A 108,595-nucleotide genomic window follows, 5' to 3' on the forward strand; every position below is an offset into this window, starting at 1 on the left:
GCTGGATGGAAGGGGACCCGAGGGTCATCTAGACCAACCCTCCTGCAATGCAGGAATCCTGTCCACAGCCATCCCTGGGTGGGCTCCAACCGCCAACCTTCTTGTTAACAGCCAGACGCACAGACCCACAGAGGAGCAAAAGGCGGGCATCATATCCTCCCCCCACCATGCACGGCTTACTCAGAAGTAAACCCCACTCAGTCCAGTGGGGCTTACTCACTATGCCGCAGCTGGACATTATGGCTGACTCTGTGTAATTTATCTGTGTTTTCATTGGAATTTTTAATTTAAACTTAGAATCGTGGAATTGCAGTGCTGGAAGGGACCCTGATGGTCATCAAGTCCAAACCCCTGCGATGCAGGAATCCCAGAACAGCTTGGGGAAAACTAATAATAATAATGATGATAATTTTTTATACCCTGCCCATGTGGCTGGGTTTCCCCAGCCACTCTGGGCGCTCCCCACAGTATATTAAAAACACGATAAAACATCAAACATTAAAAACTTCCCTTAACAGGGTTGCCTTCATATGTCTTCCAAAACTCCCTTCCTGAAACTCTGGAGAGCTGCTGCCAATCAGTGTAGACAATACTGAGCTAGTTAAGACAGGTTCCTTATCCCTGACAGATGTCCATCCAACCTCTGCTTAAAAACTTTCAAGGGAGCGCCTCCCACCTCTCCTGGGAGTCTCCTCCACAGTCAGAAGATTCTTCCTGACGTCTAGTGAAAATCTCCTTTCTTGTTTTTTCAACTGCCTCCTTTTTTGACTTTTGAGTTCCCATCTTCTGTTGTCCGATTTTTATGCATTTCATCTTCTCACCCGGGGGCTGCTTGTGTGTTTCCCATAGGCACCTGACTGTCCAAGGTGAGGACAGGATGCTGAATGGGGACCACTAACTATCATGGTTCTAAGTTCTGTCCTGGCTGTCGGAGCCAATACGCCTCTTGAGACCAGATGCTGAGCATCAGCAGGAGGAGAAAGTAGTGCTGTTGTGCTCGGATCCTGCTCAAGGGCCCCCCATGGGCATTTCTTGGCCACCATGAGAGCACGATGGAGAGACTAGATGGGCCTCCAAGGCTCAGTTCTCACCATGAATTTAAAACACTATGATACCAACTTAAATAGTCATAGTTTCCCCCAAATAATTATGGGAGCTGTACTTTATTAAGGGTGCTCATCGCTCTTAGGTGACCCCCATTGCCCTCCCTAAATTACATTTTGCAGATTAACAACTAGCACATCACTCTTCATAGGAAATTCTGGGAATGCGCCCTGCTTGATCAAGGACAAAGCTCTGGGCAAGGATACCTTTGCTCTCAGCTGATGTGAAATTTTCTCCATGCCCATGGAATTGGTTTATTAACTTCCTACAGGGGTTTCACTGGGGAAGTCCTAGGGGCCTATTTTCTGCAGGGATGGGAACATTTATTTTTATTTATTTGTAGAAGTATTTGGCTGCATGCACACCACAGCCCCAAAAAGAACCCTGGGAACTGTAGATTGCCCCTGACAGAGCTAGAATTCCTAGCACCCTTAACAAATTACAGTTCCCACGATTCTTTGGGGAAAGGGTGGGTGGGTCTATGGTGTGTATGGACTGCCAACTTGCCTAAGAATATCAAGGAAGTGGCCTCATAAAATCCCGTAAAACAGAGGAAGAAGGAGAGGCTCATGCCAAAAGAAAACTTCAGTTCTCTGGATTATTTGGAGGAAGCCAAGACAGTGCTTTAAATGTATGGTATGGATGTAACCTAGTTGCTCTCTGAGTCTCTTTGCTTACTCTGTGCAAAGTTACATGACAGGCAAGTTGACATCGTGATTGCAGGGGTCTCTGGCCTTATCGGGATGCTGTTAATTTGTAACGTACAAGGAAGGCAGCAGACCTCTTGGTTTCTCAAAAGGCAAAGTCCTGTTTATTTGAGATGTTACCTATCGATAGCTTTTGGCAGTTTCAGCAGAGCAAACATCTATCCAAACATTCACTCAGCATAGAATCGATGACTTTAAAAGGAACAATATTATAAAGATTATGGAAGCATAAGGCTGCATACACATCATAACTTTAAAGCACATTACTTCCAAATAATTTGTTGTTTAGTCGTTTAGTCGTGTCTGACTCTTTGTGACCCCCTGGACCAGAGCACGCCAGGCACTCCTGTCTTCCACTGCCTCCCGCAGTTTGGTCAAACTCATGCTGGTAGCTTCGAGAACACTGTCCAACCATCTCGTCCTCTGTCATCCCCTTCTCCATGTGCCCTCCATCTTTCCCAACATCAGGGTCTTTTCCAGGGAGTCTTCTCATGAGGTGGCCAAAGTATTGGAGCCTCAGCTTCAGGATCTGTCCTTCCAGTGAGCACTCAGGGCTGGTTTCCTTCAGAATGGATCTTCTTGCATTCCAAATAATAGTGTCCAGATAGTACTAGCCCCAGTCTGTTCTGCCTTGGTCAAACCACACGTGGAGTCCTGTGTCCAGTTCTGGGCGCCACAATTTAAGACAGATAATGACAAGCTGAAACATGTGCAGAGGGCAGATATCAAGATGGTCCAGGGTTTGGAAATCAAGCCTTATGAGGAACGGTTGAGGGAGATGGATATGTTTAGCCTGGGAAAAGGCAGACGGAGAGCAGATCTGATAGCCACCTTCAAATATCTAAAGGGCTGTCACATGGGAAATGGAGCAAGCTGGTTTTCTCCTTTTTCAGAGGGTAGTACCCGAACAAATGGCATAGAGTTATGAGAAAGGAGACCCCCTGTACTGCAAGATGATTTAATATAGACATGGCTGAGCTAATATTACTGCGGGGGAGAAGAAAAACTATTTTCTCTCCAGCACCAAACTAGATATTGGAATTCCATACATTTAAAGCACATTCCTATGTTTTCTTAAGGATGCTGCCAATTACAGTTATAGCTGTGAGAGGGTGAACAATAGTTCCCATGATTGTCAGGGTGTGTGTGCTTTAAACATATGGTATGTCAACAGCCTTCCTGAAAAGGATTAGCAGCAGCTTCAGAGCAGACAAAAAGTAGATAGTGCCATTCAGGAGATGATAATTCTTTCCTATGCAAATCACCCTGTGCAGTTTGCGTAGGAAAAACTTCCCAATTCAAATTTTGCAGGAAAGCCTGCAGCACTTGCACTTCTAAAACTATAGGAGCATCTATGCTGCTGTTGAAATTAAGGAAATTGATAAGGAGAAGTTAAATTATATATATATATCACACGCACACACACATAATTTAACCTCATTATTAGTTTCCTTAATTTCAGCAGTTACAGATATATAATTTAACTTCCCGTTATCAGTTTCCTTAATTTCAGCATATTATATATATATAAAATATATATATATAGATATTTAACTTCTCATTATCATTTTCCTTAATTTTGGCATATATTATATAAAAACACATATATACAGATACATAATTTAACTTCTCATCAGTTAAAATTCCTTAATTTCAGCAGATATATATATATATAAAACAGACACACACACATATATAGAACTTCTCATTATCAGCGTTTCCTTAATTTCAGCAGATATTGTGTGTGTGTGTGTGTGTGTGTGTGTGTGTGTGTGTATCACTTGCTATTGGTTTCTATTGACGTATTGGTTTGTTTGTTGCACGTCATAGCTGTCAACCTTTCCCTTTTCTTGCGAGGAATCCTATTCGGAATAAGGGAATTTCCCTTAAGAAAAGGGAAAAGTTGACAGCTATGTAATGCTCGTATAGGACATTCTGTTTCTTAATGTTTGATGTTTGGTCGTATTTTTATATATGCTGTAAGCCACTCAGAGTGGCTGGGGAAACCCAACCAGATGAGTGGGATGTATTATTTTTATTTTAAATCCTATTACTATTATCTACATATTTGCAATTTAACTTCTCATTATGACAGTTTCCTTAATTTCAGCAGCACCATTTAAGGAAGGCTGCCTCATATATATTTTTTTGTCCTTCCCATTTGTGGTGTGCTCAGAACTCCCCCCCCCCCAACCCAGCAGACCCAGATCTCCCTCCTGGCACCGCATCCCCCCAATCACTTGTGTCTCTGTGAATGTATCTGGAGTGGGGGGGGGGTCCGGAGCAGGGGGTTACATAACCAGCGAGGCGGGGTGGACTAGAAGGGCGGCGTGGCGCCGCGTCACCGAGGACTCCTTCCTGTCCCGCCCACCTGGGAAATGCAAGGGGGGCCCATGTGAACCTCTTTGTGCTTCCCAGAGATTTGCGTCTGCAGCGATGCCGGAGCGGGCTGTTCCTCTCGCCGGGGGAGCCCCGTCTTAAAGGTGCACCCTTGGGGAAGGGGGGAGGGGCTGGGGAAGGAAGTGCAACCCCCCAAACCCCCACCCTCTCCCAGGGGGGCCCAGCAAGGGTGCCCCCACCCCCCAAAATAATTGCAAGCAAAGCTCCCCTGAGCCGCCTCCCCGCCCCTCCCTTTCCATAGCAGCAAAAGAAAACTTTTATGCTAATAGCTTGCAAATTCTTTTCGAACAACACTCTGTTTCCCTCTCCTCCCTTCCTGGTGTTTGCAATCTTTTTAATATATATATATATATATATATATATGAAACTTCAGAGATCCGTTTGGAGGGGAGGTTGTTGATGGTTGGGATTCTGGCTGGAGGTTTATGGGGGAAGAGGGGGGGTCTCCTCCAGCTTTCCAGATTTTAATCCTTTAATCCCCCGTGGGTCGCTGTTGTCAAATAAATTCTTTGTATTCTTCCCCTGGCTGGTTCTGTTTGCTTTTCCTGGCATTAGAGGGGGGGAACCCCAATCTTGCCACTTTCCCCCCTTTATTAAAAATAAATAAAATTCTGTTGGGGTGTACCCTTTAACAGCTTTTTCCATGAGGAAGTTCTTCAGGTGGGGCAAAATGGAGAAGAAGGCTGTGTACACACCAGGCAGTTAAAGCACATCACATCACACCCCCCCCCAAAAAAAGAAATTGTACTTTATTATGAGTGCCAACAATTGAAGGTTTGGGAGGGGTGAGCTACCGTTCGCAGGATTCTTTGTCGGGGAGAAGTGATGATGTGCTTTAAACATATGTTTTGTATGCAGCCTAAGTCATGTGGAAAAAACTTATTTCCCCTTCCTCTCTCCCTTCCATTTTCTTCTTGCTCTATTTTTTTGTACATTCGTGAGGGTATCAGGGCGGTTTTACGCAATCCCGATTTCAGTACGGTTTGTGCCTGAAAACGTTTCAGGGCTTTGTTTACAATCGGTATGATTCTTGTAACATCCTGCTGAAATCCTGTAACTTTGCATACCACAGATGTTGGTGTGTGGGGTGTGTGTGTGTGTGTGTGTGTGTGTTGTTGGTCCTGTTTTTGTTGGGCTATATGCAGGAGCATCCCTCAAGACAACAGTGATGCAATGCCATTAGGGAATTGTCACAGAACCACTAATAAAATGGACTGATGTGCAGGCGGTCCAGTATGAAGCTGCTTGTCTGTTTTTCCCCATAAAATTTATACACCTCTTGATTGCAAGAAAATATCAAAGCGGTTTGCAAATTGGCCATTGATGTGCTGTTATTGCATCAGTGACCGCTGTGCTGGTTTGCCAGTTCGATTCCGGGTCCGATTCAAGGCCATAAGTGTCATCTAGTCCAACTCCCTGCAATGCAGGAATCTTTTGCCCAATGTGCTGCTCGAACCCACGACCTTGAGATTAAGAGTCTCATGTTCTACGTACAAAGCTATCCCAGCTTCCAGGTGTTTGCGTTAGTGTTTAAAACCCTGCGTGGCTAAGGCCCTGAACTCCCTGAAAGATTTCTGTAAAATAAATTCTCCTCCCAATGCAAATCTCTTTTCATGTGATGCGTGAGCACCCGATGAATGCAGAACTTTTTGAAAGCTGCCTTAATAGAAATGAAGGAGAATTTGAATCCTCAGATACGATCTTCCAAGGGCCCCTTTAGTAATTTCATTTGGATATCTTAGAGGCCTAACATATGAGAAAGACCTGGAAATGGTCGCTCAATTTACAATGGCAGCTAGAATGCTAATCTGTCAGAACTGGAGAAATCCCAAACAACAATCTGAAGATATTAATAATTTTAATCAAAGAAGGGAAGTAACATATCCATAATCTTTAATCGCTGTGTTATGTTTGCTTATGAAACTTAATAAATACAACGAGAAAAAGAAAAATATGGGAAAGATGAATAATGACATATTTGTGCAATATACCGTATTTTTTGCTCTATAAGACTCACTGTTCCCCTCCTAAAAAGTAAGGGGAAATGTGTGTGCGTCTTATGGAGCGAATACCGGCTGCGCAGCTATCCCAGAAGCCAGAACAGCAAGAGGGATTGCTGCTTTCACTGCGTAGCGATCCCTCTTGCTGTTCTGGCTTCTGAGATTCAGAATATTTTTTTTCTTGTTTTCCTCCTCCAAAAACTAGGTGCGTCTTGTGGTCTGGTGCGTCTTATAGAGTGAAAAATACGGTATTTAGTCATATTTAGACACTTTTTAAACATCAACATAAAAACCACAATATATATAATCAGAATAAAAACAACAACCCAATAACACCCCCCTCAAAAAGAGCCACATTTTAAAAGGGCACAGGATGTATCTATAAACCTTAATAAAATGTATTTTAAAAAAACTATAAACCTTAATAAAAGTTATTTTTAAAAATGAAATGTTTAGGAGGAATCTCAGAACCCAGATGGCGTGTTGGCTGAATTGAGATTTCCAATGACAGGAAGGTGATAGATATTTCACAGCTTTCACGTTTTCTTCACTCCCATCTCCCATGACTAAGGAAGCCCAAATTGTGCAAAGATGACAAAATATCAGAATAAAATGTGCAAAGTGAGAGAGATGATGATGCCATTTGGCACAGTTTATAGAGAGCTTACAGACCTCAGGACTTTCGTAGGTACAGCATTTGGATTGGCTTGATGCAGACTTGTATTTGAGGAAGGAGCGTAGCTCAGTGCTAGAGCACCTGCTTGGCGTTCAGAAGGTCTCAAGTTCAGTCCCCAGTATCTCCGGTTGTCCTGGGAATACCCCCTGCCTGCAACCAGGGAGAGCCTCTGCCAGTCAGTGTAGACAATACTGAGCTATATGGACCAAAGGTATAAGTTCCTATTTAAACAGAACATTGTTTAAACCAGGAGGACTAGAATTTTACTTTTTATTTAAGAGAAGGCGTCGCAGCTCAGTGGTAGAGCCTCTGCGTTGCACGCAGAAGGTCTGTGCAAGAAGGAGACGCTTAATTGCAAAGATGTGTGTGGATCTGGGCTTTAACCTCTGTTTATTTTGGATTGTTGCTAGTAAGCACAAGCATTTTCATTACATTTGTGTAATTGCCTTGTAGGTCACAGCGGTCCATCTCGTAACACTCAGTGCAGGCAGCAGTGAGCCACATGGACCAGTGGGCTGGCGCTGCGTAAGCAGGGCTGGATTGCACAATAGGCAGGATCAGCACATGTCGAGGGCCCTGCAGGGAAAGAAAGAGATTTTTTTGTAAAGAAGAAATCGACTTGAAAGAAAACACATCAAAGTTGTCTTAACGGAAAAACACCAGAACCTGTTAGATATCCTTACACTTCATTCCCCACCCCCACCCCGGTGTTCGAAATTCCCCAGGCGTGTTTTGCTCCTGGCGTGGGCCCAACTGGAGATTTCTGGGCCCCAAGTTGGTGAACACAGTTTAAAAGCTTCCGTAGTTAATTCCATTTCCATTTCCCCGTGTGTGTTTCTTGCATACTGGGACAAGTGAACTGTTGTAAGAGCGAGTTGTAGCTGAGAGAATTGTGGCGTTGGAAGGGATCCTGAGGGACGTTCCACTGGGGCAAATATAACCTAGATTTAAAGTGTGGTTTGGTGCCTAGCTTATATTTCTTTAGCTCCCAACACTACTTCCCTCGTTTTTCTCTTTTCAGTGCATAGCCCCACCTAAACCAGGAGACCTCCTACTAATGTAAACTGAAATAATGCGAGGAGATCAGATTCTGCCATGTGCTGCTATAAATCTACTTTGTTTTAAAATCATATTTTATGATTTAGTGTTGGTTTTATTTTGTATTGTATACGGGGCCCACCATAATCTTTCCCTTCCTCTCAGGGTTTTTAATGAAGCCCTTTGTACAAGGCAGGTTCTTGTGTTATATAAGTTTGTGGGGTCCTCTGAACTTATCTGAACCATAGCTGTCAACTTTTCCCTTTTTTAAAGGGAAATTCCCTTATTCCGAATAGGATTCCTCGCAAGAAAAGGGAAAAGTTGACAGCTATGATCTGAACATCAGTTTCAAACTCTGCATGTGAAACTGCTCGGCTTACCACACCTGCTTTCCATTTCTGAGGGAGAAGGAGATGGTTTTCAGTCCCTGCCCGCAGCGTGGAAGGAAACGGTTTTCTTCTTCTTTTTCTTCCAGGGGCTGGTGGAAGAAAAGGCAGCCGTGCACCTCACCAAGGAGAAGTGGGGCCTGCTGGATCTGAACCAGAGGTCATGCTGGAGATTCATGACTTGGTGACCTCTCTGGGTGAGGATCCCTTTCCCCCGTAGCCAGGATACTAAGGTCCTGCTGTGTCCGGCCTCACAGCCTTGCTAGTCCAACATCCTGTTCACAGAATCATAGAATTGTAGAGTTGGAAGGGACCCATAGCTGTCAACTTTTCTCTTTTCTTGTGAGGAATCCTATTCGAAATAAGGGAATTTCCCTTTAAAAAAGGGAAACATTGACAGCTATGAAGGGACCCCAAGGGTCATCTAGTCCAACCCCCTGCAATGCAGGAATCTCAGCTAACGCATCCATGACAGACGGCCACCCAACCTCTGCTTTAAAACCTGCAAGGAAGGAGAGTCCACAACCTCTGAAGGGAAGCCGTTCCACTGTTGAACAGCTCTCACTGTCAATAAGTTCTTCCTGAAGTTTAGTCGGAATCTCTTTCCTTGCAACTTGAAGCAGCTTGTTTGAATCTTACCCTTCGGAGCAGGAAAAAACAAGCTTGCTCCATCTTCCATGTGGCAACCCTTGAGATATTTAAAGATAGCTATCACATCTCCTCTCAGTCCCTTATCTTCCAGGCTAAACATACCCAGCTACCTTAACCTTCTCGGGCCTTCTCGGTAGTGGCGCCCACCCTGTGGAACGCCCTCCCATCAGATGTCAAGGAAATAACAACTACAGTGGTGCCTCGGGTTACAGATGCTTTAGGTTGTGCATTTTCGGGTTGCGCACCGCGCCGAACCTGGAAGTACTGGAATGGGTTACTTCCGGGTTTCGGTTGCACTGCGGGTTGCGAACGTGCCTCCTGCACGGATCACGTTCGCAATCCAAGATTCCACTGTATCTGACTTTTAGAAGACATCTGAAGGCAGGCCTGTTAAGGGAAGTTTTTAATGTTTGATGTTTTATCCTGTTTTTAATATGCTGTTGGGAGCCGCCCAGAGTGGCTGGGGAAACCTTGTACAGTCATAAAAAGGTAAAGGAACCCCTGACCATTAGGTCCAGTCACGGATGACTCTGGGTTGCGGCGCTCATTTCGCTTTATTGGCTGAGGGAGCGGGCGTATACAGCTTCCGGGTCATGTGGCCAGCATGACTAAGCCACTTCTGGCGAACCAGAGCAGCGCACGGAAACGCCGTTTACCTTCCCGCCGGAGTGGTACCTATTTATCTACTTGCACTTTGACGTGCTTTTGAACTGCTAGGTGGGCAGGAGCAGGGACTGAGCAACGGGAGCTCACCCCGTCACAGGGATTCAAACCACTGACCTTCTGATCAGCAAGCCCTAGGCTCTGTGATTTAACCGACAGCGCCACCCGCGTCCCTCTGTACAGTCATACCTCGGGTTAAATATGCTTCAGGTTGAGCGTTTTCAGGTTACGCTCCGCGGCAACCTGGAAGTAATGGAATGTGCTACTTCCGGGTTTCACCACTCAAAATGACGTCACGCGCATACGCAGACGTGGGTTGCGTTCACTTCAGGATGTGAACGGGGCTTCGGAATGGATCCCGTTCGCATCCAGAGGTACCACTGTATGTCACTCCTACACTGGGTAATCTGAGCTTGTTCCCACTGTGCTCTCTGCTCTATCACTCTCAAAGCCTGTCTAGTCTTAGGCGAAGGGGGGTCAGGAATGCTTTCCAAGGACACTGAATCTGCCAGCTGTCTCTCTCCTGGTGTTTCCTTTTCTAGCTGCTCCTCACCCAGTATTTCCCAGCTTTTCCCCTCTGGACTATGCCCTTCTGCAAACCACTGTTCTAAATCAATACTGTCCTCCTGCCCTTGGGAAGGTTCAGGAAAGGGGGGGGCTCCCACCACTCCTCCTCAGTCCAGACCCTGACATTACTGCGTCTCTATTTCAAGATGGACATGTGAGCTCCAGACCTGACCTCATCTCCTGGCTGGAAGAAGACAGAAAAGACCTCTTTGCCAAAGGCTCCATGGAAGAGATCAGATCCACAGGTGGGTGTGTCTCTGAGGCCACGCCAGCCCCTGGCACTTAAATCAGCATCGTGCCACTTTAAGCCAACAAGAAATAATAGCGATGGCAATAACATACTTGCTTCGTATCTCAACCTGAAATCTTTGGGCGCCTTAACGGATCCCAGCAAAAAGGACTCAATATAAGAAATACAGGGCAGGATTCAACTCACAAGTCCCGATAGTGGAAACTCATAACAGGGACTTTTGCTCGCAGAATGGGACGGTCCCCTCCCATGCCCCCCCCCCCCCGCGCCAATTGGCTCAATTGACACAATTAAATAATTATATGTAAAATGACTATTATTGCTAATTAATAGTCACAATTCCACGTTCTGTGTATGATAATTAAAGATTTCTAGTAATGATACTCATAATTCCACATTTTACCTAACGTAAATAAACACCGCTAAACTGTTTATATTTAGGTGAAAGAATCACAAAAACCAACTGGATGCAAAACACGAAAATATATCAAAATTCCTAAAATGCAACATCGTTACAATACAGCATTTTTTATTTTATTTTTTGCAAATACTAAATCTAAAAATAAGGTATTTAAAATATATTTGCTTACATATTGTGTGTGTGTTATTTATATTAATATTTTACATTAATGTAAAAGTTCACCTTTTCCCTGTAAGAGCTTTGATGGAAGCAGAAGACTCCTGTCAGTTTGCAGGGATTTGTGGATATTTGATGCTGCTTTTGTCAATCCAGCAAGTAGTTACCTTTTTTTTAACCTGTTTGTTAGTGTTTCTGCCTTTCTGGAAATAGAACTGAGTTTTCAGGTATTTCTCTCTCTCCTCTTTCTCTCCTTCCCTCCATATCTGGATCCCAAAGGTGCCAGATCTCTGAAGAAGATCAAGGTAGAGAGCTTCCCGGACGAAGCTCCCGTGATCAAGGAAGAGTATGAGGCTCTGCCAGAAAGATGCCAAGAGAATATTTCTTTCCCCAGTGAGGCCGGTGAGGAAGGTGAGTCCCAGTTGCCACCACAACACTGGGGTGGACCAGATAGTAATTATTATTATTATTATTATTTCTTATTATTTCTTATTTATACCCTGCCCATCTGGCTGAGTTTTCCCAGCCACTCTGGGCGGCTCCCAATCAAGTGTTAAAAACAATACAGCATTAAATAGTAAAAACTTCCCTAAACAGGATAGCAAGTACATTCAGCATAAGGATGGAATTATGGGGGCACACAGGAATTATGTCGAGCTCCTTCAGGATAAGGGTGGGAAAACGAGCGAGGTCCCAGCCAAAGAAAAGTGGCAACATAAGTTGATGGAATACGCACAGTTTGCAGACTTAACATATAGAATAGGAGAACAAGAAGAACATAGAGAAGATTTGGAAACGTTTATTAAATATAAACACTGAAAACACTGGCAACATTAAGATAAATTCAACAGTGTAAATAAGTTTTGATGGATGTAATAATGGAAAACCGATTGATACAGCTTTTGTAAAATATGCAGGGATATAATATAGGTAAAATGAACCATGGAAAGAGAAGAAGGGAAGTCACTAATATCTTAAAGATGCAAAAATGAGTACTTTAAATTTTAAAACAGAAAAATTAATTAAAAATTCACACACACACACACACACACACAGATACACATAAAGGAATTATGGCTAGCTTCTTCAGGATAAGGGTGGGATAGACAGACAGACAGACAGATAGGAACATTTTGCCATGGTTAAATAAAGAAAAAAAGTGGAAAAGTACTTAAAATTGTTATACAATACAAGATGGAGTAATGTTATTATTCCAATGAGTATTCAATTAATATCAAGTCACTAAAATTTTTCTGTTGTACGTCCACAAACTCTGGTGTTAACGATCGCACTGCAGATTTGCGTAACACAATTTCCCTTCCTTGGTTTTTTTTTGGGGGTGTGTGTGAATAATTTTTTTTAGATTTCAGTTACAATAATTGAGTAAAAGCCTCATTATAACAATGCCAAATTATAATACCATTAATAGTGCCAATCGTTCAAAAGCCAAATTATACAATTTAGGTGGGCCCCCGCGTGCTAGAATGATTTACTTTATTTCCGCGTTCCAAAATCTTACAATTTTTTTAAACACTCGTCAGAATAACACACCCTTGTACCTCAACTGCAATTTTAACGACTTCCACTCACATTAGCACATCAAATGATTTACAGTCCTACAGGTGAAGCATTCAAACTCTCTCTGTGTTCTTCTTGCGTGTGGTAATTATTCTGTCCGTGATGTTTCTTCCTGTTCTTTAATATATTATGTCTATGAGGTGAATTTTATTATTTCGGTCACAGACCAGTTCCAGCCCACATACAATATCGAGGAAGTCATAAAACACGATAGAGATACATTTGAATTTGCAAGTACCGTATTTTTCGCTCCATAAGATGCACTTTTTTCCTCTTAAAAAGTAAGGGGGAATGTCTGTGCGTCCTATGGAGCGAATGTGTGGTCCCTGGAGACAAATTGCTGGAGTACGGCACGCTCTTGGGCCGCTCTTTGGTGGTGGTGGGGGAGCCGCGCTCCTCTGCCGGCAGCCTCGGCTTCCCCCTGCAGCCCCAGGAAGCTTTGGAGCAGCGGGAAGGCTGTGCACCCAAGCCCCACACTCCTGGGCTGCTGAATGGGGGTGGGGGGTGCTGCTCTGCCAGCAGCCTGCCCTTTCCCCTCAAGGTTTGGAGCAGTGGGCAGGCTGTTCGCTGAGAGAGGGGAGGAAGAGGACGGAGAAGAGGGGGACCAAGAAGCTGGGTGAAGGGAGAGGAGGTACCATAGGTTGCCGTGAGTGGAGAGTCATGGTAGAGGGCAAAGGAGGGAGCAGCGAAGGGGAGAAATTGCAGACGTCACCTGAGGAGTTTGGGCGAAAGGGATGGAGAGGAGGAGGCTGGGAAAGGGGACTCTGCTGCTTGGGGAGGCGGAGAAAAAAGTGGGGAGAAGGAAAGGAAAGTATTTTACATGAAGATAGCGAAGAAAGTGATGTCAGTGATTGTGAGCAACTGAGCTTCATAAATTATGACTCTAGCAGGGATGAGTTCTTGGGGTTCACAGAAGACCTTAAAGTTTCTCTTCATTTGTTAATGACAGTGATGGTGGTTCTTAATGCCATTGTTGACTGCTGTTCACTTTACATGGCTGTAATATGATTCTGAGATACTGGTTGTTTATTAAATACAGTAGTTTATACAACATTTGATTCAGAATATTTTTTTTCTTGTTTTCCTCCTCTTAAAAACTAGGTGCGTCCTATGCTCGGGTGCGTCCTATAGAGCGAAAAATACGGTAATTGTAATATATTCTGTCTTTCTTCTCCCTTCCTTCCTTGTAACCCAAGCACACCTGCTGAGCCGCGCCTCCGACCCCGGTTTCCCCGAAGGCATGTCCCTCTCGAGCAGCGGCCGGAAAGGGCGAGGCGTCTCCTGGAGGCACCAGGAAATCTTGGACCTCTTGGACATTTGGGGGGAGCCGAAGATCCAGGAGCAGCTGCGTGCCAGTCACCGCAACATCGAGGCCTTTGAGATCATCGCCCGCAAGATGGCCTGCCGCGGCCACCGGCGCAACGCCGTGGAGTGCCGCTCCAAGACCAAGTGCATGAGGCTGGAGTACCAGCGGGTCGTGAACCACAACTCCCGGACGGGGAAGCACACGGCCACCTGCCCCTACTACGCAAAGCTGCACAGCATCCTCCACAACGGGGACGCGGCCGTCCGGCCCAAGCGCATCCCCAGGAACATTAAAAAAAAGACAAGAGCTTCGGCGCCGCTTGCCAAGGAGGCTGCTGCTCCCGAGCGCGCCGTGGAACTTTGTGCCCAGGATGCGCAAGCAGGAAGTGCAGAGGAGTACATGGTGAAGCAAGTTCTTGTACCTGGTGGGCAGAATTCGTCTTATTAGGGACAAAGGAATGTGGGGAGCTGCCTTAGACAGGGGTACCTTGGGTTAAGGACTTACCGTATTTTTCGCTCCATAAGACGCACCTTTTCCCTCCTAAAAAGTAAGGGGAAATGTGTGTGCGTCTTATGGAGTGAATGCAGGCGGGAGGCAGGCGAGAAAAGCCCCCAAAAGTCGCACACACACTCCAAGTGGCTCTTGGGGGCTTTTCCCTGAGGAGGGAGAAGGGACTGACTGGCTTTTAGAGGGGGAATGCAAGAAAAAAAATTTTTTTAAGGGAGCGCTGAGCAGAGTGTGGAATGCATACAATCTCTGCTCAGTGCTCCCTTTAAAAAAATTTTTTTTCTTGCATTCCCCCTCTAAAAACTAGGTGCGTCTTATGGAGCAAAAAATACGGTGATTCGTTCTGGAGGTCCGTTCTTAACCTGAAACGGTTCTTAACTTGAGGTACCACTTTAGCTAATGGAGCATCCCGCTGCCGCCGCACGATTTCTGTTCTCATCCTGAAGCAAAGTTCTTAACCTGAGGTACTATTTCTGGGTTAGCGGAGTCTGTAACCTGAAGCGTCTGTAACCCGAGGTACCACTGTACAGATCCAGCTGTCTGCAACTGCCTCACGGGAGCCAGACTTGCCAGAGATGACTTGCTGTCCTCATTAGGCCTGACACTCCTGTGCTGATCCTGTTTTTTTACTAATAAAGAGTTAACTGCACTTGCTAGGTGTGGTTTACTGCTGGCCCGCTCCTGTCAGTATGCTCTTCAGAATTAAACTTCTCGCATGGTCTGAGTGAATCATGCCTCACATTTAGAGAAGAGCGTTTATTTATTCAGATCCCAACAGCCCCAGCCAAGGGATAGCTCAGCTGGCAGAGCATCAGACTCTTCATCTCAGGGTCTTGGGTTTGAGCCCCACGTTGGGCAAAAAGATTCCTGCATTGCGGGGGTTGGACTAGATGACCCTCAGGGCCCCTTTCAGCTCTGTGATTCTGTGCAAAGCATGGCCAGCGGTTGCAGATAATGGGAGCTACAATATCTCGAGAGCTACAGCTCCCCAACCCTGTTTCTATATGCTTTAACTTAATTTTGCCCGATTTTCTTTTCTAAAAAATTATTATTTCTCCCTAGGAGATGGTCATAGCGAAGAAAAGGCCATAGAAGAAAGCATTGAGACGTGCATCGTTGGAGATCGCTCTGGTGAGTGCTGTTGGCATCAATAAATGTCAAGCGAGTAGCTGCTTGGGCTGCATCCACTCAGCTGTGGGTGAGAGAGTGTCCGTCAGTTAATTCATTCCCCACCCGTCCGCCCCCAAACAGACTGCCTTTCCCGTTTAATAGATGCAGCCTCCAGCGGAATAGGGGTGGAAATGGAACCCGACCAGGCAGACACAGAGGTGGAGAAGGAACAAGGTATGGGTTTCAAGATCATTGGTATTTTCTACACTCGATTATTGTGGGACTATACTTGATGCCTGTTGTCTTTGTCCATGGAGTTTTCTTGGCAGGGATACTGGAGTGGCTTGCTGGTTCCTGCTCCAGGTAGATCCCGCTTGGTCAAAACTCTCCAGTATGACCTGTCCATCTTGGGTGGCCCTGCAGGGCATAGCTCATAGCTTCTCTGAGTTATTCAAGCCCCTTCGCCACGGCAAGGCAGTGATCCATGAAGGGGATCTTCTTGGGAGAAAAGCAATGACAAACCTAGACAGCATCTTAAAAAGCAGAGACATCACCTTGCCAACAAAGGTCCGTATAGTTAAAGCTCTGGTTTTCCCAGTAGTGATGTACGGAAGTGAGAGCTGGACCACAAAGAAGGCTGATCGCCGAAGAATGGATGCTTTTGAATTATGGTGCTGGAGGAGACTCTTGGAGGCAGTGGAAGACCGGAGTGCCTGGCGTGCTCTGGTCCATGGGGTCACGAAGAGTCGGACACGACTAAACGACTAAACAACAATAATCCTTGGTGCAGAATGCTGCAGCTGGACTGTAGGTGGGAACAAGCTACAGTCAAACCTCGGTTGTTGAACATAATCCGTTCTGGAAGACCGGTCAATTTCCGAAACGTTCGACAACCGAAAACTGAAAACGGAAGCCTCAATACAATAGGGAAACTCAAAATGGAAGCTGTGCAGCACGTTCGGCTTCCGAAAATCGTTCGACAACTGGAGCATTTACTTTCAGGTTTTCGGCATTTGGGGGCCAAACAGTATGATAACGGAGGCGTTGGGGAACCGAGGTTTTGCAGTACAACCGGCACCTAACTTGGATGTTTCCAAAGCTTGTACTGGCTGCTTTGTTCTATCGGGCTCAAGGATCTTGTATTAGTTTGCAAGGCTCTTAACAACTTCGATCCAGGATACAACCAGGGCAGCCAAGATCGGTTCAGCTGACCGAGCCTTTGGTGTGGAAGGCATTTGCCTATGGAACTCCTTGCTAATGGAAGTTCAGCAGGAACCACACCTGCTTTCTTTTAGATGTCTTTTAGACAGCAATTTTGTTTGGAACTTTTTCGCACCCCAAACCAACCAATTTCTGTTGATGTTGTATTATTATTATTTTTTATGTTGTGAACCAATTTGTTTTAAATAGAGGCATGTGCATGGTTTTGAAAGTGCAGTTTATAAACAGTTTACGTGTGCCTTAGGGAGTGCCTGAGGTCTTATTTCTCTGCCTGATCACCGAGGTTTTTGGGGCTGTCTCTCTCACACACAGCTCATATCCCACTCGGAGCTGGGCCTTCCGTATTGTGAGTCTAAGGCCCCATCTGTGCATTTAAAGCAGTATTATGCCACTTCAAACAACCATGGCTACCCCCAAAGCAATCTGGGAACTGCTGCTAAGGGTGCTGAGAGTTCTTCGGAGAGGCCACTATCCCCTTCACAGAGCAACCATTCCCAGTGTTTCCTATGGAGAGGGACAGTTTTTGTGTTTTTTAAATTATTTATACTTTTCAGATATGTACATTTCACTGATTTTACAATCATTTTAACATTTTAAAACTTGACTTCTTCCCCCCTCTTTCTGTGGTTCCTTAAATTTATTTTTATTATCTTTTGCATATCCAAATTCACTTAACTTACCCATTTATTTGTATTCTTTAAATATATAATCTTATGTAACTGCAAGTTACATAATCCTGCCAGTTTTTTTATCTGTTTACAATTTATCTGTAAATATTCAATAAACCATCTTGATTTCTTATTTTTCCAGTAAGTTTCTCTATTTCTGCATATTCCATAAGTGTTTGTATCCATTCTTCCTTTGCTGGGACTTCTGCTTCTTTCCATTTTTTGACGAGTAGCATTCTTGCTGCTCTAGTCGCATACATGAATAAGTTTCTATACAATTTAGGTAGTTCTGTCCCTATAATTCCCAAAAGAAAAGCTTCTGGTTTTTTTTTTTTTACAAAGGTTATTTTGAACATCCTTTTTATTTTATTGTATATCACCCAGTAAGCCTTAACCTTGCTGCAAGACCACCACATATGATAAAAAGAACCTTCTTTATCTTTACATTTCCAACACTTACCGTATTCTTCCGTGTATAAGACGATGCTTTTCGCTATATAAAAAAGGCAAAAATTGGGTGTCATCTTATACACGGATCGTGAATGCAGAGGGGGGATGTGCGATTAATGGCAGCAGCAAGCAGATTGGCAGTGATGATTGGGCGGGTGATTGGTGGCTGCGGCAAGGCCTGCTGGCGATTAGCGGTGGCGGTGACAATTAGGCAGGCAATTGGCGGCTACGGCAAGGTGTGCGATCGGCAGTGGCTGTAGCAAGTGATCGGGCAGGCAGGTGAGCGATTGGCGGAAGTGACCTCCCCCACCCTACCCCAAAAAAGCTAAACAACTTAGTTTCTTAATTTGGGGTTTAAGAAAATAGGGGTTTTCTTATACACAGAAAAATACGGTATTTGATTTGGATTTATACATTAAAAGGTTGAGAGGGATTGATAGTTAAGCCACTTTGCGAACTGTAGGTCTGCAAGGGAAATAAGGGGTCCCTGAGCATCTCTCAGCAGCCTAGCAAACTACAAGGTTTCAGATCCGTTGGAATTAATGGACATGACTAACTTATGCCCAAGTTGCCTCTTGCAAGTACTTATGTCTGTCCTGAACCTTCAATGGATGCGCCTAAATTCTGGTATGGCGAGAGAAGCTTTCTTTCTCCATGCCTCGTATAATTTTTACACACCTGCACCGTGTCTCCTGGCCTTTAAAAGCCCCCGACTGTTACCACCTTTCATCATATAGGCGGGTCTCTGCGTCCCCTTAAGGCTCTCCTCTTTGTTCCCCTTCCAGACGCTGCCGCCCCGAACCGCCCGGCTCCTGCCCTGTCCCCTGACACTTGCATGGCGATCCTGAGGACCAAGAAGAAGCGAAAAGGCGAGAGCGACATGATCGAGCGGCTGATGAAGCACTCCTCCATGGAGAACGCCCGGCTCCTGTCTGCCATGGAGAAAGACAGCAAGGTTTTCTCGGAGTACGTCCAGCTCATGAAAGAGGAGGACGCGCAGATCAAGGAGGAGAGGAAAGCCTTCCTGAACTCCATTGACAATCTCGGCACCATCTTGCAGAGCCTTGTCTCTGGCCTGAATAAAATCGGAGAGGCCCTGCTCAGGCCTGACCAAAGCCCGGCCCCCGGGTTCGCAGACAGCTTCTCCTCTCTAAACTCGCCCTCGGGCTGCGTGTCGCCGGTGCTTTGCAACGGAGAAAGCGCCCCTTCTCAGAGCACCCATTTCCCCGGCTCGCTGGAGAGGGCGTCTCCGGAAACATCGAGCCCCGCCAAGGAATCGGTGTACATTCCAGACTGCCAAGGGTAGCTGTGGCTAAAAGGCCAGGTGTGGACGACCCTTTTCGAGCCTCCCTTGTGGCTTAACCTTCCCCAGCCCCCGGGGCCTGCATGCCAGAGGTGGGGGGAGCTGGTGCAAAAGGGGCAGAGCCGACGCAGAAAAATAATAACAGGCTGGTGTCACCTCTCACGCATCTGCCCCCCATTGATACAGAAACACAGGGAAATTAGATCTGTCCCCCTAAGCTGGACTGCTTGTGGGTGGCGATCTCTTGAGCCGCAGTTTTCAGGATGCAATCTTTACTCTACTGCAGAGCAATGAGGCTTGAACTCATGGCAGAAACGAAGAGTCTCCCCCCGTTCCTCCAGCCTGAGCGTTTTTGTCAGGGTGTGGGTTGCAGAGTAGGGGTGGGATGTTAAAAAAAACCCTTCCAAATCTCCCAGTTGCAACCGACCTGCAGCAATGGATTCGCCGTGCATGGAGCCACTGGGAGGCGGGTTAATGGGACCGAGGATCAGACTGCTGGCCCCTCACCTCTGGCTCAAACCAGCAAGCTGCACTGCTCCCCGCTTGCGGTTTACCCAAGGTATCCAGTCGCGTTAGACGTTTTGGGGAAGAGAGCTTTGGCAAAATGCCCTTGGCGTCTCACACGGAAGTTGGCTGAGCCGTTTGGCAGCCTGAGATTGCTTTTCGGCACCGAAACCAAAATGAATTCTACCGAAGTGCGGGGAGATATAACCTTCCTCCTCAGCCCGATTGGCACTGGTCGCCTGAGGGGCTTGTGTGGTGCGCGGTTGAGAGGCAGGTGGCGTTGGTCTGTGGCCCCCGGATGCCTAGCCAAGGCTGAATGCGACCCTGCGGACAGTAACTGTTTGCCGCCCCTGTTCCAAGTGCATGTTCTTTACTGGGGTTTTTAATAGCCTAATGAGCGCAGCTGCATTCAGATGAAATAAGCCAGAGTGAAGGATTTCTTTTTGAAAAAAAATAGATCTCTGCCTCTATATATATTATGCATTTTTCTAACAACTCTAATTTTAGCGCACACCTGAACCCATTTATATTCTGTGTTTTGTGCAACAAAAGCATAGGTTCCCTGATTTATAAATAATAAGCACCTTTCTGTCACCGCCCCCGGTTGTTTTAAAGAAGATTTTTTAATAAAAGAAATGGTTCAATAAAAGAAATTACTCTTTTCGTCCGAACCGTCCTGCTTCTTATATTCACAGTTGGTATATTTTTTTACCTCAGCATTTTCCCTTCATGGTACGATAGTTGCGCCTCCAAGTTCCTTAAATTATGATTGACGGAAGGGATACGGGTGTTAAGATTTCTTATCTGCCCTTTACCGTAAGGTCCCAGAATGGGTTGCAGTAACATATACAGTTACAAAAACGAATAAAAATGGCGTCAACAGTGAGACTGTTCCAGAATTATCCTCTGTACTAGAGTGAGGAACTTTTCTCAGCCACATAATCTCCTGGACATCTTTTTGGGAAGTGGGGAATATGCAAGTGGTGGGCAGGGAAAGAAGCAACAGCGTGAGGCACAATAAGTGTAAATTTCACCTTTGTACAGAAGTCTAGCTTCTCCACACACAAACAGTAACTTCCCACAAACAGCTCAGTGACCATGCAGTTTACGGATGCTCCCGCCGCCCCTGATGTTTTACTTTAATTATTACTTTAGTAATTTTTGATGGCTTTTGACAGTTTTTTGATTAATAATTCTATTTTTGTTTTGTAAACCCGTTTGAGGTTTTCACGATAATCGAGCATTCTGTACGTTTCATTAAATAAAATAATAAATAAATCCAAAACAAAACGCAAGGCCCACAATCCCTGCACAAATAATCCCTAGCTTGCATACATAAATAGTCTGCACGGATGTTATCAGCCCAGAGATGGAAAGAAGACGAAGTCCCTACCAGAGAAGAATGGCAAGTCAAGTTGACGGATTATGCCGAAATGGCCAGAATGACCGGAAGAATCAGAAATCGGGAAGACCAAAATTGTTAATAAGGAACGGGGAAAATTTATGACTTACCTTAAAAACCATTGTAAACAGTTAAAATCGTTAGTAGGGTTGGAATATCACTTGTAGCTTAATGATGAATATTGGACACAATAGAGATGTAAAAGATTTGTATTACTATAAAAGATGCAGGAGGAAAGATTAACAATAGGACCCACAAAGGGGAGGTGGGAAGTCCCAAGAGATTCCTTGGAATCTTGTTTTTATGTTGTATGTTCAATATGTGACTGTAAAATTTTAACTTGAAAAAACCAAATAAATAATTTAATAATAATAATAAATTTCATTTATATCCCGCCCTCCCCGGCCAGCGCTGGGCTCAGGGCAGCTAACACCAATAAACTCAGAGTAAAAAACATAATGGGGGGGGGGAGCAATTTAAAATACAGGTTAAAATGCAATTTAAAATGCAGCCTCATTTTAATAGTAGGCCATAGATCAAAACCATAAGGGGAGAGAAACATAAGAGTCAGACTGAGTCCAAGCCAAAGGCCTGGTGGAACAGCTCTGTCTTGCAGGCCGTGCAGAAAGATGTCAAGTCCCGCAGGGCCCTAGTCTCTTCTGACAGAGCGTTCCACCACGTCGGGGCTAGTACTGAAAAGGCCCTGGCCCTAGTTGAGACCAGGGACCTCCAAAATTTTGTCATTTGTGGGCCTTAAGGTCCTCTGCGGGGCATACCAGGAGAGGCGGTCCCGTAGGTGAGTCCTAGGCCGCATTGGGCTTTAAAAGGATTAGGATTAGTCCTTCTGAATACCAATCGCTGGAAATCGCAGAAGGGGGTGGGCTCCTGTGGACAAATCCCACTTGTGGGTTTTGTTGGCCACTGTGGGAACAGGAAACTGGACCAGATGGGCCATTGGACTGATCCTGCGGGCTCATCCTACGATCTCAATATGGGAAAAAGCAGGTAAGAAATCAAGTCAACAACATTTAGGAGCATTTTATAGACTCTCCTGTTCTCCCAGGCACTTGATGGCTGAAAGAAACTGTTCCCTGAAATTATTAGCCGTGAGGATATCTGGCTCCTTATAAATGTTTTTAGCTCTACTTAGTGCTTATTATGGGACGCAGGTGGTGTTGTGGGTTAAACCACAGAGCCTAGAACTTGCCGATCAGACAGTGAGCTCCCATTGTTCGGTCCCTGCTCCTGCCAACCTAGCAATTCGAAAGCACATCAAAATGCAAGTAGATAAATAGGTACCACTCTGGCAGGATAGTAAACGGCATTTCCATGCGCTGCTCTGGTTCGCCAGAAGCGGCTTAGTCATGCTGGCCACATGACCCGGAAGCTGTACGCCGGCTCCCTCGGCCAGTAAAGCGAGATGAGCGCTGCAACCCCAGAGTTGGCCACGACTGGACCTAATGGTCAGGGGTCCCTTTACCTTTACCTTTAGTGCTTATTATATATTTTTATTTGTGGTGTTCTGCTGGCCTGGCCTTCCGGTGGTGGTGGTGGGGTTTTTACAGGGTGGGAGGGAGAGGCATAGAACTGCAAATAATATTTTAACAAGTTTACACACTGCGTCGCTTAAGATATCAACTTGTCTGAACTGCTTTCTTGGTGACTTTATTATGCCAACAGTCCTAAATCCATTAAAGCGAAACCAAATTGAGAAAAAAAGTTAAAAGCCTAACTAAAAATTAAAAACAGCTTTTTAAAAAAGCGGCAGAGAACTATCAGGAACCTTAAAAAAAAAAAAAACAATAATGAAGGAAAAACATGGGGGGGGGGTTGTCCCCGAAGCTGTATAGATTTCTTAATGGTCAGATGATGCGGTGGTACCACCGCAAACAAGGCCCTGCTCCTCACATCCAGGCCAGCTGAAGTTCATTTGAGGTTCTTGTTGGAAGAGACATGATGATACATATATAAAAGCAGGCGTTTCACAGGGCCAAAGCTCAGTGGTAGAGCTATATAGGGTGCGCAGAAGTAGGTCCAATCCTCAGCATCAAGACCCCTGCCTGAAACCCCAGAGAACAGCTGACAGACAGTGTAGGCAATACTGAGCTAGATAGGCCAAAGGTGTGGCTCAAAATAAAGCAGCTTCTTGTGTTCTTGTGTGGTTGAGCATCTATCAAGCTCAACCCTCAATGATCTCTTCAGGGATGGCCGAGATGGACCCTTCCTGAAGCCTGGAAAACCTCTGTCAGACAGCACTGATGAGCTAAACGGGCCAAAGATCTAATTCAGTATTATACAGCTTCTTATATTCCTCTTGCGTTTGTATGATTCTGCTCATGTCCTCTGGAGGCTTCTATCAGTAAGGAGAGGTGAGCTCCATCAATACTTTCCCCACAGCTCAGACATTCCTCAAGATTCCCCCAACTAGCAATCTATGGAGTTGTGTGGAGAAGCGAGCTCCAAAAGCAAACATTTTCCGCCCGCGTGAGCACATCTATTGCTCCTGCCTCGCGTGGATAATCTGATGTCTACGAAGGTGGTCGCTCCGGCCAAACTTCTTCCCACACTCCAGACATTTATACAATTTCTCCCTTGCGTGAACCATTTGATGGAAAGCAAGGTCTGAGCTCGCGCCGCAACTTCCCCCGCACTCGTACTGTTTCTCGCCAGCATTAATTATGTGACGGTTAACAAGATACGATTTGCAAGATAGACTCTCATCACACTCTGAGCAACTGTACAGTTCCTCTCCCGGGTGTAAGCCTTGATGCAAAATCTGGGAGTCGTTCTGACTCAAGCTCTTTCCGCACGTGAAGCACTTGCGCAGCTTTTCCAGCGAATGGATTCTTTGATAGGAAGAAAGATTTGCGTTCTGGCAGAAGCTTTCGTCGAAGTCTGCACACGGATATAGTTTCTCTCCAGCATGAATGCGTTGATGTGCAGTAAAAAGCCGGCTCCACCTAAATCTCTTTCCGCACTCCAAGCATTTGTACGGTTTCTCCCCCGTGTGAATTCTCTGATGTGCAATAAGGGACTTATCCCAGCTGAAGCTCTTTCCGCACTCCAGGCATTTGTACGGCTTCTCCCCGGTGTGGTTTCTCTGGTGACAAGTGAGGCTTGCGCTCTGACGGAAGCTCCTTCCGCAGACGGCGCATTTATACAGTTTCTCCTCCGCATGGATTCTCTGATGGGAAGTAAGGGAGTCGCACCGGCTGAAGCTCTTGCCACACTCCAAGCATTTATACGGTTTCTCCCCTGTGTGGATTCTCTGATGAGAAGTAAGGCTTGCACTGTGGCTGAACCTTTTCCCACAAACTGAGCAGGCGTACGGTTTCTCTCCGGTGTGAATTCTCTGATGCGAAGCAAGGTTGTCGTGCCTGTTGAAGCTCTTTCCGCATTGTGGGCACATGTAAGGCTTTTCTCCCGTGTGAGTTCTCTGGTGCAGATTAAATGCTGACTGGCAACTGAAGGCCTTTCCACACTCAGCACACTTGATCCTTTTCTTTCCTCGGCACGTCGTGTGTTGTTTTGGGGCATCACCATACCGACAAGCGGCAGATTTCTCCCCCTGCGTCTGAGTTTGTTTCTCCTCCTGCTTCTTTGCTCCATCTCGACCCTCCAGGTTCTCCCCACCATACTGACCCGTGGCTGTTTGCAACGACACGTCCAACTCTGCTCCCTCGTTCTCACTCTCCCAGACGTAACCTGCTGGAATATAAGGAGAAAACTGGATAAACCCTCTGATCAAGGGAAAAGCAGAACTGATTGTTGTAGGAGGACAAGTCTATCAGATTCCCAGGATGAAGGTTAGGCTCTGCCTCCGTGGACCGCGAAGGCAACCCTCTGCCTCCGCTGTTGGAAGGTGTGATGGCCTGGGACTCGGGCTCGGACTCGGAACCAGAGGAGTCTCAGTCCGCACTGGATCCTTTGCCTCAGGCGGCATCTGAACCCAGTCTGGGGCCTGATTCTGAAGAGCCCCAGTCTGCACAGGTTCCCCTGCAACAAGCACCAGCTGGGCTGAGTCAGGGACCTGAGCCTGCCCTGGCTCCAGATGCGGGGATTACCTCGTTGCCTTCAGCTGGGCAATCACCTACAGCTACTCCACTACCAGTTGGGTCAGGAGAGGCTGAGGCAGCCTCTGGGTCTGGTAACCCACCGACATCTCCCGAGCTGCAGAGACTAAGGTCTGAGAGAAGGAGAGACCTGAGTACTCGCAGGAGGAGTGCTCGCTTCAGGCTGTCACCATCCACCACAGAAGCCCTGTTGCACAAGCAGAAGTCCATGCACAGGGCTTCATCTTATGGGTCTTGTGAGATGAATCCTGCCCAACATTACAAAGCATACAGAAGAACAAGCCTTGCTCATGCAGAACTGGCATGGCTTCTGTAAGGGCGAGACATGTCACCCAGAGATGGATGTTTTTTGTTGGGCAAATAGCACTGCTGAGGGGAGTTCATACCTTCAGCATCTCTAAATAAAGGCCAAAGGGATACTTACCTAAGGTGGTCACCATCCCAAGAATCTCCAGCATCACCTCCCTGTACAGAGTCCTCTGGCTGGGCTGCATCAGGGCCCATTCCTCCTCAGTGAAATAGAGGGCCACCTCCTCAAAAGTCACTGGTCCCTGGAAAATAAAAAGAAATGTCCTTTCCGCATCAATATTCACAGGCAGGGTGTGAAAAGTGCTTCTCCCTCACTAATGATTTGAAGGGATTTTTGGACACTGGCTTGGAAACTTCAGCTGAAGGGCAGTTTAAATATAAAATATGATCAATAATATTTTTAAGACTGCAAACCTGAGGGGGAAAGCCTTATTGTTTTCATGGATCTATAAGCTACTCAGAGATCCTTCTATCACTGTGCCATTGAGAGCGTGCTCACTTATGGCTTATGTGTGTGGTACGGAAGCTGTACTACCCAGGACAGGATGGGGCTGTGCAGAGTTGTTAAGGCAGCAGAGAGCATTGTTGGCTGCCCACTCTCCACCTTAGAGCAGATTTATGCCACAAGGTGCCATAGGAAGGCACTGGACATAGTAAAAGATCCATCGCATCCTGGTCACTGTCTCTTTGAGCTCCTGCCGTCGGGACGGAGATACAGGACGATGAAGACAAGAACGAGCCGTCTTAAGAAGAGCTTCTTCTCCAGAGCGATCTCAGCCCTGAATGGGAAGCCTGGACTTTGAAAGTCATCGAACCTTCCTTGCTGTATTATACTGTATTCTTTTAATTAGTGTTTTTATAGTTGTTTTGATTTTGTGTGGAGTGCCCTACCTGGGTGGATGGAGCAGCCAAGTAATTTCGTTGTCCCCGAGAGGGGGCAATGACAATAAAGATATTATTATTATTATTATCCTTTTTCGGCTGAAGAGCAGGATAAATATATACAGTCGTACCTTGGAAGTCGAAGGGAATCCATTCCGGAAGTCCGTTTGACTTCCAAAATGTTCAGAAACCAAAGCACAGCTTCCTATTGGCTGGAGGAAGCTCCTGCAACCAATCGGAAGCCATGGAAGCCCCACTGGACATTTGGGTCCCAAAGAACGTTAAAAAACCAGAATACTCACTTCCAGGTTTTGATTGTTTGGGAGCCGATTTATTCAGGAGCCAAGCTGTTTGAGATCCAAGGTAAAACTGTACAGTGGTACCTCTGTTGTCAAACGTAAACCAAACCAGAAGACTGTTCAACTTCCGAAACGTTCGACAACCGAGGCACAATGGGCTGTCGGCAAAGTCAAAGGAGAAATTTGAGGGGGAGAAATGCAGCGGAAGCCGTTCGACTTCTGAGGCGCGTTTGAAAACGGAAGCATTCACTTCCAGGTTTTTGGCATTCGAAAACCGAAATGTTTGGCTTCTGAGATGCTTGAAAACCGAGGTACCACTGTATATATATCAATAAATATATATATGTATCAATAAAGAGTATCCCTCCTACCTGAGATGACTCCACAGCCTCCATCCCAATGCAAAGAGGAGAGGGTCTGGAAAACATTTCAGATGCCATTCCACTACCTATGAGGGAAGATGTAAAGGGTCAAACTATTTGCAACTTTCACCTCAATGGGGGTATAAGGAGAGTTGGGGGAAATGGTTCAGAAATGAGCGACGGAAATGATTGAGGGTGGAGAAACTCCCTTATGAGGAAAGGCTACAACATTTGTGACTTTTTACGTACGAAAAAAAAGGATAAGTACGTGTGGAAGGGAGGCAGAGACACACACACAACAGAGATATGTAAAATTATGCAGGGTGTCATATTTAAAGTAGGATTTTATTTTATTTTTATTTATTTACTTACTAAATTTGTATACTGCCCGTACGCCCACAGGTCTCAGGGATAAAATTACAATATAAAACCACAAAATACGCAATCAAAATAAAAACAACCCAATAGCCGCCGCCCAACACTTTTTAAAAGGGCATCGGATGACAGTCAACCAAAGGCCCGGTTAAAGAGGAACGTTTTTGCCTGAATTCAAGCTCATCCAGTTGAAGTGGAAGGTTGGAAGATTCAGGGCAAGACAAAAGGAAGGCCTTGTTCACACAGCACATTATTAAACGATGGAACTCTCTTCCACAAGAGGCAGTGATGGCCACAAACTTGGATGGCGTTAAAATAGAACTGGGCAGATTCATAGAGGAGATGGCTATCAATGGCTGCTTGCCACAATAGCTAGGGTACATCCCACCTCCACTGCTGGGAACTCCTCCTCTCAATTCTGCCTTCCATTGGCCGGCTTTCCTGAGCATGTAAAATTGATTAGGATTGCCAACATTGTTGTTTTTCCCCCTGGCCTTGCTCCTGTGCAGTTTAACATTCACCACCAGGTACCTGGCAATGTGGCATGAGAGCCTCCTGTTGCAGGAATTTATGTATAGATTTTGGGGGTGGGTTGCCCCTCCAGCAGATATCATGCACATGCAGCCCACTACCAAAATCAGCACAACCACTTTTGTGACTTTTGTGACTTGTCCCCACAAAACACTTCATCACAGTTTCTTCCTGTCTATTCAAAGGGCCTCTGCTGCACGATACCAAATGTAAGAATTCACTGATAAATGTATCTATGTACTGGCTCACTGGGAAAACTTCAGAAATTCATATAGACACGCGAGCTCAGCTACTCAGCAGCCCCTCTGCCTGAGTGATAATCCCTGGCATCCTGATACCTGAGTGCCAGACAGGTAAAAAGTAAAGGGGACCCCAGACCATTAGGTCCAGTCGTGGCCGACTCTGGGGTTGCGGCATTCATCTCGCTTTATTGGCCAAGCAGCCAGCGTACAGCTTCCGGGTCATGTGGCCAGTATGACTAAGCCGCTTCTGGCAAACCAGAGCAGCACACGGAAATGCCGTTTACCTTCCCGCTGGAGCGGTACCTATTTATCTACTTGCACTTTGATGTGCTTTCGAACTGCTAGGTTGGCAGGAGCAGGGACCAAGCAACGGGAGCTCACCCCGTTGTGGGGATTCGAACCACCGACCTTCTGATTGGCAAGTCCTAGACTCTGTGGCTTAACCCACAGCACCACCCATGTCCCTTGCCAGACAGGTAGCCATTCCAGAAAAAACAAAGCCAGATAATGATAAAAGGGTGTGATTAACTTGGCTGGGAAACAGGGAAATGTAAATGTCTTTTTTGTTACACTTGATGGGTGTTTGGTGGAGGGCAAGGAGAACCATGGGGCAGGGTCCAGGATGCTCAGATTACTGCCACCAGACCTCCCCTTTCATGATGTAACCATGATGTATGAGTGATGTAGTTTTGGGAGGGTGTAACATGGGGGTTAAAGGGTTAAAGGGACGTGGGTGGCACTGTGGGTTAAAGCCTCAGCGCCTAGGACTTGCCAATCAAAAGGTCGGCGGTTCGAATCCCCGCGGCGGGGTGCACTCCCGTCCCTCGGTTCCAGCGCCTGCCAACCTAGCAGTTCGAAAGCACCCCAGGGTGCAAGTAGATAAATAGGGACCGCTTTATAGCGGGAAGGTAAACGGCGTTCCGTGTGCTGCGCTGGCTCGCCAGATGCAGCTTGTCACGCTGGCCACGTGACCCGGAAGTGTCTGCGGACAGCGCTGGCTCCCGGCCTATAGAGTGAGATGAGCGCACAACCCTAGAGTCTGGCAAGACTGGCCCGTACGGGCAGGGGTACCTTTACCTTTTTAACATGGGGGTTAGCAGCTAATAAAAGTTTGGGTTCTCTTTTGTTCGGGGCTTCCATCTTGTTCCACCTTGTGGCAGGTGGGAATCCTGTCGCGACAGTCTTCAGTAAAGACCAAGCCTACTGGCTGCTGTTTTGCTCTGGTATTCCTGGCTGGTGTCCTTGTTTTTTTGTACAAGGGAGCCCTCAGATTTCTCCGGTAACACTCCCCACCCCGGCCCCCTTTCCATTTGTGGAAAAGCTTCGTTTATGCCTTTCAGGAGTCTTTTGAAGGCACAAGAGCAAAGAGAGAGATGTGGAAAGTGGCAACCTTAATTTACGCAGCACAAGGAAATGATTGCAGGCTACTAGTGAATAAGGTCCCCAACACAGGAAACGAGAAGCAGTTGTAGGTTGGGGGGAGATAATGGAGGGATGCTTACCTGCGGAGTGATTAACCTACCTGGATCTCTCAGTGCACGGAGCGCATCTCTTCAATGAGCCTAATAATTCGGTTAGGGGAAGAGAATGAGGGAGTCCTGCTTTCCCCAGCACGCGAAACCATTTGCCTTAATCTTGCATTTCCCTCCCTGCGGCCGCCTTCAGCATCTCTGCCAAAGCAAGAAGAAACTCACGTGGAACACTTTGCATTTTTTTCCCTTTCAGATCTGCGGAAGAGGAAAGGGGCACATTCCCCCTCTCTCTCCCCCCCTCCCCAAATCTCCTCCTCTTTGCAATCTTCTGCTCTAGGAATGTGGGCTCAGATGCTGTTGCTGCTGTTAACCATTGAAGACCAAACAGGGAGGGAGCTGCCTCTTTTTGGCATCCTTCAGAGAGAGAGAGAGAGGAGAGCAGGAAAGGCGGGTGATCTCAGGCGGGTGATCAACATAAACTTACAGTGGTACCTTGGGTTATAGATGCTTCAGGTTACAGACGCTTCGGGTTACAGACTCTGCTAACCAGAAATAGTACCTCGGGTTAAGAACTTTGCTTCAGGGTGAGAACAGAAACCGCGCGGTGGCAGCAGTGGGAGGCCCCATTCGCTAAAGTGGTACCTCAGGTTAAGAACAGTTTCAGGTTAAGAACGGACTTCTGGAACGAATTAAGTTCTTAACCCAAGGTACCACTCTATAAATATTTCAATGGGAAGTATGGGTCTGCTAATTTATGTTGGTCAGGAGAGAATCAGCTAAATAATCATGGGCGGGCGTTTTTCTCTCCCCCACCCCACCCCCCAAAAACTGCAAAACGTGGGAGCAGTGGGAATGGCAGTGAAAGGGCAAGCCTGGAAAGTGAGAGGAAGATAAGAGAGAGGGGCTTAGGAAGGGAGAAAGCAGAGTGGGGGGTTTGTGTGTCAAATTCAGGAGGTAGCTGCACTTTTCGAAATGCTTCTCTGCTTTGGAACTTGCAGGGGCTGGAAATAGACAGTTCCACCCCACCCCATCTTCTTCCACCACCCAAGAGATTAAAATGGTAGCGCTGGGTGGCACCCGCCCACTCTCGCTAACCTGCAGCCCTTCAGGGATCTCTCCCTGGAGAGAGCCAACCCCTTCCAGAAGAAGTTAAAACTTGCAAAGGCTACCAAGGCATGGAGCTGAATTCTCCTCACACACACCCCCGCCATAAAAAAAGGACAGTGGGAATTTGCAAAAAGGGCTGCCTCACATGAGTAGACTGGCGCCAGTGCGCAGAGAAAGAGACGCTGAGCTTTTCTTGACAGCATCCCAAACTCCTCCAACAGTGGCAGGTTGCAAAGGCGAGACGTGCATGCTGGGTGGGGTATGCGGGGCTTGCGAGATGGGAAGGAGAGTGGTGGGGAAGCGGGAGACCTGGAGGGGCGGCGACTGAGCCGCGATGGGCCCCAGCAGCGGTGCTGCCTTCCGCCTGAAGCGCCTGCGCACAACGCCTCCTGGCCGCCATTTCCTGCTCCGCCCTCTCCACGTCTGGCCTGGGACCCCCACAGCACCAGAAGCCAGACAGCCAGCAGCAGCAGCAGCAGCGAGAACTGAATTTAGGACCTTGGCGGGCCTGATCCGGCCTGTGGGCCGTAGTTTGAGGACCCCTGTCTTAACCTGACCCTCTCTCTTCTCAAATCCATCCCTATCTTCTCAAATCAAGCCCCATCTCTTCACCTGACCCGTAGCCCTATCTCTCTCTCCCTCCCTCCCTCTTTTTATCCTCCCTCTCAAAGTTCTGCTCCTCCCCTTTCTGTGACTTTGTAGCCAATCGGTGACAGGCTCCTTCACTCTGACAGAATTTCAGGGAGACTGCACCAGCAGACTCTGGTCTGGCTGTGCTGTCCGTCACACCTGTCCTTAAGTCGAGGGGTGTCTGGGTTCCTTGACAGTGTGTGGCCAGTTCCTTGTTGGAGCTCGGGGAGCTATCTAACCACCTAGGGTCTTTGTACTAATTTTAGCCAATGCATTCGAATGGAGAAGGCAGGGGAGCTTTGAGTTGAACAAATCCTTTAATTCCAGTATTTCTATTGTTCTTCCTAGAGAGTTTCCCAAAAAGGGACGTGGGTGGCGCTATGGTCTAAACCACAGAGCCTAGGACTTGCCGATTAGAAGGTCGGCGGTTCGAATCCCCGCAATGGGGTGAGCTCCCGTTGCTCGGTCCCTGCTCCTGCCAACCTAGCAGTTCAAAAGCACATCCAAGTGCAAGTAGATAAATAGGTACCACTCCAGCGGGAAGGTAAATGGCGTTTCCGTGCGCTGCTCTGTTTCGCCAGAAGCGGCTTAGTCATGCTGGCCACATGACCCGGAAGCTGTACGCCGGCTCCCTTGGCCAGTAAAGTGAGATGAGCACCGCAACACCAGAGTTGGTCACGACTGGACCTAATGGTCAGGGGTCCCTTTACCTTAGAGAGTTTCCTGCTTTTTTCCCTTTACCTTAGAGAGTTTCCCATTGTTGTTGAAGGCATGAAGGTGGCGCCTGCCGGTGGTTCAGATACTTCAGCTGCTGCAGAATTTGACAGTCAGGTTGCTCAGCGAAGCAAGACAGTGTGAGCATATTACACTGATCCTGGTCCAACCACACTGGAAACCAATTAGTTTCTGAGCCCAATTCAAAGTGCTGGTTTGGACCTATAAAGCCTTAACAGCTCAGGATCACAATACCTCAAATATTGCCCCAGGCTGGATATCACCCTCTAAGACACTTCTTCATGTGCCTCTTCCATGTGTGGAGGGTGACAAAACAAGACTGGGACTTTTCTACAGTGGCTCCGTTTGTGGAAAGCTCTCCACAGGGAGCTTTGGCTGGCACCTTCATTATGCGCCTTTAGGTCCCGAGCGAAAACATTCTTCTTCAACCAGGACTTTGGCTGAATAAAGGGCAGGTAATAAATGAAATATACAAATGTCTGTAGTAATAAAAAACACATCTTTGTGGGGAGAAGCTCTCCTGCACAAAACTGCTGCATTAAAAATAAAATTTGCTATTGCATGTACAGAAAGTGGGGAAGGAGAAGGAAGGGACCAGCGGCCTTTTATGCGAGTGATTCCAAATCCTTGCATGACTTGCAGGCCACACAAATATTTTTTTTTAAAGTTGACTGCCCTTTGGGGCAAATCTGGTACATCACAAAACATGTATTTCACAAATTAGTTTTCCAAAATGGTGTGTTTCCGGGCTTAGAGCAGCACACATGATGTGGAAATTCATGAAGGAGTTCCTGACCAGAGATCCAAATAAAACCAGGTAACGGAAGCAAAAAATATTTATTGTGCACACCGAGGATTTATTATCCGCTTCTCACAGGATTTTTTTCCCACGAACAAAAATATAGCTGGGACTGACTGCTGAGACCATATAACACCGGTCCTGAAAGACCTACATTGACTCCCACAATTCCAAGTGTTAGTGCTGACCTTTAAAGCCCTAAATGGCCTCAGCCCAGTAACCTGAAGGAGCGTCTCCACCCCCATCGGTCCTCCTCCAAAGCCTTCTGGTGGTTCCCTCACTGCAAAAAGTGAGGATACAGGGAACCCTGCAGAGTGGCGCCCGTCCTATGGAACATCCTCCCTTCAGATGTCAAGGAAATAATAAATTGATGTTTTATTGTGTTTTTAATATTCTGTTGGGAGCAGCCCAGAGTGGCTGGGGAGGCCCAGCCAGATGAGTGGGGTATAAGTAATATTATTATTATTATTATTATTATTATTATTATTATTATTTGTACTACTACTACTACTATAGGATTCTGCGGCAGTAACCAATCAGCTTCTAACATGTTAAGGCATGAGAAATACTACTTTCTTGTTACTCACTTTTGCCTATACAGTCCATCTATCTGTACATAACTGTATCTGCAAAGGCCTACAAACGGTATATGTTTATTGTTTGTACCATTATGGTCATATGACATATATACATAAATATGGCATTAAAATACAGTATCAGTCTATATTACACACACACAAATAAGTTTTTAGATGTCATTCCCAATTAAATCTTTACAGTCCACCATGTTCTCCTCAATGAACATTCTCAATTTTTGGGCAGCAACTTTGTCACAGATTTCTCAAACAAGACAACATATATGTGACTTTCAGTTGATCATCCGCATCAGGTATCTTACATAACAAATCAAGGATAACCTTGGTTCAGAATAGAGAGAGCATATTGGTAGAGGTCTACTGCTTAGTTAAGGCATACACAAAGATGCTGTTCTGCGATAATTTTTTATAGCGTCCCTCTAAATATTCTGAGCACATAGTCTGAAAACAAAAGTCAGAAATGCTTGCCTAAATGAACAGATTGGTAAATCAGAGGGGAAATTCTCAAGTTCGTGTCTTATTTTAATTAAATACCAATGTGGGGCAGTGTTCAAAATTCGCCAGGCGCCAGACACAGTTTGCACCTGGCTACTGGCGACTTATCACTAGACAGATGGATATACATACTCCCAAAACTGTTTTACTGAGCCTGAACTTTTGCGACAGTAAAGTATTTGGTCCTTAAGCTGCTTCCTTGCTGTACTGGAAAAGCCCTCGTGCATGGATGAAGGTGAAGAATTGCACATCGTTAAAGAGTGAGCTACTAACTCCCTACTAGGAAACACTGGTCTGCGAGTGCTCCAATTGGAGAACAGCTTTTACCACTGTAACAGAAGCTCTTTCCACACATCAGCTTTCATAGGGTTAGTCTCCTGAATGAGTTATCCGGTGTCGAGAAAGGTGATGACTGCGGCAGTAGCTCTTTCCACACTGCAAACATTTATATGGTTTGTCCCCTGTGTGAATTCTCCTATGTGCATGAAGGGTGCTAGAGTCACTGAAGCTCTTTCCACACTCCATGCATTTATAAGGTTTTTCACCTGTATGAAGTCGTCGATGCACATTAAGGGAGGCACTCTGATTGAAGCTCTTTCCACACTCCATGCATTTATATGGTTTTTCCCCTGTGTGAGTTCTTTGATGTTTAGTAAGGGTACTACTGTCAAAGAAACTCTTTCCACATTCCCAGCATTTATAAGGTTTCTCCCCTGTATGAGTTCTTTGATGCAAAGTAAGGTAGCTACTGGATCTGAAGCATTTTCCACACTCCATGCATTCATAAGGTTTCTCCCCTGTATGAGTTATCTGATGCACATTAAGTTGGCCACTGTTTCTGAAGCTCTTTCCACACTCCATGCATTCATAAGGTTTCTCCCCTATATGAGTTCTTTGATGCACATTAAGTTGGCCACTGTAACTGAATCTCTTTCCACACTCCATGCATTCATAAGGTTTCTCCCCTGTATGAGTTATTTGATGTCTAATAAGGTTGCTTCTGGCACTGAAGCTCTTTCCACACTCCATGCATTCATAAGGTTTCTCCCCTGTATGAGTTATCTGATGCATATTAAGTTGGCCACTGTTTCTGAATCTCTTTCCACACTCCATGCATTCATAAGGTTTTTCACCTGAGTGTACGCTTTGATGTCTAGCAAGGGCTGAGCGACTACAGAATCTCTTTCCGCACACAGTACATTCATGTTTTTTCTCCACCCTGTTAAGTTGATTTTCATCTTCTTGGGAAACACTGTGTTCATCCCTTGGCTTCACTGTTTCTCTCCTCTCTTGTTTGTTGGCTCCATCTTGAACCCCCAACTTCCTTTCGTTCTCTTGCGCCTCACCTCTTTCTGGCCAGGCTTCTGGTGGTTCCTCCTCATCCAGGACCCCCCAAACATCTCCTGATGGAATAAAAAAATTAAAATAAAGGTTGATACAGCTGTTTCCTTATCAAAACTCAAGGCCTGGCACTATGTTAACGGCGTTTTACATTAAAACAATGATGTGATACCTGGTTTTAATAAAATATCACCAGTTATTTGTATCAGAAAAGTTCTGGTGAGCAGCCCCTAAGATTAACCAAGCCATAAATAACACAATTTAAACCAGCAGGCAATAACATCAACAGAGCCTGCCTGCCTATGGGCCTGTGTGAGGTGGCTGTCTCAGGTGTCACCCCCAAAGGGGCGTCACTGCTCAGCTTTGCTGCTAGTCTCCCCGGCCTCCAGGGCTGAAGTGGGATGGGCAGCAAAGCTCTGTGAGTCCTCTCCCCTCCAGCCAAGTCCCGAAAAGGATCCTCCCCCAACAAGGGCATGTCCACAAGAGGGCAGACATTCCACCATTCAGCTTTGTCAGGATCTGAAAAGGCTCTTTGCCAGTGAATGGGGGGAGGCGTCTGCACCCCTTGGAGGTCTCGTGGGGACCACCCCACCCAACTTGCAGGGGTACGCTCCTTATGGATTTTGAGCCCCCATTGTGGGGGCAGAAGTGAGGCCACCCCTGAGCATTGATAATACAGCACTGCAACTCAGAGAAGCTTGAAAAGCCTAGATCTGCAGAGCTTGTTGAAAAACCAAAATGAATAATAACAATAGTAGCATTTATTTCATTTATATCCCAACCGTCTGGCTGGGTTTCCCAAGCCTCTCTGGGTGGCTTGCAGCATATATAAAAATGCAATCAAACCTCAAATATTAAGAAACAGAAGATTCTATATATGCAACAAACAAACCAATACATCAATAGAAACCAATAACAATAACAAGATACTCAAGTATTCTACAAATTAGGATCCCCCACACAGAAGATTTTTAGCATGCTTTTTCTACCATTCTCCATGCTAGATTGCCACAATGCATTATACTTCAGGCTGCTTTAGAAGACCATTCAGAAACTACAGAGTGATGACCGGTGCAAGATGCTCTGAGCACATAAAACCTTTTCTGGGTTCCTGTCTTCAAGTCAAGGTGCTGATTTTGACTTATGTAGCTCAATGGCTGCTTCTCATGAATCCACCTAGAGCCTGCACTCATCATCAGAGGTCCTTCTCACAGTGCCCTCTCCAACTGAGGTGCAAAGAGAGGCAATACGGAATGCGTCTTTCAGTGCTGGCTCCCCACCTAAAGAATGCTCTCCCCCAGGGAGGCAACCCAGAAGCCATCACTGGCTAATTGTAGCAGAGAAGCAATAATATTTATTCTCAGCCAGGCTTCTGGCTTTTAACTTGGGAGAAAAACAAACACTGTGACCTCCTTTAGCGGAGCTGAAGGGAGGCACTCCGAGGAACCTATACCTATTATAACTATTAATGAAGGCGCAAAGGATCCTTACCCTGAGAGGCCACCATCTCATGAACCTCCACCATGACGTCCTTGTACAGAGCTCTCCGTAGGGCCCAGTTGTCGTCAGTGAAATGCAAGGACACCTGTCAAAGCTCACTGATCCCTGGAAGGACAGAACAATTCCCTTCCTTATAGACACTCCAAGGCAAGGTGTGGAAACCATCTCCCCTCAGCTCCCCCTCCGATGATTGATGGGGCAACTGGAGATTTTACCTTCAGTGTTTATTTGTTTTTTTAATAAGATGTGAAAATCTGGATAACTAAATTTAAGACTGGGGGAAATGAGTGTTTTGTCCCACCCCATACTCCCTCCTTCCTCAAGTGTGTAAAGACCATACATGCTGCCCAAGAGGCAAAATGGGAAGTGGAGAGGGAAAATTTTTTCAATGATGGCTTTATGCATACTGGTTTCTAAATTGGTTTGTGGGTTTTAGTTGTGTTCTAGCTCCCATTGGATCACTGTGCCACTTGAGAGACCTTTTGAATTAGCTGTTTAGAAATCTTGAACATAAGATAAAATTACTACAGCTGCAGATGGCCAGTTATATCCCCAGGGGCCCACCTTTTTTAATGATACATGTTTAGTACGTACATACATTTTGCAGAGGAAAAGTTTTTTCTCATGGTTTAATTTGCAGTGGACCTATGGCCTTCGATACAATAAAATGCTAAAGAGTCTTAACTGAGGAGGATCCTCTCCTGCCATAGAGTCTGCAGCTCCTTCTGCACTCTATGGGGCGCTACCTTTGAAGGTGACCCGGAAACTAGATCAAATCCAGAATGCAGCAGCTAGACTGGTAACTGGGAGCAGCAGCCAACTAAGACCTGAAAGACCTACATTAGCTCCCAGTATGTTTCCGAGCAAAATTCAAAGTGTTGGTGCTGACCTTTAAAGCCCTAAATGGCCTCAGCCTGTATACCTGAAGGAGCATCTCCACCCCATCGCTCAGTCCTGACACTGAGGCCCAGCTCCAAGGGCCTTCTGGCGGTTCCCTCCCTGCGAGGTTACAGGGAACCAGGCAGAGGGCCTTCTCGGTAGTAGCACCCGCCCTGTGGAAAGCCCTCCCATCAGATGTCAAGGAAATAAACAACTATCTGACTTTAAGAAGACATCTGAGGGCAGCCCGGTTGAGGAAAGCTTTGAATGTTTCATCTTTTATAGTGCTTTTAATTTTCTGTTGGGAGCCGCCCAGAGTGGCTGGGGAAGCCCAGCTAAATGGGCGGGGTATGAAGGAATAAAATAATAATTATTCCTCCTGCTCCTCCCTGGCTGGCAGGAGACTCTCCTGACTCCCTGTTTACTCCCTGCCATTCCTCCCCATTCCCTGCCCTGCGGCCTTTGCTGGGCGCTCCTTCTGCGTTCTCTGGACAGAGGAGCGGGAGAAAAGGCCGCAGGATGAGGCCAGAGGCCGGTCAAGGCCAGCGAGGAGCGTCGCTTCGGCCTCCCGCTTCCCCTCCCAGGAGAAGACGACCTTTCCCCGTCGCCCCTGAGTTCCCCCCAGGAGGGACGCGGCTCCCTCCCTCTCGCCCCCCGATTCCGCCCCTGGCTCGGCCCCCCCGACCCCCCAGTTACCCGCCTCCAGGGAGGACAGCATCAACCCGGGGAAGCGGAACAGGAAGCGGAAGCGCCTCCTCTCTCCCCCAGTCTTCCCTTCCGCTCTAGGAATCGAAGCTCTGTCGCCGCTGTTAACCCTTGCGCAGCCGCGGGGTAGGAGCCTCTTGGCTGCTCCGGGCAGAGAGGGAGCCCGGCTGGTCTCCGGCTCTGAAGCAGGAGGGGGAAACCCGGCTGCAGGATCAGGCCAGCGGCGCCCCCAGGACTGAATCCCTCCTCCGCAGGCGCTCCAAGCAGGATCTGAGTTCAAGAGCAGCTTTATCCTCACCTTTAGTATTCTACTTATTTATACGTATCCCCCTTTTTTCCCAGACCGAGAGCCAAGGCGGCTTACAAAGGGGTTGCCATGGTTATAAATTCTATTTTGTGAAATCAGCTGAGAAGTCCAGCGGCTGTAAAAAGATGAGTGCTTTAAATATTTTCAAATGACAGAATACCTGACAGAATCTTGAGTTTGGATTGGCTATTTTGGATCCAACTGAGTCCTTTCCAAGTGTGCCTCTAAAATGGTGCATGCACACAGGCAAACAAACCCCCACAAGGGACCTTGGTTTCCTGGCTTAGAATAGCACACACGATGTGGAAATTCATGAAGGAGGTCCTGACCGGGGATCAAAATAAAACTAGGTAATGGAATAAAAAAAATATTTATTGTGCACACAGGTAGGGCTCGTGTCACATGATTTTTTCCCCACGCACCAAAATATAGTTGGGACTGGCCACTGAGACTACATAACACCTGTCCTGAAAGACCTACATTGGCATCGGATGACAATCAACCAAAGACCCGGTTAAAGAGGAACGTTTTTGCCTGAATTCAAGCTCGTCCAGTTGAAGTTGAAGGTCAGAAGATTCAGGGCAAGACAAAAAGAAGGCCTTGTTCACACAGCACATTATTAAACGATGGAACTCTCTTCCACAAGAGGCAGTGACGGCCACAAACTTGGATGGTGTTAAAATACAATTGGAAAAGATTCATATAGAGGAGACGGCTATCAATGGCTGCCTGCCACAACAGCTACCATGCATTCCATCTCCACTGCAGTGATGCTTCTTGGTCCAACTTGCTGGGAACTCCTCTCAATTCCGCCTTCCATTGGCCGGCTTTCTTGAGCACGCAAAATTGATTAGGATTGCCAACGTTGTTGTTTTTTCCCCCTGGCCTTGCTCCTGTGCAGTTTAACATTCACCACCAGGTACCTGGCAATGTGGCATGAGAGCCTCCTGTTGCAGGAATTTATGTATAGATTTTGGGGGTGGGTTGCCCCTCCAGCAGATATCATGCGCATGCAACCCACTACCAAAATCAGCACAACCACTTTTGTGACTTTTGTGACTTGTCCCCACAAAACACTTCATCACAGTTTCTTCCTGTCTATTCAAAGGGCCTCTGCTGCACGATACCAAATGTAAGAATTCACTGATAAATGTATCTATGTACTGGCTCACTGGGAAAACTTCAGAAATTCAAATTCATATTCAAATTCAGCTTCCGGGTCATGTGGCCAGTATGACTAAGCCGCTTCTGGCAAACCAGAGCAGTGCACGGAAACGTCGTTTACCTTCCCGCAGGAGTGGTACCTATTTATCTACTTGCACTTTGATGTGCTTTCGAACTGCTAGGTTGGCAGGAGCAGGGACCAAGCAACGGGAGCTCACCCCGTTGTGGGGATTCGAACCACCGACCTTGCAAGTCATAGACTCTGTGGCTTAACCCACAGCACCATCCACGTCCCTTGCCAGACAGGTAGCCATTCCAGAAAAAAGAAAGCCAGATAAAGATAAAAGGGTGCGATTAACTTGGCTGGGAAACGGAAATGTAAATATCTTTTTGTTACACTTGATGGGTGTTTGGTGGAGGGCAAGGAGAACCATGGGGCAGGGTCCAGGATACTCAGATTACTGCCACCAGACTTCCCCTTTCATGATGTAACCATGATGTATGAGTGATGTAGTTCGGGGAGGGGTAAAATGGGGGTTTTTTCTGGGGACGCGGGTGGCGCTGTGGGTTAAAGCCTCAGCGCCTAGGGCTTGCCGATCGAAAAGGTCGGCGGTTCGAATCCCCGCGGCGGGGTGCGCTCCCGTTGCTCGGTCCCAGCGCCTGCCAACCTAGCAGTTCGAAAGCACCCCCGGGTGCAAGTAGATAAATAGGGACCACTTACTAGCGGGAAGGTAAACGGCGTTTCCGTGTGCGGCTCTGGCTTGCCAGAGCAGCGATGTCACGCTGGCCACGTGACCCGGAAGTGTCTCCGGACAGCGCTGGCCCCCGGCCTATAGAGTGAGATGGGCGCACCAACCCCAGAGTCTGTCAAGACTGGCCCGTACGGGCAGGGGTACCTTTACCTTTACCTTAAAATGGGGATTAGCAGCTAATAAAAGTTTGGGTTCTCTTTTGTCCGGGGCTTTCATCTTGTTCCACCTTGTGGCAGGTGGGAGTCCTGTCGAGACAGTCTTCAGTAAAGACCAAGCCTACTGGCTGCTGTTTTGCTCTGGTATTCTTGGCTGCTGTCCTTGTTTTTTGTCCAAGGGAGCCCTCAGATTTCTCCGTTAACACTCCCAACCCCGTCCCCCTTCCCATTTGTGGAAAAGCTTCGTTTATGCCTTTCTGGAGTCTTTTGAAGGCACAGGAGCAAAGAGAGAGATGTGGAAAGTGGCAACCTTAATTTATGCAGCATAAGGAAATGATTGCAGATTACTAGTGAATAATAATAATAATAATAATAATAATAATAATAATAATAATAATTTATTAATTATTTATACCCTGCCCATCTGGCTGGGCTTCCACAGCCACCCTGGGCGGCTTCCAAAAAAATATTAAAATACTGTAATACATCAAACATTAAAAGCTTCCCTAAATAAGGTCCCCAACACAGGAAACAAGAAGCTGTTGTAGGTTGGGGGGAGATCATGGAGGGATGCTTACCTGCGGAGTGATTAACCTACCTGGATCTCTCAGTGCACGGAGCGCATCTCTCCAATGAGCCTAATAATTTGGTTAGGGGAAGAGCTCTTGCGGGAGTCCTGCTTTCCCCAGCACGCGGAATTATTTGCCTTAATCTTGCATTTCCCTCCCTGCGGCCGCCTTCAGCATCTCTATGAAAGCAAGAAGAAACTCACGTGGAACACTTTGCATTTTTTCCCCTTTCAGATCTGCGGAAGAGGAAAGGGGCACATTCCCCCTCTCTCTCCCCCCCTCCCCAAATCTCCTCCTCTTTGCAATCTTCTGCTCTAGGAATGTGGGCTCAGATGCTGTTGCTGCTGTTAACCATTGAAGAGGAAACAGGGAGGGAGCTGCCTCTTTTTGGCCTCCTTCAGAGATAGAGCAGGAAAGGCGGGTGATCTCAGGTGTGTGTAAATAGCTGAATGCCTCTCCTTGCTTATAGAAAGCTAGCTTGCCAGGGAACAGGGGAAAACAAAACCTTTCTCCCCTGGTCCCTGGAATTTAAATTTGTGGCAACTGGGGAAAGGGCAAATTCCATGCTAGGGGTTATTAGGAACCTAAGAATAACTCTACAGTCCATGAGGCAGACGGAGGCAGCCACTTCAGGCCATAGCTGTCAACTCTTCCCTTTTCTTGCGAGAAATCCTATTCGGAATAAGGGAATTTCCCTTAAAAAAAGGGAAAAGTTGACAGCTATGCTTCAGGCAGTGGATGCAAATACTAATACAGTGGTACCTCGGGTTAAATACTTAATTCGTTCTGGAAGTCCATTCCTAACCTGAAACTGTTCTTAACCTGAAGCACCACTTTAGCTAATGGGGCCTTCTGCTGCCGCTGTGCCGCTGCTGCACGATTTCTGTTCTCATCCTGAAGCAAAGATCTTAACCCGAGGTAATCTTTCTGGGTTAGCGGAGTCTGTAACCTGAAGCGTATGTAACCCGAGGTACCACTGTACTAACACTAATCATTTATTTATTGTACCCCATCCATCTGACTGGGTTGTCCCAGCCATTCTGCACCTGGGTCATTCTTAGGTTCTTAATAACCCCTAGCATAGGATTTGCCCTCTTGGCAGTTGCCACAAATTCCAGGGGAAAAGGTTCTGTCCTCATCTGTTCCCTGACATGCTGGCTTTCTATAAGCCAGGATTTGCTGCTCCTTTCATGGAGAAGCATTCAGCTATCTCCCACAGGCTCCCTAAGTCTGCTCCTCTCCCAAGCAACCTGAGATTTCTTCGCCTTATCTGCCTGTGCTCCGCCCTCTTCATCCCTTTGCAGATTCTGAGAGATCAAGGGGGAGGGGAGCTGGTCAGAGCAGGAGGGCGAGACCCCCTAACTTAGTCACCAGCCTGACTCATCTCTGCCTCCTCTCTGCCACAAAATACTTTTAACACCATACAGCTTCCTTCACCCATTAATACCTTGGTTCATGGGGGGCACTTTTCCTCAGTTACCCACTCTCTATGCCAGGGGTCCTTAAACTTTTTCAACAGGGGGCCGGTGCGCTGTCCCTCAGACACTGTTGTGGGCCGGACTATATTTTTTTGGCAAGTCCAAAAAAACGAATTCCTATGCACATTGCGTGTTATAGCTAATGAATTGCAGTTCAAACAATGTGGATTAAAGGCAAAGGAGGTATTGGCTAAATGGTAGGGAAAGATGGAGTTTTCCCACTGGAGCTATAGAAAGTGGAAACTGTGCCTTTTAAACTTGCTCATAAAGGATCTAGAGTTAGGGGCAGAGGAAGCCAAGTTCGCCTGTGACACAGGAACTTGCCAAACTGAGTGAATGCGCTGCAAAATAAGTAAGACAGCAAATGCAATTCAGTTTCCATGAGTGTCAAGTGATGTCTGTCTCTGCTGAAAAGGCTCGATTTCCCTCGGTGTCCCAGTGGGTCAAGGAGCCTTCCCTCCCCAGCTGCCGGGCCCCCCAGGAGCCCCAATACTTCGCCTATGAGAGCCTGGATGACTCTCTCCACAGACCTCTGCAGCTGCCCCTCGTCTGCCCGGCTCAGTTTGGCCTGCACTGTTGCTGCAGGAAGCCCTTCTCCACCCCACCCGGACCCCAGCCCGGCTCTTCCCGCACAGGCGGCTGCGCCCAGGGATGCCCTCGCTGCCTTGCTCGGTCTGCACTCTGCACGCACTCAGAGGCTCCTGAGCAGCGACGACACCCACATAGGTGCCCCGGAGGCAGCAGCGGCTCCTCCTCCTGCCCCGCGAAGGGGCAGCTCGGGGCCGGGCGAAACGGGAGGAAGCCATTGTGGTTGTTGTTTAGTCGTTTAGTCGTGTCCGACTCTTTGTGACCCCCTGGACCAGAGCACGCCAGGCACCTCTGTCCTCCACTGCCTCCTGCAGTTTGGTCAAACCCATGCTGGTAACCTCAAAAACACTATCCAACCATCTTGTCCTCTGTCTCCCCCTTCTCCTTGTGCCCTCCATCTTTCCCAACATCAGGGTCTTTTCCAGGGAGTCTTCTCTTCTCAGGAGGTGGCCAAAGTATTGGAGCTTCAGCGTCAGGATCTGTCCTTCCAGTGAGCACTCAGGGCTGATTTCCTTAAGAATGGAGAGGTTTGATCTTCTTGCAGTCCATGGGACTCTCAAGAGTCTCCTCCAGCACCATAATTCAAAAGCATCAATTCTTCGGCGATCAGCCTTCTTTAAAATGAAGAATGATTTTAATCAACATAAACTTACAGTGGTACCTTGGGTTACAGACGCTTCGGGTTACAGACGCTTCGGGTTACAGACTCTGCTAACTAGAAATAGTACCTCAGGTTAAGAACTTTGCTTCAGGGTGAGAACAGAAACCGCGCGGTGGCAGCAGTGGGAGGCCCCATTCGCTAAAGTGGTGCTTCAGGCTAAGAACAGTTTCAGGTTAAGAACGGACTTCTGGAACGAATTAAGTTCTTAACCCAAGGTACCACTCTATAAATATTTCAATGGGAAGTATGGGCCTGCTAATTTATGTTGGTCAGGAGAGAATCAGCTAAATAATCATGGGCGGGCGTTTTTCTCTCCCCCACCCCACCCCCCAAAAACTGCAAAACGTGGGAGCAGTGGGAATGGCAGTGAAAGGGCAAGCCTGGAAAGTGAGAGGAAGAGAGAGGGGCTTAGGAAGGGAGAAAGCAGAGTGGGGGGTTTGTGTGTCAAATTCAGGAGGTAGCTGCACTTTTCGAAATGCTTCTCTGCTTTGGAACTTGCAGGGGCTGGAAATAGACAGTTCCACCCCACCCCATCTTCTTCCGCCACCCCAGAGATTAAAATGGTAGCGCTGGGTGGCACCCGCCCACTCTCGCTAACCTGCAGCCCTTCGGGGATCTCTCCCTAGAGAGAGCCAACCCCTTCCAGAAGAAGTTAAAACTTGCAAAGGCTACCAAGGCATGGAGCTGAATTCTCCTCACACACACCCCCGCCATAAAAAAAGGACAGTGGGAATTTGCAAAAAGGGCTGCCTCACATGAGTAGACTGGCGCCAGTGCGCAGAGAAAGAGACGCTGAGCTTTTCTTGACAGCATCCCAAACTCCTCCAACAGTGGCAGGTTGCAAAGGCGAGACGTGCATGCTGGGTGGGGTATGCGGGGCTTGCGAGATGGGAAGGAGAGTGGTGGGGAAGCGGGAGACCTGGAGGGGCGGCGACTGAGCCGCGATGGGCCCCAGCAGCGGTGCTGCCTTCCGCCTGAAGCGCCTGCGCACAACGCCTCCTGGCCGCCATTTCCTGCTCCGCCCTCTCCACGTCTGGCCTGGGACCCCCACAGCACCAGAAGCCAGACAGCCAGCAGCAGCAGCAGCAGCGAGAACTGAATTTAGGACCTTGGCGGGCCTGATCCGGCCTGTGGGCCGTAGTTTGAGGACCCCTGTCTTAACCTGACCCTCTCTCTTCTCAAATCCATCCCTATCTTCTCAAATCAAGCCCCATCTCTTCACCTGACCCGTAGCCCTATCTCTCTCTCCCTCCCTCCCTCTTTTTATCCTCCCTCTCAAAGTTCTGCTCCTCCCCTTTCTGTGACTTTGTAGCCAATCGGTGACAGGCTCCTTCACTCTGACAGAATTTCAGGGAGACTGCACCAGCAGACTCTGGTCTGGCTGTGCTGTCCGTCACACCTGTCCTTAAGTCGAGGGGTGTCTGGGTTCCTTGACAGTGTGTGGCCAGTTCCTTGTTGGAGCTCGGGGAGCTATCTAACCACCTAGGGTCTTTGTACTAATTTTAGCCAATGCATTCGAATGGAGAAGGCAGGGGAGCTTTGAGTTGAACAAATCCTTTAATTCCAGTATTTCTATTGTTCTTCCTAGAGAGTTTCCCAAAAAGGGACGTGGGTGGCGCTATGGTCTAAACCACAGAGCCTAGGACTTGCCGATTAGAAGGTCGGCAGTTCGAATCCCCGCAATGGGGTGAGCTCCCGTTGCTCGGTCCCTGCTCCTGCCAACCTAGCAGTTCGAAAGCACATCCAAGTGCAAGTAGATAAATAGGTACCACTCCAGCGGGAAGGTAAATGGCGTTTCCGTGCGCTGCTCTGTTTCGCCAGAAGCGGCTTAGTCATGCTGGCCACATGACCCGGAAGCTGTACGCCGGCTCCCTTGGCCAGTAAAGTGAGATGAGCACCGCAACACCAGAGTTGGTCACGACTGGACCTAATGGTCAGGGGTCCCTTTACCTTAGAGAGTTTCCTGCTTTTTTCCCTTTACCTTAGAGAGTTTCCCATTGTTGTTGAAGGCATGAAGGTGGCGCCTGCCGGTGGTTCAGATACTTCAGCTGCTGCAGAATTTGACAGTCAGGTTGCTCAGCGAAGCAAGACAGTGTGAGCATATTACACTGATCCTGGTCCAACCACACTGGAAACCAATTAGTTTCTGAGCCCAATTCAAAGTGCTGGTTTGGACCTATAAAGCCTTAACAGCTCAGGATCACAATACCTCAAATATTGCCCCAGGCTGGATATCACCCTCTAAGACACTTCTTCATGTGCCTCTTCCATGTGTGGAGGGTGACAAAACAAGACTGGGACTTTTCTACAGTGGCTCCGTTTGTGGAAAGCTCTCCACAGGGAGCTTTGGCTGGCACCTTCATTATGCGCCTTTAGGTCCCGAGCGAAAACATTCTTCTTCAACCAGGACTTTGGCTGAATAAAGGGCAGGTAATAAATGAAATATACAAATGTCTGTAGTAATAAAAAACACATCTTTGTGGGGAGAAGCTCTCCTGCACAAAACTGCTGCATTAAAAATAAAATTTGCTATTGCATGTACAGAAAGTGGGGAAGGAGAAGGAAGGGACCAGCGGCCTTTTATGCGAGTGATTCCAAATCCTTGCATGACTTGCAGGCCACACAAATATTTTTTTTTAAAGTTGACTGCCCTTTGGGGCAAATCTGGTACATCACAAAACATGTATTTCACAAATTAGTTTTCCAAAATGGTGTGTTTCCGGGCTTAGAGCAGCACACATGATGTGGAAATTCATGAAGGAGTTCCTGACCAGAGATCCAAATAAAACCAGGTAACGGAAGCAAAAAATATTTATTGTGCACACCGAGGATTTATTATCCGCTTCTCACAGGATTTTTTTCCCACGAACAAAAATATAGCTGGGACTGACTGCTGAGACCATATAACACCGGTCCTGAAAGACCTACATTGACTCCCACAATTCCAAGTGTTAGTGCTGACCTTTAAAGCCCTAAATGGCCTCAGCCCAGTAACCTGAAGGAGCGTCTCCACCCCCATCGGTCCTCCTCCAAAGCCTTCTGGTGGTTCCCTCACTGCAAAAAGTGAGGATACAGGGAACCCTGCAGAGTGGCGCCCGTCCTATGGAACATCCTCCCTTCAGGTGTCAAGGAAATAATAAATTGATGTTTTATTGTGTTTTTAATATTCTGTTGGGAGCCGCCCAGAGTGGCTGGGGAGGCCCAGCCAGATGAGTGGGGTATAAGTAATAAATTTATTATTATTATTATTATTATTATTATTATTATTATTTGTACTACTACTACTACTATAGGATTCTGCGGCAGTAACCAATCAGCTTCTAACATGTTAAGGCATGAGAAATACTACTTTCTTGTTACTCACTTTTGCCTATACAGTCCATCTATCTGTACGTAACTGTATCTGCAAAGGCCTACAAACGGTATATGTTTATTGTTTGTACCATTATGGTCATATGACATATATACATAAATATGGCATTAAAATACAGTATCAGTCTATATTACACACACACAAATAAGTTTTTAGATGTCATTCCCAATTAAATCTTTACAGTCCACCATGTTCTCCTCAATGAACATTCTCAATTTTTGGGCAGCAACTTTGTCACAGATTTCTCAAACAAGACAACATATATGTGACTTTCAGTTGATCATCCGCATCAGGTATCTTACATAACAAATCAAGGATAACCTTGGTTCAGAATAGAGAGAGCATATTGGTAGAGGTCTACTGCTTAGTTAAGGCATACACAAAGATGCTGTTCTGCGATAATTTTTTATAGCGTCCCTCTAAATATTCTGAGCACATAGTCTGAAAACAAAAGTCAGAAATGCTTGCCTAAATGAACAGATTGGTAAATCAGAGGGGAAATTCTCAAGTTCGTGTCTTATTTTAATTAAATACCAATGTGGGGCAGTGTTCAAAATTCGCCAGGCGCCAGACACAGTTTGCACCTGGCTACTGGCGACTTATCACTAGACAGATGGATATACATACTCCCAAAACTGTTTTACTGAGCCTGAACTTTTGCGACAGTAAAGTATTTGGTCCTTAAGCTGCTTCCTTGCTGTACTGGAAAAGCCCTCGTGCATGGATGAAGGTGAAGAATTGCACATCGTTAAAGAGTGAGCTACTAACTCCCTACTAGGAAACACTGGTCTGCGAGTGCTCCAATTGGAGAACAGCTTTTACCACTGTAACAGAAGCTCTTTCCACACATCAGCTTTCATAGGGTTAGTCTCCTGAATGAGTTATCCGGTGTCGAGAAAGGTGATGACTGCGGCAGTAGCTCTTTCCACACTGCAAACATTTATATGGTTTGTCCCCTGTGTGAATTCTCCTATGTGCATGAAGGGTGCTAGAGTCACTGAAGCTCTTTCCACACTCCATGCATTTATAAGGTTTTTCACCTGTATGAAGTCGTCGATGCACATTAAGGGAGGCACTCTGATTGAAGCTCTTTCCACACTCCATGCATTTATATGGTTTTTCCCCTGTGTGAGTTCTTTGATGTTTAGTAAGGGTACTACTGTCAAAGAAACTCTTTCCACATTCCCAGCATTTATAAGGTTTCTCCCCTGTATGAGTTCTTTGATGCAAAGTAAGGTAGCTACTGGATCTGAAGCATTTTCCACACTCCATGCATTCATAAGGTTTCTCCCCTGTATGAGTTATCTGATGCACATTAAGTTGGCCACTGTTTCTGAAGCTCTTTCCACACTCCATGCATTCATAAGGTTTCTCCCCTATATGAGTTCTTTGATGCACATTAAGTTGGCCACTGTAACTGAATCTCTTTCCACACTCCATGCATTCATAAGGTTTCTCCACTGTATGAGTTATTTGATGTCTAATAAGGTTGCTTCTGGCACTGAAGCTCTTTCCACACTCCATGCATTCATAAGGCTTCTCCCCTGTATGAGTTATCTGATGCATATTAAGTTGGCCACTGTTTCTGAATCTCTTTCCACACTCCATGCATTCATAAGGTTTTTCACCTGAGTGTACGCTTTGATGTGTAGCAAGGGCTGAGCGACTACAGAATCTCTTTCCGCACACAGTACATTCATGTTTTTTCTCCACCCTGTTAAGTTGATTTTCATCTTCTTGGGAAACACTGTGTTCATCCCTTGGCTTCACTGTTTCTCTCCTCTCTTGTTTGTTGGCTCCATCTTGAACCCCCAACTTCCTTTCGTTCTCTTGCGCCTCACCTCTTTCTGGCCAGGCTTCTGGTGGTTCCTCCTCATCCAGGACCCCCCAAACATCTCCTGATGGAATAAAAAAATTAAAATAAAGGTTGATACAGCTGTTTCCTTATCAAAACTCAAGGCCTGGCACTATGTTAACGGCGTTTTACATTAAAACAATGATGTGATACCTGGTTTTAATAAAATATCACCAGTTATTTGTATCAGAAAAGTTCTGGTGAGCAGCCCCTAAGATTAACCAAGCCATAAATAACACAATTTAAACCAGCAGGCAATAACATCAACAGAGCCTGCCTGCCTATGGGCCTGTGTGAGGTGGCTGTCTCAGGTGTCACCCCCAAAGGGGCGTCACTGCTCAGCTTTGCTGCTAGTCTCCCCGGCCTCCAGGGCTGAAGTGGGATGGGCAGCAAAGCTCTGTGAGTCCTCTCCCCTCCAGCCAAGTCCCGAAAAGGATCCTCCCCCAACAAGGGCATGTCCACAAGAGGGCAGACATTCCACCATTCAGCTTTGTCAGGATCTGAAAAGGCTCTTTGCCAGTGAATGGGGGGAGGCGTCTGCACCCCTTGGAGGTCTCGTGGGGACCACCCCACCCAACTTGCAGGGGTACGCTCCTTATGGATTTTGAGCCCCCATTGTGGGGGCAGAAGTGAGGCCACCCCTGAGCATTGATAATACAGCACTGCAACTCAGAGAAGCTTGAAAAGCCTAGATCTGCAGAGCTTGTTGAAAAACCAAAATGAATAATAACAATAGTAGCATTTATTTCATTTATATCCCAAACCGTCTGGCTGGGTTTCCCAAGCCTCTCTGGGTGGCTTGCAGCATATATAAAAATGCAATCAAACCTCAAATATTAAGAAACAGAAGATTCTATATATGCAACAAACAAACCAATACATCAATAGAAACCAATAACAATAACAAGATACTCAAGTATTCTACAAATTAGAATCCCCCACACAGAAGATTTTTAGTATGCTTTTTCTACCATTCTCCATGCTAGATTGCCACAATGCATTATACTTCAGGCTGCTTTAGAAGACCGTTCAGAAACTACAGAGTGCTGACCGGTGCAAGAGGCTCTGAGCATATCTGGTTTGCTGTCTTCAAGTCAAGGTGCTGATTTTGACTTATGTAGCTCAAGGACTGCTTCTCATGAATCCACCTAGAGCCTGCACTCATCATCAGAGGTCCTTCTCACAGTGCCCTCTCCAATTGAGGTGCAAAGAGAGGCAATACGGAATGCGTCTTTCAGTGCTGGCTCCCCACCTAAAGAATGCTCTCCCCCAGGGAGGCAACCCAGAAGCCATCAATGGCTAATTGTAGCAGAGAAGCAATAATATTTATTCTCAGCCAGGCTTCTGGCCTTTAACTTAAGAGAAAAACAAACACTGTGACCTCCTTTAGCGGAGCTGAAGGGAGGCACTCCGAGGAACCCATACCTATTATAACTATTAATGAAGGCGCAAAGGATCCTTACCCTGAGAGGCCACCATCTCATGAACCTCCACCATGACGTCCTTGTACAGAGCTCTCCGTAGGGCCCAGTTGTCGTCAGCGAAATGCAAGGACACCTGTCAAAGCTCACTGATCCCTGGAAGGACAGAACAATTTCCTTCCTTATAGACACTCCAAGGCAAGGTGTGGAAACCATCTCCCCTCAGCTCCCCCTCCGATGATAGATGGGGCAACTGGAGATTTTACCTTCAGTGTTTATTTGTTTTTTTAATAAGATGTTAAAATCTGGATAACTAAATTTAAGACTGGGGGAAATGAGTGTTTTGTCCCACCCCATACTCCCTCCTTCCTCAAGTGTGTAAAGACCATACATGCTGCCCAAGAGGCAAAATGGGAAGTGGAGAGGGAAAATTTTTTCAATGATGGCTTTATGCATACTGGTTTCTAAATTGGTTTGTGGGTTTTAGTTGTGTTCTAGCTCCCATTGGATCACTGTGCCACTTGAGAGACCTTTTGAATTAGCTGTTTAGAAATCTTGAACATAAGATAAAATTACTACAGCTGCAGATGGCCAGTTATATCCCCAGGGGCCCACCTTTTTTAATGATACATGTTTAGTACGTACATACATTTTGCAGAGGAAAAGTTTTTTCTCATGGTTTAATTTGCAGTGGACCTATGGCCTTCGATACAATAAAATGCTAAAGAGTCTTAACTGAGGAGGATCCTCTCCTGCCATAGAGTCTGCAGCTCCTTCTGCACTCTATGGGGCGCTACCTTTGAAGGTGACCCGGAAACTAGATCAAATCCAGAATGCAGCAGCTAGACTGGTAACTGGGAGCAGCAGCCAACTAAGACCTGAAAGACCTACATTAGCTCCCAGTATGTTTCCGAGCAAAATTCAAAGTGTTGGTGCTGACCTTTAAAGCCCTAAATGGCCTCAGCCTGTATACCTGAAGGAGCATCTCCACCCCATCGCTCAGTCCTGACACTGAGGCCCAGCTCCAAGGGCCTTCTGGCGGTTCCCTCCCTGCGAGGTTACAGGGAACCAGGCAGAGGGCCTTCTCGGTAGTAGCACCCGCCCTGTGGAAAGCCCTCCCATCAGATGTCAAGGAAATAAACAACTATCTGACTTTAAGAAGACATCTGAGGGCAGCCCGGTTGAGGAAAGCTTTTAATGTTTCATCTTTTATAGTGCTTTTAATTTTCTGTTGGGAGCTGCCCAGAGTGGCTGGGGAAGCCCAGCTAAATGGGCGGGGTATGAAGGAATAAAATAATAATTATTCCTCCTGCTCCTCTCTGGCTGGCAGGAGACTCTCCTGACTCCCTGTTTACTCCCTGCCATTCCTCCCCATTCCCTGCCCTGCGGCCTTTGCTGGGCGCTCCTTCTGCGTTCTCTGGACAGAGGAGCGGGAGAAAAGGCCGCAGGATGAGGCCAGAGGCCGGTCAAGGCCAGCGAGGAGCGTCGCTTCGGCCTCCCGCTTCCCCTCCCAGGAGAAGACGACCTTTCCCCGTCGCCCCTGAGTTCCCCCCAGGAGGGACGCGGCTCCCTCCCTCTCGCCCCCCGATTCCGCCCCTGGCTCGGCCCCCCCGACCCCCCAGTTACCCGCCTCCAGGGAGGACAGCATCAACCCGGGGAAGCGGAACAGGAAGCGGAAGCGCCTCCTCTCTCCCCCAGTCTTCCCTTCCGCTCTAGGAATCGAAGCTCTGTCGCCGCTGTTAACCCTTGCGCAGCCGCGGGGTAGGAGCCTCTTGGCTGCTCCGGGCAGAGAGGGAGCCCGGCTGGTCTCCGGCTCTGAAGCAGGAGGGGGAAACCCGGCTGCAGGATCAGGCCAGCGGCGCCCCCAGGACTGAATCCCTCCTCCGCAGGCGCTCCAAGCAGGATCTGAGTTCAAGAGCAGCTTTATCCTCACCTTTAGTATTCTACTTATTTATATCCCGCCTTTCTCCCAGACCGAGAGCCAAGGCGGCTTACAAAGGGGTTGCCATGGTTATAAATTCTAAAAGGCAGGCGGCATTAAGAGGCAAGGAACTGCAATTGTTTCAAAGATCCTGGTTGAAATCAGAATTAGGAAAACAAAATTAAAGATGCACATATTTTGTGAAATCAGCTGAGAAGAGAGGTCCAGCGGCTGTAAAAAGATGAGGGCTTTAAATATTTTCAAATGACAGAATACCTGACAGAATCTTGAGTTTGGATTGGCTATTTTGGATCCAACTGAGTCCTTTCCAAGTGTGCCTCTAAAATGGTGCATGCACACAGGCAAACAAACCCCCACAAGGGACCTTGGTTTCGTGGCTTAGAATAGCACACACGATGTGGAAATTCATGAAGGAGGTCCTGACCGGGGATCAAAATAAAACTAGGTAATGGAATAAAAAAAATATTTATTGTGCACACAGGTAGGGCTCGTGCCACATGATTTTTTCCCCACGCACCAAAATATAGTTGGGACTGGCCACTGAGACCACATAACACCTGTCCTGAAAGACCTACATTGGCATCGGATGACAATCAACCAAAGACCCGGTTAAAGAGGAACGTTTTTGCCTGAATTCAAGCTCGTCCAGTTGAAGTTGAAGGTCAGAAGATTCAGGACAAGACAAAAAGAAGGCCTTGTGCACACAGCACATTATTAAACGATGGAACCCAACACTCTCTTCCACAAGAGGCAGTGACGGCCACAAACTTGGATGGTGTTAAAATACAATTGGAAAAGATTCATATAGAGGAGACGGCTATCAATGGCTGCCTGCCACAACAGCTACCATGCATTCCATCTCCACTGCAGTGATGCTTCTTGGTCCAACTTGCTGGGAACTCCTTCTCTCAATTCCACCTTCCATTGGCCGGCTTTCTTGAGCACGCAAAATTGATTAGGATTGCCAACGTTGTTGTTTTTTCCCCCTGGCCTTGCTCCTGTGCAGTTTAACATTCACCACCAGGTACCTGGCAATGTGGCATGAGAGCCTCCTGTTGCAGGAATTTATGTATAGATTATGTATAGATTTTGGGGGTGGGATGCCCCTCCAGCAGATATCATGCACATGCAGCCCACTACCAAAATCAGCACAATCACTTTTGTGACTTTTGTAATCTGTCCCCACAAAACACTTCATCACAGTTTCTTCCTGTCTATTCAAAGGGCCTCTGCTGCACGATACCAAATGTAAGAATTCACTGATAAATGTATCTATGTACTGGCTCACTGGGAAAACTTCAGAAATTCATATAGACACGTGAGCTCAGCTACTCAGCAGCCCCTCTGCCTGAGTGATAATCCCTGGCATCCTGATACCTGAGTGCCAGACAGGTAAAAAGTAAAGGGGACCCCAGACCATTAGGTCCAGTCGTGATCGACTGGGGTTGCGGCGCTCATCTCGCTTTATTGGCCAAGGGAGCCAGCGTACAGCTTCCAGGTCATGTGGCCAGCATGACTAAGCCGCTTCTGGCAAACCAGAGCAGCGCACGGAAACGCCGTTTACCTTCCCGCTGGAGTGGTACCTATTTATCTACTTGCACTTTGATGTGCTTTCAAACTGCTAGGTTGGCAGGAGCAGGGACCAAGCAACGGGAGCTCACCCCGTTGTCGGGATTCGAACCACCGACCTTGCAAGTCATAGACTCTGTGGCTTAACCCACAGCACCATCCACGTCCCTTGCCAGACAGGTAGCCATTCCAGAAAAAAGAAAGCCAGATAAAGATAAAAGGGTGCGATTAACTTGGCTGGGAAACAGGGAAATGTAAATATCTTTTTGTTACACTTGATGGGTGTTTGGTGGAGGGCAAGGAGAACCATGGGGCAGGGTCCAGGATGCTCAGATTACTGCCACCAGACCTCCCCTTTCATGATGTAACCATGATGTATGAGTGATGTAGTTTGGGGAGGGGTAAAATGGGGACTAGCAGCTAATAAAAGTTTGGGTTCTCTTTTGTCCGGGGCTTTCATCTTGTTCCACCTTGTGGCAGGTGGGAGTCCTGTCGCGACAGTCTTCAGTAAAGACCAAGCCTACTGGCTGCTGTTTTACTCTGGTATTCTTGGCTGCTGTCCTTGTTTTTTGTCCAAGGGAGCCCTCAGATTTCTCCGTTAACACTCCCAACCCCGTCCCCCTTCCCATTTGTGGAAAAGCTTCGTTTATGCCTTTCTGGAGTCTTTTGAAGGCACAGGAGCAAAGAGAGAGATGTGGAAAGTGGCAACCTTAATTTATGCAGCATAAGGAAATGATTGCATTACTAGTGAATAATAATAATAATAATAATAATAATAATAATATATTAATTATTTATACCCTGCCCATCTGGCTGGGCTTCCCCAGCCACCCTGGGCAGCATCCAAAAAAATATTAAAATACTGTAATACATCAAACATTAAAAGCTTCCCTAAATAAGGTCCCCAACACAGGAAACAAGAAGCTGTTGTAGGTTGGGGGGAGATCATGGAGGGATGCTTACCTGCGGAGTGATTAACCTACCTGGATCTCTCAGTGCACGGAGCGCATCTCTCCAATGAGCCTAATAATTTGGTTAGGGGAAGAGCTCTTGCGGGAGTCCTGCTTTCCCCAGCACGCGGAATTATTTGCCTTAATCTTGCATTTCCCTCCCTGCGGCCGCCTTCAGCATCTCTATGAAAGCAAGAAGAAACTCACGTGGAACACTTTGCATTTTTTCCCCTTTCAGATCTGCGGAAGAGGAAAGGGGCACATTCCCCCTCTCTCTCCCCCCCTCCCCAAATCTCCTCCTCTTTGCAATCTTCTGCTCTAGGAATGTGGGCTCAGATGCTGTTGCTGCTGTTAACCATTGAAGAGGAAACAGGGAGGGAGCTGCCTCTTTTTGGCCTCCTTCAGAGATAGAGCAGGAAAGGCGGGTGATCTCAGGTGTGTGTAAAATAGCTGAATGCCTCTCCTTGCTTATAGAAAGCTAGCTTGCCAGGGAACAGGGGAAAACAAAACCTTTCTCCCCTGGTCCCTGGAATTTAAATTTGTGGCAACTGGGGAAAGGGCAAATTCCATGCTAGGGGTTATTAGGAACCTAAGAATAACTCTACAGTCCATGAGGCAGACGGAGGCAGCCACTTCAGGCCATAGCTGTCCACTTTTCCCTTTTCTTGCGAGGAATCCTATTCGGAATAAGGGAATTTCCCTTAAAAAAAGGGAAAAGTTGACAGCTATGCTTCAGGCAGTGGATGCAAATACTAATACAGTGGTACCTCGGGTTAAATACTTAATTCGTTCTGGAAGTCCATTCCTAACCTGAAACTGTTCTTAACCTGAAGCACCACTTTAGCTAATGGGGCCTTCTGCTGCCGCTGTGCCGCTGCTGCACGATTTCTGTTCTCATCCTGAAGCAAAGATCTTAACCCGAGGTAATCTTTCTGGGTTAGCGGAGTCTGTAACCTGAAGCGTATGTAACCCGAGGTACCACTGTACTAACACTAATCATTTATTTATTGTACCCCATCCATCTGACTGGGTTGTCCCAGCCATTCTGCACCTGGGTCATTCTTAGGTTCTTAATAACCCCTAGCATAGGATTTGCCCTCTTGGCAGTTGCCACAAATTCCAGGGGAAAAGGTTCTGTCCTCATCTGTTCCCTGACATGCTGGCTTTCTATAAGCCAGGATTTGCTGCTCCTTTCATGGAGAAGCATTCAGCTATCTCCCACAGGCTCCCTAAGTCTGCTCCTCTCCCAAGCAACCTGAGATTTCTTCGCCTTATCTGCCTGTGCTCCGCCCTCTTCATCCCTTTGCAGATTCTGAGAGATCAAGGGGGAGGGGAGCTGGTCAGAGCAGGAGGGCGAGACCCCCTAACTTAGTCACCAGCCTGACTCATCTCTGCCTCCTCTCTGCCACAAAATACTTTTAACACCATACAGCTTCCTTCACCCATTAATACCTTGGTTCATGGGGGGCACTTTTCCTCAGTTACCCACTCTCTATGCCAGGGGTCCTTAAACTTTTTCAACAGGGGGCCGGTGCGCTGTCCCTCAGACACTGTTGTGGGCCGGACTATATTTTTTTGGCAAGTCCAAAAAAATGAATTCCCCCCTGTCTTAACCTGACCATACGCCCTCTCTCTTCTCAAATCCATCCCTATCTTCTCAAATCAAGCCCCATCTCTTCACCTGACCCGTAGCCCTATCTCTCTCTCCCTCCCTCCCTCTTTTTATCCTCCCTCTCAAAGTTCTGCTCCTCCCCCTTCTGTGACTTTGTAGCCAATCGGTTAGAGGCTCCTTCACTCTGCCAGAATTTCAGGGAGACTGCGCCAGCAGACTCTGGCCTGGCTCTGCTGTCCGTCACACCTGTCCTTAAGTCGAGGGGTGTCTGGGTTCCTTGACAGTGTGTGGCCAGTTCCTTGTTGGAGCTCGGAGAGCTATCTAACCACCTAGGGTCTTTGTACTAATTTTAGCCAATGCATTCAAATGGAGAAGGGAGGGGAGCTTTGAGTTGAACAAATCCTTTAATTCCAGTATTTCTATTGTTCTACTGTCTCTTCCTAGAGGGTTTCCCAAAAAGGGACGCGGGTGGCGCTGTGGTCTAAACCACAGAGCCTAAGACTTGCCGATTAGAAGGTCGGCGGTTCGAATCCCCGCAATGGGGTGAGCTCCCGTTGCTCGGTCCCTGCTCCTGCCAACCTAGCAGTTCGAAAGCACGTCAAAGTGCAAGTAGATAAATAGGTACCACTCCAGCGGGAAGGTAAATGGCGTTTCCGTGCGCTGCTCTGGTTCGCCAGAAGCGGCTTAGTCATGCTGGCCACATGACCCGGAAGCTGTACGCCGGCTCCCTTGGCCAGTAAAGTGAGATGAGCACCGCAACACCAGAGTTGGTCACGACTGGACCTAATGGTCAGGGGTCCCTTTACCTTAGAGAGTTTCCTGCTTTTTTCCCTTTACCTTAGAGAGTTTCCCATTGTTGCTGAAGGCATGAAGGTGGCGCCTGCCGGTGCTTCAGAAACTTCAGCTGCTGCAGAATCTGGCAGTCAGGTTGCTCACCGGAGCAAGACTGTGTGAGCATATTACACTGATCCTGGTCCAACCACACTGGAAACCAATTAGTTTCTGAGCCCAATTCAAAGTGCTGGTTTGGACCTATAAAGCCTTAACAGCTCAGGATCACAATACCTCAAATATTGCCCCAGGCTGGATATCACCCTCTAAGATACTTCTTCATGTGCCTCTTCCATGTGTGGAGGGTGACAAAACAAGACTGGGACTTTTCTACAGTGGCTCCGTTTGTGGAAAGCTCTCCACAGCGAGCTTTGGCTGGCAACTTCATTATGCGCCTTTAGGTCCCGAGCGAAAACATTCTTCTTCAACCAGGACTTTGGCTGAATAAAGGGCGGTGATAAATGAAATATACAAATGTCTGTAGTAAGAAAAAACACATCTTTGTGGGGAGAAGCTCTCCTGCACAAAACTGCTGCATTAAAAATAAAATTTGCTATTGCATGTACAGAAAGTGGGGAAGGAGAAGGAAGGGACCAGCGGCCTTTTATGCGAGTGATTCCAAATCCTTGCATGACTTGCAGGCCACACAAATATATTTTTTTAAAGTTGACTGCCCTTTGGGGCAAATCTGGTACATCACAAAACATGTATTTCACAAATTAGTTTTCCAAAATGGTGTGTTTCCGGGCTTAGAGCAGCACACATGATGTGGAAATTCATGAAGGAGTTCCTGACCAGAGATCCAAATAAAACCAGGTAACGGAATCAAAAGATATTTATTGTGCACACCGAGGATTTATTATCCGCTTCTCACAGGATTTTTTTTCCACAAACAAAAATATAGCTGGGACTGACTGCTGAGACCATATAACACCGGTCCTGAAAGACCTACATTGACTCCCACAATTCCAAGTGTTAGTGCTGACCTTTAAAGCCCTAAATGGCCTCAGCCCAGTATACCTGAAGGAGCGTCTCCACCCCCATCGGTCCTCCTCCAAAGCCTTCTGGTGGTTCCCTCACTGCAAAAAGTGAGGATACAGGGAACCCTGCAGAGTGGCGCCCGTCCTATGGAACATCCTCCCTTCAGATGTCAAGGAAATAATAAATTGATGTTTTATTGTGTTTTTAATATTCTGTTGGGAGCAGCCCAGAGTGGCTGGGGAGGCCCAGCCAGATCAGTGGGGTATAAGTAATATTATTATTATTATTATTATTATTATTATTATTTGTACTACTACTACTACTATAGGATTCTGCGGCAGTAACCAATCAGCTTCTAACATGTTAAGGCATGAGAAATACTACTTTCTTGTTACTCACTTTTGCCTATACAGTCCATCTATCTGTACGTAACTGTATCTGCAAAGGCCTACAAACGGTATATGTTTATTGTTTGTTGTTTGAACCATTATGGTCATATGACATATATACATAAATATGGCATTAAAATACAGTATCAGTCTATATTACACACACACAAGTAAGTTTTTAGATGTCATTCCCAATTAAATCTTTACAGTCCACCATGTTCTCCTCAATGAACATTCTCAATTTTTGGGCAGCAACTTTGTCACAGATTTCTCAAACAAGACAACATATATGTGACTTTCAGTTGATCATCCGCATCAGGTATCTTACATAACAAATCAAGGATAACCTTGGTTCAGAATAGAGAGAGCATATTGGTAGAGGTCTACTGCTTAGTTAAGGCATACACAAAGATGCTGTTCTGCGATAATTTTTTATAGCGTCCCTCTAAATATTCTGAGCACATAGTCTGAAAACAAAAGTCAGAAATGCTTGCCTAAATGAACAGATTGGTAAATCAGAGGGGAAATTCTCAAGTTCGTGTCTTATTTTAATTAAATACCAATGTGGGGCAGTGTTCAAAATTAGCCAGGCGCCAGACACAGTTTGCACCTGGCTACTGGCGACTTATCACTAGACAGATGGATATACATACTCCCAAAACTGTTTTACTGAGCCTGAACTTTTGCGACAGTAAAGTATTTGGTCCTTAAGCTGCTTCCTTGCTGTACTGGAAAAGCCCTCGTGCATGGATGAAGGTGAAGAATTGCACATCGTTAAAGAGTGAGCTACTAACTCCCTACTAGGAAACACTGGTCTGCGAGTGCTCCAATTGGAGAACAGCTTTTACCACTGTAACAGAAGCTCTTTCCACACATCAGCTTTCATAGGGTTAGTCTCCTGAATGAGTTATCCGGTGTCGAGAAAGGTGATGACTGCGGCAGTAGCTCTTTCCACACTGCAAACATTTATATGGTTTGTCCCCTGTGTGAATTCTCCTATGTGCATGAAGGGTGCTAGAGTCACTGAAGCTTTTTCTACATTCCAAGCATTTATACGGTTTGCCCCCTGTATGAGTTCTTTGATGCAAAGTAAGGAGGCTACCGTGACCAAACCTCTTTCCACAGTCCAGGCGTTCATGCGGTTTGTTCCCTGTACGAGGTGTCTAATGTCATTTAAGGTGAGAATTGCACTTGAAGCTTTCACCACACTCAATGCACTTATATGGCTTCTCCCCTGTGTGAATTCTATGGTGCATGTTAAGGGACCTGCTGTGACTGAAGCTCTTTCCACACTCCATGCATTTATAAAGTTTCTCCCCTGTGAGTTCTTTGATGTTTAGTAAAGGTACTATAGTCACTGAAGCTCTTTCCACACTCCATGCATTTATAAGGTTTTTCACCTGTATGAAGTCGTCGATGCACATTAAGGGAGGCACTCTGATTGAAGCTCTTTCCACACTCCATGCATTTATATGGTTTTTCCCCTGTGTGAGTTCTTTGATGTTTAGTAAGGGTACTACTGTCAAAGAAACTCTTTCCACATTCCCAGCATTTATAAGGTTTCTCCCCTGTATGAGTTCTTTGATGCAAAGTAAGGTGGCCATTGTTTCTGAAGCTCTTTCCACACTCCATGCATTCATAAGGTTTCTCCCCTGTATGAGTTCTTTGATGCTCATTAAGGTGGCCACCGTTTCTGAAGCTCTTTCCACACTCCATGCATTCATAAGGTTTCTCCCCTATATGAGTTCTTTGATGCACATTAAGTTGGCCACTGTATCTGAATCTATTTCCACACTCCATGCATTCATAAGGTTTCTCCCCTGTATGAGTTATTTGATGTCTAATAAGGTTGCTTCTGGCACTGAAGCTCTTTCCACACTCCATGCATTTATAAGGTTTCTCCCCTGTATGAGTTCTTTGATGCAAAGTAAGGTGGCTACCCTTTCTGAAGCTCTTTCCACACTCCATGCATTTATAAGGTTTTTCACCTGAGTGTACTCTTTGATGTCTAGCAAGGGCTGAGCGACTACAGAATCTCTTTCCGCACACAGTACATTCATGTTTTTTCTCCACCCTGTTAAGTTGATTTTCATCTTCTTGGGAAACACTGTGTTCATCCCTTGGCTTCACTGTTTCTCTCCTCTCTTGTTTGTTGGCTCCATCTTGAACCCCCAACTTCCTTTCCTTCTCTTGCGCCTCACCTCTTTCTGGCCAGGCTTCTGGTGGTTCCTCCTCATCCAGGACCCCCCAAACATCTCCTGATGGAATAAAAAAATTAAAATAAAGGTTGATACAGCTGTTTCCTTATCAAAACTCAAGGCCTGGCACTATGTTAACGGCATTTTACATTAAAACAATGATGTGATACCTGGTTTTAATAAAATATCACCAGTTATTTGTATCAGAAAAGTTCTGGTGAGCAGCCCCTAAGATTAACCAAGCCATAAATAACACAATTTAAACCAGCAGGCAATAACATCAACAGAGCCTGCCTGCCTATGGGCCTGTGTGGGGCGGCTGCCTCAGGTGTCACCCCCAAAGGGGCGTCACTGCTCAGCTTTGCTGCTAGTCTCCCCGGCCTCCAGGGCTGAAGTGGGATGGGCAGCAAAGCTCTGTGAGTCCTCTCCCCTCCAGCCAAGTCCCGAAAAGGATCCTCCCCCAACAAGGGCATGTCCACAAGAGGGCAGACATTCCACCATTCAGCTTTGTCAGGATCTGAAAAGGCTCTTTGCCAGTGAATGGGGGGAGGCGTCTGCACCCCTTGGAGGTCTCGTGGGGACCACCCCACCCAACTTGCAGGGGTACGCTCCTTATGGATTTTGAGCCCCCATTGTGGGGGCAGAAGTGAGGCCACCCCTGAGCATTGATAATACAGCACTGCAACTCAGAGAAGCTTGAAAAGCCTAGATCTGCAGAGCTTGTTGAAAAACCAAAATGAATAATAACAATAGTAGCATTTATTTCATTTATATCCCAACCGTCTGGCTGGGTTTCCCAAGCCTCTCTGGGTGGCTTGCAGCATATATAAAAATGCAATCAAACCTCAAATATTAAGAAACAGAAGATTCTATATATGCAACAAACAAACCAATACATCAATAGAAACCAATAACAATAACAAGATACTCAAGTATTCTACAAATTAGGATCCCCCACACAGAAGATTTTTAGTATGCTTTTTCCACCATTCTCCACGCTAGATTGCCACAATGCATTATACTTCAGGCTGCTTTAGAAGACCGTTCAGAAACTACAGAGTGCTGACCGGTGCAAGAGGCTCTGAGCATATCTGGTTTGCTGTCTTCAAGTCAAGGTGCTGATTTTGACTTATGTAGCTCAAGGACTGCTTCTCATGAATCCACCTAGAGCCTGCACTCATCATCAGAGGTCCTTCTCACAGTGCCCTCTCCAATTGAGGTGCAAAGAGAGGCAATACGGAATGCGTCTTTCAGTGCTGGCTCCCCACCTAAAGAATGCTCTCCCCCAGGGAGGCAACCCAGAAGCCATCAATGGCTAATTGTAGCAGAGAAGCAATAATATTTATTCTCAGCCAGGCTTCTGGCCTTTAACTTAAGAGAAAAACAAACACTGTGACCTCCTTTAGCGGAGCTGAAGGGAGGCACTCTGAGCCACTGAGGAACCCATACCTATTATAACTATTAATGAAGGCGCAAAGGATCCTTACCCTGAGAGGCCACCATCTCATGAACCTCCACCATGACGTCCTTGTACAGAGCTCTCCGTAGGGCCCAGTTGTCGTCAGCGAAATGCAAGGACACCTGTCAAAGCTCACTGATCCCTGGAAGGACAGAACAATTTCCTTCCTTATAGACACTCCAAGGCAAGGTGTGGAAACCATCTCCCCTCAGCTCCCCCTCCGATGATAGATGGGGCAACTGGAGATTTTACCTTCAGTGTTTATTTGTTTTTTTAATAAGATGTTAAAATCTGGATAACTAAATTTAAGACTGGGGGAAATGAGTGTTTTGTCCCACCCCATACTCCCTCCTTCCTCAAGTGTGTAAAGACCATACATGCTGCCCAAGAGGCAAAATGGGAAGTGGAGAGGGAAAATTTTTTCAATGATGGCTTTATGCATACTGGTTTCTAAATTGGTTTGTGGGTTTTAGTTGTGTTCTAGCTCCCATTGGATCACTGTGCCACTTGAGAGACCTTTTGAATTAGCTGTTTAGAAATCTTGAACATAAGATAAAATTACTACAGCTGCAGATGGCCAGTTATATCCCCAGGGGCCCACCTTTTTTAATGATACATGTTTAGTACGTACATACATTTTGCAGAGGAAAAGTTTTTTCTCATGGTTTAATTTGCAGTGGACCTATGGCCTTCGATACAATAAAATGCTAAAGAGTCTTAACTGAGGAGGATCCTCTCCTGCCATAGAGTCTGCAGCTCCTTCTGCACTCTATGGGGCGCTACCTTTGAAGGTGACCCGGAAACTAGATCAAATCCAGAATGCAGCAGCTAGACTGGTAACTGGGAGCAGCAGCCAACTAAGACCTGAAAGACCTACATTAGCTCCCAGTATGTTTCCGAGCAAAATTCAAAGTGTTGGTGCTGACCTTTAAAGCCCTAAATGGCCTCAGCCTGTATACCTGAAGGAGCATCTCCACCCCATCGCTCAGTCCTGACACTGAGGCCCAGCTCCAAGGGCCTTCTGGCGGTTCCCTCCCTGCGAGGTTACAGGGAACCAGGCAGAGGGCCTTCTCGGTAGTAGCACCCGCCCTGTGGAAAGCCCTCCCATCAGATGTCAAGGAAATAAACAACTATCTGACTTTAAGAAGACATCTGAGGGCAGCCCGGTTGAGGAAAGCTTTGAATGTTTCATCTTTTATAGTGCTTTTAATTTTCTGTTGGGAGCCGCCCAGAGTGGCTGGGGAAGCCCAGCTAAATGGGCGGGGTATGAAGGAATAAAATAATAATTATTCCTCCTGCTCCTCCCTGGCTGGCAGGAGACTCTCCTGACTCCCTGTTTACTCCCTGCCATTCCTCCCCATTCCCTGCCCTGCGGCCTTTGCTGGGCGCTCCTTCTGCGTTCTCTGGACAGAGGAGCGGGAGAAAAGGCCGCAGGATGAGGCCAGAGGCCGGTCAAGGCCAGCGAGGAGCGTCGCTTCGGCCTCCCGCTTCCCCTCCCAGGAGAAGACGACCTTTCCCCGTCGCCCCTGAGTTCCCCCCAGGAGGGACGCGGCTCCCTCCCTCTCGCCCCCCGATTCCGCCCCTGGCTCGGCCCCCCCGACCCCCCAGTTACCCGCCTCCAGGGAGGACAGCATCAACCCGGGGAAGCGGAACAGGAAGCGGAAGCGCCTCCTCTCTCCCCCAGTCTTCCCTTCCGCTCTAGGAATCGAAGCTCTGTCGCCGCTGTTAACCCTTGCGCAGCCGCGGGGTAGGAGCCTCTTGGCTGCTCCGGGCAGAGAGGGAGCCCGGCTGGTCTCCGGCTCTGAAGCAGGAGGGGGAAACCCGGCTGCAGGATCAGGCCAGCGGCGCCCCCAGGACTGAATCCCTCCTCCGCAGGCGCTCCAAGCAGGATCTGAGTTCAAGAGCAGCTTTATCCTCACCTTTAGTATTCTACTTATTTATACGTATCCCCCTTTTTTCCCAGACCGAGAGCCAAGGCGGCTTACAAAGGGGTTGCCATGGTTATAAATTCTATTTTGTGAAATCAGCTGAGAAGTCCAGCGGCTGTAAAAAGATGAGGGCTTTAAATATTTTCAAATGACAGAATACCTGACAGAATCTTGAGTTTGGATTGGCTATTTTGGATCCAACTGAGTCCTTTCCAAGTGTGCCTCTAAAATGGTGCATGCACACAGGCAAACAAACCCCCACAAGGGACCTTGGTTTCCTGGCTTAGAATAGCACACACGATGTGGAAATTCATGAAGGAGGTCCTGACCGGGGATCAAAATAAAACTAGGTAATGGAATAAAAAAAATATTTATTGTGCACACAGGTAGGGCTCGTGTCACATGATTTTTTCCCCACGCACCAAAATATAGTTGGGACTGGCCACTGAGACTACATAACACCTGTCCTGAAAGACCTACATTGGCATCGGATGACAATCAACCAAAGACCCGGTTAAAGAGGAACGTTTTTGCCTGAATTCAAGCTCGTCCAGTTGAAGTTGAAGGTCAGAAGATTCAGGGCAAGACAAAAAGAAGGCCTTGTTCACACAGCACATTATTAAACGATGGAACTTTCTTCCACAAGAGGCAGTGACGGCCACAAACTTGGATGGTGTTAAAATACAATTGGAAAAGATTCATATAGAGGAGACGGCTATCAATGGCTGCCTGCCACAACAGCTACCATGCATTCCATCTCCACTGCAGTGATGCTTCTTGGTCCAACTTGCTGGGAACTCCTCTCAATTCCGCCTTCCATTGGCCGGCTTTCTTGAGCACGCAAAATTGATTAGGATTGCCAACGTTGTTGTTTTTTCCCCCTGGCCTTGCTCCTGTGCAGTTTAACATTCACCACCAGGTACCTGGCAATGTGGCATGAGAGCCTCCTGTTGCAGGAATTTATGTATAGATTTTGGGGGTGGGTTGCCCCTCCAGCAGATATCATGCGCATGCAACCCACTACCAAAATCAGCACAACCACTTTTGTGACTTTTGTGACTTGTCCCCACAAAACACTTCATCACAGTTTCTTCCTGTCTATTCAAAGGGCCTCTGCTGCACGATACCAAATGTAAGAATTCACTGATAAATGTATCTATGTACTGGCTCACTGGGAAAACTTCAGAAATTCAAATTCATATTCAAATTCAGCTTCCGGGTCATGTGGCCAGTATGACTAAGCCGCTTCTGGCAAACCAGAGCAGTGCACGGAAACGTCGTTTACCTTCCCGCCGGAGTGGTACCTATTTATCTACTTGCACTTTGATGTGCTTTCGAACTGCTAGGTTGGCAGGAGCAGGGACCAAGCAACGGGAGCTCACCCCGTTGTGGGGATTCGAACCACCGACCTTGCAAGTCATAGACTCTGTGGCTTAACCCACAGCACCATCCACGTCCCTTGCCAGACAGGTAGCCATTCCAGAAAAAAGAAAGCCAGATAAAGATAAAAGGGTGCGATTAACTTGGCTGGGAAACGGAAATGTAAATATCTTTTTGTTACACTTGATGGGTGTTTGGTGGAGGGCAAGGAGAACCATGGGGCAGGGTCCAGGATACTCAGATTACTGCCACCAGACTTCCCCTTTCATGATGTAACCATGATGTATGAGTGATGTAGTTCGGGGAGGGGTAAAATGGGGATTTTTTCTGGGGACGCGGGTGGCGCTGTGGGTTAAAGCCTCAGCGCCTAGGGCTTGCCGATCGAAAAGGTCGGCGGTTCGAATCCCCGCGGCGGGGTGCGCTCCCGTTGCTCGGTCCCAGCGCCTGCCAACCTAGCAGTTCGAAAGCACCCCCGGGTGCAAGTAGATAAATAGGGACCACTTACTAGCGGGAAGGTAAACGGCGTTTCCGTGTGCGGCTCTGGCTTGCCAGAGCAGCGATGTCACGCTGGCCACGTGACCCGGAAGTGTCTCCGGACAGCGCTGGCCCCCGGCCTATAGAGTGAGATGGGCGCACCAACCCCAGAGTCTGTCAAGACTGGCCCGTACGGGCAGGGGTACCTTTACCTTTACCTTAAAATGGGGATTAGCAGCTAATAAAAGTTTGGGTTCTCTTTTGTCCGGGGCTTTCATCTTGTTCCACCTTGTGGCAGGTGGGAGTCCTGTCGAGACAGTCTTCAGTAAAGACCAAGCCTACTGGCTGCTGTTTTGCTCTGGTATTCTTGGCTGCTGTCCTTGTTTTTTGTCCAAGGGAGCCCTCAGATTTCTCCGTTAACACTCCCAACCCCGTCCCCCTTCCCATTTGTGGAAAAGCTTCGTTTATGCCTTTCTGGAGTCTTTTGAAGGCACAGGAGCAAAGAGAGAGATGTGGAAAGTGGCAACCTTAATTTATGCAGCATAAGGAAATGATTGCAGATTACTAGTGAATAATAATAATAATAATAATAATAATAATAATAATAATAATAATAATTTATTAATTATTTATACCCTGCCCATCTGGCTGGGCTTCCACAGCCACCCTGGGCGGCTTCCAAAAAAATATTAAAATACTGTAATACATCAAACATTAAAAGCTTCCCTAAATAAGGTCCCCAACACAGGAAACAAGAAGCTGTTGTAGGTTGGGGGGAGATCATGGAGGGATGCTTACCTGCGGAGTGATTAACCTACCTGGATCTCTCAGTGCACGGAGCGCATCTCTCCAATGAGCCTAATAATTTGGTTAGGGGAAGAGCTCTTGCGGGAGTCCTGCTTTCCCCAGCACGCGGAATTATTTGCCTTAATCTTGCATTTCCCTCCCTGCGGCCGCCTTCAGCATCTCTATGAAAGCAAGAAGAAACTCACGTGGAACACTTTGCATTTTTTTCCCTTTCAGATCTGCGGAAGAGGAAAGGGGCACATTCCCCCTCTCTCTCCCCCCCTCCCCAAATCTCCTCCTCTTTGCAATCTTCTGCTCTAGGAATGTGGGCTCAGATGCTGTTGCTGCTGTTAACCATTGAAGAGGAAACAGGGAGGGAGCTGCCTCTTTTTGGCCTCCTTCAGAGATAGAGCAGGAAAGGCGGGTGATCTCAGGTGTGTGTAAAATAGCTGAATGCCTCTCCTTGCTTATAGAAAGCTAGCTTGCCAGGGAACAGGGGAAAACAAAACCTTTCTCCCCTGGTCCCTGGAATTTAAATTTGTGGCAACTGGGGAAAGGGCAAATTCCATGCTAGGGGTTATTAGGAACCTAAGAATAACTCTACAGTCCATGAGGCAGACGGAGGCAGCCACTTCAGGCCATAGCTGTCCACTTTTCCCTTTTCTTGCGAGGAATCCTATTCGGAATAAGGGAATTTCCCTTAAAAAAAGGGAAAAGTTGACAGCTATGCTTCAGGCAGTGGATGCAAATACTAATACAGTGGTACCTCGGGTTAAATACTTAATTCGTTCTGGAAGTCCATTCCTAACCTGAAACTGTTCTTAACCTGAAGCACCACTTTAGCTAATGGGGCCTTCTGCTGCCGCTGTGCCGCTGCTGCACGATTTCTGTTCTCATCCTGAAGCAAAGATCTTAACCCGAGGTAATCTTTCTGGGTTAGCGGAGTCTGTAACCTGAAGCGTATGTAACCCGAGGTACCACTGTACTAACACTAATCATTTATTTATTGTACCCCATCCATCTGACTGGGTTGTCCCAGCCATTCTGCACCTGGGTCATTCTTAGGTTCTTAATAACCCCTAGCATAGGATTTGCCCTCTTGGCAGTTGCCACAAATTCCAGGGGAAAAGGTTCTGTCCTCATCTGTTCCCTGACATGCTGGCTTTCTATAAGCCAGGATTTGCTGCTCCTTTCATGGAGAAGCATTCAGCTATCTCCCACAGGCTCCCTAAGTCTGCTCCTCTCCCAAGCAACCTGAGATTTCTTCGCCTTATCTGCCTGTGCTCCGCCCTCTTCATCCCTTTGCAGATTCTGAGAGATCAAGGGGGAGGGGAGCTGGTCAGAGCAGGAGGGCGAGACCCCCTAACTTAGTCACCAGCCTGACTCATCTCTGCCTCCTCTCTGCCACAAAATACTTTTAACACCATACAGCTTCCTTCACCCATTAATACCTTGGTTCATGGGGGGCACTTTTCCTCAGTTACCCACTCTCTATGCCAGGGGTCCTTAAACTTTTTCAACAGGGGGCCGGTGCGCTGTCCCTCAGACACTGTTGTGGGCCGGACTATATTTTTTTGGCAAGTCCAAAAAAATGAATTCCCCCCTGTCTTAACCTGACCATACGCCCTCTCTCTTCTCAAATCCATCCCTATCTTCTCAAATCAAGCCCCATCTCTTCACCTGACCCGTAGCCCTATCTCTCTCTCCCTCCCTCCCTCTTTTTATCCTCCCTCTCAAAGTTCTGCTCCTCCCCCTTCTGTGACTTTGTAGCCAATCGGTTAGAGGCTCCTTCACTCTGCCAGAATTTCAGGGAGACTGCGCCAGCAGACTCTGGCCTGGCTCTGCTGTCCGTCACACCTGTCCTTAAGTTGAGGGGTGTCTGGGTTCCTTGACAGTGTGTGGCCAGTTCCTTGTTGGAGCTCGGAGAGCTATCTAACCACCTAGGGTCTTTGTACTAATTTTAGCCAATGCATTCAAATGGAGAAGGGAGGGGAGCTTTGAGTTGAACAAATCCTTTAATTCCAGTATTTCTATTGTTCTACTGTCTCTTCCTAGAGGGTTTCCCAAAAAGGGACGCGGGTGGCGCTGTGGTCTAAACCACAGAGCCTAAGACTTGCCGATTAGAAGGTCGGCGGTTCGAATCCCCGCAATGGGGTGAGCTCCCGTTGCTCGGTCCCTGCTCCTGCCAACCTAGCAGTTCGAAAGCACGTCAAAGTGCAAGTAGATAAATAGGTACCACTCCAGCGGGAAGGTAAATGGCGTTTCCGTTCGCTGCTCTGGTTCGCCAGAAGCGGCTTAGTCATGCTGGCCACATGACCCGGAAGCTGTACGCCGGCTCCCTTGGCCAGTAAAGTGAGATGAGCACCGCAACACCAGAGTTGGTCACGACTGGACCTAATGGTCAGGGGTCCCTTTACCTTAGAGAGTTTCCTGCTTTTTTCCCTTTACCTTAGAGAGTTTCCCATTGTTGCTGAAGGCATGAAGGTGGCGCCTGCCGGTGCTTCAGAAACTTCAGCTGCTGCAGAATCTGGCAGTCAGGTTGCTCACCGGAGCAAGACTGTGTGAGCATATTACACTGATCCTGGTCCAACCACACTGGAAACCAATTAGTTTCTGAGCCCAATTCAAAGTGCTGGTTTGGACCTATAAAGCCTTAACAGCTCAGGATCACAATACCTCAAATATTGCCCCAGGCTGGATATCACCCTCTAAGATACTTCTTCATGTGCCTCTTCCATGTGTGGAGGGTGACAAAACAAGACTGGGACTTTTCTACAGTGGCTCCGTTTGTGGAAAGCTCTCCACAGCGAGCTTTGGCTGGCAACTTCATTATGCGCCTTTAGGTCCCGAGCGAAAACATTCTTCTTCAACCAGGACTTTGGCTGAATAAAGGGCGGTGATAAATGAAATATACAAATGTCTGTAGTAAGAAAAAACACATCTTTGTGGGGAGAAGCTCTCCTGCACAAAACTGCTGCATTAAAAATAAAATTTGCTATTGCATGTACAGAAAGTGGGGAAGGAGAAGGAAGGGACCAGCGGCCTTTTATGCGAGTGATTCCAAATCCTTGCATGACTTGCAGGCCACACAAATATATTTTTTTAAAGTTGACTGCCCTTTGGGGCAAATCTGGTACATCACAAAACATGTATTTCACAAATTAGTTTTCCAAAATGGTGTGTTTCCGGGCTTAGAGCAGCACACATGATGTGGAAATTCATGAAGGAGTTCCTGACCAGAGATCCAAATAAAACCAGGTAACGGAATCAAAAGATATTTATTGTGCACACCGAGGATTTATTATCCGCTTCTCACAGGATTTTTTTTCCACAAACAAAAATATAGCTGGGACTGACTGCTGAGACCATATAACACCGGTCCTGAAAGACCTACATTGACTCCCACAATTCCAAGTGTTAGTGCTGACCTTTAAAGCCCTAAATGGCCTCAGCCCAGTAACCTGAAGGAGCGTCTCCACCCCCATCGGTCCTCCTCCAAAGCCTTCTGGTGGTTCCCTGACTGCAAAAAGTGAGGATACAGGGAACCCTGCAGAGTGGCGCCCGTCCTATGGAACATCCTCCCTTCAGATGTCAAGGAAATAATAAATTGATGTTTTATTGTGTTTTTAATATTCTGTTGGGAGCCGCCCAGAGTGGCTGGGGAGGCCCAGCCAGATGAGTGGGGTATAAGTAATAAATTTATTATTATTATTATTATTATTATTATTATTATTATTATTTGTACTACTACTACTACTATAGGATTCTGCGGCAGTAACCAATCAGCTTCTAACATGTTAAGGCATGAGAAATACTACTTTCTTGTTACTCACTTTTGCCTATACAGTCCATCTATCTGTACATAACTGTATCTGCAAAGGCCTACAAACGGTATATGTTTATTGTTTGTTGTTTGAACCATTATGGTCATATGACATATATACATAAATATGGCATTAAAATACAGTATCAGTCTATATTACACACACACAAGTAAGTTTTTAGATGTCATTCCCAATTAAATCTTTACAGTCCACCATGTTCTCCTCAATGAACATTCTCAATTTTTGGGCAGCAACTTTGTCACAGATTTCTCAAACAAGACAACATATATGTGACTTTCAGTTGATCATCCGCATCAGGTATCTTACATAACAAATCAAGGATAACCTTGGTTCAGAATAGAGAGAGCATATTGGTAGAGGTCTACTGCTTAGTTAAGGCATACACAAAGATGCTGTTCTGCGATAATTTTTTATAGCGTCCCTCTAAATATTCTGAGCACATAGTCTGAAAACAAAAGTCAGAAATGCTTGCCTAAATGAACAGATTGGTAAATCAGAGGGGAAATTCTCAAGTTCGTGTCTTATTTTAATTAAATACCAATGTGGGGCAGTGTTCAAAATTAGCCAGGCGCCAGACACAGTTTGCACCTGGCTACTGGCGACTTATCACTAGACAGATGGATATACATACTCCCAAAACTGTTTTACTGAGCCTGAACTTTTGCGACAGTAAAGTATTTGGTCCTTAAGCTGCTTCCTTGCTGTACTGGAAAAGCCCTCGTGCATGGATGAAGGTGAAGAATTGCACATCGTCAAAGAGTGAGCTACTAACTCCCTACTAGGAAACACTGGTCTGCGAGTGCTCCAGTTGGAGAACAGCTTTTACCACTGTAACGGAAGCTCTTTCCACACATCAGCTTTCATAGGGTTAGTCTCCTGAATGAGTTATCCGGTGTCGAGAAAGGTGATGACTGCGGCGGTAGCTCTTTCCACACTGCAAACATTTATATGGTTTGTCCCCTGTGTGAATTCTCCTATGTGCATGAAGGGTGCTAGAGGCACTGAAGCTTTTTCTACATTCCAAGCATTTATACGGTTTGCCCCCTGTGTGAGTTCTTTGATGCAAAGTAAGGAGGCTACCGTGACCAAACCTCTTTCCACACTCCAGGCGTTCATGCGGTTTGTTCCCTGTACGAGGTGTCCGATGTCATTTAAGGTGAGAATTGCACTTGAAGCTTTCACCACACTCAATGCACTTATAAGGCTTCTCCCCTGTGTGAATTCTATGGTGCATGTTAAGGGACCTGCTGTGACGGAAGCTCTTTCCACACTCCATGCAATTATAAAGTTTCTCCCCTGTGAGTTCTTTGATGTTTAGTAAAGGTACTATAGTCACTGAAGCTCTTTCCACACTCCATGCATTTATAAGGTTTTTCACCTGTATGAAGTCGTCGATGCACATTAAGGGAGGCACTCTGATTGAAGCTCTTTCCACACTCCATGCATTTATATGGTTTTTCCCCTGTGTGAGTTCTTTGATGTTTAGTAAGGGTACTACTGTCAAAGAAACTCTTTCCACATTCCCAGCATTTATAAGGTTTCTCCCCTGTATGAGTTCTTTGATGCAAAGTAAGGTAGCCACTGTAACTGAATCTCTTTCCACACTCCATGCATTCATAAGGTTTCTCCCCTATATGAGTTATCTGATGCACATTAAGGTGGCCACTCTTTCTGAAGCTCTTTCCACACTCCATGCATTCATAAGGTTTCTCCCCTGTATGAGTTCTCTGATGCACATTAAGGTAGTCACTCTTTCTGAAGCTCTTTCCACACTCCATGCATTCATAAGGTTTCTCCCCTGTATGAGTTCTCTGATGCACATTAAGGTGGCCACTGTATCTGAAGCTCTTTCCACACTCCAGGCATTTATATGGTTTTTCCCCTGTATGAGTTTGTCGATGCACATTAAGGTTGACACTGTTTCTGAATCTCTTTCCACACTCCATGCATTCATAAGGTTTCTCCCCTGTATGAGTTCTTTGATGTTTAGTAAGGTAGCCACTGCAGCTGAAGCTCTTTCCACACTCCAGGCATTTATATGGATTTATATGGTTTTCCTGTGTGTGAATTATATGATGCCTTTTAACAGACTTGCTGCAACTGAAGCTCTTTCCACACTCCATGCATTTATAAGGTTTCTCCCCTGTATGAGTTCTTTGATGCACATTAAGGTGGCCACTGTATCTGAATCTATTTCCACACTCCAGGCATTTATATGGTTTTTCCCCTGTATGAGTTCGTCGATGCACATTAAGGGAGGCAGTCTGACTGAAGCTCTTTCCACACTCCAGGCATTTATATGGTTTTTGCCCTGTATGAGTTATTTGATGTCTAATAAGGATGCTTCTGGCACTGAAGCTCTTTCCACACTCCATGCATTCATAAGGTTTCTCCCCTGTATGAGTTATTTGATGCTCATTAAGGGAGGAACTCCGACTGAAAGTCTTTCCACACTCCATGCATTTATAAGGTTTCTCCCCTGTATGAGTTCTTTGATGCACATTAAGGGAGGAACTCCGACTGAAAGTCTTTCCACACTCCATGCATTTATAAGGCTTCTCCCCTGTATGAGTTCTTTGATGCTCATTAAGGTGGCTACTGTTTCTGAAGCTCTTTCCACACTCCATGTATTCATAAGGTTTCTCCCCTATATGAGTTCTTTGATGCTCATTAAGGGAGGAACTCCGACTGAAAGTCTTTCCACACTCCATGCATTCATAAGGTTTCTCCCCTGTATGAGTTCTTTGATGCTCATTAAGAGAGGAACTCCGACTGAAAGTCTTTCCACACTCCATGCATTTATAAGGCTTCTCCCCTGTATGAGTTCTTTGATGCTCATTAAGGTGGCTACTGTTTCTGAAGCTCTTTCCACACTCCAGGCATTTATATGGTTTTTCCCCTGTGTGAGTTTTTTGATGTCTAATAAGGATGCTTCTGGCACTGAAGCTCTTTCCACACACCATGCATTCATAAGGTTTTTCACCTGAGTGTACGCTTTGATGTCTAGCAAGGGCTGTGCGACTACAGAATCTCTTTCTGCACACAGTACATTCATGTTTTTTCTCCACCCTGTTAAGTTGATTTTCATCTTCTTGGGAAACACTGTGTTCATCCCTTGGCTTCACTGTTTCTCTCCTCTCTTGTTTGTTGGCTCCATCTTGAACCCCCAACTTCCTTTCCTTCTCTTGCACCTCACCTCTTTCTGGCCAGACTTCTGATGGCTCCTCCTCATCCAGGACCCCCCAAACATCTCCTGATGGAATAAAAATTTTAAAATAAAGGTTGATACAGCTGTTTCCTTATCAAAACTCAAGGCCTGGCACTATGTAAAGGCGTTTTACATGAAAACAATGATGTGATACCTGGTTTTAATAAAATATCACCATTTAATCAAGGGTTATTTGTATCAGAAAAGTCCTGGTGAGCAGTCCCTAAGATTAACCAAGCCATAAATAAAACAATTTAAACCAGCAGGCAATAACATCAACAGAGCCTGCCTGCCTATGGGCCTGTGTGGGGCGACTGCCTCAGGTGTCACCCCCAAAGGGGCGTCAATGCTCAGCTTTGCTGCTAGTCTCCCCGGCCTCCAGGGGCGAAGTGGAATGGGCAGCAAAGCTTTGTGAGTCCTCTCCCCTCCAGCCAAGTCCCGAAAAGGATCCTCCCCCAACAAGGGCATGTCCACAAGAGGGCAGACATTCCACCATTCAGCTTTGTCAGGATCTGAAAAGGCTCTTTGCCAGTGAATGGGGGGAGGCGTCTGCACCCCTTGGAGGTCTCGTGGGCACCACCCCACCCAACTTGCAGGGGTACGCTCCTTATGGATTTTGAGCCCCCATTGTGGGGGCAGAAGTGAGGCCACCCCTGAGCATTGATAATACAGCACTGCAACTCAGAGAAGCTTGAAAAGTCTAGATCTGCAGAGCTTGTTGAAAAACCAACATGAATAATAACAATAGTAGCATTTATTTTATTTATATCCCAACCGTCTGGCTGGGTTTTCGAAGCCTCTCTGGGTGGCTTGCAGCATATATAAAAATGCAATCAAACCTCAAATATTAAGAAACAGAAGATTCTATATATGCAACAAACAAACCAATACATCAATAGAAACCAATAACAATAACAAGATACTCAAGTATTCTACAAATTAGGATCCCCCACACAGAAGATTTTTAGCATGCTTTTTCTACCATTCTCCATGCTAGATTGCCACAATGCATTATACTTCAGGCTGCTTTAGAAGACCATTCAGAAACTACAGAGTGATGACCGGTGCAAGATGCTCTGAGCACATAAAACCTTTTCTGGGTTCCTGTCTTCAAGTCAAGGTGCTGATTTTGACTTATGTAGCTCAATGGCTGCTTCTCATGAATCCACCTAGAGCCTGCACTCATCATCAGAGGTCCTTCTCACAGTGCCCTCTCCAACTGAGGTGCAAAGAGAGGCAATACGGAATGCGTCTTTCAGTGCTGGCTCGCCACCTAAAGAATGCTCTCCCCCAGGGAGGCAACCCAGAAGCCATCACTGGCTAATTGTAGCAGAGAAGCAATAATATTTATTCTCAGCCAGGCTTCTGGCTTTTAACTTGGGAGAAAAACAAACACTGTGACCTCCTTTAGCGGAGCTGAAGGGAGGCACTCCGAGGAACCCATACCTATTATAACTATTAATGAAGGCGAAAAGGATCCTTACCCTGAGAGGCCACCATCTCATGAACCTCCACCATGACGTCCTTGTACAGAGCTCTCCGTAGGGCCCAGTTGTCGTCAGTGAAATGCAAGGACACCTGTCAAAGCTCACTGATCCCTGGAAGGACAGAACAATTCCCTTCCTTATAGACACTCCAAGGCAAGGTGTGGAAACCATCTCCCCTCAGCTCCCCCTCCGATGATTGATGGGGCAACTGGAGATTTTACCTTCAGTGTTTATTTGTTTTTTTAATAAGATGTGAAAATCTGGATAACTAAATTTAAGACTGGGGGAAATGAGTGATTTGTCCCACCCCATACTCCCTCCTTCCTCAAGTGTGTAAAGACCATACATGCTGCCCAAGAGGCAAAATGGGAAGTGGAGAGGGATAATTTTTTCAATGATGGCTTTATGCATACTGGTTTCTAAATTGGTTTGTGGGTTTTAGTTGTGTTCTAGCTCCCATTGGATCACTGTGCCACTTGAGAGACCTTTTGAATTAGCTGTTTAGAAATCTTGAACATAAGATAAAATTACTACAGCTGCAGATGGCCAGTTATATCCCCAGGGGCCTACCTTTTTTAATGATATATGTTTAGTACGTACATTTTGCAGAGGAAAAGTTTTTTCTCATGGTTTAATTTGCAGTGGACCTATGGCCTTCGATACAATAAAATGCTAAAGAGTCTTAACTGAGGAGGATCCTCTCCTGCTATAGAGTCTGCAGCTCCTTCTGCACTCTATGGGGCGCTACCTTTGAAGGTGACCCGGAAACTAGATCAAATCCAGAATGCAGCAGCTAGACTGGTAACTGGGAGCAGCAGCCAACTAAGACCTGAAAGACCTACATTAGCTCCCAGTATGTTTCCGAGCAAAATTCAAAGTGTTGGTGCTGACCTTTAAAGCCCTAAATGGCCTCAGCCTGTATACCTGAAGGAGCATCTCCACCCCATCGCTCAGTCCTGACACTGAGGCCCAGCTCCAAGGGCCTTCTGGCGGTTCCCTCCCTGCGAGGTTACAGGGAACCAGGCAGAGGGCCTTCTCGGTAGTAGCACCCGCCCTGTGGAAAGCCCTCCCATCAGATGTCAAGGAAATAAACAACTACCTGACTTTAAGAAGACATCTGAGGGCAGCCCCGTTCAGGAAAGCTTTTAATGTTTCATCTTTTATAGTGCTTTTAATTTTCTGTTGAGAGCCGCCCAGAGTGGCTGGGGAAACGCAGCTAAATGGGCGGGGTATGAAGGAATAAAATAATAATTATTCCTCCTGCTCCTCTCTGGCTGGCAGGAGACTCTCCTGACTCCCTGTTTACTCCCTGCCATTCCTCCCCATTCCCTGCCCTGCGGCCTTTGCTGGGCGCTCCTTCTGCGTTCTCTGGACAGAGGAGCGGGAGAAAAGGCCGCAGGATGAGGCCAGAGGCCGGTCAAGGCCAGCGAGGAGCGTCGCTTCGGCCTCCCGCTTCCCCTCCCAGGAGAAGACGACCTTTCCCCGTCGCCCCTGAGTTCCCCCCAGGAGGGACGCGGCTCCCTCCCTCTCGCCCCCCGATTCCGCCCCTGGCTCGGCCCCCCCGACCCCCCAGTTACCCGCCTCCAGGGAGGACAGCATCAACCCGGGGAAGCGGAACAGGAAGCGGAAGCGCCTCCTCTCTCCCCCAGTCTTCCCTTCCGCTCTAGGAATCGAAGCTCTATCGCCGCAGTTAACCCTTGCGGAGCCGCGGGGTTGGAGCCTCTTGGCTGCTCCGGGCAGAGAGGGAGGAGGAGCGCCCGGCTGGTCTCCGGCTCTGAAGCAGGAAGGGGAGGCCCTGCAGGATCAGGCCAGCGACGCCCCCAGGACAGAATCCCTCCTCCGCAGGTGCTCCAAGCAAGATCCGAGTTCAAGAGCAGCTTTATCCTCACCTTTAGTATTCTACTTATTTATATCCCGCCTTTTTCCCAGACCAAGAGCCAAGGCGGCTTACAAAGGGGTTGCCATGGTTATAAATTCTAAAAGGCAGGTGGCATTAAGAGGCAAGGAACTGCAATTGTTTCAAAGATCCTGGTTGAAATCAGAATTAGGAAAAAAAATTAAAGATGCGCATATTTTGTGAAATCAGCTGAGAAGAGAGGTCCAGAGGCTGTAAAAAGATGAGTGCTTTAAATATTTTCAAATGACAGAATACCTGACAGAATCTTGAGTTTGGATTGGCTATTTTGGATCAAACTCAGTCCTTTCCAAGTGTGCCTCTAAAATGGTGCATGCACACAGGGAAACAAACCCCCACGAGGGACCTTGGTTTCCTGGCTTACAATAGCACACACGATGTGAAAATTCATGAAGGAGGTCCTGACCGGAGATCAAAATAAAACTAGGTAACGGAATAAAAAAAATATTTATTGTGCACACAGGTAGGGCTCGTGTCACATGATTTTTTCCCCACGCACCAAAATATAGTTGGGACTGGCCACTGAGACCACATAACACCTGTCCTGAAAGACCTACATTGGCATCGGATGACAATCAACCAAAGACCCGGTTAAAGAGGAACGTTTTTGCCTGAATTCAAGCTCGTCCAGTTGAAGTTGAAGGTCAGAAGATTCAGGGCAAGACAAAAAGAAGGTCTTGTTCACACAGCACATTATTAAACGATGGAACTCTCTTCCACAAGAGGCAGTGACGGCCACAAACTTGGATGGTGTTAAAATACAATTGGAAAAGATTCATATAGAGGAGACGGCTATCAATGGCTGCCTGCCACAACAGCTACCATGCATTCCATCTCCACTGCAGTGATGCTTCTTGGTCCAACTTGCTGGGAACTCCTTCTCTCAATTCCACCTTCCATTGGCCGGCTTTCTTGAGCACGCAAAATTGATTAGGATTGCCAAGGTTGTTGTTTTTTCCCCCTGGCCTTGCTCCTGTGCAGTTTAACATTCACCACCAGGTACCTGGCAATGTGGCATGAGAGCCTCCTGTTGCAGGAATTTATGTATAGATTATGTATAGATTTTGGGGGTGGGATGCCCCTCCAGCAGATATCATGCGCATGCAACCCACTACCCAAAATCAGCACAATCACTTTTGTGACTTTTGTAATTTGTCCCCACAAAACACTTCATCACAGTTTCTTCCTGTCTATTCAAAGGGCCTCTGCTGCACGATACCAAATGTAAGAATTCACTGATAAATGTATCTATGTACTGGCTCACTGGGAAAACTTCAGAAATTCATATAGACATGTGAGCTCAGCTACTGAGCAGCCCCTCTGCCTGAGTGATAATCCCTGGCATCCTGATACCTGAGTGCCAGACAGGTAAAAAGTAAAGGGGACCCCAGACCATTAAGTCCAGTCGTGATCGACTCTGGGGTTGCGGCGCTCATCTCGCTTTATTGGCCAAGGGAGCCAGCGTACAGCTTCCGTGTCATGTGGCCAGTATGACTAAGCCGCTTCTGGCAAACCAGAGCAGCGCACGGAAACGCCGTTTACCTTCCCGTCGGTGGTACCTATTTATCTACTTGCACTTTGATGTGCTTTCGAACTGCTAGGTTGGCAGGAGCAGGGACCAAGCAACGGGAGCTCACCCCGTTGTGGGGATTCGAACCACCGACCTTCTGATTGGCAAGTCCTAGACTCTGTGGCTTAACCCACAGCACCACCCACGTCCCTTGCCAGACAGGTAGCCATTCCAGAAAAAACAAAGCCAGACAATGATAAAAGGGTGTGATTAACTTGGCTGGGAAACAGGGAAATGTAAATATCTTTTTTGTTACACTTGATGGGTGTTTGGTGGAGGGCAAGGAGAACCATGGGGCAGGGACCAGAATGCTCAGATTACTGCCACCAGACCTCCCCTTTCATGATGTAACCATGATGTATGAGTGATGTAGTTTTGGGAGGGTGTAACATGGGGATTAGCAGCTAATAAAAGTTTGGGTTCTCTTTTGTTCGGGGTTTCCATCTTGTTCCACCTTGTGGCAGGTGGGAATCCTGTTGCGACAGTCTTCAGTAAAGACCAAGCCTACTGGCTGCTGTTTTGCTCTGGTATTCCTGGCTGGTGTCCTTGTTTTTTGTCCAAGGGAGCCCTCAGATTTCTCCGTTAACACTCCCAACCCCGGCCCCCTTCCCATTTGTGGAAGAGCTTCGTTTATGCCTTTCTTGGAGTCTTTTGAAGGCACAGGAGCAAAGAGAGAGATGTGGAAAGTGGCAACCTTAATTTATGCAGCATAAGGAAATGATTGCAGATTACTAGTGAATAATAATAATAATAATAATAATAATAATAATAATAATAATTTATTAATTATTTATACCCCGCCCATCTGGCTGGGCTTCCCCAGCCACTCTGGGCGGCTTCCAAAAAATATTAAAATACTGTAATACATCAAACATTAAAAGCTTCCCTAAGTAAGGTCCCCAACACAGGAAACAAGAAGCTGTTGTAGGTTGGGGGGAGATCATGGAGGGATGCTTACCTGCGGAGTGATTAACCTACCTGGATCTCTCAGTGCACGGAGCACATCTCTCCAATGAGCCTAATAATTCGGTTAGGGGAAGAGAATGAGGGAGTCCTGCTTTCCCCAGCACACGAAATTATTTGCCTTAATCTTGCATTTCCCTCCCTGCGGCCGCCTTCAGCATCTCTGCCAAAGCAAGAAGAAACTCACGTGGAACACTTTGCATTTTCCCCCCTTTCAGATCTGCCGAAGAGGAAAGGGGCACACTCTCTCTCCCCCCCTCCCCAAATCTCCTCCTCTTTGCAATCTTCTGCTCTAGGAATGTGGGCTCAGATGCTGTTGCTGCTGTTAACCATTGAAGAGCAAACAGGGAGGGAGCTGCCTCTTTTTGGCATCCTTCAGAGATAGAGCAGGAAAGGCGGGTGATCTCAGGTGCGTGTAAAATAGCTGAATGCCTCTCCGTGAAAGAAGCAGTAGCTCCTTGCTTATAGAAAGCTAGCTTGCCAGGGAACAGGGGGAATGAAAACCTTTCTCCCCTGGCCCCTGGAATTTTAATTTGTGGCAACTGGGAAAAGGGCAAATCCCATGTTAGGGGTTATTAGGAACCTAAGAATAACTCTACAGGCCATGAGGCAGATGGAGGCAGCCACTTCAGGCCATAGCTGTCAACTTTTCCCTTTTCTTGCGAGGAATCCTATGCGGAATAAGGGAATTTCCTTTAAAAAAGGGAAAAGTTGACAGCTATTGTTATGTACTGATGTTCTCACCCTGGGCCAGCAGGGGGATACTGTAGATAGTTATGCAACTGAAGGATTGAAAGTGACGTTCTGTGATTGGATAGTTTGTATGCAAATGAAGGATCGAAAAGTGATCTTCTGTGATTGGATAGTTTTAGAAAGTTGCAACAGTTACAATTGTTCTGGAGCTCTATATAAGCAGGCTGACTGAGCTCCTCAGTTAGTTCTGTTCTGGCATCTGAATAAAGAAGAGCTGTTTGAAGAATCGCTGTGTTGTCTGATATGTTCACCCGCAACTTAACAGCTATGCTTCAGGCAGTGGAAGCAAATACTAATACTAATCATTTATTTATTGTACCCCATCCATCTGACTGGGTTGCCCCAGCCATTCTGCACCTGGCTGATCCAACAGGGTCATTCTTAGGTTCTTAATAACCCCTAGCATAGGATTTGCCCTCTTGGCAGTTGCCACAAATTCCAGGGGAAAAGGTTCTGTCCTCATCTGTTCCCTGACATGCTGGCTTTCTATAAGCCAGGATTTGCTGCTTCTTTCATGGAGAAGCATTCAGCTATCTCCCACAGGTTCCCTAAGTCTGCTCCTCTCCCAAGCAACCTGAGATTTCTTCGCTTTATCTCCCTGTGCTCCACCCTCTTCATCCCTTTGCAGATTCTGAGTGATCAAGGGGGAGGGGAGCCGGTCAGAGCAGGAGGGGGAGACCCCCTAACTTAGTCACCAGCCTGACTCATCTCTGCCTCCTCTCTGCCACAAAATACTTTTAACACCATACAGCTTCCTTCACCCATTAATACCTTGGTTCATGAGGGTCACTTTTCCTCAGTTACCCACTCTCTAAGCCAGGGGTCCTTAAACTTTTTAAACATTGGGCCGGTGCGCTGTCTCTCAGACACTGTTGTGGGCCGGACTATATTTTTTTTGGGGGGGGGAATAATGAACGAATTCCTATGCACATTGCGTGTTATAGCTAATGACTTGCAGTTCAAACAATGTGCATTAAAGGCAAAGGAGGAATTGGCTAAATGGTAGGGAAAGATGGAGTTTTCCCACTGGAGCTATAGAAAGTGGAAACTGTGCCTTTTAAACTTGCTCATAAAGGATCTAGAGTTAGGGGGAGAGGAAGCCAAGTTTGCCTGTGACACAGGAACTTGCCAAACTGAGTGAATGCGCTGCAAAATAAGTAAGACAGCAAATCCAATTCAGTTTCCATGAGCGTCAAGTGATGTCTGTCTCTGCTGAAAAGTCTCGATTTCCCTCGGTGTCCCAGTGGGTCAAGGAGCCTCCCCTCCCCAGCTGCCGGCCCCCCCAGGAGCCCCAATACTTCGCCTATGAGAGCCTGGATGACCCTGTCCACAGACATCTGCAGCTGCCCCTTGTCTGCCCGGCTCAGCTTGGCCTGTAGTCCTCCAGAAGGCGCAGCGCTCGCTGGGTGCCTGCAAAAGGGGCACTGTTGCTGCAGGAAGCCCTTCTCCACCCCACCCGGACCCCAGCCCGGCTCTTCCCGCACAGGCGGCTGCGCCCAGGGATGCCCTTGCTGCCTTGCTCGGTCTGCACTCTGCACGCACTCAGAGGCTCCTGAGCAGCGGCGACACCCACATAGGCGCCCCGGAGGCAGCAGCGGCTCCTCCTCCTGCCCCGCGAAGGGGCAGCTCGGGGCCGGGCGAGACAGGAGGAAGCCATTGTGGTTGTTGTTTAGTCGTTTAGTCGTGTCCGACTCTTGGTGACCCCATGGACCAGAGCATGCCAGGCACCTCTGTCCTGCACTGCCTCCTGCAGTTTGGTCAAACCCATGCTGGTAACCTCAAAAACACTATCCAACCATCTTGTCCTCTGTCGCCCCCTTCTCCTTGTGCCCTCCATCTTTCCCAACATCAGGGTCTTTTCCAGGGAGTCTTCTCTTCTCATGAGGTGGCCAAAGTATTGGAGCCTCAGCTTCAGGATCTGTCCTTCCAGTGAGCACTCAGGGCTGATTTCCTTAAGAATGGAGAGGTTTGATCTTCTTGCAGTCCATGGGACTCTCAAGAGTCTCCTCCAGCACCATAATTCAAAAGCATCAATTCTTCGGCGATCAGCCTTCTTTAAAATGAAGAATGATTTTAATCAACATAAACTTACAGTGGTACCTTGGGTTACAGACGCTTCAGGTTACAGACGCTTCGGGTTACAGACTCTGCTAACCAGAAATAGTACCACGGGTTAAGAACTTTGCTTCAGGGTGAGAACAGAAACCGCGCGGTGGCAGCAGTGGGAGGCCCCATTAGCTAAAGTGGTGCTTCAGGCTAAGAATAGTTTCAGGTTAAGAACGGACTTCTGGAACGAATTAAGTTCTTAACCCAAGGTACCACTCTATAAATATTTCAATGGGAAGTATGGGCCTGCTAATTTATGTTGGTCAGGAGAGAATCAGCTAAATAATCATGGGCGGGCGTTTTTCTCTCCCCCACCCCACCCCCCAAAAGCTGCAAAACGTGGGAGCAGTGGGAATGGCAAGCCTGGAAAGTGAGAGGAAGATAAGAGAGAGGGGCTTAGGAAGGGAGAAAGCAGAGTGGGGGGTTTGTGTGTCAAATTCAGGAGGTAGCTGCACTTTTCGAAATGCTTCTCTGCTTTGGAACTTGCAGAGTTCCACCCTACCCCATCTTCTTCCGCCACCCCAGAGATTAAAATGGTAGCGCTGGGTGGCACCCGCCCACTCTCGCTAACCTGCAGCCCTTCAGGGATCTCTCCCTAGAGAGAGCCAACCCCTTCCAGAAGAAGTTAAAACTTGCAAAGGCTACCAAAGCATGAAATTGAATTCTCCTCACACACACCCCCGCCATAAAAAAAGGACAGGGGGAACTTGCAAAAAGGGCTGGCTCACATGAGTAGACTGGCGCCGGTGCGCAGAGAAAGAGACGCTGAGCTTTTCTTGAAAACATCCCAAACTCCTCCAACAGTGGCAGGTTGCAAAGGCGAGACGTGCATGCTGGGTGGGGTATGCGGGGCTTGCGAGATGGGAAGGAGAGTGGTGGGGAAGCGGGAGACCTGGAGGGGCGGCGACTGAGCCGCGAGGGGCCCCAGCAGCGGTGCTGCCTTCCGCCTGAAGCGCCTGCGCACAACGCCTCCTGGCCGCCGCCATTTCCTGCTCCGCCCTCTCCACGTCTGGCCTGGGACCCCCACAGCACCAGAAGCCAGACAGCCAGCAGCAGCAGCAGCAGCAGCAGCAGCGAGAACTGAATTTAGGACCTTGGCGGGCCTGATCCGGCCTGTGGGCCGTAGTTTGAGGACCCCTGTCTTAACCTGACCCTCTCTCTTCTCAAATCCATCCCTATCTTCTCAAATCAAGCCCCATCTCTTCACCTGACCCGTAGCCCTATCTCTCTCTCCCTCCCTCCCTCTTTTTATCCTCCCTCTCAAAGTTCTGCTCCTCCCCCTTCTGTGACTTTGTAGCCAATCAGTGACAGGCTCCTTCACTCTGCCAGAATTTCAGGGAGACTGCGCCAGCAGACTCTGGCCTGGCTGTGCTGTCCGTCACACCTGTAGGTAGGGCTTGTGTCACATGATTTTTTCCCCACGCACCAAAATATAGTTGGGACTGGCCACTGAGACCACATAACACCATTCCTGAAAGACCTACATTGGCTCCCAGTACATTTCCGAGCACAATTCCAAGTGTTGGTGCTGACCTTTAAAGCCCTAAACGGCCTCAGCCCAGTATACCTGAAGGAGCGTCTCCACCCCCATCGTTCAGCCTGGACACTCAGGTCCAGTTCCGAGGGCCTTCTGGTGGGTCCCTCACTGCAAAAAGTGAGGTTACAGGGAACCAGGCAGAGGGCCTTCTCGGTTGTAGCACCCGCCCTGTGGAACACCCTCCCATCAGATGTCAAGGAAATAAACAACTATCTGACTTTCATAAGACATCTGAAGGCAGCCCTGTTTAGGGAAGCTTTTAACATTGGATGTTTTATCGTGCTTTTAATATTCTGTTGGGAGCCACCCAGAGTGGCTGGGGAGGCCCAGCCAGATGGGCGGTGTATAAATTATTATTATTATTATTATTATTGCTACACAAATGCCATAGCTCCTCTGGTGTTTGGGGGTACACAGCCAAATGCAGCATTTTGCGGCAGTAAACAATCAGCTTCTAACATGTTAAGGCATGAGAAATACTATTTTGTTGTTACTGACTTTTGCCTATACACTGAATCTATCTGAACGTAACTGTATCTGCAAAAGCCTACAAGCTGTACATGTTTATTGTTGACTGAACCATTATGGCCATATGCAATATATACATAAATACAGTGGTACCTCGAGTTACAGATGCTACAGGTTACAGACTCCGCTAACCCAGAAATAGTACCTCGGGTTAAGAACTTTGCTTCAGGATGAGAACAGAAATTGCGGCCCGGCGGCAGCGGGAGGCCCCATTAGCTAAACTGGTGCTTCAGGTTAAGAACAGTTTCAGGTTAAGAACAGACCCCAAGAACGAATTAAGTTTTTAACCTGAGGTACCACTGTACAGCTTTAAAATACAGTATCAGCCTATATTACACACACACACACACACACACACACACACAAATAAGTTTTTAGATTTCATTCCCAATTAAATATTTACAGTCCACCATGTTTTCCTCAATGAACTTTCTCAGTCTGGGGGCAGCAACTGCAGATCTCACAACTTTGTCACAGATTTCTCAAACCAGACAACAAATATGTGACTTTCAGTAATAATCACAATAATTTATTATTTATACCCCACCCATCTGTGTGGGTTTCCCCAGCCACTCAGGGCGGCTTCCAACAAAATATTAAAATACACTCGTCCATCAAACATTAAAAGCTTCCCTAAACAGGGCTGCCTTCAGATGTCTTCTATAAGTCTGGTAGTTTCTATAAGTCTGTTGTCTTCTATAAGTCTGTTTTCTGCAGATGCAATAGAGGCGGTGGTCTTCTTCACCGTCACTATCGCCACTTGGTAGGCTCCACATTGAGCTCTAACCCATGTGCGGTCAGATGCAGAATGAGTCATCCACCACCGGCACTCTAGCCATCTCAGTGATTGTTTCATTGCCCTTAGACCGGTGGAAAACCACAGAGCTGCCCAGGCTCCATGCAATCAGAGAGGGCGCTTCAGAGCCAAACAGTCAATAGCCCTGGTTAACTCCGCATTACAGTGGGCCACCAGGGAATCAGCTGAAAGGCCATCAACATGGGATAAAGCATCCCCTACCACTCTCTGGAAACCATTTAGATCCATTAAGTGGCGGGGGCGGACCATCCAAATCGCTCCCACCCCCCTGCAGAGGGGAAGGGTCACAGAGAAGTCCAGTTGCACCAGGAAGTGCTCTGACCATGGCACTTCTTTCGCTTCGCTTTTATTAGTGTCAGATCGCCAACATCTATAGAGGTCAAGGGCTATGAGCTGGGCCAGGCTAATTCAGGGGCGGTCCTATGGAGGCCATAGTTTCCATGAAGTCCCAAGAGGTCCCTTGCAAGGTCGTGTTGGCGTGGATGTTAAAATCCCCCAGGACAACCAAACTAGGTGTCTCCAAGAGAACATTCACCACAAACTGAAGCAGCTCGGGCAGGGAATCCTTGGTGCAGCGGGGAGGTCAGTACACCAAAAGGAATCCTGTACTGCCCCATTGCCCAACTTCCAGAACATGCACTCAGAGAACTGGGTCTTCCCAATAGGACGCCTGGTGCAGACTAATGACTTCCTAAAAATCACTGCGACCCCCTCCCTCCCCGCCCACATGACCTGGGTTGCTGTGCGTAAGAGAAGCCAGGTGGGCAAGCAGCGGCAAGGACAGGCCCATCAGCTTCATCCAACCAAGTCTCTGTTACACATGCCAGGTCAAGTCCTCCATCCACGATCAAGTCATGGATGGCAGTGGTCTTATGAATCATTGATCTGGCATTGCACAGCAGAACCTTCAGGTCATGTGGGTATCCATTGCTGATTCCAGTATCCGTCCGGTCAAGACCAGACCCGGAGGCAGGGATAGTCCTCAAACAACGACTAAACCTGCCTCCTCGGTAATGACATGGTCTGGTCTTAGTGTAACTCCTCCTCCTACCCGTGATCACTAAGATCGGTTGTCCCAGTGCATCCCTCCCTGTGGAACTTGCCCCAGCCATTTTGTTGGCTGGGACCCACACCCAGGCAGCTCTGACCTCCTCCCCTTAAGAACAAAATAAAACCTATTTAAAAAAAAACAGTAAAACAATAAAAACCAAAAACAGTAAAAGTTACAAACATACCAAAATTAGACCAATTTCCAAACACGACTAAACATCCATCCCCCACGCCAGAAATAATTTTAAAGGTAAAAAATAAAAATTTAGAATATTTTAAAAATAACTGTGTGCTGTTCTGAGTTCTCCTGGGGAGAGACAGCAGCCGCCTCAGCTGTCCTTATGAGGCCTGCCAGGCCCTGCCCTGGCCAGGTGGTGAGTGGTAGGAACGGGGCACTCAGGCAGGGGAGTCCTCCTGGGCAGTTGATTACACGCATTGGGTATCTTACATAATCAAACAAGGATAAACTTGGTTCAGAATAGAGCATATTGGTAGCGATCTACTGCTTAGTTACAGCATATACAAAGAAGCTCTTCTGCAAGAATTTTTTATAGTGTCCCTCTAAATATTCTGAGCACATAGTCTGAAAACAAAACTGAGAAATGCTTGCCTAAAGGAACAGATCGGTAAATCAGAGGGGAAATTCTCAAGTTCATGTCTTATTTTAATTAAATACCAATGTGGGGCAGTGTTCAAAATTAGCCAGGCACCAGACACATTTTGCACCTGGCTATTGGCAACTTATCACTAGACAGCTATTGCAACTAAAGCTCTTTCCACACCCCAAAAATGTATGTTGTTTGTCCCCTGTACGAGTTATTTCATGCACAGTAAAGAAACTACTATAACTGAAGCTCTTTACACACATCAACTTTCATAGGGTTAGTCCCCTGAAGGAGTTCTCCAGTGTCGAGAAAGGTGGTTACTGTGGCGGTAGCTCTTTCCACACTCCAAACATTTGTAGGGTTTGTCCCGTGTGAATTCTCTTATGTGCATGAAGGATGTTAGAGTCACTGAAGCTTTTTCTACATTTCAAACATTTATACGGTTTCTCCCCCGTATGAGTTCGTCAATGCACATTAAGGGAGGCAGTCTGACTGAAGCTCCTTCCACACTCCAGGCATTTATATGGTTTTTCCCGTGTGAGTTCTTTGATGTTTAGTAAGGTAGGCACTGCTGCTGAAGCTCTTTCCACACTCCAGGCATTTATATGGTTTTTCCCCTGTATGAGTTTTTTGATGTCTAATAAGGATGCTTCTGGCACTGAAGCTCTTTCCACACTCCATGCATTTATATGGATTTATATGGTTTTCCTGTGTGTGAATTATATGATGCGTTTTAACAGACTTGCTGCAACTGAAGCTCTTTCCACACTCCATGCATTTATAAGGTTTTTCACCTGTATGAGATCTTCGATGCACATTAAGGGAGGCACTCTGATTGAAGCTCTTTCCACACTCCATGCATGTATATGGTTTTTCCCCTGTGTGAGTTCTTTGATGTTTAGTAAGGGTACTACTGTCAAAGAAACTCTTTCCACATTCCCAGCATTTATAAGGTTTCTCCCCTGTATGAGTTCTTTGATGCAAAGTAAGGTAGCTACTGGATCTGAAGCATTTTCCACACTCCATGCATTCATAAGGTTTCTCCCCTGTATGAGTTATCTGATGCACATTAAGTTGGCCACTGTTTCTGAATCTCTTTCCACACTCCATGCATTCATAAGGTTTTTCACCTGAGTGTACGCTTTGATGTGTAGCAAGGGCTGAGCGACTACAGAATCTCTTTCCGCACACAGTACATTCATGTTTTTTCTCCACCCTGTTAAGTTGATTTTCATCTTCTTGGGAAACACTGTGTTCATCCCTTGGCTTCACTGTTTCTCTCCTCTCTTGTTTGTTGGCTCCATCTTGAACCCCCAACTTCCTTTCGTTCTCTTGCGCCTCACCTCTTTCTGGCCAGACTTCTGATGGCTCCTCCTCATCCAGGACCCCCCAAACATCTCCTGATGGAATAAAAATTTTAAAATAAAGGTTGATACAGCTGTTTCCTTATCAAAACTCAAGGCCTGGCACTATGTTAAAGGTGTTTTACATAAAAATCAATGGTGTGATACCTGGTTTTAATGAAATATCACCATTTAATGAAGGGTTATTTGTATCAGAAAAGTCCTGGTGAGCAGTCCCTAAGATTAACCAAGCCATAAATAAAACAATTTAAACCAGCAGGCAATAACATCAACAGAGCCTGCCTGCCTATGGGCCTGTGTGGGGCGGCTGCCTCAGGTGTCTCCCCCAAAGGGGCGTCACTGCTCAGCTTTGCTGCTAGTCTCCCCGGCCTCCAGGGGCGAAGTGGGATGGGCAGCAAAGCTTTGTGAGTCCTCTCCCCTCCAGCCAAGTCCCGAAAAGGATCATCCCCCAACAAGGGCATGTCCACAAGAGGGCAGACATTCCACTACTCAGGTTTGTCAGGATCTGAAAAGGCTCTTTGCCAGTGGATGGGGGGTGGCGGCTCTGCACTCCTTGGAGGTCTCGTGGGGTGAGGGGGGGGGGACATGCAACAAACAAACCAATACATCAATAGAAACCAATATCACTAACAAGATACTCAAGTAGTCTACAAATTAGGATCCCCCACACAGAAGATTTTTAGTATGCTTTTTCCACCATTCTCCACGCTAGATTGCCACAATGCATTATACTTCAGGCTGCTTTAGAAGACCGTTCAGAAACTACAGAGTGATGACCGGTGCAAGATGCTCTGAGCACATAAAACCTTTTCTGGGTTGCTGTCTTCAATTCAAGGTGCTGATTTTGACCTATGTAACTCAAGGACTGAAGGGATGCAGGTGGCGCTGTGGGTTAAACCACAGAGCCTAGGACTTGCCGATCAGAAGGTTGGCGGTTCGAATCCCTGCGATGGGGTAAGCTCCCGTTGCTCGGTCCCAGCTCCTGCCAACCTAGCAGTTCGAAAGCACGTCAAAAGTGCAAGTAGATAAATAGGTACCGCTCCGGCGGGAAGGTAAACGGAATTTCCGTGCACTGCTCTGGTTCGCCAGAAGCGGCTTAGTCATGCTGGCCACATGACCCGGAAGCTGTACACCGGCTCCCTCAGCCAATAAAGTGAGATGAGCGCCGCAACCCAGAGTCGGTCACGACTGGACCTAATGGTCAGGGGTCCCTTTACCTTTACCTTTAACTCAAGGACTGCTTCTCATGAATCCACCTAGAGCCTGCACTCATCATCAGAGGTCCTTCTCACAGTGCCCTCTCCAATTGAGGTGCAAAGAGAGGCAATACGGAATGCGTCTTTTAGTGCTGGCTCCCCACCTAAAGAATGCTCTTCCACAGAGAGGCAACCCAGAAGCCTTCACTGGCTAATTGTAGCAGAGAAGCAAGAATATTTATTCTCAGCCAGGCTTCTGGCCTCTAACTTGGGAGAAATACGAACACTGTGACCTCCTTTAGCGGAGCTGAAGGAAGGCACTCTGAGCCACTGAGGAACCCATACCTATTATAACTATTAATGAAGGCGAAAAGGATCCTTACCCTGAGAGGTCACCATCTCATGAACCTCCACCATGACGTCCTTGTACAGAGCTCTCTGCAGGGCCCAGTTGTCGTCAGCAAAATGCAAGGACACTTGTCAAAGCTCACTGATCCCTGGAAAGACAGAACAATTCCCTTCCTTATAGACACTCCAAGGCAAGGTGTGGAAACCATCTCCCCTCAGCTCCCCCTCCGATGATTGATGGGGCAACTGGAGATTTTACCTTCAGCGTGTGTTTGTTTTTTAATAAGATGTGAAAATCTGGATAACTAAATTTAAGTCTGGGGAAAATGAGTGTTTTGTCCCACCCCATACTCCCTCCTTCCTCCCCTTCCTCAGGTGTGTAAAGACCAAACATGCTGCCCAGCAGGCAAAATGGGAAGTGGAGAGGGATGATTTTTTTCAATGATGGCTTTATGCATAAAGTAAAGGTAAAGGGACCACTGACCATTAGGTCCAGTCGTGGCCAACTCTGGGGTTGCGGCGCTCATCTCGCTTTACTGGCCGAGGGAGCCTGTGTACAGCATCTGGGTCATATGGCCAGCATGACTAAGCCACTTCTGGCGAACCAGAGCAGCACATGGAAACGCCATTTACCTTCCCCGCCAGAGCGGTACCTATTTATCTACTTGCACTTTGAGGTGCTTTCGAACTGCTAGGTTGGCAGGAGCAGGGACCGAGCAATGGGAGCTCACCCCGTCGCGGGGATTCAAACTGCCGACCTTCCGATTGGCAAGCCCAAGACTCTGTAGTTTAACCCACAGCGCCACCCGCGTCCCGGGCTTTATGCATACTGGTCTCTAAACTGTTTTGTGAATTTTAATTGTGTTCTAGCTACCATTGGATCACTACGCCACTTGAAGGACCTTTTGGATCAGGTGTTTAGAAATTTTGAAAATAAGATAAAATTTCTACAGCTGCAGATGGCCAGTTATATCCCCAGGGGCCCACCTTTTTAAAGCCCTAAACAATCTTGGCCCAGTATACCTGAAGAAGCATCTCCACCCCCCATCGTTCAGCGTGGACACTGAGATCCAGTTCCGAGGGCCTTCTGGTGGGTCCCTCACTGCAAAAAGTGAGGTTACAGGGAACCAGTCAGAGGGCCTTCTCGATAGTAGCACCCGCCCTGTGGAAAGCCCTCCCATCAGATGTCAAGGAAATAAACAACTATCTGACTTTAAGAAGACATCTGAGGGCAGCCCCGTTCAGGAAAGCTTTTAATGTTTCATCTTTTGTAGTGCTTTTAATTTTCTGTTGAGAGCCGCCCAGAGTGGCTGGGGAAGCCCAGCTAAATGGGCGGGGTATGAAGGAATAAAATAATAATTATTCCTCCTGCTCCTCCCTGGCTGGCAGGAGACTCTCCTGACTCCCTGTTTACTCCCTGCCATTCCTCCCCATTCCCTGCCCTGCGGCCTTTGCTGGGCGCTCCTTCTGCGTTCTCTGGACAGAGGAGCGGGAGAAAAGGCCGCAGGATGAGGCCAGAGGCCGGTCAAGGCCAGCGAGGAGCGTCGCTTCGGCCTCCCGCTTCCCCTCCCAGGAGAAGACGACCTTTCCCCGTCGCCCCTGAGTTCCCCCCAGGAGGGACGCGGCTCCCTCCCTCTCGCCCCCCGATTCCGCCCCTGGCTCGGCCCCCCCGACCCCCCAGTTACCCGCCTCCAGGGAGGACAGCATCAACCCGTGGAAGCGGAACAGGAAGCGGAAGCGCCTCCTCTCTCCCCCAGTCTTCCCTTCCGCTCTAGGAATCGAAGCTCTGTCGCCGCTGTTAACCCTTGCGCAGCCGCGGGGTAGGAGCCTCTTGGCTGCTCCGGGCAGAGAGGGAGCCCGGCTGGTCTCCGGCTCTGAAGCAGGAGGGGGAAACCCGGCTGCAGGATCAGGCCAGCGGCGCCCCCAGGACTGAATCCCTCCTCCGCAGGCGCTCCAAGCAGGATCTGAGTTCAAGAGCAGCTTTATCCTCACCTTTAGTATTCTACTTATTTATATCCCGCCTTTCTCCCAGACCGAGAGCCAAGGCGGCTTACAAAGGGGTTGCCATGGTTATAAATTCTAAAAGGCAGGCGGCATTAAGAGGCAAGGAACTGCAATTGTTTCAAAGATCCTGGTTGAAATCAGAATTAGGAAAACAAAATTAAAGATGCACATATTTTGTGAAATCAGCTGAGAAGTCCAGCGGCTGTAAAAAGATGAGGGCTTTAAATATTTTCAAATGACAGAATACCTGACAGAATCTTGAGTTTGGATTGGCTATTTTGGATCCAACTGAGTCCTTTCCAAGTGTGCCTCTAAAATGGTGCATGCACACAGGCAAACAAACCCCCACAAGGGACCTTGGTTTCCTGGCTTAGAATAGCACACACGATGTGGAAATTCATGAAGCAGGTCCTGACCGGAGATCAAAATAAAACTAGGTAATGGAATAAAAAAAAATATTTATTGTGCACACAGGTAGGGCTCGTGTCACATGATTTTTTCCCCACGCACCAAAATATAGTTGGGACTGGCCACTGAGACCACATAACACCTGTCCTGAAAGACCTACATTGGCATCGGATGACAATCAACCAAAGACCCGGTTAAAGAGGAACGTTTTTGCCTGAATTCAAGCTCGTCCAGTTGAAGTTGAAGGTCAGAAGATTCAGGGCAAGACAAAAAGAAGGCCTTGTTCACACAGCACATTATTAAACGATGGAACTCTCTTCCACAAGAGGCAGTGACGGCCACAAACTTGGATGGTGTTAAAATACAATTGGAAAAGATTCATATAGAGGAGACGGCTATCAATGGCTGCCTGCCACAACAGCTACCATGCATTCCATCTCCACTGCAGTGATGCTTCTTGGTCCAACTTGCTGGGAACTCCTCTCAATTCCGCCTTCCATTGGCCGGCTTTCTTGAGCACGCAAAATTGATTAGGATTGCCAACGTTGTTGTTTTTTCCCCCTGGCCTTGCTCCTGTGCAGTTTAACATTCACCACCAGGTACCTGGCAATGTGGCATGAGAGCCTCCTGTTGCAGGAATTTATGTATAGATTTTGGGGGTGGGTTGCCCCTCCAGCAGATATCATGCGCATGCAACCCACTACCAAAATCAGCACAACCACTTTTGTGACTTTTGTGACTTGTCCCCACAAAACACTTCATCACAGTTTCTTCCTGTCTATTCAAAGGGCCTCTGCTGCACGATACCAAATGTAAGAATTCACTGATAAATGTATCTATGTACTGGCTCACTGGGAAAACTTCAGAAATTCAAATTCATATTCAAATTCAGCTTCCGGGTCATGTGGCCAGTATGACTAAGCCGCTTCTGGCAAACCAGAGCAGTGCACGGAAACGTCGTTTACCTTCCCGCAGGAGTGGTACCTATTTATCTACTTGCACTTTGATGTGCTTTCGAACTGCTAGGTTGGCAGGAGCAGGGACCAAGCAACGGGAGCTCACCCCGTTGTGGGGATTCGAACCACCGACCTTGCAAGTCATAGACTCTGTGGCTTAACCCACAGCACCATCCACGTCCCTTGCCAGACAGGTAGCCATTCCAGAAAAAAGAAAGCCAGATAAAGATAAAAGGGTGCGATTAACTTGGCTGGGAAACGGAAATGTAAATATCTTTTTGTTACACTTGATGGGTGTTTGGTGGAGGGCAAGGAGAACCATGGGGCAGGGTCCAGGATACTCAGATTACTGCCACCAGACTTCCCCTTTCATGATGTAACCATGATGTATGAGTGATGTAGTTCGGGGAGGGGTAAAATGGGGATTTTTTCTGGGGACGCGGGTGGCGCTGTGGGTTAAAGCCTCAGCGCCTAGGGCTTGCCGATCGAAAAGGTCGGCGGTTCGAATCCCCGCGGCGGGGTGCGCTCCCGTTGCTCGGTCCCAGCGCCTGCCAACCTAGCAGTTCGAAAGCACCCCCGGGTGCAAGTAGATAAATAGGGACCACTTACTAGCGGGAAGGTAAACGGCGTTTCCGTGTGCGGCTCTGGCTTGCCAGAGCAGCGATGTCACGCTGGCCACGTGACCCGGAAGTGTCTCCGGACAGCGCTGGCCCCCGGCCTATAGAGTGAGATGGGCGCACCAACCCCAGAGTCTGTCAAGACTGGCCCGTACGGGCAGGGGTACCTTTACCTTTACCTTAAAATGGGGACTAGCAGCTAATAAAAGTTTGGGTTCTCTTTTGTCCGGGGCTTTCATCTTGTTCCACCTTGTGGCAGGTGGGAGTCCTGTCGCGACAGTCTTCAGTAAAGACCAAGCCTACTGGCTGCTGTTTTACTCTGGTATTCTTGGCTGCTGTCCTTGTTTTTTGTCCAAGGGAGCCCTCAGATTTCTCCGTTAACACTCCCAACCCCGTCCCCCTTCCCATTTGTGGAAAAGCTTCGTTTATGCCTTTCTGGAGTCTTTTGAAGGCACAGGAGCAAAGAGAGAGATGTGGAAAGTGGCAACCTTAATTTATGCAGCATAAGGAAATGATTGCAGATTACTAGTGAATAATAATAATAATAATAATAATAATAATAATAATAATAATTTATTAATTATTTATACCCTGCCCATCTGGCTGGGCTTCCACAGCCACCCTGGGCGGCTTCCAAAAAAATATTAAAATACTGTAATACATCAAACATTAAAAGCTTCCCTAAATAAGGTCCCCAACACAGGAAACAAGAAGCTGTTGTAGGTTGGGGGGAGATCATGGAGGGATGCTTACCTGCGGAGTGATTAACCTACCTGGATCTCTCAGTGCACGGAGCGCATCTCTCCAATGAGCCTAATAATTTGGTTAGGGGAAGAGCTCTTGCGGGAGTCCTGCTTTCCCCAGCACGCGGAATTATTTGCCTTAATCTTGCATTTCCCTCCCTGCGGCCGCCTTCAGCATCTCTGCCAAAGCAAGAAGAAACTCACGTGGAACACTTTGCATTTTTTCCCCTTTCAGATCTGCGGAAGAGGAAAGGGGCACATTCCCCCTCTCTCTCCCCCCCTCCCCAAATCTCCTCCTCTTTGCAATCTTCTGCTCTAGGAATGTGGGCTCAGATGCTGTTGCTGCTGTTAACCATTGAAGAGCAAACAGGGAGGGAGCTGCCTCTTTTTGGCATCCTTCAGAGAGAGAGCAGGAAAGGCGGGTGATCTCAGGTGTGTGTAAATAGCTGAATGCCTCTCCTTGCTTATAGAAAGCTAGCTTGCCAGGGAACAGGGGCAAACAAAACCTTTCTCCCCTGGTCCCTGGAATTTAAATTTGTGGCAACTGTGGAAAGGGCAAATTCCATGCTAGGGGTTATTAGGAACCTAAGAATAACTCTACAGTCCATGAGGCAGACGGAGGCAGCCACTTCAGGCCATAGCTGTCAACTCTTCCCTTTTCTTGCGAGAAATCCTATTCGGAATAAGGGAATTTCCCTTAAAAAAAGGGAAAAGTTGACAGCTATGCTTCAGGCAGTGGATGCAAATACTAATACAGTGGTACCTCGGGTTAAATACTTAATTCGTTCTGGAAGTCCATTCCTAACCTGAAACTGTTCTTAACCTGAAGCACCACTTTAGCTAATGGGGCCTTCTGCTGCCGCTGTGCCGCTGCTGCACGATTTCTGTTCTCATCCTGAAGCAAAGATCTTAACCCGAGGTAATCTTTCTGGGTTAGCGGAGTCTGTAACCTGAAGCGTATGTAACCCGAGGTACCACTGTACTAACACTAATCATTTATTTATTGTACCCCATCCATCTGACTGGGTTGTCCCAGCCATTCTGCACCTGGGTCATTCTTAGGTTCTTAATAACCCCTAGCATAGGATTTGCCCTCTTGGCAGTTGCCACAAATTCCAGGGGAAAAGGTTCTGTCCTCATCTGTTCCCTGACATGCTGGCTTTCTATAAGCCAGGATTTGCTGCTCCTTTCATGGAGAAGCATTCAGCTATCTCCCACAGGCTCCCTAAGTCTGCTCCTCTCCCAAGCAACCTGAGATTTCTTCGCCTTATCTGCCTGTGCTCCGCCCTCTTCATCCCTTTGCAGATTCTGAGAGATCAAGGGGGAGGGGAGCTGGTCAGAGCAGGAGGGCGAGACCCCCTAACTTAGTCACCAGCCTGACTCATCTCTGCCTCCTCTCTGCCACAAAATACTTTTAACACCATACAGCTTCCTTCACCCATTAATACCTTGGTTCATGGGGGGCACTTTTCCTCAGTTACCCACTCTCTATGCCAGGGGTCCTTAAACTTTTTCAACAGGGGGCCGGTGCGCTGTCCCTCAGACACTGTTGTGGGCCGGACTATATTTTTTTGGCAAGTCCAAAAAAACGAATTCCTATGCACATTGCGTGTTATAGCTAATGAATTGCAGTTCAAACAATGTGGATTAAAGGCAAAGGAGAAATTGGCTAAATGGTAGGGAAAGATGGAGTTTTCCCACTGGAGCTATAGAAAGTGGAAACTGTGCCTTTTAAACTTGCTCATAAAGGATCTAGAGTTAGGGGCAGAGGAAGCCAAGTTCGCCTGTGACACAGGAACTTGCCAAACTGAGTGAATGCGCTGCAAAATAAGTAAGACAGCAAATGCAATTCAGTTTCCATGAGTGTCAAGTGATGTCTGTCTCTGCTGAAAAGGCTCGATTTCCCTCGGTGTCCCAGTGGGTCAAGGAGCCTTCCCTCCCCAGCTGCCGGGCCCCCCAGGAGCCCCAATACTTCGCCTATGAGAGCCTGGATGACTCTCTCCACAGACCTCTGCAGCTGCCCCTCGTCTGCCCGGCTCAGTTTGGCCTGCACTGTTGCTGCAGGAAGCCCTTCTCCACCCCACCCGGACCCCAGCCCGGCTCTTCCCGCACAGGCGGCTGCGCCCAGGGATGCCCTCGCTGCCTTGCTCGGTCTGCACTCTGCACGCACTCAGAGGCTCCTGAGCAGCGACGACACCCACATAGGTGCCCCGGAGGCAGCAGCGGCTCCTCCTCCTGCCCCGCGAAGGGGCAGCTCGGGGCCGGGCGAAACGGGAGGAAGCCATTGTGGTTGTTGTTTAGTTGTTTAGTCGTGTCCGACTCTTTGTGACCCCCTGGACCAGAGCACGCCAGGCACCTCTGTCCTCCACTGCCTCCTGCAGTTTGGTCAAACCCATGCTGGTAACCTCAAAAACACTATCCAACCATCTTGTCCTCTGTCTCCCCCTTCTCCTTGTGCCCTCCATCTTTCCCAACATCAGGGTCTTTTCCAGGGAGTCTTCTCTTCTCAGGAGGTGGCCAAAGTATTGGAGCTTCAGCGTCAGGATCTGTCCTTCCAGTGAGCACTCAGGGCTGATTTCCTTAAGAATGGAGAGGTTTGATCTTCTTGCAGTCCATGGGACTCTCAAGAGTCTCCTCCAGCACCATAATTCAAAAGCATCAATTCTTCGGCGATCAGCCTTCTTTAAAATGAAGAATGATTTTAATCAACATAAACTTACAGTGGTACCTTGGGTTACAGACGCTTCGGGTTACAGACGCTTCGGGTTACAGACTCTGCTAACTAGAAATAGTACCTCAGGTTAAGAACTTTGCTTCAGGGTGAGAACAGAAACCGCGCGGTGGCAGCAGTGGGAGGCCCCATTCGCTAAAGTGGTACCTCAGGTTAAGAACAGTTTCAGGTTAAGAACGGACTTCTGGAACGAATTAAGTTCTTAACCCAAGGTACCACTCTATAAATATTTCAATGGGAAGTATGGGCCTGCTAATTTATGTTGGTCAGGAGAGAATCAGCTAAATAATCATGGGCGGGCGTTTTTCTCTCCCCCACCCCACCCCCCAAAAACTGCAAAACGTGGGAGCAGTGGGAATGGCAGTGAAAGGGCAAGCCTGGAAAGTGAGAGGAAGAGAGAGGGGCTTAGGAAGGGAGAAAGCAGAGTGGGGGGTTTGTGTGTCAAATTCAGGAGGTAGCTGCACTTTTCGAAATGCTTCTCTGCTTTGGAACTTGCAGGGGCTGGAAATAGACAGTTCCACCCCACCCCATCTTCTTCCACCACCCAAGAGATTAAAATGGTAGCGCTGGGTGGCACCCGCCCACTCTCGCTAACCTGCAGCCCTTCAGGGATCTCTCCCTGGAGAGAGCCAACCCCTTCCAGAAGAAGTTAAAACTTGCAAAGGCTACCAAGGCATGGAGCTGAATTCTCCTCACACACACCCCCGCCATAAAAAAAGGACAGTGGGAATTTGCAAAAAGGGCTGCCTCACATGAGTAGACTGGCGCCAGTGCGCAGAGAAAGAGACGCTGAGCTTTTCTTGACAGCATCCCAAACTCCTCCAACAGTGGCAGGTTGCAAAGGCGAGACGTGCATGCTGGGTGGGGTATGCGGGGCTTGCGAGATGGGAAGGAGAGTGGTGGGGAAGCGGGAGACCTGGAGGGGCGGCGACTGAGCCGCGAGGGACCCCAGCAGCGGTGCTGCCTTCCACCTGAAGCGCCTGCGCACAACGCCTCCTGGCCGCCATTTCCTGCTCCGCCCTCTCCACGTCTGGCCTGGGACCCCCACAGCACCAGAAGCCAGACAGCCAGCAGCAGCAGCAGCAGCGAGAACTGAATTTAGGACCTTGGCGGGCCTGATCCGGCCTGTGGGCCGTAGTTTGAGGACCCCTGTCTTAACCTGACCCTCTCTCTTCTCAAATCCATCCCTATCTTCTCAAATCAAGCCCCATCTCTTCACCTGACCCGTAGCCCTATCTCTCTCTCCCTCCCTCCCTCTTTTTATCCTCCCTCTCAAAGTTCTGCTCCTCCCCCTTCTGTGACTTTGTAGCCAATCGGTTAGAGGCTCCTTCACTCTGACAGAATTTCAGGGAGACTGCGCCAGCAGACTCTGGCCTGGCTCTGCTGTCCGTCACACCTGTCCTTAAGTCGAGGGGTGTCTGGGTTCCTTGACAGTGTGTGGCCAGTTCCTTGTTGGAGCTCGGAGAGCTATCTAACCACCTAGGGTCTTTGTACTAATTTTAGCCAATGCATTCAAATGGAGAAGGGAGGGGAGCTTTGAGTTGAACAAATCCTTTAATTCCAGTATTTCTATTGTTCTACTGTCTCTTCCTAGAGGGTTTCCCAAAAAGGGACGTGGGTGGCGCTGTGGTCTAAACCACAGAGCCTAAGACTTGCCGATTAGAAGGTCGGCGGTTCGAATCCCCGCAATGGGGTGAGCTCCCGTTGCTCGGTCCCTGCTCCTGCCAACCTAGCAGTTCGAAAGCACGTCAAAGTGCAAGTAGATAAATAGGTACCACTCCAGCGGGAAGGTAAATGGCGTTTCCGTGCGCTGCTCTGGTTCGCCAGAAGCGGCTTAGTCATGCTGGCCACATGACCCGGAAGGTGTACGCCGGCTCCCTTGGCCAGTAAAGTGAGATGAGCACCGCAACACCAGAGTTGGTCACGACTGGACCTAATGGTCAGGGGTCCCTTTACCTTAGAGAGTTTCCTGCTTTTTTCCCTTTACCTTAGAGAGTTTCCCATTGTTGCTGAAGGCATGAAGGTGGCGCCTGCCGGTGCTTCAGAAACTTCAGCTGCTGCAGAATCTGGCAGTCAGGTTGCTCACCGGAGCAAGACTGTGTGAGCATATTACACTGATCCTGGTCCAACCACACTGGAAACCAATTAGTTTCTGAGCCCAATTCAAAGTGCTGGTTTGGACCTATAAAGCCTTAACAGCTCAGGATCACAATACCTCAAATATTGCCCCAGGCTGGATATCACCCTCTAAGATACTTCTTCATGTGCCTCTTCCATGTGTGGAGGGTGACAAAACAAGACTGGGACTTTTCTACAGTGGCTCCGTTTGTGGAAAGCTCTCCACAGGGAGCTTTGGCTGGCAACTTCATTATGCGCCTTTAGGTCCCGAGCGAAAACATTCTTCTTCAACCAGGACTTTGGCTGAATAAAGGGCGGTGATAAATGAAATATACAAATGTCTGTAGTAAGAAAAAACACATCTTTGTGGGGAGAAGCTCTCCTGCACAAAACTGCTGCATTAAAAATAAAATTTGCTATTGCATGTACAGAAAGTGGGGAAGGAGAAGGAAGGGACCAGCGGCCTTTTATGCGAGTGATTCCAAATCCTTGCATGACTTGCAGGCCACACAAATATATTTTTTTAAAGTTGACTGCCCTTTGGGGCAAATCTGGTACATCACAAAACATGTATTTCACAAATTAGTTTTCCAAAATGGTGTGTTTCCGGGCTTAGAGCAGCACACATGATGTGGAAATTCATGAAGGAGTTCCTGACCAGAGATCCAAATAAAACCAGGTAACGGAATCAAAAGATATTTATTGTGCACACCGAGGATTTATTATCCGCTTCTCACAGGATTTTTTTTCCACAAACAAAAATATAGCTGGGACTGACTGCTGAGACCATATAACACCGGTCCTGAAAGACCTACATTGACTCCCACAATTCCAAGTGTTAGTGCTGACCTTTAAAGCCCTAAATGGCCTCAGCCCAGTAACCTGAAGGAGCGTCTCCACCCCCATCGGTCCTCCTCCAAAGCCTTCTGGTGGTTCCCTGACTGCAAAAAGTGAGGATACAGGGAACCCTGCAGAGTGGCGCCCGTCCTATGGAACATCCTCCCTTCAGATGTCAAGGAAATAATAAATTGATGTTTTATTGTGTTTTTAATATTCTGTTGGGAGCCGCCCAGAGTGGCTGGGGAGGCCCAGCCAGATGAGTGGGGTATAAGTAATAAATTTATTATTATTATTATTATTATTATTATTATTATTATTTGTACTACTACTACTACTATAGGATTCTGCGGCAGTAACCAATCAGCTTCTAACATGTTAAGGCATGAGAAATACTACTTTCTTGTTACTCACTTTTGCCTATACAGTCCATCTATCTGTACGTAACTGTATCTGCAAAGGCCTACAAACGGTATATGTTTATTGTTTGTTGTTTGAACCATTATGGTCATATGACATATATACATAAATATGGCATTAAAATACAGTATCAGTCTATATTACACACACACAAGTAAGTTTTTAGATGTCATTCCCAATTAAATCTTTACAGTCCACCATGTTCTCCTCAATGAACATTCTCAATTTTTGGGCAGCAACTTTGTCACAGATTTCTCAAACAAGACAACATATATGTGACTTTCAGTTGATCATCCGCATCAGGTATCTTACATAACAAATCAAGGATAACCTTGGTTCAGAATAGAGAGAGCATATTGGTAGAGGTCTACTGCTTAGTTAAGGCATACACAAAGATGCTGTTCTGCGATAATTTTTTATAGCGTCCCTCTAAATATTCTGAGCACATAGTCTGAAAACAAAAGTCAGAAATGCTTGCCTAAATGAACAGATTGGTAAATCAGAGGGGAAATTCTCAAGTTCGTGTCTTATTTTAATTAAATACCAATGTGGGGCAGTGTTCAAAATTAGCCAGGCGCCAGACACAGTTTGCACCTGGCTACTGGCGACTTATCACTAGACAGATGGATATACATACTCCCAAAACTGTTTTACTGAGCCTGAACTTTTGCGACAGTAAAGTATTTGGTCCTTAAGCTGCTTCCTTGCTGTACTGGAAAAGCCCTCGTGCATGGATGAAGGTGAAGAATTGCACATCGTCAAAGAGTGAGCTACTAACTCCCTACTAGGAAACACTGGTCTGCGAGTGCTCCAGTTGGAGAACAGCTTTTACCACTGTAACGGAAGCTCTTTCCACACATCAGCTTTCATAGGGTTAGTCTCCTGAATGAGTTATCCGGTGTCGAGAAAGGTGATGACTGCGGCGGTAGCTCTTTCCACACTGCAAACATTTATATGGTTTGTCCCCTGTGTGAATTCTCCTATGTGCATGAAGGGTGCTAGAGTCACTGAAGCTTTTTCTACATTCCAAGCATTTATACGGTTTGCCCCCTGTGTGAGTTCTTTGATGCAAAGTAAGGAGGCTACCGTGACCAAACCTCTTTCCACACTCCAGGCGTTCATGCGGTTTGTTCCCTGTACGAGGTGTCCGATGTCATTTAAGGTGAGAATTGCACTTGAAGCTTTCACCACACTCAATGCACTTATAAGGCTTCTCCCCTGTGTGAATTCTATGGTGCATGTTAAGGGACCTGCTGTGACGGAAGCTCTTTCCACACTCCATGCAATTATAAAGTTTCTCCCCTGTGAGTTCTTTGATGTTTAGTAAAGGTACTATAGTCACTGAAGCTCTTTCCACACTCCATGCATTTATAAGGTTTTTCACCTGTATGAAGTCGTCGATGCACATTAAGGGAGGCACTCTGATTGAAGCTCTTTCCACACTCCATGCATTTATATGGTTTTTCCCCTGTGTGAGTTCTTTGATGTTTAGTAAGGGTACTACTGTCAAAGAAACTCTTTCCACATTCCCAGCATTTATAAGGTTTCTCCCCTGTATGAGTTCTTTGATGCAAAGTAAGGTAGCCACTGTAACTGAATCTCTTTCCACACTCCATGCATTCATAAGGTTTCTCCCCTATATGAGTTATCTGATGCACATTAAGGTGGCCACTCTTTCTGAAGCTCTTTCCACACTCCATGCATTCATAAGGTTTCTCCCCTGTATGAGTTCTCTGATGCACATTAAGGTAGTCACTCTTTCTGAAGCTCTTTCCACACTCCATGCATTCATAAGGTTTCTCCCCTGTATGAGTTCTCTGATGCACATTAAGGTGGCCACTGTATCTGAAGCTCTTTCCACACTCCAGGCATTTATATGGTTTTTCCCCTGTATGAGTTTGTCGATGCACATTAAGGTTGACACTGTTTCTGAATCTCTTTCCACACTCCATGCATTCATAAGGTTTCTCCCCTGTATGAGTTCTTTGATGTTTAGTAAGGTAGCCACTGCAGCTGAAGCTCTTTCCACACTCCAGGCATTTATATGGATTTATATGGTTTTCCTGTGTGTGAATTATATGATGCCTTTTAACAGACTTGCTGCAACTGAAGCTCTTTCCACACTCCATGCATTTATAAGGTTTCTCCCCTGTATGAGTTCTTTGATGCACATTAAGGTGGCCACTGTATCTGAATCTATTTCCACACTCCAGGCATTTATATGGTTTTTCCCCTGTATGAGTTCGTCGATGCACATTAAGGGAGGCAGTCTGACTGAAGCTCTTTCCACACTCCAGGCATTTATATGGTTTTTGCCCTGTATGAGTTATTTGATGTCTAATAAGGATGCTTCTGGCACTGAAGCTCTTTCCACACTCCATGCATTCATAAGGTTTCTCCCCTGTATGAGTTATTTGATGCTCATTAAGGGAGGAACTCCGACTGAAAGTCTTTCCACACTCCATGCATTTATAAGGTTTCTCCCCTGTATGAGTTCTTTGATGCACATTAAGGGAGGAACTCCGACTGAAAGTCTTTCCACACTCCATGCATTTATAAGGCTTCTCCCCTGTATGAGTTCTTTGATGCTCATTAAGGTGGCTACTGTTTCTGAAGCTCTTTCCACACTCCATGTATTCATAAGGTTTCTCCCCTATATGAGTTCTTTGATGCTCATTAAGGGAGGAACTCCGACTGAAAGTCTTTCCACACTCCATGCATTCATAAGGTTTCTCCCCTGTATGAGTTCTTTGATGCTCATTAAGGGAGGAACTCCGACTGAAAGTCTTTCCACACTCCATGCATTTATAAGGCTTCTCCCCTGTATGAGTTCTTTGATGCTCATTAAGGTGGCTACTGTTTCTGAAGCTCTTTCCACACTCCAGGCATTTATATGGTTTTTCCCCTGTGTGAGTTTTTTGATGTCTAATAAGGATGCTTCTGGCACTGAAGCTCTTTCCACACACCATGCATTCATAAGGTTTTTCACCTGAGTGTACGCTTTGATGTCTAGCAAGGGCTGTGCGACTACAGAATCTCTTTCTGCACACAGTACATTCATGTTTTTTCTCCACCCTGTTAAGTTGATTTTCATCTTCTTGGGAAACACTGTGTTCATCCCTTGGCTTCACTGTTTCTCTCCTCTCTTGTTTGTTGGCTCCATCTTGAACCCCCAACTTCCTTTCCTTCTCTTGCACCTCACCTCTTTCTGGCCAGACTTCTGATGGCTCCTCCTCATCCAGGACCCCCCAAACATCTCCTGATGGAATAAAATTTTTAAAATAAAGGTTGATACAGCTGTTTCCTTATCAAAACTCAAGGCCTGGCACTATGTAAAGGCGTTTTACATGAAAACAATGATGTGATACCTGGTTTTAATAAAATATCACCATTTAATCAAGGGTTATTTGTATCAGAAAAGTCCTGGTGAGCAGTCCCTAAGATTAACCAAGCCATAAATAAAACAATTTAAACCAGCAGGCAATAACATCAACAGAGCCTGCCTGCCTATGGGCCTGTGTGGGGCGGCTGCCTCAGGTGTCACCCCCAAAGGGGCGTCAATGCTCAGCTTTGCTGCTAGTCTCCCCGGCCTCCAGGGGCGAAGTGGAATGGGCAGCAAAGCTTTGTGAGTCCTCTCCCCTCCAGCCAAGTCCCGAAAAGGATCCTCCCCTAAAAAGGGCAAGTCCACAAGAGGGCAGACATTCCACCATTCAGCTTTGTCAGGATCTGAAAAGGCTCTTTGCCAGTGAATGGGGGGAGGCGTCTGCACCCCTTGGAGGTCTCGTGGGCACCACCCCACCCAACTTGCAGGGGTACGCTCCTTATGGATTTTGAGCCCCCATTTTGGGGCAGAACTGAGGCCACCCCTGAGCATTGATAATACAGCACTGCAACTCAGAGAAGCTTGAAAAGTCTAGATCTGCAGAGCTTGTTGAAAAACCAACATGAATAATAACAATAGTAGCATTTATTTTATTTATATCCCAACCGTCTGGCTGGGTTTTCGAAGCCTCTCTGGGTGGCTTGCAGCATATATAAAAATGCAATCAAACCTCAAATATTAAGAAACAGAAGATTCTATATATGCAACAAACAAACCAATACATCAATAGAAACCAATAACAATAACAAGATACTCAAGTATTCTACAAATTAGGATCCCCCACACAGAAGATTTTTAGCATGCTTTTTCTACCATTCTCCATGCTAGATTGCCACAATGCATTATACTTCAGGCTGCTTTAGAAGACCATTCAGAAACTACAGAGTGATGACCGGTGCAAGATGCTCTGAGCACATAAAACCTTTTCTGGGTTCCTGTCTTCAAGTCAAGGTGCTGATTTTGACTTATGTAGCTCAATGGCTGCTTCTCATGAATCCACCTAGAGCCTGCACTCATCATCAGAGGTCCTTCTCACAGTGCCCTCTCCAACTGAGGTGCAAAGAGAGGCAATACGGAATGCGTCTTTCAGTGCTGGCTCGCCACCTAAAGAATGCTCTCCCCCAGGGAGGCAACCCAGAAGCCATCACTGGCTAATTGTAGCAGAGAAGCAATAATATTTATTCTCAGCCAGGCTTCTGGCTTTTAACTTGGGAGAAAAACAAACACTGTGACCTCCTTTAGCGGAGCTGAAGGGAGGCACTCCGAGGAACCCATACCTATTATAACTATTAATGAAGGCGAAAAGGATCCTTACCCTGAGAGGCCACCATCTCATGAACCTCCACCATGACGTCCTTGTACAGAGCTCTCCGTAGGGCCCAGTTGTCGTCAGTGAAATGCAAGGACACCTGTCAAAGCTCACTGATCCCTGGAAGGACAGAACAATTCCCTTCCTTATAGACACTCCAAGGCAAGGTGTGGAAACCATCTCCCCTCAGCTCCCCCTCCGATGATTGATGGGGCAACTGGAGATTTTACTTTCAGTGTTTATTTGTTTTTTTAATAAGATGTGAAAATCTGGATAACTAAATTTAAGACTGGGGGAAATGAGTGATTTGTCCCACCCCATACTCCCTCCTTCCTCAAGTGTGTAAAGACCATACATGCTGCCCAAGAGGCAAAATGGGAAGTGGAGAGGGATAATTTTTTCAATGATGGCTTTATGCATACTGGTTTCTAAATTGGTTTGTGGGTTTTAGTTGTGTTCTAGCTCCCATTGGATCACTGTGCCACTTGAGAGACCTTTTGAATTAGCTGTTTAGAAATCTTGAACATAAGATAAAATTACTACAGCTGCAGATGGCCAGTTATATCCCCAGGGGCCTACCTTTTTTAATGATATATGTTTAGTACGTACATTTTGCAGAGGAAAAGTTTTTTCTCATGGTTTAATTTGCAGTGGACCTATGGCCTTCGATACAATAAAATGCTAAAGAGTCTTAACTGAGGAGGATCCTCTCCTGCTATAGAGTCTGCAGCTCCTTCTGCACTCTATGGGGTGCTACCTTTGAAGGTGACCCGGAAACTAGATCAAATCCAGAATGCAGCAGCTAGACTGGTAACTGGGAGCAGCAGCCAACTAAGACCTGAAAGACCTACATTAGCTCCCAGTATGTTTCCGAGCAAAATTCAAAGTGTTGGTGCTGACCTTTAAAGCCCTAAATGGCCTCAGCCTGTATACCTGAAGGAGCATCTCCACCCCATCGCTCAGTCCTGACACTGAGGCCCAGCTCCAAGGGCCTTCTGGCGGTTCCCTCCCTGCGAGGTTACAGGGAACCAGGCAGAGGGCCTTCTCGGTAGTAGCACCCGCCCTGTGGAAAGCCCTCCCATCAGATGTCAAGGAAATAAACAACTATCTGACTTTAAGAAGACATCTGAGGGCAGCCCGGTTGAGGAAAGCTTTGAATGTTTCATCTTTTATAGTGCTTTTAATTTTCTGTTGGGAGCCGCCCAGAGTGGCTGGGGAAGCCCAGCTAAATGGGCGGGGTATGAAGGAATAAAATAATAATTATTCCTCCTGCTCCTCTCTGGCTGGCAGGAGACTCTCCTGACTCCCTGTTTACTCCCTGCCCTGCGGCCTTTGCTGGGCGCTCCTTCTGCGTTCTCTGGACAGAGGAGCGGGAGAAAAGGCCGCAGGATGAGGCCAGAGGCCGGTCAAGGCCAGCGAGGAGCGTCGCTTCGGCCTCCCGCTTCCCCTCCCAGGAGAAGACGACCTTTCCCCGTCGCCCCTGAGTTCCCCCCAGGAGGGACGCGGCTCCCTCCCTCTCGCCCCCCGATTCCGCCCCTGGCTCGGCCCCCCCGACCCCCCAGTTACCCGCCTCCAGGGAGGACAGCATCAACCCGGGGAAGCGGAACAGGAAGCGGAAGCGCCTCCTCTCTCCCCCAGTCTTCCCTTCCGCTCTAGGAATCGAAGCTCTGTCGCCGCTGTTAACCCTTGCGCAGCCGCGGGGTAGGAGCCTCTTGGCTGCTCCGGGCAGAGAGGGAGCCCGGCTGGTCTCCGGCTCTGAAGCAGGAGGGGGAAACCCGGCTGCAGGATCAGGCCAGCGGCGCCCCCAGGACTGAATCCCTCCTCCGCAGGCGCTCCAAGCAGGATCTGAGTTCAAGAGCAGCTTTATCCTCACCTTTAGTATTCTACTTATTTATATCCCGCCTTTTTCCCAGACCAAGAGCCAAGGCGGCTTACAAAGGGGTTGCCATGGTTATAAATTCTAAAAGGCAGGCGGCATTAAGAGGCAAGGAACTGCAATTGTTTCAAAGATCCTGGTTGAAATCAGAATTAGGAAAACAAAATTAAAGATGCACATATTTTGTGAAATCAGCTGAGAAGAGAGGTCCAGCGGCTGTAAAAAGATGAGGGCTTTAAATATTTTCAAATGACAGAATACCTGACAGAATCTTGAGTTTGGATTGGCTATTTTGGATCCAACTGAGTCCTTTCCAAGTGTGCCTCTAAAATGGTGCATGCACACAGGCAAACAAACCCCCACAAGGGACCTTGGTTTCCTGGCTTAGAATAGCACACACGATGTGGAAATTCATGAAGGAGGTCCTGACCGGGGATCAAAATAAAACTAGGTAATGGAATAAAAAAAATATTTATTGTGCACACAGGTAGGGCTCGTGTCACATGATTTTTTCCCCACGCACCAAAATATAGTTGGGACTGGCCACTGAGACCACATAACACCTGTCCTGAAAGACCTACATTGGCATCGGATGACAATCAACCAAAGACCCGGTTAAAGAGGAACGTTTTTGCCTGAATTCAAGCTCGTCCAGTTGAAGTTGAAGGTCAGAAGATTCA

At 47.2% G+C, this 108,595-nt stretch overlaps 5 protein-coding genes across 23 annotated transcripts; 1 reads left to right on the forward strand and 4 right to left on the reverse strand.

The window, feature by feature from the left end:
* The first annotated feature begins 4,171 nt into the window (after positions 1 to 4,171).
* On the forward strand, positions 4,172 to 20,337 carry LOC308469786 (uncharacterized protein). The gene is made up of 8 exons (XM_080992730.1): positions 4,172 to 4,294; positions 8,401 to 8,508; positions 10,339 to 10,437; positions 11,299 to 11,430; positions 13,794 to 14,327; positions 15,473 to 15,541; positions 15,683 to 15,754; positions 18,645 to 20,337. Exons 2-8 carry the CDS (start codon positions 8,475 to 8,477, stop codon positions 19,163 to 19,165), a joined length of 1,461 nt encoding a protein of 486 aa, XP_080848856.1. The 5' UTR covers positions 4,172 to 4,294; positions 8,401 to 8,474; the 3' UTR covers positions 19,166 to 20,337.
* A 2,379-nt stretch (positions 20,338 to 22,716) lies between these two features.
* LOC308469832 (uncharacterized protein) lies at positions 22,717 to 41,495 on the reverse strand. Of its 6 annotated transcripts, none has more exons than XM_080992826.1 (5): positions 41,373 to 41,495; positions 27,003 to 27,075; positions 26,635 to 26,789; positions 25,566 to 25,692; positions 22,717 to 24,776 (listed from the first exon to the last, which is right to left on the reverse strand). In XM_080992826.1, the coding sequence occupies exons 4-5, from the start codon at positions 25,633 to 25,635 to the stop codon at positions 23,563 to 23,565; spliced, it is 1,284 nt and encodes a 427-aa protein (XP_080848952.1). In that variant the 5' UTR covers positions 25,636 to 25,692; positions 26,635 to 26,789; positions 27,003 to 27,075; positions 41,373 to 41,495; the 3' UTR covers positions 22,717 to 23,562. The 6 variants fall into 6 exon arrangements, with proteins under 6 accessions (XP_080848952.1, XP_080848953.1, XP_080848951.1 ...); XM_080992827.1 differs by lacking the exon at positions 41,373 to 41,495 and adding an exon at positions 29,660 to 31,885; XM_080992825.1 differs by lacking the exon at positions 26,635 to 26,789 and having other exon boundaries at positions 22,717 to 24,773.
* On the reverse strand, positions 32,904 to 41,502 carry LOC308469955 (uncharacterized protein). Of its 6 annotated transcripts, none has more exons than XM_080993103.1 (3): positions 41,377 to 41,502; positions 36,808 to 36,921; positions 32,904 to 35,378 (listed from the first exon to the last, which is right to left on the reverse strand). In XM_080993103.1, exons 2-3 carry the CDS (start codon positions 36,839 to 36,841, stop codon positions 34,345 to 34,347), a joined length of 1,068 nt encoding a protein of 355 aa, XP_080849229.1. In that variant the 5' UTR covers positions 36,842 to 36,921; positions 41,377 to 41,502; the 3' UTR covers positions 32,904 to 34,344. The 6 variants fall into 6 exon arrangements, with proteins under 6 accessions (XP_080849229.1, XP_080849231.1, XP_080849232.1 ...); XM_080993105.1 differs by lacking the exon at positions 41,377 to 41,502 and adding an exon at positions 38,868 to 39,988; XM_080993106.1 differs by lacking the exon at positions 41,377 to 41,502 and adding an exon at positions 38,396 to 38,709.
* Positions 41,503 to 46,867: 5,365 nt separating this feature from the next.
* On the reverse strand, positions 46,868 to 53,084 carry LOC308469954 (uncharacterized protein). Of its 5 annotated transcripts, none has more exons than XM_080993098.1 (3): positions 52,921 to 53,084; positions 50,766 to 50,879; positions 46,868 to 49,345 (listed from the first exon to the last, which is right to left on the reverse strand). In XM_080993098.1, exons 2-3 carry the CDS (start codon positions 50,797 to 50,799, stop codon positions 48,312 to 48,314), a joined length of 1,068 nt encoding a protein of 355 aa, XP_080849224.1. In that variant the 5' UTR covers positions 50,800 to 50,879; positions 52,921 to 53,084; the 3' UTR covers positions 46,868 to 48,311. The 5 variants fall into 5 exon arrangements, with proteins under 5 accessions (XP_080849224.1, XP_080849225.1, XP_080849226.1 ...); XM_080993099.1 differs by lacking the exon at positions 52,921 to 53,084 and adding an exon at positions 52,354 to 52,914; XM_080993100.1 differs by lacking the exon at positions 52,921 to 53,084 and adding an exon at positions 52,350 to 52,914.
* A 32,070-nt stretch (positions 53,085 to 85,154) lies between these two features.
* LOC308470011 (uncharacterized protein) lies at positions 85,155 to 108,169 on the reverse strand. 5 transcript variants are annotated; one of them, XM_080993220.1, is made up of 3 exons: positions 107,610 to 108,169; positions 90,550 to 90,663; positions 85,155 to 89,006 (listed from the first exon to the last, which is right to left on the reverse strand). In XM_080993220.1, exons 2-3 carry the CDS (start codon positions 90,581 to 90,583, stop codon positions 88,126 to 88,128), a joined length of 915 nt encoding a protein of 304 aa, XP_080849346.1. In that variant the 5' UTR covers positions 90,584 to 90,663; positions 107,610 to 108,169; the 3' UTR covers positions 85,155 to 88,125. The 5 variants fall into 5 exon arrangements, with proteins under 5 accessions (XP_080849346.1, XP_080849344.1, XP_080849345.1 ...); XM_080993218.1 differs by lacking the exon at positions 107,610 to 108,169 and adding an exon at positions 95,273 to 95,654; XM_080993219.1 differs by lacking the exon at positions 107,610 to 108,169 and adding an exon at positions 92,204 to 92,695.
* Positions 108,170 to 108,595: the final 426 nt, after the last annotated feature.

The sequence above is a fragment of the Podarcis pityusensis genome (assembly GCF_964106645.2).
Source record: "Podarcis pityusensis genome assembly, chromosome: 2".
Taxonomy (NCBI): Eukaryota; Metazoa; Chordata; class Lepidosauria; order Squamata; family Lacertidae; genus Podarcis; species Podarcis pityusensis.

What these genes read in the sequence shown, in the direction of transcription:
- LOC308469786 (XM_080992730.1), top strand. Translation starts at nt 8,475, where the DNA reads ATGCTGGAGATTCATGACTTGGTGACCTCTCTGG. An exon ending in TGACTTGGTGACCTCTCTGG is followed by an intron (nt 8,509 to 10,338) that starts GTGAGGATCCCT and finishes CTCTATTTCAAG; the next exon opens with ATGGACATGTGAGCTCCAGA. An exon ending in CATCGTTGGAGATCGCTCTG is followed by an intron (nt 15,542 to 15,682) that starts GTGAGTGCTGTT and finishes CCCGTTTAATAG; the next exon opens with ATGCAGCCTCCAGCGGAATA.
- LOC308469832 (XM_080992824.1), bottom strand. Translation starts at nt 27,071, where the DNA reads ATGGCATCTGAAATGTTTTCCAGACCCTCTCCTCTTTGCATTGGGATG. An exon ending in AGGCTGTGGAGTCATCTCAG is followed by an intron (nt 25,693 to 27,002) that starts GTAGGAGGGATA and finishes TTTATTTTCCAG; the next exon opens with GGACCAGTGACTTTTGAGGA. An exon ending in TGGGATGGTGACCACCTTAG is followed by an intron (nt 24,777 to 25,565) that starts GTAAGTATCCCT and finishes CTTATATTCCAG; the next exon opens with CAGGTTACGTCTGGGAGAGT.
- LOC308469955 (XM_080993103.1), bottom strand. Translation starts at nt 36,841, where the DNA reads ATGGTGGAGGTTCATGAGATGGTGGCCTCTCAGG. An exon ending in TGAGATGGTGGCCTCTCAGG is followed by an intron (nt 35,379 to 36,807) that starts GTAAGGATCCTT and finishes TTATTCCATCAG; the next exon opens with GAGATGTTTGGGGGGTCCTG.
- LOC308469954 (XM_080993098.1), bottom strand. Translation starts at nt 50,799, where the DNA reads ATGGTGGAGGTTCATGAGATGGTGGCCTCTCAGG. An exon ending in TGAGATGGTGGCCTCTCAGG is followed by an intron (nt 49,346 to 50,765) that starts GTAAGGATCCTT and finishes TTATTCCATCAG; the next exon opens with GAGATGTTTGGGGGGTCCTG.
- LOC308470011 (XM_080993220.1), bottom strand. Translation starts at nt 90,583, where the DNA reads ATGGTGGAGGTTCATGAGATGGTGACCTCTCAGG. An exon ending in TGAGATGGTGACCTCTCAGG is followed by an intron (nt 89,007 to 90,549) that starts GTAAGGATCCTT and finishes TTATTCCATCAG; the next exon opens with GAGATGTTTGGGGGGTCCTG.